The following is a 129,483-nucleotide window of genomic DNA, read 5'->3' as shown; positions in this document are numbered from 1 at the left end:
TTGCATTTTTCTAATGATTAGTTATGTTGAGCATCTTTTCATATATCTATTGTTCATCTATATGTCCTCTTTAGAGAAGTGTCAAGTCAAGTCCTTGGCCCATTTTTAATAGGAATTCTTGGTTTTGGTGTTCAGTTGTATAAGTTCTTTATAAACTTTGAATATTAACCCCTTATCAGATGGATCATTAGGGAATATGACCTCCCATTCAGTGGGCTGTCTTTTCTTTTTATTGATGGTTTCCTTTGTGGTGCAAAAACTTTTTAGTTTGTTGTAGTTACGTTTGTTTATTTTCACTTTTTTCCCCTTGTCTAAGGAGATATGTCAGGAAAAAATATTGCTATCAGAAATGTCCAAGATTTTACTGCATTTGTTTTCTTCCAGGATTTTTGTGGTTGCAAGTCTTACACTTCAGTCTTTAATCATTTTGAGTTTATTATTGTATATGGTGTAAGAAGGTGGTCTGGTTTCATTATTTTACACACATCTAATCTATCTTCTCAATACCACTTACTGAGTGGTATTGAACAGACCACATTTACCTCATTGTATGCTTTTGTTCCTTTGTCATATATGAACTGACTACAAAGTTGTGGGTGTGTATCTGAGCTCTCTATTCTGTTCCATTGATCTGTATTTGTTTCTATACCAGTGTTACAGAACACACAACAAGGGGGGCCTGGGATGATATACTATTATTGAAAGAAGGCCCCGGGTCCGTTATGTCCGCTGCCAGAGGAAAGACGTCTCTCAATGCCAGAGATTTGTGAAAAGGAAAGGACACGTTTATTTAATGCTATATACAAACTTAAAGTAGTGACCTAATGTCTTCACCAAAATCCCAGAGTCCCTTAAAACACCCACAAACACACAGTCCTTCCTTCCTTCCCCCTTTGCCCAGTCCAGAGTACCGTATCTCAGGGAAGGAAATAGAAGTCCATGGCTCAGGCAGTCCTCTGGTTCTTCTCAGTTAGTACTCCATCTCGACTGGGAGACCTCCCTGGGTTCCCGGCACCCTCGGCTGAGTCACTGGGATCTCTGCTAAAACCAGGTGGTGGTTCCCCCTTCTAAAGCTGTGGGGGCCCCATTCTGCCAGGCCACGTGGTTCTCTCCTCAGGGCTGCAGGAGTCTACACTCCGTCAAGTCCGCATGCTTCTCCTTCTCCTCTCAGGGCCAATGGAGTCTTCACTCTGCCAAAGCTGTGGGGTTCTCTCTTGCAGGGCTGCGCATAACTCTCCCCCTCCAATGGCTGCTGCGTCTCGGTTTAAATCCCGGCGCCAATCTTCCTCTGAAGCCCCATTTCCAGCTCCTCTCACAACTGGCTACAGCTGCCAGATTCCGGGCAGGTGTGGCCCTGTGGTGTGGAGCCAATTATCTCCAGGCTCTTCTGGATCTTATTACAGATCCCTATTTGAGGCTCCCCTCTTGGCTGCACCCTGTTACACCAGTACTATGCTGTTTTGTTTATGATGGCCTTGCAGTATAGTTTGACATCAAGTAGCATAATTCTTCCAACATTGTTTTATTTTTCCCCCTGAAGATCCCTGTTGCTAATTCAGAGTCTTTTGTAGTTTTGTGTACATTTTTGGAATATTTGTTCTCATTCTGTGAAATATCCTATTGGTAGCTTGTTAGGAATTATATTGAATCCATAGATTGCTTTGGGTAGTATGGACATTTAAATGGTATAAAGTCTTACTGTTCATGACTGTGGTATATGCTTCTACTTATTTGTATCTTCAGTTTCTATTTTTAGTGTCAACATTTTCTGAGTACAGATTTTTTTACATCCTTGATTAAATTTATTTGTAGGTATTTCTAATGCAATTATAAATAATATTTTTGCTTGTTTCCCTTTCTAATAGTTCATTATTTGTGTATAAAAATCTAACTGATTTCTCGATATGAATTTTATATCCTGCTACTTTACTGAATTCATTTACCAGTTTTAATACTTATTTTGGTGGTACCTTTTAGGATTCTCTATATACAGTATCATGTCATTTATACATAATGACAATTTTAATTCTGTTTTTTTTTTTTTTTCATTTAGATGCATTTTATTTATTTTCCTTACCTGATTATTGTGGCTAGGACTTCCAGTACTAAGATCTTAAGGGAAAGAATTTTATTATTTGCTCATAGAGTATGATGTTGATTGTGGGTGTGTCATACATGGTCTTTATTACATTGAGGTATGTTCCTGCTATTCTCACTTTGCTGAGAGTTTTTACCATTAATGGGTGCTGTATTTTATCAAATGTTTTTCTGCATCTATTGATAAGATCATGTTGTTTTTATTTCTGATTTTATTTATGGGATGTATCTCGTTTAATAATGTGCAGATATTGTACCTCCCTTGTATCCCCACAATGAATCCCACCTGATCATGGTGTATGATCTTTTTATGCAATAATGTATATGGTTTGGTAATATTTATTGGGGATTTTAGCATCTCTGTTCATCAGCGATATTAGCCTATAATTGTCGTTCTTTGTAGTGTTTTTCTCTTGTTTTGGAATTAGGATAATGCTGGCCTCATAAAATAAACTTGGGAGTCTTCGCTCCTCTTGGATTTTTTGGAGTAGTTTAAGAAGGATAAATGTTAGTTGTTTTTTGAATGTATAGAAAAATTTACCTGTGAAGCCATCTGGTCCAGGACTTTTGTTAGTTGGGAGTTTTTAATTACTGCTTTAATTTCATTAGTTGTAATCAGTCTATTCAGATTTTTTGATTCATTCTTATTTTACCCTTTTCATCCAGATTGTCCAATTTGTTGTCACATAGTTATTTGTAGTATTTTCTTACTATTCTTTGGTTTCTGTGGTGTTTGTTGTTACTTCTCATTGTTTGTTTCTGATATTATTTATTTGGACCTTCTGTTTCTTTTTCCTCTTAGTCTGATTAAAGGTTTGTCAATCTTGTTTATCTTTTCAAAGAACCAGCTATTGATTTCATTGCTATTTTATACTGATATTTTTCATCTCTATATCATTTATTTCCACTCTAATCTTTATCATTTTCTTATTTCTACTCACTTTTGACTTTGTTTTTTCAATAGTTCTTTTTGGTGCAAGGTTAGATTGTATATTTGAGATTTTTCTTGTTTTAGAAGGTTGGCCTATATGGCTATGAATATATATGTATGTATATGTATATATATGTGTGTGTATATATATATGTATATAAATTGATTATGCTATTACAGTTGTCCCATTTTTCCACATTTATCCCCCTCCACCCTCTACACCCCTTCTCACCCACATTCCTCCCCTTTAGTTCATGTCCATGTATCATACATATAAGTTCTTTGGCTTCTATATTCCTATACTACTCTTACCCTCACCTTGTCTATTTTCTACCTACCATCTATGCTACTTACTCTTTGTACCTTTTCCCCTTCTCTCCTCCTCCCATTCCCCTGCTGATAACCCTCCACGTGATCTCCATTTCTGTGGTTCTGTTCCTGTTCTAGTTTGCTGGCTTTGTTTTTGTTTTTGTCTTAGGTGTGGTTGCTAATAACTATGAGTTTGTTGTCATTTTACTGTTCATATTTTTTATCTTCTTTTTCTTAGATAAGTCCCTTTAACATTTCATATAATAAGGACTTGGTGATGATGAACTCCTTTAACTTGACCTTGAGAAGCACTTTATCTGCCCTTCCATTCTAAATGAAAGTGTTGCTGGGTAGAGTAATCTGGGATGTAGTTCCTTGCCTTTCATGATTTGGAATACTTCTTTCCAGCCCCTTCTTGCCTGCAAGGTCTCTTTTGAGAAATCAGCTGACAGTCTGATGGGAACTCCTTTGTAGGTAACTGTCTCCTTTTCTCTTGCTGCTTTTAAGATTCTCTCCTTATCTTTAATCTTGGCTAGTGGAATTATGGTGTGCCTTGGCATGTTCCTCCTTAGGGCCAACTTCTTTGGGACTCTTTGAGCTTCCTGGACTTCCTGGAAGTCTATTTCCTTTGCCAGACTGGGGAAGTTCTCCTTCATTGTTTGTTCAAATAATTTTTCAATTGGTTGCTCTTCCTCTTTGCCTCCTGGCACCACTATGATTTGGATGTCGGAACATCTAAAGATGTCCTGGAGGTTCCAAGCTTCTCTCACTTTTTTTTTTTTTTTGAATTCTTCTTTCTTCGTTCTTTTCTGGTTGACTTTTTCTTCCTTCTTGTCCACACCATTGATTTGAGTCCCAGTTTTCTTCCCATCACTGTTGGTTTCCGGTACATTTTCCTTTACTTTACTTAGCATAACCTTTAGTTTTTCATATAATATATGGCCACACTCAGCCAGTTCTGTGAGCTTCCCGATTACCAGTGTTTTGAGCTGTGCATCTGATATGTTGGCTATCTCTTCATCATTTAGTTGTATTTTTTCTGGAGCTTTGATCTGTTCTTTCATTTGGGCCCTTTTTTCTTTGTCTCAGAGTGCCTGTTACATAGTAAGGGACAGAGCTTTAGGTGTTCACCAGGGTGGGGCAACCGACATTGCTATGTAGTGATGCTGCATGGGGGGGGGGTGGGCTCTGAGTGGGAATAATGGTACTTGCTCAGCTCTCTGCTGGTTTTCAGTCACTTCCCCCACTATCCACAATCAAATTGGGCCCTTTTGGTGCTGATTCCTGGGTGTATGGTTTTGTGTACATTCTAGGAGCCTTTGTGTTTCTCCAACCAACTCACCTGTGAGGATGGGCGTTTCTTTCACTGTGGCAACCCCCACAGGTTTTTTCAGTCAGTGGTTTTGAGGCTTTATTTCCCCGAGCTGGAACCCTGGGTTGCGAGGTCTGTCTTGATCCCTAGTTGTTCCTCCCAGTTTATCTGCACACGAATGTGGGACTGGCTGGTCTGCTAGCCACCACCTCAATGGATCCACCAGCTGCTACCTTGCTGGCCAGCCACTGCCTTGCCTGCCCTGATCCTGCAGCTGCTGCCTTGCTGCAGTCCTCTCCACCCAGTTGCCTGTCTTTGCCCCTCCTACAGGTCTGGATGAATGTTTTCTCTTTAAATCCTTGGTTGTCAGACTTCCATACAGTGTGATTTTCTGTCAGTTCTGGCTGGTTTTTGTTTTTTAATTGTTGTTGTCCATCTGTTGTTTTCGTTGTGCAAGGAGGCATAGTGCGTCTATCTATACCTCCATCTTGGCCAGAAGTAGCTATATTGTTATGAATTTCTTTCTTCAGACTGTTTTTGCCATGTGCCATAGGTTTGGATTGTGTGTGTTCATTTTTATTTGTCTCAAAGTAACTTTTGATGTCTTACTTGACCTCATTGTTGATCCATTTATTGTTTAGTAATATGTTATTTATCCTCCATGTATTTGTGTTTTGTTTGATTTTTTCCTTGTAATTGAGTTCTAGTTTTATACCTCTGTGGTTGGAAAAGATGCTTGATGTGATTTAATATTCTTAAATTAATTGAGACTTTTGTGTCCTAATATGGGTGTATTATAGAAAATGTTCCATGTGCACTGGAAAAGAATGTGTATTCTGCTGTGTTGGTGTAAAATGCTCTGAAGATATCAATTAAATCCATCTGATCTAGTGTGTCATTTAAAGCTACAGTTTTCTTGTTGGTTTTTGTCTGGAAGATCTGTTCATTGATGTCAATGGAGTATTAAAATCCCCTACTCTGACTGTATTATTATTGATCTCTTTCTTCATGGCCATCCAAGTTTGTTTTATACATTTAGGTGCTTCTATGTTGGGTGCATAAATGTTACAAGGGTTTTATCCCTTTATCATTATGTAGTGTCTTTTTTGTCTCTTATTATACCCTTTGCTTTAAAGTCTATTTTGTCAGATATAAATAATGCTAATCAGTTTTATTTCTTTCATTGCCATTTGCATGAATTATCTTTTCCCATTACTTTATCTTTAGTCTGGGATTCTTAGATGAGTCTCTTGTAGACAGCATATGTATGGGTCTTGATTTCTTATTTATTCAGCTACCCTATATCTTTTGACTGGAACATATGTCATTTACAATTAAAGTGATTATAATAGGTATATTTACTGCCATTTTATTATTTTAACTATGTTCCCTTTTTTTCTTTCTCTCCTTCTTAAACTAGGCCCTTTAACATTTCTCATAATGCTGGTTTGGTGGTAGTGAACCCCTTTAGCTTTTCTTGTCTGCAAAGCTCTTTGTTTGTCCTTTAATTTTAAATGATAACCTTGCCGTGTAAAGTAGTTATAGTTATAGGTCCTTGTTTTTCATCACTTTCAATATTTTATACCAATCCCTTCTGGCCTAAAATGTTTCTGTTGAGAAATAGACTACAGTCCTATAGGAACTCCCTTTTTGATAACTATCTTTCTCTTTCAGCTTTTAGGTTTTGCCTTTAACCTTCACCATTTTAATCATGATGTGTCTTGGTGTGGACCTCTCTGGATTCATCTCATTTGAAACTCTTTGAACTTCCTGGACTTGTGTGTCTATTCTTTCACCAGGTTAGTAAAGATTTTCAGTATTATTCCTTCAAATAGGTTCTCTATACCTTGATTTCTTGATTCTGTTTCTGGTACTCCTATTATGTGGGTGTTGTTATGCTTCATGTTATCCCAAAGGATAACATATCCCATGTTATCCTCATTAGTTTTTATTTATGTTTTCTTTTTGCTGCTCTGAATGGGAGTTTTCTGCCACTTTGTCTTCTAAATCACTAATTTGACCTTGTACTTCATCTAACCTACTGTTTATTCCTTCTAGTGTATTTTCTATTTCAGATATTATATTTTTCATTTCTGACTCATTCTTTTTCATTGTTTCTATGTGCTTTTTCATGTTGTTGAAGTTCTTTAGTTCCTTCAAATTTTCATTAAATTCTTTGAGCATCCTTATAATCATATTTTTTTTTAATTTGAGCTCTGTAGCTGGTAAATTGCTTGCCTCCAATTCACTCTTTTTGTTCTGGAAATTTCTCCTGTTCTTTTATTTGGGGGCCTGTTTCTTTTTCTCCTTGCTTTGGTTGCCTCTTTGTGTTTGTATCTATGTATTGGGTAGATTTGTTGTGTCTCCCAGTCTTGGTAGTGTTGTGGTCTTATATATTAGGTGTCCTGTGTAACTCGGTGGCACAGTCTCTTTGACTATCTGAGCTGGGTGCTCCAGGAATGTGCCTTGTGTGGGTTATGTAAGCCCTCACGTTGTAATTGACTCTTGATCGCTATTAACCTATTCATCTGTGGGATTGACCCTCAGGCTTCCTGACTATGAGAGTTAATGTTAACCACAGCTGCTGACCACACAAATTGGAATTAATCTTCTCAGTGTCTGGTGCCTACTGAGATCTCCCTTTGTATGCATTGGTTATGATGCTAATTGCACCCTGCTCTAGTTTTTCCTGAAGTTGGTCACTGGGTGTGTCTGTTTGGGGACATTTGATAGGGATTCTCTTGCAAGTCAATGTCACATCCTGCCTATGCCTTGGCCCAGGTAACTTGTTTGTAACTACAAAGTGATTCAGTTTGTGTTTGCCTCTGATGGCCCTCACTTCATGTACATGGGAAGAATCAAGATGAGCACCAAGGCCAACTTCCACAAGCACAGAGACTGTGGACAGGTCAGCAAAGGTTTGTGGCACCCCAAGGTCCACCTCTGCCTACCTCTGGCTGCCTGTTAGGATCAGTCACTGGGAGAAGCCTCTTGTGATACTCAAGTTGTATGACATAGGTTCTGAGTGAGTCATTTGGTAGGGTGAGTAGTGTTCATCAGCTTGATGAAGGTTCAAACTCTGTGCCAGTGCTGTCTGGAGCCACTTAACAAAAGTACCAGGGTATACCAAGCCTAGCTGTCCCCTACCAAATGCTCACAGACCTTTGTAGTGGGGCTGGGTCTTAGGGAGTCATCAGGGTGTGTCCAACAGAGTTTATCAGGCTCAAATAGACAAAGATTTTCTGTGTGAAGGGAAGGCTCTATACTGGTTGGGTATGCAAGGGAAAAATGACTCCTGCCTCAGAGCCACATCACTCAGTCTGTCTTGCATTCTGCCCACACCTCTCAGCAGGGCAGGGCTATCAGAAGTCAGGAGGGTGGTGCTAGCAGATCTCCTTTAAGGGGTTGTTGAGTAAGGTCCATGGGGAAGTGGGATGAATGGCCCCTTCAAAGCCACATGACTCGGTCACTGACAGCCCCTGAGTCTGCCCTGACTTCTACACCATAGCTGAAGCAGCTGACTCCTCAGCAGGGTGTGAGATTTTCAGGGTGAGGCAATAGGAAGTCCAGAGAGTGATGGTATTGCATTCCCCCCAGGCTAATGTAAGGGAAGTTCTCTGCTCAAGAAAGATGGTTTCTGGTTTGGGAGAGGACCTCAGCACATGAATTTTTGTAGCTATACCTTCAGCTCTCTCCCCAGAGACACAAACTCCAGTCTTTCCTCACAGGACTCTAACCCCCTTCTCCCTCCTTCCACCAGAGCCCAAGTGAGTGGCTTCAAATAAGACTTTCTGGGTGGGCCCTTTAAGAGGGCACCTGCACCTCTAGAAGACTCTTGTCTCTCTGGCAGATAGAATCCCCACTGATTTTCACAACGGATGTTACATTGGTGCTCCTTCCTAGCTCTGGTGCTCTAGGCTGAGAAGCCCGGGATGGGATTGAGGCCTGGTGCTCCTCAGAGGCAAACTTTGTAGCTGAGATATCCCTCCAGAATCTTATCCACTGCCAGTAGAAGAGGGTCCAGCCCTTTTCATGCCTCTACCTTTTTGTCAGTCTCAATATGGCTTATTTTGTAAATCCTTGGTTATAAGATAGAATTCTGTTCAGTTAGTTTTCAGTTGGTTTTTCAGGTTGATTGCTCTGTGTCTTAGTTGTGATTCTAGTTTGGTCCAAGGAGGATGTGGGCATACTTTTTACCTTCTCCACTGCCATCTTGGGTCCTTCTTGAATACCTAATAACATTTCATTATGATTTTACCTGGATGGGTGCTGGATTTAAAAAAACAGAGATATAAGATCTTTGTTCTAATAAAGAGATATTTGGAATTTAATCATTAGAAGCTTGCTGTCAGGTTAATTAAGTCATACACAAAACATTGTATTTTGGAGTAAATTTTACACCACTACAGTGACAATACACATTTAGAGACTCTACTTAATATCTGGAGGTTTTCCCACTCTGAATGGGAAAATATAAACTCTTTCTTTTCTTAAAGATTGTATTTATTATTGTTAGAAAGGGGGAAAGGGAGGGAGAATGAGAGGGAGACAAACATCGATGTGAGCCCTGGCTGGTGTAGCTCAGTAGATTGAGCATGGGTTGTGAACCAAAAGGTCGCAGGTTAGATTCCCACTCAGGGCACATGCCTGGGGTGTGGGCCAGGTTCCCAGTGGGGGCCATGTGGCGGGTAACAGCACTTTGATGTTTCTCTCCTTCTCTTTCTCCCTCCCTTCCCCTCTCTCTAAAAAATAAAATAAAATATCTTTAAAAACATCAATGTGAGAGAGAAACATTGATTTGTTCCCTCTTGTATGCTCCCAGCCAGGGACTTGGCCCATGACCCAGGCATGTGTCCTGATCAAGAGTCAAACCAGCAACTTTTCAGTTTATGGGACTATGTGGGCCATACCAGTCCACTATTATAAATTATTTCTAAATCACCTAAATCACCTGTTTACTCTAGATACTCAGATCACCCTGTGAGGTTACTTCCCCCTGTGAGGTTACCTTCCATAGGGCTTTTTTTTTTATCTATATTTATAACTACTCACAATTCTACTTAAAAAAAATTATGTTGCCCTATCAGATCATATTTCCTATCAGATGGTACACCACTTTATCAAATTGTATTATTTTTCTTGTTGAAACTTGTATTACAGGCTTGTCTTCTTTTGAAGTTTTTTTTTTTAATTTAGTTGTGTTTCTATAGAAAGCAGATAAAGTTGTTAAATAACATTTAATATTACTTCATAAGATATAATTGTCATAGCTTTAGAGTTTTTTTAAGTTTTCCAAATTAAATCAATCTCTTTCTTTATTGCATAGCCAAGTCTTTTTTGTAACTTTAGGTTAATAGAAGGGTACAAGATTATCTTGTAATTTTTCCCTGTATATCAAGCAGTACTCTCCAGGCCCTGACAAGTACCTAGAAAAATGGCCTACTGATGGAGGCCATTAAGCTAAGAGAAATAACTTTGTTCAGTTTCCAATTTTTTCTTAAAAATTAATAGGTTGACATTTAAAGTAAGGAAAGGCTCAGGAATATATTTATTACATAATAAATGTGGTATTATTTAGTTATGTCTACAAGTATTTTACATCAAATATTAATATATTATGATCACATTTCAATATTTTAGTGACATAAACTTTTATCTCTTTAGATACTTTTCATTACAATCATTCATTTTATATCTTTACCTCCTAGCTATGTGTTCCTTGTTTATTTCCATTGTTTGTGTAATTACTTTAAGCTGATGTCATAGAAAATAGAGCAATTCTCTACTGATGTTCTAATGTAAAGTATGGACTTTATTATATTGTTAGCAATTGTTATATTATTCTAGCAAAATATTTATGTTTTAAAGGTTAGCTGACTCAGGTTTGAGTTACTGGGATCTTACAGTATTATCTTATTTATAGTTTCAACAACTTTGAGTGCTGCATGTATTTCAATCGGGAGACACACCCACTGTTTGTTTAGAATCATGCATCCCAACACATGCTTCACCTTCTCTTAAGCTTGTCATTTCTGAGAGATATATGAATTAGACACAATACAACAAGGATTTTTCTTTTCTTTTTTTTTTTTCTGCAGGAGATGTAGCTGAGAAAATAAGCACATTTCAATGGCACAAAGAAGAAATTAAATATTATTGGACAGAGAATGTTGACTTAGATTTGAGCATGGTGTCTGAAGACAACAAAAGACTAAGAAGGACTGTTCATTAACTCAAACTAAAATAGCAAATTAAAGAAAGAAAGAAAGAAAGAATTTTGTTTGCAAGACATTATTTTTTTCTACACTCTTTATCTTAAATCCAGTAAAAATTATTTTAATGAGAATGTCAGAAGATGCTACTTTGGTTGAACTTTTAAATTAAATATAGTTTCATAGATCTAATGTCCATTCTTATAAACAGAACATTGCTTATTGTTGCTCATTGTATCTGGAACAACACCCAAAGACACCTTACTTTGATGAGGTATTAAGATTTTTAACTTTAGAAAAAAGGATGGGTCCCAGGGGTGGGAAACGTGGCCGTGTTGATGCCACGGGGTTTTGGGGGCCTTTCAGCCTCATTCAGCTCTGGGCTGCTCGCTGAGATGGCCCTGGGGAGGCAGGTCCCCTAACCAGGGGTTGTTTCTATTCCTTGCAGCGTCCAGGCAGCTGTGATCAATGTCTTCAAAGGTGGAGGCTTGCAAAGCAACGAGCTCTATGCACTGAACGAAAATATCAGGTGGCTGCTGAAGAGTGAACTTGGATCGTTCATTACAGACTATTTCCAGTGGTGGTTCAGGATTTCCAGCCAGCCCAACCCGGGGAGCAGGGAAAGGCGCCCACACCCGGACGCAGTGCGGTTAGGCGGGGAACAGGGAGCTGGAAACGGTGCGCGCCCTGACTGGATGACTGACTCTTGCGCACTTTGATGCCGGAAGGGACTCGCCGAGGCGCTTAGGTCGATCCTAGACCCCAATCTCAAAAGTTTGGGGGAGGGGAGCGCCCTTTTACAATCCCCAGGGAGGGCGCAATGAATCAAAAAACGTTGCGGGTGCCTCCTGGGATCATAGAACTGGAAACCTGCAGGACCTCAGAGTCCGGGAAGAACGTGGGAGTGAGATCCAGAGAGCCGGTGTGTGGGGCAGTGCCCAGGCTTCCTGACAAACCAGCTGAGGTCTGGCTGGGAGAGAGAGAAGGATTTCAAAGGTCCCTCAGCCAGTTGAAGACAGCAAGATCAGAAAAACTGGTCTGGCCAGTTAGAAACCAACAAGAGGTTTTTTTGTTTATGTTTTTGTGTTTGTTTTTGTTTCTTTCTTTGTCTCTTTTTTTTTTTTTGGCTTTGTTAGGTTTCTCTGGCTGGTGTTGGTTGATTTATTTTATCTTGTGTTTTACGTGACATTTTATTTTTCAATTTCTACTATTTTTATCTCGCAACCCCTTATGTTTCTTTTCCATTCATCCTAATATTATTCTTTCTACTCCAAATTTATCTCTCTTGCACTCCATCTCCTGCTTTTCTTTCCTTTTTTTTTAAATCTGGCAAGTTACAGTAAACTTGTATTATCCTTTTCTCACTCTTCCAACATTTTTTATTTTAACAATATTTTGGTATTCTTTTTCTTTCTGTATAATCTTCTTTGCTTGGCTGGTTATACTGTCATTTGATAGGTTCCCCCTGGTATCTCAGTCACATGGTGTTGAGAAGTTACTATCCTTCATCTGTGTTCCTTTAATACACCTCTCAAGGTTCTATACTCTTTATTCTTGTTATCTAGACCTCATCGATTCTGCCACAAGACTGTCACTTTACTATTACTACTAGTAAGACCTAGTCTATACAATTGTAATTGCTTCTCAATACCCCTACATGATCTCACCCCACTTTGCAATTTTCGGAACTATACTATTGTGGGGGTTGTCTCTATTCTTTTACTCACGACTCGTATATACTAATCTTTAGTCCAATCCTACCGTAGAATCTGACTTCCCACAGCCTCACAGCTTTCTGGATCCAACTAACAATCCTCTCGTCCCCAGTAAGAGTTTTACCTTCCTTCCATCCTTTCTAAAACGTGGATAGTGGGGTGGAGGAACACGGTCAACACTACAAGGAACCATAGGATAACCCATCTCTTCTCTACTGGCTGCTAAAGTAAATATCATAGTATACTGTCTTGCTGTTTTAAACCATTTTGCCTTACTCCTCCAACTGATCACAAAAAAGAATAGGGGGAAGCTGTGAGCACCAGGATACGTGAAGGAGATTGCACCACTGAATCTCACAAATATTCTACCGCAGAAGTTCACACCATAATTAAAGGGAATTAGAACAGATCAAATTAACAAACAAGAAGAAAAAAGAAGAAACCCACGAACAATGAGGAAGCAAAGAAACAACCCCCAATTGAAGGGAAAGGAGGAAGCCTCAGGAAAAATAGTAAATGAAATAGAGGCAACTCAACTATCAGATAGTGAGTTCAAAACAATGATTACCAGGAAGTTCAATGAACGCACAATGAGCTTTCAGAAATTAGACGGAAACTACATCAATCTCACTGCAAACTATATAAACATGAAAAAGGAAATAGAAACTCTCAACAAAGGTCAAGAGGAAATGAAGAATACAATTTCTAAACTGAAGAAAAGAGTAGAAGGAGTGAAAAGCAGGCTTGATGAAGCAGAAGATCGGATTAGCGAGCTGGAGGACAAAGTAGAAAACAGCATCCAGAAAGAGCAAGAAAAGGAAAAGAGGCTCAGAAAGAATGAAGAGGGATTAAGAGAAATGCAAGACAATATGAAACATAATAATATCCGTATAATAGGGATACCAGAAGGAGAAGAAGAAAAACAAGGGATCGAAAACCTAGTTGACAAGTAATGAAGGAGAACTTCCCTAATTTGATGAGAGAAAAAGTCACACAAATCCAGGAAACACAGAGAGTCCCAATCAAGAGGAACCCAAAGAGACCCACCCCAAGGCACATCATAATTAAAATGACAAAGTTTCAAGACAAAGAGAGAATCTTAAAGGCAGCAAGGGAGAAAAAGGAAGTAACATACAAGGGGGCCCCAATAAGGCTAACAGCTGACTTCTCAATGGAAACACTTCAAGCCAGAAGAGAATGGCAAGAAATACTCCAGGTAATGAGAACCAGAGGGCTGCAACCAAGGCTACTATATCCAGCAAGGCTCTCGATCAAGATAGAAGGCCAAATAAGAAGCTTCCCAGACAAAAGAAGTCTAAAAGAATACACCTCGACCAAACCAGCTCTGCAAGAGATTCTAAAAGGACTGCTTTAAGGAAGGGAGGGAAAAGAGAGAGAGAGAGAGAGGAACACATGTACATAAAAGACAATGAATAAGTACCTATCAATAATAACCTTAAACGTAAATGGATTAAATGCGCCAATCAAAAGACATAGAATAGCTGATTGGATAAGAAAAAATGACCCACATATCTGCTGTCTACAAGAGACCCACCTCAGGATAAAAGACCTACACAGGCTGAAAGTGAAGGGCTGGAAACAAATCTTCCAAGCAAATGGACAGGAAAAAAAAGCTGGGGTAGCAATACTCATATCAGACAAAATAGATTTCCAATAAAAGTCCATAAAGAGAGACCCAGAAGGTCACTTCATAATACTCAAGGGAAGAATCCATCAAGAAGACATAAATATTGTAAATATATATGCACCCAACATAGGAGCACCCAAATACATAAAGAAAATCTTAGAGGACTTCAAGAAAGAAATGGACAGCAACACAATTATAGTGGGAGATTTTAACACCCCACTATCGAAAATGGACAGATCTTCTAAACAAAATATCAACAAAGATATTGTGGCATTGAACAATGCCCTTGATGAAATGGACTTTACTGATATATACAGAGCCCTCCATCCAAAAGAAGCTAAATATACATTCTTTTCAAATGTACACGGAACATTCTCAAAGATAGACCACATGATAGGTCACAAAACAAGCCTCAAGAATTTCAAGAAAATTGAAATCATACCAAGCATTTTCTCAGAGCACAAGGGACTGAAGCTAGAAACCAATCCCAAGGAAAAAAAAAACAAAAACACTCAAAATCATGGAGATTAAATAGCATGCTATTAAACAATGAATGGGTCAAGAATGACATTAGGGAAGAAATCAAAAGGTTTCTGGAAACAAATGAAAACGAACTCACAACAACCCAAAACTTATGGGACACAGCCAAGGCAGTCCTGAGAGGGAAGTTCATAGTGATACAGGCCCACCTAAAAAGGTTAGAAACATTCCAAACAAACAACCTAACCCTCCGTCTACAAGAACTCAAGGAACAACAACAAAGGCAGCCCAGAGCAAGCAGAAGGAAGGAAATAACCAAGATCAGAGCAGAATTAAATGGCATAGAGACTAAAAGCACAATTCTAAGGATCAATGAATCCAAGAGCTGGTTCTTTGAAAAGATAAACAAAATTGACAAGCCTTTAAACAGACTCATCAAGAAAAAAAGAGAGAAGACCCAAATAAATACAATCAGAAATGAAAGAGGAGAGATTACAATAGATACCACAGAAATACAAAGGATTGTAAGAAATTATTACAAAGAACTGTATGCCAAGAAATTTGAAAACCTAGGTGAAATGGACAACTTTCTAGAAAAATATAATCTTCCAAAACTCAGTGAAAAGGAAGCAGAAAGCCCGAACAGACCAAAAACAACAAAAGAAATTGAAGCAGCAATCAAAAAACTCCCAACACACAAAAGCCTGGGACCAGATGGTTTCACAGGAGAATTCTGCAAAGCATTTAAGGAAGAGCTAACCCCTATCCTTCACAGACTATTCCAAAAAATCCAAAAAGATGGGAGTCTCCCAAACTCTTTTTATGAGGCCAACATCATCCTAATTCCAAAACCAGATAAAGACACAACAAGGAAAGAAAACTTCAGGCCAATATCACTGATGAACACAGACGCTAAAATCCTCAAAAAAATACTGGCAAACCGCATCCAACAATACATTAAAAAGATCATACACCATGACCAAGTGGGATTCATTCCAGGGATTCAAGGATGGTAAAATATTCGCAAGTCAGTAAATGTAATACATCACATAAACAAAAGCAAAGACAAAAACCACATGATCATATCAATTGATGCAGAAAAAGCATTTGACAAGATACAGCACCCATTCATGATAAAAACACTCAGCAAAGTGGGAATAGAGGGAGCATTCCACAACATAATAAAGGCTATATATGAGAGACCTACAGCCAACATCATACTCAATGGGCAAAAATTAAAATCTTTTCCACTAAGATCAGGAACAAGGCAAGGCTGTCCACTTTCACTACTTCTGTTCAATATAGTACTGGAAGTTTTAGCAACAGCAATAAGACAAGAAAGAGAAATAAAAGGCATTCAAATCAGAAAGGAGGAAACAAAACTGTCACTGTTTGCAGATGACATGATAGTATACATAGAAAATCCTATAGACTCTACCAGAAAACTGCTTGACCTAATAAATGAATTTGGCAAAACAGTGGGGTACAAAGTCAATATCCAGAAATCAAAGGCATTTCTGTACACCAACAATGAAACAGCAGAAACAGAGATCAAGGAAAAAATCCCATTCGAAATAGCAAAAAGAAAAATAAAATATCTAGGAATAAACCTAACCAAAGAGGTAAAAGACCTGTATTCAGAAAACTACACAACACTGAAGAAAGAAATCAAGGAAGACACAAACAAATGGAAACATATACCGTGTTCATGGATTGGAAGAATTAATATCATTAAAATGTCCATACTACCCAAAGCAATTTACACATTCAACGCAATTCCCATTAAAGTACCAATGGCATATTTCACAGACATAGAACAAACACTTCAAATATTTATATGGAATTATAAACGACCCCAAATAGCTGCTGCAATTTTGAGAAAGAAGAGTGAAGTAGGAGGGGTCACAATACCCGACACTAAACTATACTACAAGTCCACTGTAATCAAAACAGCCTGGTACTGGCATAAAAACAGGCACATAGACCAATGGAACAGAACAGAGAGCCCAGAAATAACCCCAAGTCTCTATGGTCAATTAATATTTGACAAAGGAGGCAGCAACATTAAATGGAATACAAATAGCCTCTTCAACAAATGGTGTTGGGAGAACTGGACAGCCACGTGCAAAAAAATGAAACTTGAGCACCAACTTACACCATATACAAAAATAAATTCAAGGTGGATAAAAGACTTAAATATAAAACGTGACACCATTAAGGTCCTAGAGGAGAACGTAGGTAGGAAAATCTCAGATATTTCACGCAGAAACTTTTTTACTGACGTGTCCCCTAGAGCGAAGGAAATAAAGCAAAAAATAAACAAATGGGACCTCATCAAAATTAAAAGCTTCTGCACAGCTAAAGAAAACAGTATCAAAATTAAAAGAGAACCAACTGTATGGGAAAACATATTTGCCAATGATACCTCAGACAAGGGTTTAATCTCCAAAATATATAAAGAACTTACAAGACTGCACTCTAAGAAGACAAGGAATCCAATTAAAAAGTGGGCAAAGGAGTTGAACAGACACTTTTCCAAGGAGGACATACAGAAAATCCAAAGACACATGAAACGATGTTCAATATCGCTAGCTATCAGAGAGATGCAAATTAAAACCACAATGAAATACCACTTCACACCAGTCAGAATGGCCATCATAAACAAAGCAACAAACAACAAGTGTTGGAGAGGTTGTGGAGAAAAGGGGACCCTAGTGCACTGCTGGTGGGACTGCAGACTGGTACAACCACTATGGAAAGCAGTATGGAACTTCCTCAGGAAAATAAAAATGGATCTGCCTTTTGACCCAGCAATTCCACTGCTGGGACTCTATCCTAAGAATACTAAAACACCAATTCAAAAGAACCTATGCATCCCAATGTTCATAGCAGCACAATTTACAATAGCTAGGTGCTGGAAGCAACCAAGATGCCCATCAGTAAATGAATGGATCAAAAAACTATGGTACATTTACACAATGGAATTCTATGCAGCAGAAAGAAAGAAGGAGCTCCTACCCTTTGCAACAGCGTGGATGGAGCTGGAAAACATTATGCTTAGCAAAACAAGCCAGGCAGTGAAAGACAAATACCATATGATCTCACCTTTAACAGGAACCTAAATAACAAAACAAAGAAGCAAGCAAAATACAACCAAAGACACTGAAATAGAGGACAGGCTCACGGTGACGGGAGGAGAGAGAAGAGGGAATTTAAGGGGTCAGTGGGAAGGGCTCACAGGAACAAACTTAAAGGGCACATGGTCATAAACTAAGGGGAGGGTGGTAATGGGAGGGAAGTGGGGAGGGTGGGAGGGGGGAAAGGATTGGGATTAAAAAAGAGAAAACTGTATTTGAACAATGATTAAAATATAATAAAAAAAGAAAATGAAAAAAAAGATTTTTAACTTTCACAGACTTTGTTATCATGATTAAAAAGTAATTTTAACATTCTCTTTGGTGATGCATACTGAATTTTTAATTGAATAATAGATACAAAGAAGCAATATAAGGTTTTTAAAAGTGATGATTCAGAAAAAATTTCTATGCGATTTTTTTCATCTATTTGGCATTAATATGCAGTATCAAAAGTGGTTTCAAAAGCAACAGAATATAAAATATAGACCCAATATGTTCTTAAAATATACATGACAGAATTTATGATTTTATGTACAGAAACTATATACAGAAACAATAGCTAAAATGGTTGGACAAAAAAAAAAGGAATGGTGATTATTTACAGGGATATTATATAATGAAAGTACAAAGCTTTAAAACATATTTAATTATCTAAATTAGTGCCTTCTGAAATAAATTCAAAGATAAAAAATTCCACCATGATTTTTCAGAGATATTTCCTTATTATTCAGAATAATTCACCTCTGCTGTAGTTTCTACATTTGCTGTAACATAACCAAATCTCATCATTATAAGACTCAGGAAAAAATTCAATTAAAAACTTATTTCATAATCAATAATAATAATAACTTTATGTTGCATGAGTTTGAGAGATATTAATTTTACATACTTCTTAATAAGAACCCAAGATTACTCATCATTCAGTGATTATTTCAGATACATTTGGACATTCTTGGTTGACGGGAGTGGTGGAGACCATTATAGCAAAGGCAATATCCAATGCAAACACTTACCAGGGAAACGATAGAAGGATATGCCTTTAACAAAGGTTAATCTGCTTAATAATGTAATGTATGAGGAATGTTATGAGTAAACAAATCTGTATAATCTTTTTCCCCATTTAAGGATTATATTTCTCATCATACCAGACTTACCCAACTAAAGGTTATTTAAGTTCAGGTACTTAACGGCAAGTGGCTGTTATTAATGGTCCAGCGACACACTTCAGGTAAGAAAATTAAAGCAATGTGTGAGCTACATAAAGCCTTGTGTAATAAGCATTTGCATTTACTTTGTATTTTCTTCTAAAAAGCAGTATTAACCTTGACTAAATTGTAGGTGGACTTTTGGGTTGTATTATTACTTCCTTTTGAAAAAGTTTTTAGCTCTATTTTGAAATAACTCCCTCCTGGGAGTTACACTTCAGGATAATTGTATAGATATTGAGGGAGGTGTATTATAGAGCAATCAACTGAGCATTTTGTCTATGTGTGAGTTCAATGACCTTTTTAAAAGTTCATCTATTGCCTCTAGCCCCTCGCAGTAGACAGGTCATTTGTTTCTTCATTAGGTATGCACAAAATAGCAAATAAGATTTGTATTAATGTATGGTGAATATAAAAATGATTCTTACAGTGACAATAGACTTCAAAACAGCAAGCATAAAAATCAGGATGTCATCCTTTGTGGGCATTTAATTTTCTGAATATTGTCTAATGGATTATTTATATGTATATATTTTTAAATTTATATATTTTACATATAAAATAAGTTTTATGCAAAATCAAATCTATTCATTAAAAATAGGAAACCTAAAGTGTCTCAAGAAAATACTCTTATAGTATCAATAACCAACTGTGATAATAAATACTATGCTTACTGACTTTCTGTGTATTTCATTACAGTATACATTTTACTATCATCTATGATGAAAGTATTTGTATATACTAGCTTGTTGTCATATATGATAATTTTCTTTGAACACATCTGATTTTACAAATATATGTATCATTTTTTAGCTATAGTTTCTCAAAAGTTTCTAAAAAGAATAGATTAGTTTTTCAGTGATTTTAAGACCAGAATAATTAAAATCACAAATTTGGACCTTCATTTTAGAAAAATCTTTTGTTTACAACCTCTTTAAAGCTCTATGGTCAATAATTTTTCACTTAATTTTATAATTATTTTAATTTTTAAATTTAATTTCAAATTTAGGAATACAATCAAATCTAAATGTTATCTCAGTACTTTTAGAAATCTCTCAATCCTGGTCACATGATTGTGATAGGAAGCTGGAGCTGGTGTACTGAATTAAGAATTTGCAATTATGACCTGTTGAATGAGTACACCAGCCACCCCCCTAAGGGAGGCAGGCAGCACCTTCAGCATCCAAACTCCCACTTGGGGGAGATGAAATCCATTGGGTCATTTGCATTGAAGGTGCAGTTTCAATACACCCACACAATGGAAATGAGTTATAAAAGTTATTACTTACAGATCCCAGAAGTAAGGGACACAATTAAGCCAGGGGACAGGCAGTGCACCATCCCAGATCACATGCCAGCAGGAGATAGGGAGCATGGTAACAAGAAGTACCTGTTACATATAAAGTAGTTGAGGTGGAGGTCACTAACTTCTCTCCCATGCACTAACTTAACTCTAAGTGGTTAGTTGTTGTTGTTGTTGTTGTTGTTGTAGTTGTTCACAGTATTACAGATGTTCCAATTTACCCCTCCCTTTTGCCCACCTCCCCCACGCCCTCACCCCCTCTTGCCTTTACCACACTGTTGTCTGTGGCTATGAGTTATGCATATATGTTCTTTAGCTAATCTGTTCTCTTGCCTTCATTAGGTTCCCCTCTGACAGCTGTCAATCTGTTCCTTGTATACCTTCCTCTGTATCAATTTTGTTCTTTCGCCATGGTTATTTCAAAAGGTGCCCAGGAAAAGTAAAATAGAATTTATGGCAGGCATCCTATATTTAAGTTCTTATCTAAATGTCCAGTTTCTGGCTATGAGTTGGGTTGTAATACTATAAAATACCTAGGCAGGAAAACAAAGTCACCTTCACAACAGTTGTTTTTCTCATTACAATTGACTTCATGATGCCTAGGGACTAAACTTCAAGGAAAATCATAGGCACTGTCTGGACATTGCAAATGTTAAAGGCCTGTTGCAGGGGTTTGGTCACCCAACACAAGGAATATTTAAGCAAATCAAAAATGACAATCACTAATATCCATAGACAAATGACAGTTTGAAATCCTGTCCTTAGCCATCACCTACTTCCCTTTTTGGGTGTCCAGCTAATAAAATAAATCAAAGCCCTTGGAAAAGGTTAAGGTAGGCATTTGATCAAAACATGGGTGAGATTAAGGAATACTTATACTAATGGAGTCATCTTTTGTATGTGTGTATGGATTTATTCAGTTTTTAATATGCATAAAGGATGGCATCCTTTACAAGTACACACACCTCTTTCCTTGAAAAATAAGTAATCTAAAACTAAGTAGTTATCCAAAACTATCTCTACTGCAGAATCATTGCTTGTGTTGACACCCTTCAAGGCCAGGCAGGTTCATGGTATTCGTGCAGATGGAAAAATATTCACAGAGCCATTGGGATGTCTGGCATGCCTTTATTCATGGGTGGGTGAGCCATGGATGCTGCAAGCTGTGTGTCTATCTGTATGTCTCATGTCACAGCCCTTGCTCCCCAGCTTGGCACCCATTATGGCACCCATGCATATCTCTCATCATCATCACCCCCAGCAGGGAGTCCCTACCTGTTTAAGTGCTAGAAGGGAACAAAGCCAGCAAGATGCCAGAAATTATGTAACATGACATAATTCTGTGCATGCGAGCCCTCTTCATGTTATGGGAACAGTTTATCAGATCCAATCTCAAGGCTATGAAACACTACTTATCAGGCCCCTCTCAAGGCTAGGGGAACACTGCCTCTCAGTCACCCAGACACCTAGGTAAAGAAGCCACACTGTCTCCACTTACCCTACATTGCAACATTAAGGCTCTGATGTAACAGCTCAGTATAATTACCAAGGATGGCTGACAAGTTGATGTTTACCTTAATCAGTTGCTACTGCATTCCTGACTGTGCTACTGTGCTTTGATGCACAACTGCCTCTGTGAGGGAAAGTAGCACTCTCTCTCAAAATAATGCTGGGTATGAATACTGCATGCTTTTGACATGAGAGGGCAGAAAGAGAGTTGATTGGGTGTCCTGCTCAGTAATTTGTAAATATAGTCCCTCAGAGACTAAAGTACACCAGAGTGGACATTCAGTATTACCTGGAAGCCAGTACACAGGCAGAGACATTGGAGGTGGAGAGCAGGAGAAGTGCACATTTGGACAGCCAGGTATGTGTGAAAGCCCCAGGGTGTTGGGTTTATGTTGGACACTGGCTGTGTGCTCATGGGGGCCAGAATAAGTTGTGGTTTTCTCCAGGTGACTGGATCATGGGGCCCAAGACTACAGGGACTGTGCTGTTCTAGACAAGGTATAAGTCATATTCATGTGTGTTTGTGCCTGGTTAGATATGGGGGACTATGAGAGACATGTGGGGACACCTTTCAGGTGCCACATACTATAAGGCAAGTGGCCTATGTGGGAGCTGTTGAGCATTATGGAGAGCATAGAGCAAGCTACAGGATCACCCAGGATGCCTTCTATTGAGCAAATGGGAAGAGGGTCAACTAATCAATTGAGTAAACCGTTAACTTTTGGATACAGCCTTTGTTGATCCCTGCAATTCAAGAGACCCCCTAAATCAGTTCTGGTTTCTTCCTATTGTATAAAAATATTAAGATTCTTGGAGCTGTGAATGGGAGGGGTGTGCAGCCCTGAGCAGTGACTATGGGAAAGGGTTCCCATGAGGTATTGCAGGGAGGTGACCCTATGATCATGATGTTGGAGAACTGTGGGGAGTACTGTGGTGGTGGGAGCACAGCCAGCAAGGGTCCTCCCAACAAAAATTAAATTCCCTAACTCCCAGTAGGATGTATAATGTGGGCCAATTCAGTGGCAATCCAGTGGGTGTAGTGAAGGCAGGAAACTAAATAAAATGTTTGTGGGCTCCTGTAAGGTTGTGACTTCACACATATACCTTGGCTTTCCAGAGCTCAAAGGTGAAGTGAAAAGAAGCTTTGTAGATCACCACCTCACACTCGAGCAGCATGCACTGTAGTAAGCAAGGGGGCTCTGGGGTAAACGCACAGTTAACTCTGCAAAATGCCACTTACAGGGTTGTGAACAGGAAATTTAAACAAAAATTGTTCAGTTCAGCACCCAGGTTCTGGCAGAGCTCACCTTCATCCACCCAGTCTCCCTTGGTGACATCTCTGCCATAGTAGAAGGTTTTGGAGGCAGCATTTGGGATGAGCTTGTGTCCCCTGATGTCATGGGCTAGGGCATTGCCACCTCCAGTTTTGTTGCAGGTGGAGGGAACCATCCCAGGAGGATAACTGAGTTTCCAAGCAGTCCAGTGGGGTTGCATAGATTTGAGGTACTCTCATTAAGTTTTGCTTGCACTTTGATAGCATTTACTTGTATCCTAAATTTTCAGTAATTCTGGGGATCCTCAGGAGTGCAGCTTGCAAACAACTAGGTGGTGATTTCCTCCAAGGCAGAGGAGGTCTCCCTTCATAAGTAGTTAAAGTTGGAGGCACTTGTGTGACCTAGGTTTAGAACAAATTTAGTTCTGTGTTCCTGACAATTTAATGTTTAGCCCTGTATCACCAGATATGGGTCTGAATTACATAAACCTATCAGACAAATCAGATTGAAATTAGACAATGTAATGGCTAGTGCCCAGAGGTCAGGATATCAGTGACTGGGCAGGGCTGGTGGATTTTAAACATTTGAGCCATTGGTGACATTTAAGCTAAAGGGTTTGAATCACCTAGATAGTGTTCACAGCTGGTAGCATTTTGGGCATAGCCACTCTAGGGCTAGCTTCAAATACTCATTATCCTTGCCACCCTGGGATGTCATGGAAGGTGAGCATTGTGCAGTTCCAGCAACTTTCTAGTGTTGTGTGTCTGGGGTTGAAAGTCCATGATGCATATGGCACACAGGCCACTGAGTCTACTGTGTGCCTCATGTGAAGATTTACTTTGGGGTGACTGTGGGTCAACAGTTTGTTGGTGCCTCCTCCAGAATGTGGTAGTGTTAAAAGTGTTGTAATTGTATCACCATGGTGTCATCTAATTATCACTGATGTCAACCAACCTACCTGCCTGCGTCTTCCCACCTTTTAGAGATCCACACCATTCCCCTGGTGGTTTAGGTGCAATTATTTTCACTTTTGCTGTAGAATTATGGTTAAGAAAAATGAGTCATCCATTAAAGCAACTATAGTTTGGAGGTGAGGTCCAGCAGTAGCCTAGTGAGTCAGTGTTCTTTTAATAGACCAGGAATATCAATGGCCACAGGGTCATAACTAACTATCCCTCTCTAGGCCCAGCAGCCAGCCTCCCTTCCACTACTAATATAGGGGAATTCCCTTTGGCTCCCAGGAGATAGACTATCTCTGGTCCCTTCCTGAGGGAAAGAGGAAAAGCCCTAGTGTCCCATCTATCTCATTTGTCTCAACACCAGACTTTCATGTATGATTATTGTGAATCACCTCCAGAACTAACACTCAGGAGGGTCTTGTTTAGAGATTATTGAGAAATACACCCACCTTAAACTGAGGCGTGTCGGTTGGTCTCTGCAGAGTAGTCTGATCTTTTATAGCACCCACAATTAAGGGTGGGTATTCTGGGCAACATCTGGAAGCAGCAAATAATCAGAACACAATGCAATGCCACAGGTCACCAGGAAGCAGTGATTTCATCCCAGAAAGTTAGTAAGCCATTTGCAGTCAAAGGCATTGTATAGAAAAACACAGCACACCCACAATCCTATCCTCTTGATCACTGATTATGCTGTGCCGGTATATTGAATTATGATGTGCATAATAGGAAACTAACATGAATGGAGTTTACATGACTGTAAGTTGTTCTGGGTGAATTAGTGAGTGAGTGGTAAGTGAATGCAAATCTCTAGGATATTACTCTAAATTACTGCAGATTTTTAAAATACTGTATTTAGGCTACACCAAATTTATAAAACAGGAGACTAAATTAAACACAAGAGAAAATTATGCAATCAAGAGACAAGTAAATGTATTACATATGAGGTTGCAGCTGGTGTAACATGGCATATCATTTACAGCAAAACGTTTCAATAAATAGAGTACACTCTAAGATAACAATAAAAACTCTAGGATAGTAAATGCACAAGCCACTGACATAGTTGTTTATGTCATTATGAAGTAGTATGCACTGAACGTATTTGTATGTGCCATACTTCCATATGACTGGCAGAGCAGTAGTTTTGTTCACACCAGCATCACCACAAACACATGAGTAATGCACTGCAGTACAATGTTATGATGCCTACAATGTCACTAGGCAATAGAAATTGTTCAGTTCCACCATAATCTTACGGCACCATCATCATATACGTGGTCCATCATTGATGGAAACCTTGTTCTGTGGTGCATGACTGTATTTTAGTTGTTTAATACTGGAACTAATTTCCTGATAGAAAATACAATAAACATAATAAGAATGAACTGAGATCAATTATTTGTTCTAATGGATTGTGACCACTATTTAAAAGTCTCCTTCTAGCAGGCAGAAATTCTGTGTATACTATAAAATCTTACTGCACAGAACCTTGAATGGAAATCCACCCATGAGCGATATGGTTTTTGCTCTGCTCTACTAAGCTCTGAACAGTACTTTGTAAAAGTAAGTGTTGCAATGAAGTAGTCAGGTTTCACTACAGATTATTTTTGATAATAAGGTAGGTCAAAAAAGGCATTGCTAACAATTTTAGAAGTTTTAATTTTAACAGATTTATTAAAACAAAAGAACCTCCTCTGCTTACTTATAGAGAGAGACATGCACAATGGTCAAAGAGATTATTTTACTCAGATGACTTGATTCTACATTATCCAGCATGGGTTAGACAAACTTATATTGTACATTGTATATTGTGTCAGTATGTTTTGGGCAATTTATCATTCACATAGATAGGTACTTTATAGTTGATAATGTGACATGGTACAGTCTAATGGGGCAGTCTGTCTTAGTGATTAATACTGCTAACCTAAATATAAAAAGCCAAAGTGAGTGGCATTTATTTGCAATCAAAACACATTGCAATGTATGTCATATGTTCAGGGAGAAAATCACATTATGTCCCAATTATGGGGATGAAGGAAAGGGGTTTTTATGAAAAAGGGGAAGGGAAATTATTATATGAATAGAAGAAAGGAATTTATGTTGATGTTAACAAGCTAAGTTACTCTTTAGCTATACATAGCTAGTCACCGGTAAGAATATCCAGAATCATCAGTCCTTGTGATCAGGAGATCTGGTTCCCTGTTACTGTCATAAACACTGCTTTCGAAGACAATGTTCGTTGGGCTTAGTCCAAAGGTTATTTTTCTCCTTTCAAACATTACAAATGTTCAAGGAACAAGATGCGTAAGGGATTGTGGCTCTGTTTTTAAATGGCTCTATTTATATCAATTTTCTCAGTACAATAGGCTTTGGAGCCGAGAAGCCTTAAGGTAACTGCTACCATCAGTTTCTTTCTTCTTTTGTTCTATGAACTTGGCAAGCTACTTCCTTTCTCTGACCAATGCTTCCTTCTTTGATATAGGAATAATTACCATATCTACCACATTGGACCTCTTTTTTATGCAAAGTAAATGATATTAATATATATAAAACATACTGCACAATGTCTGGCACATAGTGAGCAGTTAATAAATGCTAGTAATTAGGAAAGGCAGAATCTAGATGTAAAGTAGTTGTTATTTACACAGGCTAGCTAGCTTTCTGAGCAGCATGCTTCACTTCACAATCTTCTTCAAAGAACTCCTATTCACTAGTAGCATTACCCATTGTCTCCTGCATATACATTTGCACACAGTTTATTTACTTACTTGAAATTTTTTCTCAGTGATTTATTAAGATATAGTAGCAATAACTATTATGCTATGTTTGTACTTCACATTTTATGTATTCTCTTTGTAATAATCTTACCTATTAATTAGTAACTATGATCATAATTAATTGTTGCTAATGACATTATATAAAATTTATTAAATATTGAAAAACCTATAGAATTAGCATCTCTGCATTCCAAACTAACTACAGAATTAGCGTCCTATGTTTTGGGTCATATCTGAGGTTTCAGTTCCCAGGCCTGAGTGTAGACTTCAGATATACAGTGGCTTCAAACAATCTAATAGTAAAAATTTAATAATGATGAGATGTAAAGAAAGGGTTGAGGAATCTAGTAATGGAAAAAAAATAAAAATATATACAATAAGATATTTTTTAGAAACAAGGAAAAGAATCACAACTGAAGCTAAAACAGCAGGTTGACCGGCAATACATGTTGTCTCTAAACTGATAATTATCATCAAATACAAAGCTACCATGGCAAACATTATTTTGTAGAGAGAAAGCTCTTAAGGATATCATTTGTTTCAATCAAACTAAAGAATAATTTGCATTTCCTTTTTGTTTGAACAGAAATTCATTTGTGTCACGTCTCATCAAATCTTCTACATCAAACTGCATCATGTTAAAAAACATTCTACTGTTGTCTCTTCAGATGAGTCTCGTGGGAATCACTCTTGGTGGGAATGTTCTGATTTGGCCAATGGAAGGTAGTCATTGGCTAAATATTAAGATAATTATAGATGAGCTGATTAAAAAACAGCATAATGTGACTGTCCTAGCTTCTTCTGCTGCACTTTACATCAAGCCCACCCATACTCCATCTCTGACATTTGAAGTATATAAAGTGGCCTTTGGCCCAGAAAAAACTGCAGAAGTGATCAGGAACTTTGTTTTGACCTGGTTGGAAAATAGACCATCCCCTTCAACCATTTGGAGATTCTATCATGAAATTGGCAAAGTCTTAGAGGACTTCCACACGATATGTAGAGGAAACTGTGATGGTGTTCTCAAAAACCAAAAGCTGATGGAAAAGCTGAAGAAAAGCAAATTTGAGGTCATGGTATCAGATCCAGTATTTCCTTGTGGTGATATAATAGCTTTAAAACTTGGAATTCCATTTATGTACACCTTGAGGTTTTCTCCAGCATCGACAGTGGAAAAACACTGTGGGAAAACACCATACCCTCCTTCCTACGTTCCTGCCATTTTATCAGAACTCACTGACCAGATGCCTTTTGCTGACAGAATAAGAAATTTCATCTCCTACCATCTACAGGACTACATCTTTGACAGTCTTTGGAAATCATGGGATTCCTACTATAGTGAAGCTTTAGGTAAGCAACAACTTTTTGTATTATTTGAATTTAAGCAAGCATAGCTTTGTATGACCTTTTTTTTTTTTACTATGAGTAGTTTTGGACCCTACATATTGATTACTATCTATTATTGTCATGTGATAGCAAGAAAAAAACATAAAATACAATATTTTTTGTGTGCTGTTTTCTAATTTTATGGATTTAAAGGTACCAACTAAGTTTTTTATGCATAACATACAGAGACAAATACCTTAGTGTAAAATTAGAACTTGATTCTCATTTACACATTACTGAAAATAGAAGTTGCCTAGAAACTCTAGTGGTATGTGGGGGAAAGCTGAAAGAGAGAATCTTTCTACAAACCAGTCACTAACATAGACATTTGTGTCCTTGTGTGTGTGTTTAAAAATATATATATGTGCATAATCTCTGATCATACCCCACATATTTCCTATTTTTTAGTAAGCACTCTCTTGGATAAGGAGGTTACAACAGAGACTAAGATGAAGTTGTTGGCTTCAAAGATTTTACTATCATCAAACAGAGAAGTTAGACATGAAAGAGAATATTTACAATATGAATGATGTGGATAATGAAAATGTGTATAAAGAACAGAAATACTATAAAGGAGATAGGCAGCATATGACAGGACAAAGCAGTTTTCTGAAAAACTTTAGAGTTGAGTTGATACCCAAGGACATTTTTCAACAATATGAATTTTCCTGAAAGTTAAGTGTAGGGAAAGAAGCAGTGTGTCCAATTTTGTGGAGTGAAGAAATAATGCACGTGGTTGTGGGTACTACTGATGCATCAATACTTAGGAAGGTCAAAGTGTAAGATAAGAAGGCATGGGAAAGAGTGCTGAAGATGTCAGCACTACAAGAAAGAATGACTTAAATAAATATTTTCAAAGCATCTTGTATGTCATGCTAAGCATCTTGGTCTGTATCTAACCTGTAACTGGAAAAAGTTTAAAGGGATGTATTATGACAATGTTCCATCTTATATAAAAAACAGGTATAGATGTGGACCTAGAGTGCATAAATGTTAGACTGTAGGCTACTGTATCACTCCAGGAAATATGTGGTAAGAGCAGGTACTAGTGAAGCAGCTTATGAACTAGAAAAATAATGTAGATGGGAATATATACTAACACAGTCAGGAGAGCAGGCTGTTGAAAAACAATTTCTGCTTTCATGTGTGACCATAAGGAGTAATTAAGTTTCTTTGCACCTACACTTATTTATCCTATTTTGAACAGGGCTACTGAAAGAACTAAATTGGTTAACATATTTTAAAAAATCAGAGTAGTATCTGGAAGATAGAAAGTGTTCAATTAATGTTAGTTGTTTATCAGATAAAATTAATGAAAAGGTAATGGCTAATTGGTGAGAATGTTTTAAGGGGGGAAAGGGATTATTTCTTTTTTAATTGAGAAGTGATTGACATATAACATTTTAGTGTCAGATGTACAACATAATGATTTGTTATATGTATATATTGCAAAATGACCACCACAATAAGTCTAGATAACATCTATTACCTGTCACAGCTACCTATTTTTTTCTTGTGATGAGAACTTTTAAGATCTACTCTCTTAGCATTTTCAAATATACAGTACAGTATTATTAACTATAGTAACCATGCTATACATTACATCCCATTACTTATTTATTTTTACAACTGAAAGTTTGTACATTTTGACTCCCTTCACCCATTTTGTCTACCCCCTACTTTCACCTCTGGAAAATACCAATCTGTTCTCTGTGTCTATGAGTTCGTTTGTTTTTTATTGTTTTTATGTTTCTTTTTTTTTTAAGATTCCGTATATAAGTGAAATCAAATGGTGTTTTTTTCCTCTGTCTGACTTGTTTGACTTAGCACAATGCCCTAAAGTTACAACCATGCTGTTGCAAATAACAATATTTCCTTCTTTTTATAGCCAAATAATATTCCATTGTGTATGTAAACCACATTTTAAGTATCTATTCACCCATCAATGGACAGTTAGGTTGTTTCCACATCTTGGCTGTCATATATGATACTGCTATAAATGTGGTGGTCCAGACGTTTTGTTGAAATAGTGATTTTCCTTCCCTTGGATGTACACTCAAGAAGTGGAATTGATGGGTCATACAGGACTTCTGTTTTTAAATTTTGGGGTAGTCTCTTCAAAGTCGTGCAGTGCATAATAATGTTTCAGTGAACAATGGACCACAAATATGAGGATGGCCCCATACAATTAGAATGAAACTGAAAAATTCCTATCACCTAGTAATGACAGTAGTAGATACTGTAACATTGTGATGCAATGAATTACTCTGTGTTTGTGGTGATGATGGTTTAAACAAACCATAATCCCTTTACAGGATTATCAGCATAACAGCACATACAATTAGGTATAGTTCATGATATTTGATAATAGTCAACTCTGTTACTGGTTTATGTAATTACAAAATACTTTTAGTTATTAATTTTAGAGTGTACTCTTTCTGCTTATTAAAAATTGTGCTGTAAAACAATACACACCATGTTAAACTAGCAGCAGCTTCTGCTGCTAGTGTAGCTACTACCAGTACTTCTACATCTTGTGTTTACTGTATCTCTTGATTGCATCATTTTCCCTTGTGCTTGATTTAATCTCATAATGTTGTGTAAACTTAGTATAGCCAAAATGTAGGGTTTATTTTTTTTCCTTTTTATTGAATTAATTGGGGTGACACTGGTTAACAAAATTATACAGGTTTGAGGTGCACAATTCTAAAACACATCATCTGTACACTGTTATTGAATGTTCACTGCCTCAAGTCAAGTCTCTGTCCATCACCATTTATCCCCCCATACCCTCCCAACCTCCTGCTAACCCCGCTCCCACAATCAGCACATTGTTGTCTATGTCCATCAGTTTTTTCTCCTTTTCTCTTCGCCCAACAGCTTTTTTCTTCCCTCCACTTTTCCCCCACACAACCCCACCCAACAGCTCTCATCCTGCTCCCTAGCTGTGCATCGGTCACTATTTTGTTTGTTAGTTACAGTAGTGTACAATAATATCCTAAGCCTTCACACTCACTAACCACTCACTCACTGACTCAGAGTGGCTTCCAATCCTGCAAACTCCATTGACTTTTTACCTTTCATACTGTTTTCACTATACCTTTTCTACTTTTAGATATGTTTAGGTACACAAATATCTACCATTTTTTAATAATTACCTGCAATATTCAATATAGTAACATGCTGTGCAGTTTTGTAGCCTAGGAGCCATAAGTTATGCCAGATAGCCTAGGTGTGTAGTAGGCTTTATCATCTATGTTTATTTAAGTGCACTTTATGATGTTTGCACAACAAAATTGCCTAATAACACATTTTTTATCAGAATTTATACCTGTCCTTAAGTGGTGAATGACTGTACTATTTTCCAAAGTAGCTATACCAATATATATCCCCAGCAACAGTGCACAAGGACAGGTATCCCTTTTTCACACATCTTCATCAACACCTATTTTCTCGTGTCTTTTTGATGATAGGTGTGGGGCAATATATCATTGCCACTTTAATTTGCATTTCCCTGGTGATCAGTGATACTGAGCACCCTTTCATGATGATTAGTGATATTAAGCACCTGTTGGGTATTTGTATGTCTGTTTTGGAAATGTATCAAATCTTCTGCCCATATTTAATCAGATCTTTTTCTGGTAATGAGTTGTATCTGTTTTTATATATTTTGCATATTAACACCTTATCACACATATGATTGGTTAATATTTTCTCCTATTCAGTAGTTTGCCTTTTTTATTTGCTAACCGTTTCCCTTGCTGTGTTGATGCTTTTTTAGTTTTATGTAGTACCACTGTTAATGTTTGTTTCTATTGCCTTTGCTCTTGATTACACATCCCCAAAAAAGTGTTCATTAAGACCAATGTCAAGGAGCTTACTGCCTATGTTTTCTTCAAAGAATTTTGTGGTCTCAGGTCTTATGATTAGGTCTTTAATCCATTTTGAGTTAATTTATGTATATGGTGTAAGATAGTGTTCAGTTTTACTCTTTGCATATGGCTCTTCAGTTTTTCCAACACCATTTATTGAAGAGACTTCTGTTTGCCCTGGCTGGGTGGCTCAGTTGGTTGGAGCATTGTTCCATACACCAAAAAGATTGTGGGTTTGGTTCTCAGTCAAGGCACATACCAAGGCTATGGTTTCAATCCCCTGTCGGGGCACATATGAGAAGCAACCAATTGATGTTTCTCACATAAATGTTTCAATGTTTCTCTCTCTCTTTCCCCTCTTCCTCTCTCCCTAAAATCAGTAAACATCTCCCTGGGTGAGAATTTTAAAATAAATTAATTAATTAATAGACTTTCTTTTCCCATTGTATATTCTTGGACCCACTTTTATAAATGAATTGACCATATAGGTTTGGGTTTCATTGGTGAGCAGTGTTAAGAGAAGTGTTAGTTATAATTGGTGCATTATTTTCTCTGGATCTGTTAAATAGTTGTCCCCAAATAAAAAATTAATCTTATCTCTTGCAATGTAAACAAAGACCTTTGTATTGTGTCATTCAGAGAAAATAAACATAGCTACCATGAGGATTATAAACTATCCTGTGATGATATAAGTAAATAGGCAACATCATGGGGCTAAAAGTGAAAAACAGAAAATGAAGAAATGACCATTTTATCAGGTAATGAAACTGTTAAGACCTGCAAAAACTCTTTAATCTCTTCACGCATGCAGTAAGCTGACAGCGACATCTGAATGTGTGCAGCATCTCAGCTCATAAAATAGAAGAAGGTAACTGGAGAGTTCCTTGCTCACATTTTTATCTTGTTATTTAAATTTTTGTTAACTGCCCCTTCTAAACCTTGGAATAATAATTATCATGATTACAATGCTCCTTATTCATATTGGTGAGATTATCCCCAGATAAACTTCCTCCATGCTGGCAGTCTCAGTGTTACACGTTCCATTGTATTGTGCTTGTAAATTAATGCTAGTAAAAAAGCCACACTATTCCACTAATCCCACCTGAGACTAATGCTTCTTAGCAATTTGTTCATGGGAATGTAATGAAGATTTCTAAAAATGTCCTTGCTCTCTGATTTTGATAATATCATCTTTCTGATCAAATTATCCTCTTCTGACTTACAACGACTATTTAAGTTTGTTTTACTAAAACACATTCTTATTGATGCCCAGGGACATGAACATTCCTATTCAAAACACCAGGTAAGAAGAAAAAGTATTAATATGACAGAGTAATTTATTTTGGTGCAAGCCTTTGTATGTGTGATAAATGTGAATGACAAATAGAACTGACTTCTAAAAATGACATTTCCAATTTATAATTTGAATTTATCTTTCACTTCAGCTTGAATGCCCCAATCAAAGTCATTGCCATGAATTTATGTACAGTCAGGTCTCAAATTGTCACACCTGTGTAAATAAACAGAACAACTTTCTGTAAGGTTAGTTTTCGGTAGTGTTATGCAATGAGAACCTCAAGGTGAATCCTTAATCTTTGCTAATTGCTAGATATTGGATATTATAATATCAATATCAATATTGCTTCTCTTATTTCAAGTCATGGGTATTTGGTTCAAACGATACTCGTGGATATCATTATGATAACAGCAGTTAACATCTGTTGATATCCTGTGCACTAGGCACTGTGATAAGTGCTTCATGTTTTTTAATTATATCTCTTAATCCTTGCAATATAATTGTGAAGAAAAAACTACTATCAAACACATGAAGATAAAATCAGATGGCTACCAGTTTGAGAGTAGTGCTCAAACTGAAGACTTTCTGACACCAAAACTTCTGGAAATTTTTTTCTCATTTTAAAATTTCAGGTACAAATCTAGCAATTATTTAGAATATTTTAGCCTTAAACTTTCTTCCTACTTCATTCTTCCTTTCAGTGTATTTGGCTTTTGAAATCTGCTGTTGTATTTCTCACTTATATGAATTTGCCGAATAGAATTTAATTAGGCCATACTATCGCTAAGTAACTTGCCATTCCTTTCCTCACAGTCTCCAGGTGACTGTTGCCTGGGGAGATTAGCCTGAGGATAGCTTTCTGGTTTTAAGAAAGCTTCTCTTTAAGGAAAAGAAAGAAAAGCCTGCTGCAGGTTTCAAATATATTTGTTTAATGTTGAACCAGGTAAAGTTTATTTTTATATTCATATTAACAATTAAAAAGCCACATAGTTAGGGAAACATTTAAGAAAAGAATGATGCAGCATTTCAATGCCAGTAAAAAGTATTTATAATCCATAAACATTAGCTGTTGCTACCAACAGTTTTCTACTTGGGCCACTATAAAAACAAACAGGTTGTGAGTGTGTGGGGCCGTGTGAGTAATCTTTACATGTTAGATTTATATAAATATATAATGTAGTATTCTATATAAAAATCAGATGAGTGATCTTTAAGAACTAATATCACCTGTAATGACAATAAACTATCTTGCAAATATATTAAAGAGAAAAAATCATCAGATCTTCAAAAAAGAAAAAGTTATGACTATAATATTTAGATCTTTGCATGAACTAACTATACATAGAACACAGGTAATTAGTGTAAAATAAAGTGATAGAAATGAAACAAATTTGAGTATATCTATCTCCATAGTGTTTAATTTACAGTAGACATTTTAAAGGATAAAAAAATGTATTGGACTCTTCCCCAAAGAGCTATGTATTTTGGCTTGAATCTTTTTTTTTTAACTCTTTCTTCCTAGTCTTTCTTTTGCTACTTCCTCTCCTTTCTTCATTTCTTTTTCCCCTTATTTTTAAATTTAACTTAATCTTGAATTTTTAGAAACTTTCAAATAACTGCTGACAGCATGACCTTTTCCAAGATGACCCCATGGGCCACATAACAACCACAGGCACAACATCCAAGGTGGAGTTTGTTGTGGGACATGCACAGTTCCCAGAGAGAGCTGCCACTCTTCTGTTTCTCTCCTTCTCAATGAAGGAGAGTAGAGGCTATAATTTTTATGGCTATAATCTTGAGTTTTATATTGTTAACCTAAAAATAAAAGGCCAAAGTGAGAGGCAACAGACATTTATTTGATATCAAGAAGAATAGTTATTCGGGAAGGTGATTGATGCAGGGATCCAAATAGTTCCAAGTAGAAGACAAAGACAAAGGGTATTATTAATGAGAAAGGGAAGGGGAGCAATGGTATTGGAGAGAACTTACTTAATGGAAAGTGTGAAAATCTCATAGGTAGCAGTAGTTGGTGCTACTGGCTTTCATTTGCTGACTAGATTACTCTGTTTCTCATAAAACCCATTGCAGAAACATGCACATCAGCTATTAATTCAAAAGAAATAATTAAATGTGAATAGAAGGAAAGCATTTCTATTGGTGCCAATAAGCTAACATAGTGACATTAAATCTAAACAATATTTTTAATTTTCAGTCCAGTAGTCATAATATCTGCTTTCTTGTTATACTTACAAATAGTTCTTTGGGACACAATGCTGCTTTAGGCCTAATCCAAAGGTTATTTTGCCCCGTTTTAATATTCCAAAGGTTTGAAGCATGAGATGACAGCTTTGACTCATCATTTTAAAGTGGAGGTTATATATTTGTTAAAATAAGTCATTTGAGAACTTTGGTACTGGAGACTGAGCTTGACTGAAACTTGTGGAAGAGTATGCAGTCCTGGGGGACATCTGCATGGTGGGGGTGAAAAAATAAATGTTCCTCCTTTCTAAGTTCTTCTGGCTGGACTAATAATCAAATTAACAAGAATCAGATTAACAGCAGAAAATAACCAAAATTCTTGTGTAGGTACATATTAGGTTTCCATAGGTTATGAGACTGAGGACAAATCAGGCAGTTGGGCTTATATGCCATGTTGTTCCAAAGGTAGGAGATAGAAAAGCAAATGTTTGGTAGGTAATTTTTTTTTATTTTAAAGAATTTATTTATTTTTAGAGAGGAGAAGTGAGGGAGAAGGAAAAGGAGAGAAACATCAATGTGTAAGAGATACATGGATTAGTTGCCTGTTGCACGCCCTCAACTGGGGACCCACCACACAGGCACGTGCCCTGACCGAGAATGGAACCAGCAAACTTTTGGTTAACAGGCTGGCATTCAATCCACTGAGCCACACTAGCCAGGGCTGGTAAATAAATGTTTGCTGAGCCATATTTAGCAATAGGACACAGAGAAGACTTTGATCAAAAGGGCCTTTTCCTCCCTATCACACACTAGTTATATTAAATTATAGTTATCTGTGGTGATGTCCCCCTTCCTGGAACAGGTAGTCTATCTAAGCTCTTTTAGGCACTTAGGGAGAAGTCAAAGGTTTTTTTTTCAGTCTCTCATTCTTGAAAATAGCCTGCTTAAAATAATTAATATCCCAAACGCATATGTTAAGGTGGCAAACTCTCCTTCCCCACGGCACCAAAGCTCAGGTGCCTCAGTGAGAGAAATGAGAGGGGGTGATGAGACAAAGTAAGATTCTCTTCCTACCATATCATATACAACCAACATTTATTGCACACAGATGCTGTTCTGAATGGTGTGCACTGTTTCATTCAGTGCTCTCAACTGTAGGAATTAGGCCCCACCATTCTCCCCCCATTTTGTAATGAGAAAGCTGCATAACTTGCCTGAGGTTATAATCACAAAAGTGGGGAAACATTTCATGGTAGACCTGGGGCTAGAATGAAAGTTCTGGAAAGATAGTTTATATACAAGAAAACAAAGGGAAAAGTGTTTATCTAAATGTAAGCATTCAAAAGAAATAACTAAATGCTAATCAAGGAACTCAAAAAAAATTGAAGCCTCACTCATGTGAGGCTAAAACTTTAAAGTTACACATGAGTTGATTACTCATGTTCCTAAAACACTGTAAATTTCCAGGCTGGTTTCCAGGCTTGTGGCTGCTGGAGCCACCTCCAGATCTGAAAGGCAATGAGAAATGAATCAGCACAGTCAAATCCTAGCCATTCTGTACAATGCTTAGGAGGCACACAGGAAGGAGAGACCTTCAAGTCAGGGCATGGCTTTGAGATGAAAATATGCAAGTAAGAACTAACTTCCTTACAAAAATGTTGCTTTAAGGATTTTCAATTCAAATGATAGCATTGTATATATTTTAAGAAATTTTCTTCTAATTTAATTTTAAAGGGATGAACTAAACATTCTTCTGCAAGTGTTGTACATAAAATTTTATTAAATATGATTCTAGTACTTTATGTCTGTTTTATTCCCCTTTGCAGTCCTCCCTTTAAAATAAACAGATGGGAATAAAAATAAAAACTTGATTCAAAGTACAAGGACATTATTCTCACTGGTGAAAATTTTCTATGCTTAATCCACTTTGTATATAAAAGCAACTTATAATAAAGAAATACAACTTAAAGGGACTATATGTTTGACAAAGTGGCTTCAGCATGTGTTACTTTCAGTTTAACCTAATTCTGAAAATATATAGTAAATTGGCAACACAGTGTATAAATAATAGTTATTATCACAGAGTACATAGATATCAGGCTTATCCCCTGCCTGCCTGTTTTTTTTTTTCTTTAATAGAGAACTGTATTTCTTTCTGTTGTTGAAATAATCATATTAATGCACATAATAATTTTAATTACATTGTCTTCCTTTTCATCTATAGATCAATTGACTTATGAATAAGTGTCACTGTTATACTAAACATTATTTTATTTGGAAAAAACTTACCTAAGTATATTTTAAAAGTTTATTTACATCTGGAAAGAGCTACAGTAGGTTGGTTTCCAGAATGGGCATCATCATGCCTAAGAAATTTGTCTTTCTGCTGGTTTTCAATTTGACTCTGACTCAAATTGTCCAAAGTGGAAATGTGCTAATTTGGCCAACGGATGGTAGCCATTGGTTGAATATTAAGATCATTCTAGAAGAATTGACTCAGAGAAATCACAGTGTGACTGTACTGACTTCATCAGCAACTCTATTTATCAACTCTTATCCTGATTCTTCTGTGAATTTTGAGGTAATACCTGTTTCCTACATGAAGAGCTATATAGATTCCTTAATTGAACAGATGATAATGCTGTGGATAGACCATAGACCAACTCCTCTCACACTCTGGACTTTCTACAAAGAACTAGGAAAACTCCTAGATACTTTTTTTCAAATTAATTTACAAATCTGTGATGGAGTCCTCAACAACCCCAAGTTAATGTCAAGGCTTCAGAAAGGTGGTTTTGATGTGCTGGTAGCTGACCCAGTAACAATCTGTGGGGAACTGGTTGCTCTGAAATTAGGAATCCCATTTATGTACACATTGAGATTCTCTCCAGCCTCGACAGTGGAGAGACACTGTGGGAAAATCCCCGCACCTGCCTCCTACGTACCTGCAGCCTTGTCAGAGCTCACTGACCAGATGACCTTCGGTGAAAGGGTCAAAAATACCATATCTTATCCTCTGCAAGACTATATATTTCAGTCCTACTGGGGACAATGGAATTTGTATTACAGCAAAGTTCTAGGTAAGTCTCTACAATGTTCTCTTATTAATAACTCTTGATGATCTATTTATTTTTATTGTTAACAAAGCAAAAGGTTTTCCTCCCACTGCATATGACAAACTGAAGTAAATATATTGATTATTTCTTCATACAAGTCCTTGAAGTAAATATACTTATTATATCTTCATACAAGTGAATATGCTGATTATATATTCACATAAGCCTTTGATGGTCATACAGGTCCTTCACACATTATCTTTGGATAAATTTCTTAAAAATGAAATGGTAGTATTATGTATGCCATTAATGCAGATAAACTTGTGCCTATTTAAGAAATAGCTTTTCAATGCATAAATGAATCTTCCAATATAAATAAAAGTACCTTCACTAGGATAAATTATGGCACTACCAAAAATACTTTGGCAAACATACTTGATTTACTTTCCCTCATTGGTTCTTCATTCTTTTCTTTGCAGAAACCCTTTAAAAAACCTAGAATTGAATATGGGAAATTTGAGTTGTTGCCCCCCTCTGCCTCCCATTGTCTCTCCATTCTTAGACTCCTCTGAGTGTTTGGCTAGTATTGTCTTCAACTGAATTTTTCAGTGTTCTTTGGCAAGACTTGAGTCTCCTTACCTTGTAGATTCCTTAGAGGATCAGACAAAATAATGCAAATTGTCAAGACCAGTTCTGATTGGCTGTTTACTTCTCTTTCTGTCCTTTATGAGCCTTCTTTCCTTTATTTTCTTCCCTGCATGTTTTTTTCTCTAGATCTATCAGTAGTGTCAGGGGTATGAATTAATAGTTGATGCTATCAATGGTACTTTCTTACACAAAATATTGTGCTTTTATACAACTTTTGGCCTTCCTCTTTCTCCATTTCTTTTCCTTTCTCTCTTCCTCTTTTCCTTCACTTTTCTCCCTTTTTCCTTCCTCCTTTCCTTCCTTCCTTCCATCTTGTTTTCTTTGCGTAAAAAGGGTGTTTATTGAACAAAAACCCAGTATCCACAACTTTTGTATGTACTGGGAATACAACAATTAGCAAAACAGATAAAAATCTGTTCTACCCCCATAGAGCTTACATTCTAGTAAGAGGAGACAAATAATAAATAAAATAAATATGAAAAATAGATAGGATGTTAAAGTGTGACATATGTAATATAGTAGAGTAAGAAAGCTGGATTGTTCTGGAAGTAGAATTATACTTTTAAATAGGATGGTCAGGAAAAGTCTCAAGTGAAAGGGTGTTCAAACAAAGACCCTCAAGCAGTGATGGCAAGAGCCAAGACTCTCTGGAAGAAAAGCCCTTAAGGCATGGATAAGAACAAGCACAAAAACCTGTGGGAGGCCAAAGGTGCAGGAATATTTTTCCTGTAACTTGATATTAATCTTATCTTTTACAAGTACAATTTGATATATATATATATATACAAATATATATACACACACATGCACACATATATATATATGTGTGTGTGTGTTTCTTTCCTTCATGCTAAAATATTCTTCATTCTATTTTCCATCACTTAAACTTTAAAAATTCTTGATAGAATTGGCCTAGAGGGAGGATATTAAACATATCACACATACAAATAAAATGTGCAAGTTAGTTAAAATTTGCACATGCATTTAAAGATATGGCGTTTAGAATTTTGAAAGTAACATCTGTTTTAATATTGTTTATAATGCCACTTAACCATGTTTTCTTTATTTCTGAATTCCAAGTTTCATATGCATCAAAAATACTTTTTTCTGTAAATTTAGATGTTAGTCACATGATTATTTTCTAAGACATCCAAAGTTTTTTCAATAATAATCACTCTCCATATATGTATCCCACACTGATTATTGAAGGTATTAAATAAAAATTGATAGTCTACATGCCTTAAGTAAGGGGATTACAAAAGGTAAGATTGTGCCCTGGCACGCGTAGCTCAGTGGATTGAGCATGGGATGCGAACCAAAGTGTCGCAGGTTCGATTCCCAGTCAGGGTACATGCCTGGGTTGCAGGCCACGGCCCCCAGCAACCACACATTGATGTTTCTCTCTCTCTCTCTTTCTCCCTCCCTTCCCTCTCTAAAAAATAAAATAAAACAAAATCTTTAAAAAAAAAGGTAAGATTGTGAAGGGTCTTGAGATTCTGGGTTTAAGTTCCACCTGCTAACTGTGTGATCTCAGGCAATGACATGAAAAATTATATAGTGTATGAAAAGAATGTTCTCACCTTCTCATTTTCAAAGGACAATCTGTTTCAGAACTCTTGAGAAATAGATCTTGAAAAATACACGTTGAGAAATTAAGTGTATTATTTACTTAAATCCTTCATACTCCTCATGTTACTAATCCTATTTGAACAAATAGCACCTTAAATATTTTATTTCAAAGTGCAGTATGATTGTCAGAAAGAACTGGTATAATCCAATTTGTCTTTTGTTTTCCATTCATTTTTTAAAGTATTAAGCCTTTAATACTATGTACTGATAACTATGAACTGATACTGAAATAGGATAGGTACTTTATATTTGATATTTATTATCTTTGAAAACAGGAGATATAATAATGTATGATTTAGTCAAGTTTCCATTTCAATGGCTGTTCTTCAATTCCATGGGAAAAAGACCAGAAAAATAGCATGATTAACAGTGGCAAAGAAAAACTTCAAATATCTGTATTTAAGGAAAAAACAAGGAAATGTCTAATTCTACTGGTTGAAAATCCTGTTTTATTTGTCAGGGAAGAGGTCCTAAACTTTATAGATGAAACAAACAAAGATGATTATCAACTCAATTTTAAAAATGCTTCTAACACCTAGTAAAACAGGAATATTTGAGAATATGACAATCATTGCTATTTCTTTCCAGGAGTAAATCTATTAACAAATCTCACCCGGGTCCAGTGTCCTGAAGGGAACCTTCAAATTACACTAAGCCTGATTTCTCCCCCAACACTTGAACTGAGAGATATGCTGTACAAAGTGTAGATAATGTGGGTAGTGTTTAGGACCAGCCTGTGCTGCAGCTGTAGGGAAGACAATGGTATGAATGCTATAGTGAAAATAGATAAACAGGTAAGGCAACTTGGATGACCCCATTTTGCCCGTGTCTTGGTTTCCCAGTCTTTGTCTATCTTTCTGCAGGCACTGCAGATCAGGAGAACAGAAAGCTTAGTACTAACTGAAGTACCACTTGGTCAGTGTAGTCTGCTTTTACCTGTCAGCACTATGTTGGTTCTAAGTTGCTTTTTCTTTCCATCTATGTTAGATAGATTTAATGCTGCCTTTTTTTTCTAGCCCATGGAAAAAATATAAGCCTCTATATATTTCCTCTCAAACCCACTTGCCTAGAACTGGGGTAGATTACTCACAGTATTATTTATATTTCATGTCTGGCTCCCTCTTGGAGCCCAGTATTTTGTTTGTTAGTTTTTCTGTGTCCCATTCCCATTCAAGGCTCCATTCCCAACCTCCCGTCCTTTTCTGGAAAACTTGAATTTCTCTGTTAATCTTCTATGAGGAGTCTTCTAATTCTTTGTCACATGCAGCTTTGGTGTGGTCAGGGACAAGGTGTTCTCAAATTTCCTGCAAGCTTTCTTTTGAAGTAAAACATAAATCAAACATTTCAGCTCACTGAAGTTTCACAATGTGAACCCACCCATGCAACCAGCACCCAAATCCAGAAATGAAATATTACAACCCACAACTCCTCTTCATTCCTCATACCAACCCCTATGACTCTCATCTTAGGGTGAGCACTTTCTTAACATCTAATGCCATAGATTAATTTTGTCTGATTTTAAACTCTATATAAATGAATGGCACATTATATTGTCTTTTATATTTTGCTAATTTTACTTATCATCATGTTTATTATATTTGTCCAATTTATTACATGTAGATATAGTTTTTTCATTCTCATAGTTTATGCAGAGTCTATTGAATTAATAAACCACAATTTATGTATCCATTCTACTGTTGACGGACATCTAGACTCTTTTGGTGTTAGCTATTTATGATAAACATCACTGTAAACATTCTTGTACATGTCTTTTGGTAAAGATACATGTGCCATACTATTGGGTATATTCATAAGAGTGAAATTACTAGGTTATAGCATATGCCTATCTAGCTCTAATAGGTACTGCTAAAATCTAGTTTCCCAAGTGCTTGTACCAGTTAATAACCCCACCAGTCATTCACTGGAATTCTAGTTGTTCTCCATTATTTCCAACAATTGGAAATTTTTTTAATTTTAACCATCATGTTGATAGATAGTATTATCCCATTTTTTTTATTATTAAGGGTTAATTGACCAATGGCTTAAAAAGTGCATAAATATACAGTGTGATTTGTTTTGTCAAATGTATATTCCTCTGTCACTAGCACATCTATCAGTCTGTTGGGTCCCTCTCTAACAAAGCTACTCCCCAGACTTTTTCAGATACTTGTTAGACAGAAGAACTCCTGAAAACTAATAACTAAGCTTTCGGTATTTTTTTACTTGTTTTTTTTTTTTTTTTTTGGTTTTTAAAATTCATCTTCTAGTTATTTTAATTATAAAAGTGACATGATTATATTGTCATTCATGTTCATTTTGTGATCCACCAAGTATTCCTGGCCTAGTTCTCTATTCCATAATTCTGTGACTAATTAATGTCTATAATAATTGTGCCATCTTTATTGTTAAGGAATAGGCATTCTAACTAAACATATAATTGGTATCAAGCACTTTGATAGATACATTGTATTTATTATTGCTAATCCATGCCCAAAACCTCCAAGAACACTTATTATCTACCTTTTAGACACAATGCATTAGAAACTCAGAAAGATTAAATAATAGCAGAGTCCAGAAAATATGTAATTGAACAAGATGAGAACCTAAAAGTATTTAATCTACAACATAAAAAATGTATGGTTTCCAGGAATAAGCCACTCCATAACTTCCAGGATTTGAATTTTAGAAGTCATAGACAAGGAAGAGAAAGAAGCAAGGCTGCACAGCTCCCTCCCACCCTTTGCTTGGCAATCTAGTGTGGCTTCTACTAGTATTCTCTCATCCAGCCATCCTGAGGATACTGCTGTGACATCCTCTTAACTTGACATGGTTTGTTTTCCAAGTTAAAAATCTTTTGAATACTTTGGTATGAGATGTCTGCACTCTCATAGAAGAATGTATGGTCCTGAATTTGCAGAAATTTGCCTTTTACAAGGCTGCATCCTCAGAGAAGAGCATGTAAGGCCCAGGTGCCTTTGGCCTCTCCTGCTTGTTTACATTGCCATAGAAATTTAGAAATTCAGAAGGTCCTTAAGTAATGTTGTTTCATTCAGTGTTGTTCTGTCCTAAAGTTGATGAGAAAAAAATTTTGCATTCCCAGAAGGGGCCACTGTCTGCCCATTCTCCCCTCATCTGCATGGACTTTCCTCCCACATCCCAAACATGAGCAGGTTATGTGAATTGGTGCATCTCAATTGTCCCAGTCTAAGTGAGGTGTGTGTGTGTACCAGTGCATCCTGCGTCAGAGGGCTCTCCTGTCCAAGGCATGTCTCTGCTCTGTGACCAGAGCTGTAGTGATGAGTTCCGGCCACCATGACCTTGATTGGAATAAGTAGATTGGAAATAATTATCTTACTTGTTTATATTAATCTTTCTTAAATGTATGTATAACTCACATTTATTTCAATTATTAATATTAAGAGCATTTTGGGCCTTCATTTAGAAGATTTTTTATGTTTTTGTGACCAGAAATATGCACATAACTTTTGTTTATATCAATTAGCCTATGGTAAAATTGTTTCCATTATACATCATTGCAATTAAAGTCAGTTTCCAATAACCTACTGATGAAGTTAAGTGACTTACTGTGCTCTTAACCAGCTCCCAAGGAGAGAAAGAATTATTGTTACTTTTCTTATAGTTAAGTGAAGATACTTAGTTTAAACTGACACTTTTCATTGAGTCTTTGCTTCAAAAATATAGTTTCTTTTCATTTTTAAAAATCATCTTTTGTGTCTTTTAGAGTGTTCACCAATGTTTCTAATATAGGTTTTGCACATTTGTTAATTTTAGCCAATTTGTTTTGGTGGTGTTCTCATTATTTATTGAGTTATAATTGACAGATAATATAGTACAGGTTTAAGGTGTACAAAGTAATGATTTAATATATGAATATAATGTGAAATGATCACCAAAATAAGATTAGTTAAAACATCCAACATCTCATGTGGTTACAGTTGTTTGTGTGGTGAGAACTTTTAAAAGCTACTCACATAGTAACTTTCAAAGATACTACACGTATTGTTAAATATAGCCACCATGTTGTACATGACACCTCCAGAACTTACTTATTTTATAACTGGAAGTTTATACCTCTTCACCACCTTCACCCATTTCTGCCACCCCACGTGCCCCATTCAAGGAAACCAACTTTCTAGTCTTTGTTTCTATAAATTTGGCTTTTTTTTTTTAGATTTCACACATAAGTGAGATCATAATATTTGTCTTTCTCTGTTTCATTTTGCATAGCACACGGTCCCCAAGGTTTATCTATGTTGTTGCAGATGGCAGGATTGCCTTCTTTTTATGGATGATTTATATTTCATTGTGGATGTATACCAAAACTTCTTTATTCATTCACTCATTGATAAGCACTCAGGTTGTTTCCATGCCTTAGCTATTGTTAATAACACTGCAATGAACATGGGAGCACTGAGCTTTTGTCTTTTTGATAATAACTATTGTAACAAGTGTGGGGTGATATTTTATTTTGCTTTTGATTTGCATTTTCCTAATGATTAGAGATGTCCTCTTTTTCATGAACCTGTTGGCCACTCTATGACTTCTTTGGAAAAATACATATTTAAGTCCTACAATCATACTTAGTTGGATTATTTGATTTCTTCTTTTGCTGTTGAATTGTATGAATTCTTTACATCTATTGAATAGTAACACCTTTTCAGATATGTGGTTTTCAAATACTTTATCCCGTTCTTTAAGTTTCTTATTTGTTTTGATGAACATTTCTTTTACTGTGCAGCATTTTAGTTTGATGTAATTCCACTTATTTATTTTTGTTTTAGTTGTTTGTGTTTTGGGTGTCATATCCATCAAATTATTGCCAAGGCCTATATCAAGGAGATTTCCTATGTTTTCTCCTAGGAGTTTTATGGTTTTGGCCATACATTTGTTTTTAATTCATTTCAAAGTAATTTTTGTCAATAATATAAGCTAGGAATTCAATTTCATTCTTTTGCATGTGAATATTCAGTTTTCCCAACACCAGTTGTTGAAGGGGCAGCTTGTTGAAGTTTTCTGTTGAGTATTGTTGGTTCACTTGTCAAATGTTTGTGGACTACATGTTTATTTCTGACCTCCCAGTTATGTTTCATTGGTCTATGCATCTGTTTTTATACCAGTATTATGCTGTTTTGATTACTATTGCTTTGTAATATAGTTTGAAATTAGGATGTGTTATGCCAGCTTTGATCTTCTTTCTCAGGTTTGCTTTCACCATTCAGGGTCTGTTGTGATTTCATATAGGTTTCAGAATGTTTTCTATTTCTGTAAAGAAAGCCATTGGAATCCTTTTTAATTTAATCTTTATTCTATTTTCCATTACCACTTAGTCCCCTTATATCTTCCTACACCCCACAATCACCACACTGTTGTCCATGTCCATGACATTGGAATCTTACTTAATAGGGGTTTCTTTGAATGTCTACATTGCTTTTTCTGGTATAAATATTTTAACACTACTAATTCTTACATTCCATGAACATAAGATACCTTTCCATTTATTTGTGTGTTTTTTTTTAATTTCTCTAATTTTTAAATTTTTTTCCAGAGCTTTCCCTACCTTGGTTAAAATTTATTCCTAAGTATTTTATTATTTTTGGTGCTATGGTAAATGGGAAAATATTTTTATTTATTTCTCAGCTATCTTATTTTTAGTTTATAGAAATGCAACTGAGTAGTGCAGCTACAACTTTAGTAAATTCACTTATTAGTGCAATTGATTTTTGGTGGAGTCTTGTATTTTCTATATATAAGATCATGTCACCTGCAAAGAGAGATAATTTTGCTTCTTCCTTTCTGATTCATATTACATTTTATTTATTTTTCTTGCCTGACTGCTCAACTTAGGACTTTTAGTACAATGTTGAATAGGAGTTGTAAGAGTGGGCATGAATAAAAAATATATAATAAAGATTATACATTTAAAAAAGAAAAAAGTTTTCAATCTTTCACCAGTGAGTATGATATTATCTGGGGGCTTTTTGATATATTTTTATATAACATCTTGGTCTGGGCAATTCATTGCAAAGGAATCTTTGGCTATTTCTATATTTCCTAAAATTTAGGAGTTATCTCTCTACTTCCGTTAATTAGAATTAATGTTAGATAGAATAGATAGGTAGAACATATAATGTTAGCTATCTTTAAGTTGTAAAATATATTATTTAGAGTTCTGAGAATTATCTTTTAAAGTCTTCTTTATATCTACTGTCTTTACATTTTTTGTTGTTTTCTACTATGAATTCTCTCACTTTTGTTATATTCACTCACATGTTAGTCATGTTTTATATTCACCCTTGTCTTGATTATTTACCTTGCTTTGGCAAGTGTGACTTTAGTGAATGGAATACAAGAAGTCTATTAAAAATTAAAGCTTACTCTCACTGCTTTGTGATCCATTTGTTTTGTGATTTAATTTATCTGGCGTACTAAATGGTGCAGTACACATAGTTCCCAAGATCTTCACCCACAAAGATATTAGCCAGATTACTGCAAAACATTGCTGCAAATTATGCCCCTTAAGATCAAGTAGCCCTCTGTGATCCATATTCACATGACCATGAACTAGATCATCCCAGAACAATTCTGCTTATTTTCATCCAAATTGTGAGCAGAACCATGAGCTAAATAGAACATTATTATTTTAAGACAATAAAGCTTTGGGAAGTTTGTCATTCCATAATATAAATCTAATAAAAAAGACTTCTAACTTGACTTACTCTATTTGTTAAATCCTAGAACTCTACCTTGCTTTCATGTCTATATAAGCACTTTCTTTTCTGCACATTAGTAAGCAGTGCCATGCTACAGATGTCTAACTGGCTTTCTGTGGTTAAAAAGTAAAGTAAAAAAATTCTTCAGTACCATTAACCTCTCCTGTGGTGTAAATTCTCCTACCTGGACTAAGTTCATGCTACTGGTACTATAATAGCTGTCTTTGAAAAACTCCTAAATATTAACAATGAACTCTCATGAACCTGAGGTAGTCAACCCCATATAACCTCTGGCAGATCCAGTTACAACATCAACCTTGATTTATGTCAAAGTTTATGAACGCAAGTTTTATTATACAGAACAATTTTCTCTCCAACACATTTTGCAGATTAATATCTGGGCCTATAAATATTAGACCCATATATTTCATAATATAACAAATATAAGCATATAATTTTTTTTTTTTGCTTAGCAAAACAGAAGCTACTCTTTCTTGAAGATATCTATCCCCCAAGAGAAATCTTGGGGAATAAATAAATGCAATACTCTGCAGTTCATTTTTGAGAGGCACAGCATGTCCCATCTCTACTCTGTATATTATCAATATATACATTTTAATATACATCATTTCTCACTCTTCAGGCATCTATCAATGCCCATATTCACCCTCTTTTCCTCCCTTCACTTGATGGGTTGAAACACACATCAATGTCACTAATTTGGGTTAAGACCCTTAACCTCATAGAGTCCTGTACATTTCTTAGGAAGCTTCTACTCATGCCTTATAACACATTCACGTTTTTAAAACAGGCATCTTGTTTTCTAAATCTCTCTCAATCAGTCTCCTTGCACCATATCTTGAGTACCTTCTAACTACTTGTTGCCATTAGATATATTCAACATATATAATCATAATCAACTTAATTCTTTTAAACTACTCTAAAAATTTTGTTTTTATTCACAGAAAGCTAAGTAAGTTTCTCTTTATTTCATGTATATTCTTTGAAAATATACCTTTCTGGTTCAAAAAATACATTCTGTAATGCCACACAATCTCCACTTTCACTTCACTTAGTACAAACTTGGATGCTCATAGTGTAAAGAAAAGAATTTTCATTTCAAAGAAATCATCTCATTTATTGCATCTTTTAAACTCCACTTCTTTGTGTGTTATTCTTGATATTTAGTCCACCTTTTCAAACACAGCCAGCTACGTAAAAATCAACCTTTAACTTTCATTCTTTTTAAAATTATTTTATTGTTGTACAATTATAGTTGTCTGCATTTACCCTGCACCACTGCCTCCCCCACTGGCCCCAGCCATTCCCACCTCCCTCCCCTGCTTCCACCCCCCCCCCTTGGTTTTGTCCATGTGTCCTTTACAATTGTTCCTGAAAACCTTTCCCCCACTCCCCCATCATTCCCTCTCACCTCCCCTCTTGTTGCTGTCAGATTGTTCTTAATTTCTATGTCTCTGGTTATATTTTCCTTGCTTGTTTCTTTTGTTGATTAGGTTCCACTTAAAGGCGAGATCATATGACATTTGCCCTTACTGCCTGGCTTATTTCACTTAGCATAATGTTCTCCAGTTCTATCCATGCTGCCGCAAAGGGTAAGAGCTCTTTCTTTCTTACTGCTGCATAGAAAGTTGTGTAAATGTACCATTTACTGATGGGCACCTAGGTTGCTTCCAACACTTGGCTATTGTAAATTGTGCTGCTATGAACATTGGGGTGCATAGGTTCTTTTGGATTGGTGTTTCAGGGTTCTTAGGATATAATCCTAGCAGTGGAATTGCTGGGTCAAAAGACAGTTACATTTTTAGTTTTCTAACTTTCATTCTTAATTTATATTTCCATACTAAGCATTATACTTTTCTTATATGTCAATTTTTATTGATTTTATGATCATATTAATACTATTGATCAAAATAATAGTATGAATTATGTTATATTTGGAAATGTGGAAATGTCACTATGCTATTTCTCAATATTGATGTCTACATGGTGTATTTATGATGACCTACCTTTTGATGAAATCTTCAGTTTTGTATTAAAATCTATTATGATTTAACCTTCCATGGAAGCATTTTTCTAAACATTCAGATTATTCTGATGGTTTATTCACCTTGCAATTGCTTCTGTGAGAAGCCCTTGAAGCCAAGGTCAAAGTTTCTTCAAAGAAGTCTTTCTAATTTGAACTTTAGTTGGAAATCCATATGACAGCTGACTGTGTTAAGAATTTTAAAGAAAATTGCCAAGTGAAAACCAGCAATTATCTTTACTGTAAACTTCTTTGTAAAGGAATTAACTTGTACAGGTGAGCAGAGATCTTAGAAATCTAGCATTACATGAACATATGTGTGGGGTGGAGAGTTTGCCAAGTCTTCAGATTTTCCTACTTTCCTACTCCTGTTACATGCTCTTTTTTGAAGAAATAAGTCAAGTTTTAGTGAAAGCTTGTACATCAGAATTTCAGTTTTTACTTTGTTTAAGGAGTCTGATGATTTTTTACTTTCTTGGCAAGTGTAAAAAAAGGGGGGGAATGATGTTATATTTCATCCAGAATTTTAAATATTTCAGTTTTACATGAATAAAAACATGCCAACCCTTCTAAAAGTATTCAACCTATGTTCCTATCTACAACCTCTACATAACCTATGTTCTATCTTAGTTTTCTCATGCAATAAAATAAATGAGGGATATTTCTCTAATAACACATTTTTTAGGTCAGTATCTGAGCTGTGTTATGTATCACTCTGTTCTTTAGCTTTGTTTGTACTGTTTATAAAATATCATGAACCTCATCCTATGGTCAGTAGATAACTTTATCAGCTTTTCTTTTATCTTATCACTTCTGGGTTGTTTATCTTGTATAACAGGACTTTTATACTCTAGGAATATAATGTTACATCAATTTTCTTCTAGTGGATGTACGGCCTTGTTGATTCTTCTTATTTCTGACTCTTATTTGGTCTTTGCTTTCTACCAGTTTCCACCAGAACTTATTCAAAGCCTAGTTATGCAACAGAGTACTTCTCTCCAATCCTTGACCCTAGATTTACCTTTGTATCTCCCAAACAAATCCACTCTGGACTTTTGTTTTATAGCAAAACAGAAACACTCTCAAGGAATTTAAAATTTCAATAATATTGTCTCTTTCAAATTATTGAATTTAATATAATTTTATAACTGAATATAACCCTTGATATAACTTGAAACACAAATATATTAATATTCTCTCTTACTTCCAAATGACACTTTTTAACCTGCTAACCATCATTCTTAAAGACTTCCTTAAAGCATCATTTCTTCATTTCCATCCTCTACCAAGCAACCTCCATCATGAGATTTGCCCCTCCTCAGTTCATCTCTGCCATCTAAGATCCATCTCACTTACAGGTGTCCAATAAGTATTGGCTTAACTGAATTATTTTCTGTAACAGCATCTAAACTCATTTTCAATTGTAATAGCATCTTACCTATCTCTTTATTCTATGCACTTTATATAGAATCTGGCCCATGTTAAATGCTAAAACTGCTTTCTAAAAGTATGAAATCCTAAAGGATTTGAAGAGGAATTGGTTTGAGTAGGTGGATGATTGGACACAAAATCTATATTTCTATATTTATCACCTCCTTGAGATTCATGGGCTAAATTGATATCTCCACAGACTTGTGCAATCATTAACTCATACATTGCAGGTCACAAATCATCCCATACCTACTCCTTCTTTAGTGTTTCATGGTTTTTGCTAAAGTCATTATCACACTGGGGTTGCTTGAGTTATAAACTGAAAACTTTATTTTTTAGCTACTGGTCACCTCTTCTCATCCATCATAAGACTTTCATTCTATGTTTTTTACTCACAAACCAGTATTATATTCTCCCTGAGGCTCCTATCAAATCTTGCCTTCCTAATATTTATTTTTAACCTGTTAACATAAAAATAAAAAGTCAAAGTAAGAGGCAACAAGTATTTATTTGAGATATTTTTTAAAATTGAAATCTGGGAGCATAGGGTCAGGAAGAAACCCAAACTGTGTCTCGCAATTACGAGGTGAGGAAAGTGAACTTTTGTGATAAAGGTAAAGGAAATAATTACATGAATAGAAAAAAGAATTTTATTGGTGTTAATAAACTAAGTTATTCTTTAGCTATACATGACTGGTTACTGATTAAGAATCTCCCAAGGACTCCAAGATGGTGACTGAGTAGGTAGATATTATACATACTCTTCCAGGCCAAAACTAGAATTATAACTATAATATAGAGCAATCAACTTGAATAACAAACTGAAGACTAGCAGAAAAGAATCCTCATAACCAAGGATTTACAGAAGAAGCCACATTGAGATTGGAAGGAAGGGCAGAGATGAGAAAGGAGCTGGCCCCACTCCCAAGGAATATCTCAGCTGCAGGGGATTCCTCCTAAAGCACGAGTTCTCAACTCCAAGCCAGCCTCCCCATCCCAGAGTTCAACAGCCAGAGAGAGGTAGCCATACAATATCTGACTGTGAAAACCAGCAAAGATTCTGCTTTTGAAGGAGAGACAAGAGTCTGCCAGAGACACAGGCACCTTCTTAAAGGGCCAATGCACAAAATCTCACTCATAGCTATTCATCCTGGGCTCTGGTGGAGGGAAGGCAGAGCAGACTAGAGTCATATGAGAAGCACTGAGGTTTTTGGCCTAGGGAGAGAGCTGGAGGGATAGCAGCCAAGATCGCTCGCTATGCTGAGTTCCTCTCCCACACTGCAAATGTCATCTTTCTTGGGTGGAACATTCCCCTCCTTACAGCATCAGCCTGGGAAAATGCAATAACCCTACTCTCTGGACTCCCTGTTGTCTGACCCTGTAGATCTTGTGCCCCACTGAGGAGTCAGCTGGCTGGCCCAGGGTGTAGAGGTCTGGGCAGGTTCATGGGATGTCAGTGACAGAGTGGTGTGTCTTTGGGCAGGAGCCATTTCCCCTACTTTCACATGAACTTGACTGGTGCATCCTTTACCATGGGAGATCTGCTAGCTCCACTCTCTGAGCTCTTGTCAGCCCCACCCTCCCAACTCCTGGTGGTTCCATCTGCCGAAGTCTGTGCAGAATTCAGGACAGGCTGAGTTGTGAGGCTCTGGGGCAAAGCCACCCCCCTACTTGTCCTGATACACGACTTAGGGTTAGAGCCTAATCAAAGCCTCTTCCTCACAGGAGATCCATTAGCCCCATCATCCCAGTTCTCAGTCTTTCCTTGCTGAGATTGAGCTCTGGGCATAATCTGGGCCAGACTGAGTCGTGTGGTTCTAGGTGCAGAGCCCTCCCTTTACTTGGCCAAATCATGATCTGTTTGGGTATGGTAAACTCTGCTGGCCTCACCCTGACAACTCCCTGAGACCTCACTGCACCATAAATGTATATGATTACCCAATGGGTGGCAACTAGACTGGTATATAATGGAGCATTTGTTGAGTGGCCTCAAACACATCACTGGTACCAAATTTGAACCAGTATGAATCTGGTGAACACCATTTGCCCCAACCAGTGACTCACTGAGAACCTACCTCAAAAAAAACCCAAGTACTGTTTGGCTTAGTCACTGCTTTTTCAGTGACTAAGTGGAACAGGCAACCTGCAGGCAGAGGCAGGCAGAGGTGGATTTCAGGGTACCTTGAGACTTTTGTTGACTGGTTCCTAGACCTGATTCTGATAAATGCCAGCCTTGGTCCTTTATACACACAACAAAGCTCAAAAGAGGCAGACACAAATTATGGATCTAATATATCCAACAAAGATATCATATAAAATTGGAAAGGAAATAGTTTCCCAGACAAGAAAAAACTAAAAGAGTTAGTTACCACCCAAACAGTATTACAAGAAACATTAAAGGGTCTTCTTTAAGAAAGAGAAGGAGGTGAAGGAGAAAAAGAAGGAAGAGAAGGAGAAAGAGAAGAAAAGAGGAATATAATTAAGAGAATAAAATGGCAAAAAATACATACCTATCAATAATCACTTTAAATGTAAATGCTATCAAAAGGTATAGGGTAGCTGAATGGATAAGAAAACAAGACCCCTATATATGCTGTCTACAAGACATCACCTCACTATGAAAGATACGCACAGACTAAAAGTAAGTGTATAAAAATGATATTTCATACAAATAAATTTTTAAAAGCTGAGATAGTAATAGATATAACTAACAAAATAGACTTTAAAATAAAGGTTATAATAAGAGACAAAGAAGGACACTGCATAATGATAAAGGGAGCAATCCAACAAGAGGATATAACCTTTATAAACATTTATACATCCAACATAGGAACACCTAAATATGTCAAGCAAATCTTGATGGACATAAAGGGAGAGATTGATAGTTATACTGTCACAGTAAAGGATTTCAACACCCTATTGACATCAATAGATAGATTTTCCAAACATAAAATTAACAAAAACCATGGTCTTAAATGGTATAATAGATCAGATGGTTTAACTGATATTTTCAGAGCATTTTACCCCAAAGCAGTAGATTATACATTCTTTTCAAGTGCACATGGAACATTTTCAAGGATAACTAATATAGTAGAACATAAAACAAGCCTCAGTAAATTTAAAAACATTAAAATAATATTTATTAAGCATTTTCTCTAACCATAATGGCATGACACTAAAAATCAATTACCAGAAAAAAAACTAAAAAAAACACAAAAACATGGAGGCTAAATAACATGTTACTAATCAATTAATGGGTTGAAGCCCTGGCTGATGTAGCCCAGTGGATTGAGTGCTGGCCTGTGAACCAAAGTGTCATGGGTTCAATTCCCATTCAGGACACATTCCTGTGTTGTGGGCCAGGGTAGGGGCGCCTCAAGAGACAACCACACATTAATGTTTCTCTATCTCTCTTTCTCCCCCACTTTAGAGAGGAGTCTCTAAAAATAAATAAGATCTTAAAGAAAAAGAAATGCAGAAAACAGTTAATGGGTTGAGAATGAGATCAAAGAAAAAATCAAAAGATATCTTGAAACAAATGAAAATGAAAACACGATGACCCAGAATCTATGGAACACAACAAAAGAGTCCTAAGAGGGAAATTTGTAGCATTACTGGCTTATCTCAAAAAAAAATCTCACAAAAAACCAATCTAACTTTAGCCCTGGCTGGTGTAGCTCAGTGGATTGAACTCAGGCCTTCAAACCAATGATCCCTGGTTCAATTCCCAGCCATGGCACATGCCTAGGTTGTGGGCCAGGTCCCCAGTAGGGGACACACAAGAGGCAACCACCCATTGATGTTTCTCTCCCCTCTTTCTCCTTTCCTTCCCCATCTCTAAAAGTAAATAAATAAAATATTTCGAAAAAAAAGAATTAACTAATTTTTTTTAAATATTTTATTTATTTTTAGAGAGGGAAGGGAGGGGGGGAGAGAGAGAGAGAGAGAGAGAGGGAGAGGGAGAAACATCAGTGTGCGGTTGCTGGGGGTTATGGCCTGCAACCCAGGCATGTACCCTGGCTGGGAATCGAACCTGGGACACTTTGGTTCCCAGCCCGTGCTTTATCCACTGAGCTATGCCAGCCAGGGCTTAACTAATGTTTAAAAAAAAAAAAAACAATAACTTTACACTTAAAATAATTAAAAGAATTAGAATGAGAACAACAAAGTCCAAATTAAATAAAAGAAATAATAAAGATCAGAACAGAAGTAAACAAAATAAAGTTTAAAAACAAAAAAATCAATGAAACCAAAAGCTAGTCCTTTGAAAAGATAAGTAAGATTGATGTACTCTTAGCTAGACTCATGAAGAAAAAAAGAGAGAGGACCCAACTAAAGTCAGAAAAGCACCAAAGAAATACAAAGGATTGTAAGAAACTATTATAAACCTTATATGCCATCAAATAGGACAATCTGGATGAAATGGATAAATTCCTACAAGTATAAATCTTCCAAAACTAAATCAAGAAGAATCAAAACATGTGAATAGAAAGATTACAACTAATGAAATTTAAGCAGTAATCAAAAACACCCAACAAACAAAAGTCATGGAATGGATGGCTTCACAAGTTGAATTTTACCAAACATTCATAGAAGTAACAACTACCCTCAAACTATTCCAAAATTTTCAAGAGGAGGGGAAGACTTCCAAGCTCATTTTAAGAGGCCAGTGTTATTCTAATTATAAAACCAGATAAACACAATACAAAGAAGGATAATTATAGGACAATAATTCCTGCTGAACAGAAATGCTAAATTCCTCAACATAATATTAGTAAACCAGATCCACTGCTCAGTGAAATAAATCAGTCAGAGAAAGACTAGTATTATATGATTTCACTTAAATGTGGACTCTAATTAACAAAATTAACTAACAAACAATATAGAACCAGACTCATAGATACAGAGAACAAACTTCAGCTGTCAGAGGGGAAGGGGCTTGGCAGGTTGGTTGAAAAAGGTTAAGGATTAAGAAAAAAAAAACAGAAAACCTCATAGATATAGACAACAGGAGGGTGATTGCCAGAGGGAAAAGTAGGTGGGGGAGGTGAAAGAGGATAAATGGGGGATAAATGGTGATGGAAGGAGACTTGACTTGGGGTGGAGAACACACAATACAATATACAGATGATGTACATTGTACATCATAAAACTTATATAAGTTTGTTAACTAATGTAACTTCAATAAATTTAATTTATAAAATTCAAAAACCCCACAAAACTATAAACATTTACCCCCCCCCCCCAAATGGCCATTATTATCAGTTCTTGTTGTCAGGATATATGCTTCCTGTTAGTTTTGTAAACTGTTGTCTATAAGACTATGTTTGGCTCAGTCCAAAGGTTTTTTTGTTCAGTTCAAGCATTCCAAAGAATTCAAGGAGCAAGATGTGCAAGGTCTTTCCTCTGGGATGGTGGCTCCAACTCTATTTTGAAGAAGCCATTTATATAAAATTTTTCACACCTTAGACATTTTTTTCTCTACTACTAAACTCCTATTTAGATGCTAGAATTATATTATTAAAAGGTACATATGATTATATTCTGAACTTGATTTGAAAAATTGAGTAGTCCTCATTTCATGGAGGTCAAAACTGAACCCAAAGTATATCATTCAAGGCTCTCTATAATGTCTTTTTTTAATTAATGTTTTTTGTATACTGTATAAACCTCCACTCTATACAAACTGAACTGAAAGCTCTGTACTTAAATGCCCATGATTTCCATATAGTCATTCTTTCTCTCCTTTTCTTCTTTTTACCTTCAAAAACTTCCGTCTCTCACCTTTGTGTCTGGGCTCAGCTGAAATGCCTCCTCCAACTTGAACCTTTGTTTAATTGTCTTCACATTGGAGTAACAGTATCTTCTGCTGCCCTGAAACACTATACCTCTGTATAATATGTAGTATAGTCTTCTTGTCATTATGTAATGCATGTGTCTTATCTATATACTAGCAATGCTAGCATGTAACCAGTTTTATGACAAAACTCACTGTTTCCCCAAATTATCAATCACCTTGTTCCATAGGATATATCATATTATTTACTGAACATACTTAAATGAGTTACTCTATTGTATTTAAAAATTGTCAAATAAAAATATTTTCTCTTTTAACATATTTGAAACAAACTCTAAGAATGCTGCAAACATTTCCTACAAAATGTTTAAATAATATTTCGTATCTCCTCCTGAACAAGTATCATGCAGCACTATGCCCAGTGAACAGTGACAAAGTTCTCTGCATGTGTCACTAACAAAGGAAATTAATTTTTAACCTTACATCTAAATTGCCACTTTACCTCTGTGCCCAGCAAATATTCAGCCTCTGCAGGGCAGTGTGGGAAAGAACTCTGTCATGGTGTCTGAGAAGTGGATTTCAGCAGTTTTGGTGCTGCAGCTCTGCTGCACTGGCTGTGGATTCTGTGGGAAGGTCCTGGTATGGCCCTGTGACATGAGCCACTGGCTCAATCTAAAGATTATTCTGGAAAAACTCACAGAAAGGGGCCATGAGGTGACTGTGTTGGTTTCTCCAGAGTCTATCATCATTGACTACAGCAAGCCTTCCACGCTGAACTTTGAGGTGATACCTATGCCTCATGACAAAGAAGTTGCTGCAAATACATTAAATGACTTTTTAGATTTGGCTACTAACGTCATACCAAAATTGTCACGCTTGCAGGCAGCAATGAAATTGCAAGAATTTATTCTTCAAGTGAGTGGAAATTTAAAATTTCTGTGTGAGAGTATAGTCTACAACCAGTCAATCATGAAGAAACTCCGGGAAACCAACTATGACGTAATGGTTATAGACCCTGTGATGCCCTGTGGAGAGCTGATAGCTGAGTTGCTGGAAGTCCCTTTTGTCTACACACTGAGGTTCTTTACGGGTGGCACTGTGGAGAAGTACTGTGGAAAACTTCCAGCTCCACCTTCCTATGTGCCTGTTGTCATGGGGGCACTACCAGACAGAATGACTTTTATGGAAAGGGTGAAAAATTTAATGTTTTCCATTTTCTTTGACTTCTGGCTCCATCCATATGACATTCAGCTTTGGGACCAATTTTACAGTGAAGTATTAGGTAAGCAGTTGCTTTTCATTCTAAAGTAGTTATTAAAAGAAACTTAGAACATTTAAGAAAACTCTGGGAAAATGGAATAACTGTATTTTAAGACATTTTCAGTTTTTAACTGGAAATTCAGTTTTAACTTGAATTAAAACTAATGTCCAGCTAAAAGTCTATCATTTGTAGCAGCAAACTATTATCAATATTAATGGGCAAGAGGAAGCAAGAAATATTATTGTGGTTACTTTTTCATTACAGTCATCTAATCACTTTGCGAGATACCTTGATATTTAATGGATTGTTATCAAAACAAAAAATATATAAAACATACTAACAAATGTCAATCTAATGGAAAATGTATTTTTTGTCAGATGTATGATATCATAAATAAATGTCATACACTGAGTTTATAGTGGAGGAGGTTTGACTTCTTACCTGTAAAAAGAGCATAATGTTTGTTGTTTAATAGTAAGATGATTTTACTTTGCTTGACTCCATCAATAAACTAAAGCTTGAGGTGTATTAACTCTGGGATTAAGTTTGGAATGTATTTTACTTTGAATTTTGGTGCACAAATTTTGAGAATTATAGATCATTACTTTCAAAATTTGTATCATTCTTTTGTTGGACCAGAGTAACTGTTATTCTTGTCTCTCTCATAAATTTATGATAAAACTTCAGTAAGTCCTATGCAAACTGTTTTATAATAGCTAGTGATAATGAAAAGTTTCCTAGGATGTTTTATACATCTTGTGGGAGTATTGTACAGGAACCTGAATAAAATAATTAAAACTCGAAAAGACATTAAAGTTTGAGTTTTTGAAAGAGCATTTTTTTTACTTCACTGATCACATATACTGTATATATTTTCATTGCTTGATCTTTTAAATAAAAATAGCTTTGCTGTGCAATTTTCACATGTAATGATCTCATCTAATTCCATCAACTGAGGTTGGCTTCCACTTCAACTACTTTTGAGAACCAATAAGGAACATGAATTAACAAAGAAAACATTGCACTAAGTATTAGGAATATTAACTAATTTAACTCCTGCCTATATTAGTTTACCAGAGCTGCCATAGCTAAATACTATAGACTAGGTGATATAAATATAAGAATTTTATTTTCTCACAGTTCTTGAAACTAGTAGTGCAAGACTAAGGTGTAGTTAAGGCCAATTTCTCTGAGGCCTTTCTCCCTGACTTATAGATGACTACCTTCTTGCTATGTCCTCTAATCATCTGTCCTCTGTGTGTGAACAAACCTAGTGTCTCTTCCTCTTCTTATAGGAGACCAGTCATCTTGAATTAGGTCCCACTCTTATAACCTCATTTAACCTTAGTTACTTCTTTAAGGGACCTATCTCCAAATGCAGTTAGACTTCAACATATGAATGGTAGAGGAATACAATTTAGTCCATAATATTAATTTTCCAACACATAATTTTTTCACAGAACTGATATTTAAAGAAATTCACCTTAGAAATCCTTAGCTTTACATATGACTTGAATTTATGTTCTATTTATTTCACAGTAAACAATTTAACAATCAATAAGCACTATCTGGGTTCAGGCAGTGTGTTAAGCGCTATGGATTCAAAGTAAATAGGACCTGATCTTAGACTCAGTTCTACCGTTAAGAAGTAAATGCAAAACATAGAACTGTAAACATATTCTCTATTTAGTGATATTTTTGTAGTTCCAATTAATAACTTTGTAGAGTTGTTTGTCATATTATGCATTAATAGAGAAAAGATATAGGATTTTGTATATAAAATATTGCAGAATAAATGTAGTCCTTAGAATGATAACAAATTTTAACTATCATTTTTGACAGGTTTTTCTTTTGCTGTAAGTACCTTCATTGGTTTCATCTGTGTTTGCTCATATTCTCTATTAGACAATTCTGAATGTACTATGATTATAATTTCAGTCTTGATGTTATAATAAAAATAACTGATAAAATGGCTAAAAAGTTCAAATGGAACAAATACATATAATTAATGATAACTGGCTTAATATTTCTACATAAGCATGATAAACTTGTGTTTGCATCATTATATTATCTATGTTATTATACATTAGTATATATATAAATAATAAGACATGTATATGTCTTTTTTTTCTTTCTTTTAACCAATAGGAACAATTACAAAACATTCATTTTTGGCTCTTTTTTCACCTATTATAGGTTTGACATCTTTCCTCAGAACATTCCCAAATCTACATTGTTGTTTTTAGTAACTTAGAAATATTGATTTGAATGGATGTATCAAGTCATTGAACTAGCATAATGATAAGAACTAGTTGGGTTGTTCCAACTCAGGTATTACAAGAAATGTTTCACCAAACTTATTGTACTTACGAGCCTTCTCTGGAATACCTCCCGAAAGGCCTTGCCTGTAGCTGTGCTTGAGGAGGTATCACTCTTCAGAAGTATGTCCATGGTAGTTTTCTTGTTTGTTTTTCATCACTGATTTGCTTATAGCAGATAATGTAACATGAACATTCCTCTCTATTAATGAAAACCTTTTGATATTGGGGGTCCATGTTTTCAAAACTTTTTAAGGAGTTTCTTGAAGTCTGAAAAGGCTTCTGCTACAACCCCTCACTGCGAATTTTCTTAGGAGTTTTTTTCTTTTCCTTCTCCTGGAGTTAGTTCCCTTTTCTCTTGCCTCTTCCTCAGATATGGGCTTCCATTCCAGTTCCAACAACTCCTTATTAAGCAGTTTGTAACAGAAGGCAGGTCCAGCTGCCTGCCGCTATGAAAGCCAATACTCGAGGCAGGTGCTGATGTAAAGGACAGTGCTTTATTTGCAGATGCTGGCCATCTGGAAGATTGGGGACTCACACCTCAAAGCCCATCTCCTGGAAGATGGGGGACTCATGTCACAAAGCCCATTTCCTCATCTCAGTGGCGGCAGAAGTTTTCATATGGAGGGAGAAGGGGCCAGAACAAAGAGATCAAGGGAGGAGGTGCAAAGGTCTCTATATGCACACCAGCACAACCCATTCTGATAAGGCAAGGTGTGCATCATCCTGGTTTAGTCATCCTGGCTTCACGTCTTCCTGACTTCACATCATCCTGGCTACATGGTAGAAAATCAGCAAATTGCCCAGGGCTGGGATGCCTGAAGGTCAGAGTCTGTATCTTTTGATGTAAGTTCCCAGGATCCTTATACAAACATGCTGCTCATCTATAAGCCACATATTAAAGTCAGCACATCAAGAAGCAATGTCAAAAGAATGGTGGGGTGGGTTTCAATTTCCCACTGTTACAGGTTCCACAGGAACCATCCCTTGGAGCTCCTCGATGTTATACTCATCCAAACCCAGGTTAAAGTTATTTGCTACTTAGTGACTGTGCCTCTAGATTTTAAACTTCACAAATGTTTCTCAATGTTTTCTTTCACTTTATGTGGAGCAGGATGGCCTGGAGTTGACTACACCTCCTTATCCTTGCAGTATAGAGAGGGCTGAAATTGAGTATTTCCCTTCCTCCATGTCAGTTAGGCTGATGAAACCCCAGCATAATATGCTGTGGTTAGCTAATTTGCCCCAAGGGCAGATCTTTTTAATAATACAGTGCTCTGGCATATTGAAAAATAATTTTTACCTCCTCCAGCTAAAAGCTGATTTTTAAATTAATATTTACTGTGGAAAATTGGTCAAGCTCCTTGAAGTAACCACATAATATTGTGAAGACTCCCCTGATAACTGGGTCCCCCTAGAGCTTTTAACTCAGATTTGTTCACATTGAAATTCCAGCAGTTTGTCAATTACAGGTCAGGTTTTCCTACCCAGACACTGGCTCCTGCAGTGATCTCCATTCCTGAGTCTCTGCTCCTGAGCACCTGCTCAGGCAAGGTCAGAGTCCCTTTATAGTCCAAAAGAATACATAGATATATCACTAAAAAGGATAGGGAACTCTGAGAATTTTGATGGATAAAAAACAATATGAAGATACAACTGAAATTACATAAATAAAATTTAATTAAAATGTACACTTCTACTTTAATTTTTTTGAATAATTTTATGAGTGTTGTATGAACCATTTATGAATCTTATCAAAACATATTATAGAAAAGTAAATAAAGCTATCATTTTCATTAATAAGAAAATAAAAATGTATACAGAAGTCCATTCTTGCCAAATCTATAGATTCATTGTAATTCTCTTTAAAATCTCAAATTTTAACTTTCATGAAATGACACATTTTCTAGAATCTTACATGTGATTTTAAAATCTATATAGAAGAGAAAAGAGCTAAGAATAATCAGGTATTCTAGAGGAAGAGATAAAAGTGAAGAGAGTATTATGCTTTCAGATATCAAGAACCAGTCATTAGCAAGATACCGAATAAGATGTCCTTTGTGTATCTCCCACCTCAACAACAATAATTTGGCATTTATTCACAGATAAATGTGCCTTTATGGGAGTTGTGAGGTCCATGTAAGAGACTGTGAAACCCCGGGGCAGTCCATGACCAAGAAAAGACCTTTCTGAAAGCAGGCGGCATCCAAGTGGCTGACTCGTAGACTATGGTCCTGGCTATAAACACAAAAACAGCTTTGTACCTCTAAGCACTCAGCTACAGCCTGTTACTCTTCAGTTCTGTCACCAGTTCTACATGCCAAGTGACCCACGAGAAGCAGTCGTGCTTACCTGAGTGTTGAGAAATAGATAAGCATTGTAGATAAGTAGTGAAGAGGAGCCTTGAAAAAATAGTGGTGGTATAATTCCTTATTCCTGGGCAAGGGTAAGAAGAAAAAGGAAAGAGAAAAGAGGTAGTAAGGGATGGATGCAGGAGAGAAGGAAAAAAGAGAAACCCTAAAGGAAGAAAAGTAAAAAGAAAAGAAACTGTCCCAATTGAAAAAATACACAAAAACAAAATACTGAAGAGATTAATACCTTCAAAAGAAGCATAGCCACAGCTTGTTTGAAGACAATATAAAATATCTTTATGCTTTCATAGTAAGAAAGAATTTACTTAAGAATTTTCATAAAGAAAAAAATAAAGAAAATGATTAACTAATTCAACTCCATCAAATTTAAAGCCTGAAAGTCATCCCATAATATTTGAGAATGAGGAGCACATGGTAAACTGTGAGCAGATATCTGCAATACACAAACTAGATGAGGCTTATTTAGAACACACATGTGTAAGGAATTTTTTGAATCAGTAATAAAAACCACAAGCAAATCCATTAGAAAAACTGAACAAAAGTCATGAGCATAATATTCTCTGAAAAAGAAAGTAAAATGACCCATAAAATTTAAAATTTACTTGATATCAATAAAAATCAAGGATATCCAAATAAAACCAAAGATATGATTTCAGACCTAACAGATCGACAAAACTTTAAAAATCATTTATTTGTTTTTGATATTATAAAATTAAAATTTGGTGACAGTTACAGAACTGTGTAATTATGCTAAATATTGTATACTTAAAATATATAAATTTTATAGTACATCAATTATATCTCAATACAATTATTAATAAAAATCACCCAATGATATACTGAGAATGTGTAGTAACAGAAACTAAAATGTCCTGCTGGTTATAGTATAAATTTGAATGATCTTGGATGAAGTATACATTTTTGAGAAAAGTCTTAAGATACCTAGTAAGAGAAAAATATATATAGTTACTCAATTGATACTATTGGTCTTAATCAAAAAGTGTTCATAGTAGCAGCCACTTCTTCATGCCCAGATGTCACAGTGTTGTCACACAATGGAACAATACCTACAGAGCTTTAAAAAAAAAGAAAAAGGAAAAAATACATAACTGCATCTCCAAAAGAATATTGTACCTAAGTAGAAATCTATGCTTAGAAATATTTGTGTAAAATTAAAAAAACTAAACACTGAAATATTGAGGGAATCTCATTTAGATGGTAGGCCTAACATGTCCAAGACAAGGTTCTATGCATATTATTGCTCCTGAAGACCCTCTAGTTGAACAAGAAGTGGAGATGAAAGACAGTGGTGTTGACCATCCTGACCCTGGTAGATCTAAGCTAATGTATGTGTTTGTCTTAGGCTTTTATTCAGTTTAGAAAGTTAAAAATTAAATATAAAAATATATAGAATAAAGATATAAAGAAGATATTTTTGTATAGCTGTACAATGTGCTCCTTTTAAGATACGCATTATTACAAAAGTAGAAAAATTAAAAACATTAAAAAGCTTATAAAGTAAAACCATTGAAATAGCTGAAGTAAATTTATTATTGAAGAAAATATATTGTTGTACATTTAGCATAGCCTAAGTATACAGTATTTACAAAGTCTACAACAGTGGACAGTAATGTCCTAAGCCTTCACTTTTACTCACTACTCACTGACTCTCCCAGAGCAACTTCTGGTCTGGCAAATTCCTTTCATGGTAAGAGCCCTATACAGATATACCATTTTTATCTTTATACCATATTATTACAGTGCCTTTTCTATATTTAGATTTATTTAATACACAAATACTTACCACTGTGTTACAACTGCCTATAATGCTTGTTACGATAACATGATTAACAGGTTTGTGGCCTAGAAGCAATAAACTATAACATGTAGTCTAAGTGTGTAGTATGGTATACTATCTAGATTTGTGTCAGTGAACTCTATGATGTTTGCAGAATGACAAAGTTGCCTAACAAGATATTTCTCAGAACATATTTCTATCATTAAGTGACACATGACTTATGTAGAAAATCTGAAAGAATGGACAAAAAACCTTTCTAGAACTAATAAGAATGATAGCAAGTCACCTGGAACCTGTATAATTTTATTAACCAGTGTCACCCCAATAAATTCAATTAAAAAAGAAATCACAGCAGGATTACAGTATACAAGATGAATATAATGGGGGGAAATGGGGACAACTGTAAATGAACAGCAATAAAATATAAATAAAAAAAAGAAAATTCAATCACTTCCTATATACCAGTAATGAGCAACTGGAATTTGAAATTAAAGACACTATCATATGTATTAGAACTCCCAAATGAAATACTTAAATATAAATCTAAAAGTACATACAAGATCTATATGAGGGAAACTACAAAACTGATGAGCAAAACCCAAAGAGCAAAATAAATGAATAGTTATTCCATTTCCATATCCATAGAATAGTTATTCCATATCCATAGATAGAAAATCTCAATATTTTCAATATGTTAGTTCTTCCCAAATTGATCCAAGAATCAATGAATTCCTGATGAAAATCTCAGCAAGTTATTGCATGGATATTGACAAACTGATTCTCATATTTAATGGAGAGGCAAAATATTCCAAATATCAACACAGTATTTAAGGAGAAACACAAAGTTGGAGGATGAACACTATTCAAATTCAAGATATTCTGTAAAGCCACAGTAATCAAGACAGTGAGGTATTAGCAAAAGAGTAGACCAATAGAAATCAAGAAAATATATGTACCTCTGTTCTTTGCAACATTATTTATAATAGACAAAATATTAAAACAAGCAAATGTTTAAGGATAGACGAGTGGATAAAGCTGTGTATGTGTATATATATGTATAGAGTCTGTACATATTTATAAATATATACACATTTATGTACACATCACACAAACAAGTACATATATGTACACATCATGTACATAGGAAACACACATATTTTCTATGTTTACACATGTAAATATGTATAAGTGTGTACACATATTTATATGTGTGTGCATATGCGTGCACACATATAAACAGGAATATATGTACAAATTTATATATGCACAGACACAAACGTGTATGAATATGTACATATGCACGTGTTGTGTGCATGTATAGACACATTTGTACGTGTATGCATGTTGTGCCCGCATTAATGTGTACATATTTATACATATGTTCAAACATACATGCACACACATGTATACATATATACACACACCCATGCACACACAATGGAATAATACAGATTAAATTTTGTCAACAGTAAGAAAACATAAAACCTGATTTAAAAATGGGCCCAAAACATTAACAGACACCTCAACAAAGAAGCTATATAGCTGACAAATAAATAAGCATATAAAAATGGTCTATATCACTTTTCTGTTTCTTAATTTTATTTTCATTGTTGTTGTGGTACAATTTTCTATCTTTTACTCCCATCCCAACCCACCCACCCAGCCCTCCCCTCCTCCCTCCCATTTCCATCCACCCCTAGTTTTTATCCATGTGTCCTTATATTCGTTCCCATACATTTTTGATGAACAAAATGCAAATTTAAACATTAAGATACCTCTACACATCTATTAGAATGACCACAATGTGGAACACAGACAACACCCAATACTGGTTAGTTATGGAGCAAAACTCTCATTTTTCATGAGTGCAAATGCAAAATGGTACAGCCACTTTAGAAGACAGGAGGTTTCATACGAAACTAAGCATGCTCTTACTATACTATCATGCTACCTGGACCCATAAGAGTTGAAAACATGTCCACACAAAAACTTGGACATGTATGGTTATAGCAACTTCATGCATGATTACCAAAACAAGGGTGTGTGGAAAATATCTCAACAAACAGTTATAAATATCCCTTCCTAAAATAGTTATAAATATAAATTTATTTATGTATAATAAATATAAATGTATTATAAAGCATTAATTTTAAAAAAGCAATTCAAGTGTCTCAGGTTCGATTCCCAGCCAGGGTACATTCCTGGGTTGCAGGCCATAACCCCCAGCAACCACACATTGATGTTTCTCTCTCTCTCTCTCTCCCTCTCTCCCTCTCCCTCCCTCCCTCCCTTCCCTCTCTAAAAATAAATAAATAAAATCTTTAAAAAAAAAAGCAATTCATAAATTGTACCAATTGGACTTCTTTCATACCTTTGAAAAGAAATTAACAACTTAGGGAGCCTAGAAAAACTGTCTCTCAATATCAACACAGCAAACACAACTTACCTTTGAGAAATCCATAGCCGCATCCCACTGATATTCTCACCTGTATATCTCAACTACATGAAGGCATTTTGCCATAAGTTGAGGTTATCTCTAAGAATTCTTTAAATTTAAAAGGCATTTCAGTAGACTCACATGTAGAATTAAAATAATACATTGAAACAATAATAATATTAACATGGTGACTCAAATGTAACAGCCTACTTATTAATTATATGTTATTTACATAATTCTCCAGTATTCATAACTAATTTTGTGTAATATAATTATGGGGAAAAGATTGGTGGTGAATGTTCATTTTATATTTTTATTTCATAATTGCTCAGAATGACATTTAAAATGTTGCAGGAGATAGCACAGGAAGAGCTCTGAGACTGCATTGCTGTTGCTGGCCAGGCAGCACCTTTCAGCACTTAGGTAGCAGCTAGGGATGAGAGGCCACAAGGGAAATAAAGGCAGGGCCCTCATCATTGCAATCTAACAAGGAACTTAATACTGGAAGCTAAAAGAAAAAGAAGACATGTCTGTCCAGTAGACCTGATCCTGGTTGGATAAGGCTGGCAGGCATTCCAAACAACATAAGCAAAACTATCAGGGTATGGAAGGTAGAGAGGGAGCCCTTGAAAGTCTGTTTGTATCATCCCCACTAGCTGGGAAAAGGATAACCTTGAGACTGTGTGTTCATCCCAAGGCCTAGAAGGCAAGGGGCTTGTAGTGCCCAAAGAAAAGCCCCTAAAACAATGTTGGTTAACTGTCTGCTTCCTGTCATTTTTACAAAATGAACAAATAGAGCCTGGAGCAAGATAAGGATTTGAGCTAACAGACCCCCACACATACCTGTGTTTGGGTAGTCATGTCTTCCCTGGGGAAGCTGGCACCACCTTTACCTGTCAATCACTATATAACTTCTTCACCCCCACCCAGTCAACTATGTAAGTCCTTATAACCAAAGACACAGGATCCCCTCTTCTCTTGGCTCTTTTTGCCACATAGGGGAGAGGGGTGCCCTGGCCACTTGGCCTCTGGCCATGGGAACTGTGGCCACCTAGGTGCTGACCACCCAGATTCTGGCCACCCTGCTTTTCCCACCCCTGCTCTTGCCACCCTTGCTTTTGTTGCTTTCCCTTTAGAACTTAACACTAATAAACTGGGTGCACACCAACAGGTTTACTGATCTATAATTCTCTACTGTGTTGTCAAGAAGAACCAGGATTTCTCCAGTAACAAAAATGTCTTTTGAAATTATTTATGAATTCTGCATACTTTAGCTCAATATTATTCTCTTCACTTTTGACTGGCTTTATATTTTATACTGTGGATCACTGCTGCAAATATAGAATTTTACTAAATACTTTAAGCTACGACTTTCTTAAAATGAGGTCTACAGGTTATGCATAATAATTTTACCCATTAGTGAATTTCACCCAATCAAAGCAGGGTGTCACACAAATGAAACAAGACATCTAAAGGACATAAACATTTTGGCATGGAAGCTGTGAGGTGGTGCTCTCATCTAGTCTGGAGCAATTTCAAGCTGAGTGTCTTTGTGAAATGCTTCTTTATTACCAAATTAAGACATTTGACTATATAACCTCAGACACATATTTAAACACTGCAAAGTAATGACTAAAAAGGGCTATCTAACCTGGGATATATATGATAACCAATTTTGATTAGAATCCTCAAAAAAGAAGAATGTCATCTGAGTTTTTTTTTTACTTCAATGCAAAACATGTTCTCTGTGTGTAAATAGAAATACTTCATCTCCACAAATCTCTTAAAATTAACACTTAGAATGTGTGCCTTTCAAAAAACATCATTTAAAGGTAACACTAAAATAAGTATGATATTGGTGATGTGTAATGTGTACTTCATGTTCCAAATGGAATTGTACTGGGTATGAGTTATTCAGGAAATTACTGCTTAAGGAAAAAAAAATGGGAAATCAGTTGAAATAACTAGATTTGACTCAGGAAGATTAGGTAATATTGGTGGGATTCTTCAACAATATGTGTGAATGAGAAAGTATAACAAGCTGGAAGTCAGAAACACTTTCCTGACAGGAATTTAGAAAACCATTGAGAGGTTATTTGGAGCTAATATGATGGGAATTTTCTATCTGTGCCAGTTAATTGGAGAGAAACAATGAGTATTAAATTTATCAGTACTTGGAGTCAGTACTTAAATTTTTTATTGATCTCATTTTTGTGAATTTATTTGTATTCATTATTTGATTTTATAAAATTTATGTTATTGAATGCATTATTTTATATATTATTGGGGTTTTTTGCTACCCAAATTTTATCCTTCCCTCCCTCTCTCCCTCCCTCCCTGCCTCCTTTCCTTAACTATTACTTCAAATTTCTTTTTGAATTCTGGACATATAAGTAATCTCGAGAAATTAGATTTATTTTTCCTTAATAGCACTTCAGAAAATTAGTGGTACCTTTATTTTCCTAACAAACACGTGCTAATAATATCCGCCCAACTTTATTTTCTTTAGGAAAACCCACTACATTATGTGAGACTATGGGGAAAGCAGAAATTTGGCTAATGAGGACATATTGGGATTTTGAATTTCCTCGTCCATACTTACCTAATTTTGAGTTTGTAGGAGGACTGCATTGTAAACCTGCCAAACCATTGCCTAAGGTAGGTCTATTATGCTGGAGGGTTTTTTGTACCTATGATATAAATGCTGATTTTCCTCTAAACTTTAGAGCCTCAACAACAGAGACGTGTTACTGTGCATCTTCAGGTTGTTACTCCAAATCAATTTTCTAAATCATATGGGTTTCTTATGAGTGGTATTCCTTTTGTAGATTTGACTTTCATATTTCAGCTGAAGAATGAAGTGATATAAGCATGTTAAACATATGAGCATGTCTACTGTGGGGTACTAGATTGAAGGGATAGGAAACTAAAGCCTTGAGTGTCACTGAGGAAACTGCTGTGGTCATCCTAACCAGCATGGTGGAATTATGACTAGGAAAACTTGCCATGGTTGTTTGAGTAATAAAGAGGCTTCTGTAAGAACTGTTGAGTAGATTCACAAGATCTGGTCAGTAGAAATAAGTATTGTCAGAAGACACAGAATCAGATATGGCTTCTTGCACAGCAGTGAGTTTTACTGAAGTAAGCAATAATGGAAACACTTTTTGAGATGACAATTAAGTTAAATTTCAAATTAATTTTAAAGATCCAAAGGAATTTTCAGGTGGAAATTTCTAGAAATTGTGTAGGTAATAAATATTTCTGTCCCAGCAGAGAGCATTAGAAATAGATTAGGAGTCATCAAAATGAAGCAGAAGTCATAGAACTGCGAGGCCCAAATGTTGAATCAGTTCTCTATGACCATGATGTCAGGGGCGGGGGTTACTGAAAAAAGAAAATTTTGTGACACATTCCAAAGTTATAAAAAAATAAATGTAGACTGTCAGAAGTGTTGGAAGAAAACTATATTGAAAAGGAAAAGAGATTAATAGGTAAACATAACATTGTATTTAACCATATTAACAGAAAGTGAGGAAACACTCGTTTGCTTGGCTTTTAGGTAAATAACATAATCTCTATAGAAGGTAGCAGGTTAAATGTTGTTCCCAGTAGAGTTCTTGATTTCTGCTTCAAGTAACATACATATTTAAGTTTAAAAATTCATTTCAGGACTTTGAATATGGTTTTCCTTCTTTTTTTTAATCCTCACCCAAATACATTTTTTCACTGCTTTTAGAGAGAGAAGGGAGAGAGAGAGAGAGAGGCATCAATTGGTGAGGGAGAAGCACCAACTGGTTGTCTTCTCACGCTCCCCAGCTGGGGATTGAACTCACAAGCTGGGTATGTGCCCTGACAGGAAATTAAATCCATGACCTTTGGTATATGGGATGAGGCTCCAATCAACTGAGGCACACTGGCCAGGGCTGAATGTGGTTTTCTTACCAGCCATTTATAGCTTCAGGCAAACTCTATTGAGTGTTATTACAGGAGATAATGAACTAATATCTAAATGAAGATAGAGACATGTGACATATTCTGTGGCTCACTACATAAAATCTTGACACACTATTATGTTTTTCACAATTTCACAAAACAACTCAGACTTGCTTAATTACAAGAGAGGAGAATTATTCCATTTCAAACCTTATTATTAATATAGACGTTTGAGCAACATAAATACTAATCATGGCTTATCTGATGAAAGAATTGTGCCAGTCACAGAATAAAAAAATCTGAGAGGCAATCAAATTAAGAATCCAAATTAAATAGGTACGTATGTAAGCCTTAAATGGTGTGTGTGTGTGCTCTATTTTTTTTTTTATTCAATCGTCAATTTAGGGAAATGAATCAAAATGACAAAACTACCAGATCCTGGGACTTCAGAGATATTCTCCTAACAGTAACTAAGCTAAAAACAGTAGTCTACATTTATGGCATCATCTTTCCCCTACTAATTTTACTAGCCATACATTGAGAAACATCAGTGATTTCAGGACAACCATGAATAGTTACAAAGGGAATGCATGGTACATATCTAGAGGGTGACATGCACATAGATTCTGATGTAAAGACTCCAATACCAGACTTTGCAGTGCTCAACCTGCCCGACTGTAAGCAATATACACGAAAATTTTATTTTGCAAAGAAAATTTTATTTTACTTCCGTGCTAAGGCGCACATTAAGGGCATGCAGTTAGTATCACACTTGCATGAAAAGAGAATCACTGTCTTGTACATGTTTTTATAATTATAGCATAAGTTTGTGTTGTCACCTTTTAAACGTATTACTAAATATCCCATTTTTTAAAATTAAATCTTTGTAGCCCCATGAGTCAAGGAATAAATAAATACAAGAAAAATATCCTAAATACCTAACAGAAAGTTAAGTCAATTCATTAAGATTTATTAGCTGTAAACTGGAATACTAAAACAAAAATTAAAGCCTAGTTCTAAATCCTTTTATGGAGGGAGCTTTCCTCCAAGGAATACTTTTATGAGCTTGCAAACAATTCTTTTGGTTTATACAATTACCATATTTTGCCTTGTGTAATGCACAATTTTTTACCAAATTTTTGAGGGAAAAATAAGGGTGCACATTATACACAGGTATAATGGTTACATACTGTGAGTATAATAATGGATCTAATAATTTCATTTATGATAAGCAAAAAAATGTGGGTGCATATTATACACAGCACAACCCAGAAACCTTAGGAGTAACAGTTCCATTTACCATGGAACTGTTACTTTTATTATCTATTAATCTGGTACAATTGTTTGATTCCATGACTTTATTTATAATCTCTTATTAAATATTTTAGCCTCGGTTTGCAGAAACATGTTTTCTCTTAAAGATCTAGATGGTATATAGTAGAACACAGAAGCAGTCTCACAATGTCTCTCACACTTCTCTTGACCCTGATTATTTAGAAAAGTAGGTAAAAAATTACTTGTAATCCTATACTTATATAATAAAGATAATTTTATCTCTTCAGGAAATGGAAGAATTTGTCCAAAGTTCAGGTGAACATGGTTTTGTGGTGTTTACTCTGGGTTCAATGGTCAAAAACCTCACAGAAGAAAAAGCCAGTCTCATTGCCTCAGCCCTTGCTCAGATTCCACAGAAGGTCAGTGCAACATGCCATCCTAGTGAGCAGCCACTTCCCAGTTGCAGAAAGAGTGTGGTCAATAGTATTCTTTCCAGATGAAAGTTGAAACTCTTTATACATTGAGCATAGATGGCACCACCTTGAAGTAAAAATTTCTTAAAACATTAAAATGTTGTATTTGGGCACATTTGATAATTTGTCAACTGAGCCTTTGCAACGCTATAAAAATAGAACTTGCCTTTTCAGTTTAGTAAGAAGTATATCTGCTTTCCTGCTTGAAAACAGTTGTTTGGAATACAATGCTGCTCTGGGTGTAGCCTAAACATTATTTTGCCCAGTTGAAAGCTTCAAAATGTTTGAAGAAGACAGGCAAGACAATTGCTCTGAAACAGCAGCTTTGACTCCATTTTGAAGTGTCTCATTTATATTATTTTTAACACCTCCTATTCATGAAACATCTGAGGATACTATATATTTGCATTTTAGTTAAAGTAAAAAATCACTGTGATAATCTGCATGCTAATTAGGCCTGCTAAATCTTTGGATTTTTATTTCTAAAAACATTTTATTTTTATTTCTAACAAACTTTTCTGTTTGTTTTTACGTATATTAAAGTTTTCTTTTTTTATTGTTGCTCATGTATAGTTGTCTCCATTTCCCTACCTCCACCTCCCCAACCTCAGCAATTCCCACCTTCCACCATTGATCTTATCCCCCTTTAGCTTTGTCCGTGTGTCTTTATATGTTCCTTGATGACATTTCCTCCTTTCTCCTCTGTTATCCTCTCCCACCTCCCCTCTCACTACTGTCAGTTTGTTCTTTATTTTAATGTCTCTGGTTATATTTTGCTTGCTTGTTTGTTTTGTTGATTAGGTTCCATTTATAGGTGAGATCACATAGTACTTGTCTTTCACCACCTGGCTTATTTCACTTAACATAATGTTCTCGAGATCCATCCATGCTGTCATGAAGGGTAGGAGCTCCTTCTTTCTTCCTGCTGCATAGTATTCCATTGCGTAAATGGACTATAGTTTTTTGATCCACTCATTTAATGATGGGCACTTAGATTGCTAACAAACTTTTCTGTTAAGAGTTTGCCACCTACTAGTAAATAATCTGGAATTTGTTTTACAGAATCCCCCAAAAGAAAAATTATGTAAGGAAAGTTTAACATCCTAACAAGATACTTCATTTAATAATGGTATATAAGTAGACCTCCTATTTCATCCTTCCTCCAAAATTCAAAGAAAGAAGGAAGGAAGGAAGGAAGGAAGGAAGGAAGGAAGGAAGGAAGGAAGGAATAAAGAAAAGAAGGAACAAGGGAAAGAAGGAAGGAAGGAATACACTTAAGCGTCCAAGAGCCAGACAATAAAACTAAAGTTAATTATATTTTTGGAAAATATTACATTTGAAACGTGAGAGCTAAGATGGCATCCTGACAAATAAATTTACATAGCATTCATATTTCTTTTCATGTGTTTTAGTCCACAATTCTGGTTGACTAAATGAGTTATATTTATTTTTTATTCCTTCACTTACAATCTTTTAAGCTTTTAAGTGATAAACATCATTTTTAAGTGATAATACTATACTGAGTAAATTACTAGTACAAGCCCTTTCAAAAAAGGTAGATGTAAATGCCCTACTGTATTTGTCAATGTTTTCTAACTACCCCTTTCATACATTCCTTTCAAACATCATGTAGAATAGGCTACATAATTTTTAAATAACTCTACAGCACTGTAATTCCTCAGTTGTGTGTTTTACTTGCAAAATTAAAGCACTCTTTCTACAGGTTTTATGGAGATACACAGGAAATATACCAACCACATTAGGAGCCAATACCCGACTCTATGAGTGGATGCCCCAGAATGATCTTCTTGGTAAGACTGAGGGGAATAGCTGTATAGTTGGATGATGAACAAGTTAAGTAACTAATAGCAACTGAATTTAATCAACACTCAATCAGTTAAATTTTTATTCATTGACTTTTTAGAAAGAGAGAAGAAGGGAGACAGACAAACAGACATTGATTTGTTGTTCCACTTGTTTATGCATTCATTAGTTTATTCTTGTATGTGTCCTGCCCAGGGATCAAATCCACAACCTTGGCATATCAGAAAAACACTCTAACCAACTGAGCTACCCATCCAGGGCAACATTTAACAATTTAAAATTTTACTGCCAATTTTAAAGCAGATGTAATTGAAGAATTGGCCATTTATAGAGTTGGCTTCCTTTGGTTGACAAAGGTGCATCTTCAGTTAAGCCTCTCATCACTTTTTAAATTTCAATCTCAGTTCAGAAAACAACTCCTCAGTAAACATCTCCTCTTTCCATACAATGCTGAGGGCATTAACTCTGCCATTCTCTGAGGTCAGTTTTCTGATGCAGCAATAACCTCTGTGTTCAGCTTCTATAGAAAATACTGCCTTCTTCATTGATTTATTCTGTAGTTTTTCACCAACTCTCTCTGGAATTCTGTTAACATATAATGAAATCCTCATTTGTTTCTCACCCAACCCTCAAACTAGGTCATCCCAAAACCAAAGCTTTTATCACTCATGGTGGAACAAATGGAATCTATGAAGCCATTTATCATGGGGTTCCTATGGTAGGAGTTCCCATGTTTGCTGATCAGTATGATAACATTGTTCACATGAAGGCCAAAGGAGCAGCTGTGGAAGTGAACATAAACACAATGACAAGTGCAGATTTGCTCAATGCCTTGAGAACAGTCATTAATGATCCTTCGTAAGTACTACTGCTTTGAAAGGCTTGTCCTTGGTTATGTTATCCATCATATTGAAGGATGCCCAATGTTTCATGTATTTGTAATTAGTATACTTTCAAATAACAAACATAACATGACTAATATAGAAAACACTTTATTATTTCATTCCCCAAATTGATGAAGTCACTTGCTAAAATTGCAAACAACCCTCCAAGTTCAAATACCTATCAATATTTTTGCAAAAAAATAATGTTAATGATGACATAAATTCTCAGATATTTTTTAATCCTATGTTTATTTTCATGAATATACACACTTCTTTAAATATTATAAGTGTTCAGTAAATATAAAAATAGATATGAAAATTACTAAAAATTAATCACTCAAAAATAACCCTCATTAAAATTGAGTGCATACCGTCATTGGCATATGCATAAATACAGAAAGATAGAACAGTTATAACTTTATATGGGGGGACCCAAAGAAACTGGAATTATCTTCTGGAGGGCAGGACCCTTATAGCTCAGGCTTCCCTGACTACATGAGTATTCTAGAAACCCATATGTATCAGTGCACCAGCTGGCATTGTTGTGAAAGGCTGTGTTCAGCTTCAGTGAGTTTTATTATTTTTTTGAAGATTCTAAGTAGTTGCCCATTTCATGATGGGTGACTTAAGAGCACACCTTCCCACAGCATGTTTAGAAGCTTTTGACCAAAACTGTGATGACCCCTGACAGTTTTGACCCCAACATCTTCATTCACCTGATCTTGGTCCAAGTGACATTTTTTTTCTTTCCCTGGATTAAAAAACAGTCCGCAAAGTGAAATGTTTTGCCCATGTGGTAGAAAGGAAAGGAAAAATGGCAGAAGCACTAAAAGGCATCAAAATCAGCAATTACAACAACTGTGTTGAGCAGTGGGAAAAAAAGTCTCTTTAGGTGTATTGTATCAAATAGAGAGTATTTTGAAGGCAACTGAAGTTTAAACATGTAAGAATAATTATACAATTGTTGTATAAATAAATTCTGTTTTTTTATTCTCCCCTTGTAAATATAGATTGCGAAAATTTTTGACCCACTAATTTTTTAAAATGTGTTATTCAATTTCCATGGTTTTGCATGTTTTTCAATATTCTTTTTGTGATTGATTTCTAGTTTCATAGCATTGTGTTCAGAGAAGATGCTTGATATGATTTCAGTCTTCTTAAATTTATTGAGACTTGTTTTGTGTCCTAACATGTGGTCTGTCCTAGAAAACATTCCATGTGCACTTAAAAAGTATGTATGTTCTGCTGCTTTGGGGAGAAATGCTCTCAAGATATCAATTAAATCCATTTGATCTAGTATGTGGTTTAAGGCCACTGTCCCCTTGTTCATATTCTGTCTGGAAGATCAATGAAGTCAATGGGGTATTAAGATCCCTAACTATTGACTGTATTTCTACCAATTTCTCCCTTTATGTGCTCAAGATTTGCTTCACATATTCAGGTATTCTTACATTAGGTGCAGAAATGTTTACTAATATTATATCTTCTTGTTGGCTTGTTCCCTTTATCACTCTGTAATGTCCAATATCTCTTAATATAGCCTTGGTTTTAAAGTGTATTTTGTCAGATATAAGTACTTCAACTTCAGCTTATTTTTCCTTTCCATTTGCATGAAATATCTCTTCCCATCTCTTTACTTTTTAGTCTATGTGTTTCTTTTGATCTGAGATGGGTCTCATGGTGACAGCATATATATATAGCTTTTGTGTTCTAAGCCATTCAGCTACCCTATGTCTTTTTATTGGAGCATTTGAGCTACTTACATTAAAGCTGATTACTGATAGATATGTATTTAGTGCCATTTTATTGTTAGACTATTTTCTTCTGTTTTTTCCTTTCTCTTTTTCTTTTTCTTAAAGAAAGCCTTTTAACATTTGTTGTAATACTGGTTTGATCCTAACAAACTCCTTTAGCACTTTCTTTTCTGGAAAGTTCCTTATTTCTCCTTCAATTTTAAATGATAACTTAGCTGGGTGATGTAGCCTTGGTTGTAAGTCCTTACTTTTTTGTCTCCTTGAATATTTCACACCACTCCCTTCTGGCCTGAAATGTTTCTGTTGAGTCATCAGATGACAGTCTACTTGGTGCTCCCTTGTATATAACTACCTGCTTTTCTCTTGTGGCTTTTAGGATTCTTTCCTCATCTTTAAGCTTTGTCATTTTAATTGTGATGTGTCAAGGTGTAGGCCTCTTCGGCCCAACTTGTTTGGGACTCTGTGAGCTTCCTAGGCTTAACTCTATAACAAACCTGACCCACAAAATATATGTACTAATTCTGCCTCAGCCACCAAATGTCAAGTGAATGCATAACTTGCCTTTCAAATATATACCTATACCCATTGTTGTTTGAGAGACTATTAGAGATATTAGCTTTATAACTATGACTGACCCCCATGATGCCACAATGGTTAGGGGCTCAAATTCTAAAGAGGTATTTATATTTACCATGAAAACTCAAAATCTATCTCCTTGTTATTTCTAAAATTATCCTAGTACCTCCATCCAGTTTTGACATTGCCAATATGGACAATGTCCTTTCTTCATAAAAATACAAGTGCGTGCAATGAAGGAATCCTAGACACTGAAAAAATGACTCATCAATGTTAACTAGCAATGCCCTGGCCCTATCATTGTTTACTAGTCAGACATTAGGGTCCATGCTTACAGAATTCTTAAAGGATATTTTCCTGCAAGAGGGGTTAGCTACAATCTTTGTCTCAAAATAATCATTAAAAATAAATAATCATACTTCACAAGCAAAATAAAGATTCCTTCTTTAAAAATTAGCCTCATTCCCTTTTTATATGTTTATATTTTATATTTTGTCAAAAATGTATTTCACAATCTCTCTCTCCTTTACAATTCTTAAAATGCTATACAGTAGCAAAGTTCATGTCACAGCAAGAATTAAATGTTTTCTCAGCAAGTGGATGGCCTTTGCATGATATAATATGTTATGCAAAAGTGTTATATACCTTCAATGAAAACAAAAGCTCTGATTTCTGTCTATGTCTTTATTTACCAGTTACAAAGAGAATGCTATGAGGTTATCAAGAATTCAACACGATCAACCTATAAAGCCCCTGGATCGAGCGGTCTTCTGGATCGAGTTTGTCATGCGCCACAAAGGAGCCAAACACCTTCGGCCAGCTGCTCACAATCTCACCTGGTTCCAATACTACTCTTTGGATGTGATTGGGTTCCTGCTGACCTGTGTGGCAGCTGCTGTATTTTTGGTCACAAAATGTTGTTTATTTTCTTGTCGAAAAGTTGGTAAAACAGGAAAGAAAAAAAAGAGGGAATAAATCATTTCCAGTGTGATGAAGGCCTGAATGGGCAATCCTTTTCAGTTTCACCATAATGACCTAATGAAAATATATCATGCTTTCAAAATTTCTATTTTTTTCTAACTTAGTCCACAGGAAAAGAATTGGACAATATCATTAACTAGCAAGCATGTCCCATTCTTCCTTTTTCTTTTGTCAGATGGTATTACCCCCATCCTCTCACTTTCCTGGCATAGGGACATTAATAATTTTATGTATATTCTATACAAAATATCAAAACTTTATTTTTAACCCTAAGCAATATGCTACTAATAATATGCTAAATTCTGGGGAATTAATAAAATATGAGTTAAATTAAATGGGTATAAAGGACACAACGTAGGAAAATAAAATTCACAAGAGTTCTCTGGAACATACAAGTCAGGGAAACATCATAGAAGATTAATATGTTATAAGAATGGTAGTTATTTTTTTCATAAAATTAAGCCTTTCTGCTTGCCTAATATTACTGGGGTCAGACCATAAATTGATAACTGGGATAATACATCACACTCAGACAAGTCTACAAATTTCCATTGAACACATACATAATCATGACTTATGTTCCACCTTGGGTACCCTTTAGTGCAAAGGTCTGGGCATTACCTTCAAACAAAAGTGAACAATTAAGTCATTATTTTTCTCAAGGACAGAGAATGTAGCAATAATTAAAGGTAAACAGATCACTTTGGAGAAAATAATATGAAATATAGAAAGAAATTAGTAATTTTATAAAATTTTAGTTAATGGTACAATTAATAAAGTTAATTCATTATATTTCAATGCTAATTCATTATCTTTAAAATCACTAATGCTCATAATATATAATTACTGTAATCAAGATTTAGCTTTTTGTCAAAAAACAAATACCTCTTTACTTGGAATGTAAGATCATTATATTATTTTTTGTCTCTATCATCTATAAATTTAAATTAATCAATTGTTATCATAAGAAAATAAGATATTAGCAGATCTCCTTGCCTCAAAATATTATAGTAATAATTTATCAATGCAAAAAACTAATTAAAGGCAAATGTTCATATTTGAATCAGCTTAGCATTAATTTAACAAATATATTAAAGATTGAACTTTCTTTCCCCTTTATAAACCTAATGACATGTCTAACTAAAGATTTAATTTCAATATTTGATATGTAATTAAGGAGATAAATAAATGATATCTATTGGATTACTGATAATTTTGAAATTCTTATTCATTTCAATATGGTACATTAGAAATTACTTCTAATTTAAAAATAAGTGTATCATGACAGCATAAAAGTATTTCTTCTTCAATATACTCATACTGAATATTCAAATAAATGCTACAAATTGTCTTTTACTTGACAAATTATCTTTTAGAGTTATATTTGCTAGGAAAACTGTCATATTTTGTTTTTATAACGTCACCTATTTCTATTTCTGTTTTTTCAATTCTTTTTTATTTTTCCTTTTTTTAATATATTTTCAAAGGCTACTTGAAATTTTAATTATTTTTTATAATATTTTTTCATTTCATTTGTTCTTCTGATTGAAAACACCCAAACATATCTCTATTATTTTAGTTACATAGTTTTAAAAATCAAGACTACTTTTTACAGCCCTGGCTGGCATAGCTCAGTGGATTGAGCTCAGGCTGGGAACCAAAGTGTCCCAGATTCGATTCCCAGCCAGGGTACATTCCTGGGTTGCAGGCCATAACCCCCAGCAACCACACATTGATGTTTCTCTCTATCTCTATCTCCCTCCCTTCCCTCCCTAAAAATAAATACATAAAATCTTAAAAAAAAGACTACTTTTTACCATATTACTTAACAATAGAAGAATGTTCAAATATATTAAGACCATGCCACATTCAAATTTATATGCCTCTAGGCTTGAATTGGACCAGTTTCCTTTTTTTTTTGTTTTTGACCTTTAATAACACACTTATTCCTTTGAGTATCTCACCTAATTAAATAATTTTGATAATTATTTGTATGACTATAAAATTTAATCATCCTAAATTTTGTATGACTATAAAATTTAGTCATACTAAATTTTACTGTAAAATTACTGTAAAATTTATATTTCTTATGTTTATACTGTACTCCAGACTTACAAGTCCAACTGCTATATTTTCATCTATGTTAGGATGTTCACATTTTTAATATTATTTTAATTCATTTATTCTTTTTAAGGTTTCTTTATTTCTAGAGAGGGGAGAGGGAGGGAGAATGAGAGGGAAGAGAAACACTGATGTGAGAAAGAAATGTCCATCGGTTGCCTCTCGTATGAGCCCTGACGGGACAGAACCCACAACCCTGGCACGTGCACTGTCAGGAAAAAGAACCAGCGAACTCTCACTTTGCAGGACTCAGCCACACTAGTCAGAGCTCACATGTATTTTAAACATTTGATATTTGAAAGTGATCTGCTTTTACCCCACCCCAACAAGTTCTCCTGAAACTACCCATATTTCAGTTAAAAATCAACTCGGTTTTTCCAGGTACTCACGTAAAAAATACTCGGCTCATTATCTCTTTCTTTTAGAATTGTCCAACAATATCTGTCAGCATTACCTCACAATACAGGGTGGGGCAAAAGTTGGTCTATGGTTGTTCATATGGAAAATAATACAATAATTAATAAATAATAATACATGAATAAACTATTTTGCATACTCACAACTGTAAAGCTACTTTTGCCCCATCCTGTATATTTAGAATTTGCACCCTATTCTTCAGCTCCATGGTTTTTCCCTGGTTGAAAGTATCTTTGTCTCTCACCTGGAATAAAATGATAGACACAGCAGTATAAGCTTCAGTAAAACGATAGGTACACTATTATGCTTCATGTTGCATGGAAGTGTATTTCTAATCTAAATGTCTTAAGGGAGGAAGGAAGCTCTACCAAAAAGTGCATCCACATATAAAGGAAACAATTATCTCATTTTGATGTGCCTTCATCACTTAGGATGTTGTTCTTGCCTATTTATTTAGGCAAGGACACCTATAAACTAACTCAAGATATTAAGGCAATTAAGAATATTTTCCTGTTTAAGTCATGTGATCAAGATACTGTGCAAAGAGTGCTCACCTGCTTTTGAAAAGAACTTAGTAACACGGTCACACCTAAAAAGCCTAGTAAAAGTTTTCTCTAGATCCCCATCTACCTAATATCTAGTATCTAAAATATTAGTAATTACTAGCCACTGAAGCCCGTTTTCCTGTTGCCTTTTGCCTTATTTACAGCAAAGCATTTCACCATGTGTTCAGGCTATTTCCAAAAATTCTTTGAAATTAAAACAATCTCATTTAAATTATTATGCAATCTTAGAGAATGTAGTCATTAAATAAAAATATACACTTGGCATATCAAAACAAATAAGTTACTGATTATTAACTATTTTTATAGATTAGTACATTGCACTTATAATTCAATTGTATGCAAATAATAACTAAAGGAAATGATTATTAGTCACTTATAATTCATTCTTTAATCCACAATACCTCAAGTATAACATTTCAAATAAACCTTATGTAATAAACTTTTGTTTAAAGATTTTTTAAAGATTTTATTTATTTATTTTTAGGGAGGGAAGGAAGGGAGATAGAGAGAGAGAAACATCAATGTGTGGTTGCTGGGGGCTGTGGCCTGCAATCCAGGCATGTGCCCTGACTGGGAGTCAAACCTGTGGTACTTTGGTTCACCGCCTGCACTCAATCCACTGAGCTATGCCAGCCAGGGCTACTTTTAGAATACTTGCTATAAATATAGTAGCCCATCAGGAGATGTGAGGAGATTTGACTCAGGAGAATGAAATAGTCTGATATTCGAAAATCCTTCAAGCTTTTGTCCAAATGTCCTTTTTATACAAACAAAAACTAGGGGCGGGTGGAAATGGGAGGGATGTAGGGAGGGTTGGGTGGGTGGGCTGGGATGGGAGTAAAAGATATAAAATTGTACTTGAACAACAATTAAAATGAAATTAAAAAAAAAAACACCTTCAAGCATATGAGTCAGTCAGAGACTATAACAAGATGAAGACAGAAATACACCCCTTATTGCACTCAGAAACCATTGATAGTGACTTGTTGCAAATATGGTGGGACTAACTTATTATTTTAATTTTAATTTTGGGGAAATGTGCTTTAATTTCATTAACATTTTGGAGTTGTGGTTAAATTTTTGGTTGTCATTCCCATAGTGAAAGTAAAATAATATGTACCCATATATTTCAGACTATAAGATGCACTCCCCTCAAAAAATTTGGGAGGAAAATGGATCTTATAGTCCATCTTATAGTCCAAATGTAGCTTACTTGGCTTGCTGTGGGGGGTGATGGTGGAGTGGGGTCACAGGTTATTAAATATTTTCCCACATTTTTGCTTCAAATTTTTTTTCCTATTTTCCTCTTCTAAAACCTGGGCATGTCTTTTGGTCTGGTACATCTTATAGTCCTAAAAATACGGTAACTATTTTTTTTTCTATCCTCCTCTTTACCTTACTCCCTCTTTCTTTCCCTCTTTCTTATTTTTATTTCTCTCTCACATTATTTCTCCTTCTTTCCTTCCTTCCATCCTTCTCTCCTTCCCTACCGTCATCTCTTTATCTCTCCCTCCTTCTGTCCTATTATTTTCTTAATTGTTTTTCAAGTACAATTGTCTCCATTTTCCCCTTTCCCCTCCCCACCGCCCCATCCACCCCTGCCTCCTATCCTCGATCCTACCCCCTTTGACCCTGTCCATATGTCCTTTATACGTGTTCCTTGGTGGCCCTCTTCCTATTTTCCCCATCATACCTCTCCTCTCTCCCCTCTGGTTACCATCAGTCTGTTCTTTATTTCAATGTCTCTGACTTATATTTGGTTTGCTTATTTGTTTTGTTGATCAGATTCTGCTTGTCCTATTATTGTTTAATGCCTCTTTTCTATTTACATCTATAACCATAATTATTCTAGAAGAACTAAACTTAGTTTTACTTTAATAGCTTTAGCAGTAAGCTAATGGTAAAATTTTCCCATTTTAACTTATATGCTAATTGGGTCCACTTAACTCTTTTTTCATTTCTTTAGGGAGACCCACTGGATTATGTGAGACCTGGGAAAAGTAAAAATTTGGCTAATCTGAACATATTGGGATATTAAATTCCTCATTTATATTTACATACTTTTCAGTCTGTTGGAAGACTGAACTGCACACCCACCAAAATTTTACTGAAGGTGGGCCTATTACAGTGGAGTTTTTAATATCACTTATTGTTTGACAACTTGTGATATTCCTTTAAAGAATATAACCTGGTAACAGTGACATGCTACTACAAATTTTGATTTGCATCTCCAAACCATCTTACACAGCACAGAAGATCTTCTAAGTATTATTAGCTCAGATGGACATAATATCAAGAATTTTAGCTGAAGCATGACATGAATGAAGTAGCATCTTATAAATGCCAGTGGGATTAAAGTTAGATTATAGATTGTAGACATAGAAAAGTACAACCACACAGATCACTAGGGAGACTGCTTTAGTAATCTTGACAAGCACGGCTGAGGTCAGAAGGAAGGTATTTGCCGTTATGGTAGAGAGATCAAGACACTTTCATGAGACACTCTAGGGTAGACTCAAAGGTCTGGTAAATAAAAGAAGTTAAGTATTCAGAGAAGAGGAGGAATTAAGGTGGACTGCTGGATTTATAACTTGTGTGTTTGTTTGAATATTGATGGTTTTTAATGAAATAGGGAACAGTTTAGAGGGACAACTTAAGTAAGATGAATATGTTTTCATTCAGCTTTATTTATTTCAAGAAGTCTAAGCAATATTTATGTGGAAAGCTTTACAAATCATTTGGAATATAGTCAGTCATATTTTAATAACTATGTACAGTGTCAGATGGGTACTACAATTATCAGGGTGATCATTTTGTAAGTTCTATAAATGTCCAATCACTGTAGTAAATCTAACGTTGTAAATCTGAAGCTAATATATTGTATGCCAATGGTAACTGAAAAGTAAAAAATATGATTTTAAAAAAGAAATCATTTGGGTAATACAAGGTCTCAATCTCAGCAAACAACAAAAGAAATATATCAACAGCATAAAAGAGACCACAGAGACCCAAGCATTATGTTAATTATTTGCCAGCATAATGGCCAGTTTGGGGAAGTAATAAAGACAATTGCATAACACATTCTAAGTCTTCCAAGAAATGTGGAGTGGTAGGGATTTTTGAAGGAAACAGTAGTAAGGAGGAAAAGACAGTAATAGATAAATATAGTAACAATACTGTACTTAGCAATCAATAAGAACTAAAGGGAAACACTATCTTTTACTTGGGTTGCAGGAGTATGAGCAAAATCGCTTCTAAGAATGTTGCAAGGTGAAATGTTCTCAGAAGAGCACTTGATTTCTGTTTATGGTAAAAAAGTATATTGATGTTCGAAATTTTATTCAAGATTCTGAATATCCTTTTTATTCCAGTCAAGTTATACCTGCAACCCAACCTCTACTGAGAGATGCTGTTATAATGACTCAATATGTATTAGACATACAGAATGAGACATGACATTTTTCCTGGCTCTCTAGATAATATCCCAGTTTGTAATATCATATTTACTCTTCTATTCTCACTTTTCACACATGCACAGACACAAATAACACAATGAACCATAATTCTCACAAAGTCATCTCACATAAGTGATGCAAGATGGAAAAAAATTGTCCCCTTCCTCCAAAATTCATCTATTAACATAAAAGCTCATGCAGTATGAGTGCCTATCATGAGTTACAGCTCTTCTGAAAAAACTTTGATAATGTAGGAGGTACAGATTGTTTACTGAATGTGTTCATGTAAAAGGAATTATGTTGATGTATATTATTAGTATAGAGGGATAAATAGATGAGTAGATGGATGAATAATGACTTCATGTCTTGAAACATTATAACCTGCCTAAATCTGTGTATCCAAGGGGCATATAAATATTTTCATGGAGTTGTCTTACTAAATCAGTCACTTCAGAAAAAATCTGAAAGATCAGTGGTCCCCAAAGTTTTTGGCATCAGAGGCCGCTTTCATGGAAGACAATTTTTCCACAGATGGGGCAAAGGATGGTTTCAGGATGATTCAAGCTTATTACATTCATTGTGTACTTTATTTTTATTATTATTACATTGTAATATATAATGAAATAATTCTACAACTCACTACATGCTAGGGTTAGCATGTAGGCTTACCAAAACTTTGACTGAGACAAGTGTGCAGTGAGGAAGAGATGTGGATGAAAATAATGGGTGGGCCACGTGCAGACCAAAATAAGTGTTGGATTCTGACTTAAAGCCTGCCACCAGATGCATCTGTACAATTGAAATGTATAAACTCACTTGCCACTATAAAGCCTACCACCTGACGCACCTTGTCGCTTGCCACTCACTAAAAGGGTTTTGATATATATCTGCAAACAATTGATTTATTATGGTCTCTGTGTAGCCAAACCTCTCTGCTAATGATAATCTGTATTTGCAATCACTCCCCAGTGCTAGCATCACCCCTCAGCTCTACCTCACATCATCAGGCATTTGATTCTCATAAGGAACTGCAGCCTCGTCTGTAAAGCTCACAGTTGGCTTCCTGTTCTTACCAGAATCTGTCACCACTGCTGATCTGACAGGAGGCAGAGCTCAGGCGGGAATGTGAGGAATGGGAGTGGCTGTCCATATAGATGAAGCTTCACTTGCTCACTCACTGCTCACCTCCTGCTGTGCAGCCTGGCTCCCAGGGATTGGGGGCCCCTGTAATAGATCAAATTGATTCCTAGACCTGCCACTAATCTTGTGTATATTTTATCTTATGCTGTTTTCAGCTTTTTGGTCTTTCAGGCAGAAATAATATTTCTTTACATCTTTGTACAAGAGTATATGTCTTTGCTCTTATGCATTGTTTTCAGTCTCAGATTTAATCACTAATTACAAATTTCTACTATATTCTTCACATTTAGTATTTTCAGTCCATGTTTCAGGCTATTATGGTCCCATGTTTAAGTTACTGAATACACATTTTTAATCAGTTTCCCTTCTTTCAAGTTCTTGCCTTTATATGCCATTCTATGTTTAGCAACCAGAACTGTTTGTGAAAAAAATAATAATCTTGTGATTGCCCTTTTTTTAAATTTCAGTAAATAAATTTTACCTTTAAATTAAAATCCAAACCATTCAAGACCACCTATTATCCCACATTTCATTCTAAAACCTACTGCCACAACTTTCTCTGTGGTCATTACCCACCAGAGTGCTATCCAAATACCCATGAATTTTTCTCATTCCTCTATTCATTCGAAATCTGTCCTTTTGCCACACTCTGCCTACCAAGGCTTTCATCTCACCTTGTATGTTATCTACCTCACTAAAGCTATTTCCAATTATGCCATAGAGGACTGTGTCTTCCCTCAGGAATTCTGAACACCCTGTACTATTCATATTACTCTTATCAAAGTATTTCCCATGTGTATCAAACAAATTGTTTGCTGTTTCACACAGGGAAAAAGATGTATACCCTGTCCTCACTTAAAAACCACTTGGCACCTGCAAACAGAGTAGAATGAATGTTGGTGTGTGTGTGTGTGTGTGTGTGTGTGTGTGTTTCTGCATGTGAAATATTTACTTTAGTTTTTTTTGTTATTTTCCTTATTGACAGTCTAGAAAATAAATTCATCTTTATTTAATGTATTTCATTTTTAAGTTCTAGAAGTTAAAATAGTTTCCCCCAGGTATTTTTTATTTCTGTTTTACTACCTCAGTAAATATCAACCTTGAACACAACGCACGAACATTTTACTTTTAAAGTTAATTTTTAACTTACTATGTGTCTTAATTGCCGTTTGGTCTCTGCACTCAGTAGAAATACCCTAAAACCTCTGCAGACCAGTTTGTGGCAGAGCTGCTGCCATGGTACCTGAGAAGTGGGCTTTGGCAGTTCTGCTGCTGCAACTCTGTAGTGCTGGCTGTGGATTCTGTGGGAAGGTCCTCGTGTGGCCCTGTGACATGAGCCATTGGCTTAATATAAAGGTCATTCTGGAGGAACTTACAGAGAAAGGACATGAGGTAACAGTGCTGACTTTTCCACATACTAAGCTCATTGATTACAGGAAACCCTCCCCTCTGAACTTCGAGGTATTGCCTTCAGAAGTTCAGAAAGAATCAGTGGATAATGTACATGACAAGTTTCTGGACCTAATTCTTAATGTCTTGCCAAACTTAGAACCTTGGCAATCAACGATAAAATTGAACAATTTTCTTATTGAAACAACTGAAATTTTAAAAATCATGTGTGAGGGTGCAGTGTATAATCAGACATTCATGAAGAAGCTCCAGGAGACCAACTACGACGTAATGCTTATAGACCCTGTGCTGCCCTGTGGAGAGCTGATTGCCGAATTACTCAAAGTCCCTTTTGTGCTCACGTTAAGAATATCTACAAGAGGCATGAAGGAGAAACACTGTGGGAAACTGCCAGCTCCACCTTCCTATGTTCCTGTTCAGATGGTGGCACTAACAGATCAGATAGATGACCTTCCTGGAAAGAGTGAAAAACACAATGCTTTCAGTTTTCTTTGACTTCTGGATCCGGGATTATGACATTCATTTTTGGGACCAGTTTTATAGCAAGGCTTAGGTAAGAGATTCTGCTTTTTATTTTAAAGTTATCAAAATAAATTTAGAAATCTGAGTAGATGAAAGGAGTATATTTTAAAATATCTGTCTTACAATTAAAATTCTACCAGTGAAAATAATCAACTGGCTATCAAAAAGGGTGAGTAGAAATGGGAATAAGAAATCTTTTGCCATGATTACTCTGTCTTTAAAGTCATCATACCATTTTTCATAAGATTACTTGATACTTTTTAGGTTCCTGCCCAAAATAATATAAAACGTACAAAAATGTTAATCCTCTAGATGGAATATTTGTCCTATCTGGATATTACATATAAGCCCAGTACATTAAGTTTCCATATTAGAGGAAGTTATAGCCACTCTTGGGAAAGAGAAGATAATGTTTATTCTAAGAGTAAGATAATATACTTGCCTGACACCAGTAATAAACTAAAATATTATTATTAATAAACAAATTATTTAATTTACCTGAATCTGCTCCAAACATTTTTGATAATTAGTGATGATTGCCCTCATTCTTATACCATTTTTACTGGAACAGGTGCCAACCATTATTATCCCTCTCATAAACTTTACATTTTTGATTTCCATTCAAGTACAGTTGTCTCCATTTTCATCCCACCAAGACCCCATGCCCCATCCATCCCCACCTCCCACCCTCAAACCAACCCCTCTTTGGCTTTGTCCATGTGTCCTTTATACATGTTCCTTGATGGCCCTTCCCCTATTCTCCCCTTTATCCCTCTCCCCCCTCCTCTCTGGTTACTGTCAGTTTGTTCTTAATGTCAATGTCTCTGGTTATATTTTGCTTGCTTGTTTGTTTTGTTGATTAGGTTCCACTTAAAGGCAAGATCATACGGTATTTAGATTTAAGTAAAAAATACAAGAATATTGGCTCAATTCTACCACCAGAGGTAATTGTAAACTGTAATATGTCACTGTCACATTTTGGTATAACAGGATTATGAGTAAAGACCTTTGAAAAATCTCAGCTTTAGAAAAAGAGGACAGAAGCATTATCTAAGGGGAAGTGAGAAAAAGAGCATCTTCTATTAAGCAAAAATTATACCGGCCATGCATTTAGGTAATCCCTAAGAAGTCCTTAAAATTAAAAACCATCTCACTTGACTCACTGAGTAGCTTAACATAGTAGGTTCATATGATAATAATACCTACTCGGTAACTAAAATTTAACCCTTTAGCCCTGGCTGGTGTGGCTCTGTGGATTGAGTGCTGGCGTGTGAACCAAAGGGTCACTGGTTCAATTCCCAGTCAGGGCACATGCCTGGGTTGCAGGCCAGGTCCCCTGTAGGGGATGCATGAGTGCAACCACATGATGTTTCTTTTCCACTCTTTCTCCTTTCCTTCCCCTCTCTCTAAAAGTAAATAAATAAAATGTTTTCAAAATATTTAACTTACTAATTAAATATATATGCATGTATATATATTATACATACACAATATAATTAGAATGACCTATTCTGATTATATAACTCAATTTTATGCAAATTGTATAACTAAATGGGGTATTTGTTGATTTTATTTTACTGTTTTATGTCTGTAATTCCTCATATGTAACATTTCAAATATAATTTATAAAATTATTTAATTTTATATTTAAATTCACTTTCATTCTCTTTCCCTCTATCCCATCTATACTCATTATTGTGAATCATTACTTTAAATATAGAATGGTCTTAACTGCTTTCAGTTCTTTCTTTCTAAAATGAAGCTAAGGTCATATAAACCACATCTCCTAGTGAGAAAAATGATTTCAAGTGAAATAAGGGAATGACTAATTAAAATATCACCCTAAGGTTTGTAATCATACAGGATTTGAATCTCAAAAAATTAGGCATCTAGAGGGCAAAATCACATTAATTCAGAAATTAAGAAATGGAGTTCTAATGTAATCTCTGGCAATTTCAAACTGGGTGTCTTTGTGCAGTTCCTTTATTATCAAATTATAGCCATTGGACTATGTGGCATTAGGTAATATATCAAATACTAAAAAGCGATGACTCTAAAGTGAGGCTTAACTCCCGGGGTGTATGTCACCACCAACTTTGATTAGGATCCTAAAGTGAAAAGGATTCTCACCTTGGTGTTTTCCCTTCTCTCAGTTACAAAAAAAAAAAAAAAAACCAGTATTTTTGGCCAATAGAAAGTATTGAGTTGGTTATTTGAAATCAGTCATTATTGTACATAAAAACCTAAAATTAATACCTTCAATGTGTCTCCTTGAACACACTTCAGTAAGGCAACAGTGTAGCAGTGAGTGATAATTGTGGTATATAGTTATGTACCACATATCCTCAAAAGAGGGACATCCTGAACATGAATTACTCAGAAAGTTCTTACTAATAAAATAGTGGCCCATTAAGGCCCTGCCTCCAAGATGGTGGCACCTATTACATGAGGCTGTGGCCTGCCTCTGCTCAGCCTTGAATTCTAGTGCTGATGGTGTTTTGGGAGCTATGGACCAGCCTGGGTCCATGACCTCTGTGATGCAGCTACCTTTATTATCACTTACAAATATGTGAAATGGTTTTTGCATGCTGATTCATCTTCATATCTGATGCCTGCGAAGCACACATTGGCTACCTCTGCCAGAAAAGTGGTATCATGCCTGATTTGAGTTCCTTCTGAAGTAGTTAGGCAGAGGCCACAGGTTTCTACTTCTTCGAGAACATTTCAAATTTTATCTAACATCTTTTATCAAAAAGGCATTCAAGGACTGTATTGAGGCTACACAGTACAGTTTTGAGAGAGATTCCTTTCTCTTTGGTCCAGTTTCCCTTACAGTTGTCCTTAAAATCCCTCTTGTCCTGGAGGCAGGATCAGATGGTGGATCCTTGGTAGTCAACAGTCTGTGGAGCTTTTGCAGGTGGACTCTCAGCTGCAGTAACCACACCTCTGGATGTGGTAAAAACAAGAATCATATTGGCAAAGGCTTGTTCTAGCACTGCTAGTAGGAATGTCATCTCTGCCCTGTATGGGGTCTGGTGGATACTGGGACTGCCAGGAATATTTGCAGGTATCTTCCCTTGAATGGAAGCAATTAGTCTGGGAAGTTTCATATTTCTTGGTGCATATGACCAATCACTCAGCTTTCTGTTAGAACTTGGCAAAGAGAGCCTGTGAATTCCACAGCCTCTCATCCCCTTATTTCAGAAGGGGCCATGCTGTGAGTGCTGCTCCCATCTGGCAAGCAGTCCTTCACTGGCTGAACCATGAAACACAGCGCTGAATCCAGCTCTGTGGAGTTCTCATGAAGAATGTGTCTTCCATGCTACAGGCTGACAAGAATGATGTCATCAGTCTACTTGCCAGAAATCTGCTAAGAAACAGAGAAAATGATGTCCACATCGGTACTTTGCATGGCTTTTCTCAGAACCCCTTAAATAAATTTGCTGATGCTGAAAAAATAGTGGCTCATCAATTGAAGTAATGAAATATAATTCAAGGATAAGGTGGATTGATATTGATAGGATCCTACAATAACATGAGTAATCCTGAGATTAAAACATTTTGGGTAGGGGAGGGAGGAAGCTTGGACATATTCCTGACTGGAAGACTAGAAATCATGGAGAAGTGATTTAGTATGGATATTGTAGGATTAATCTATCATCTGCCATTTGAGAGGAAAATTAGTAATACATTCATTGATACAGTACTTTGGAATTGTGGTTAAATGTTTGGTTTATTTTACCTTGAACATAAAGTAATAACCCCATTTTGCCTTTTTTTACTTTCTTTTGTGTTTATTTCTTTTTTTCTTTCTTTAATACTGTGTTGTTGTATTAATGCCCCTTTTCATTTCACATTTGGAAGCTACATTATTCTAGAAGACTTAAACTCATTTTTCCCTTGATAACTAATCATCAAATTGGTGCTGCAATTTTTCCATTTAACTTATAGTCTAATTCCTTCTACCCAACTTTAAACAATTTTTTTTCCAGGAAGACCCACTACATTATGTGAGACTTTGGGGAAAGCTGAAATTTGGCTAATTCAAACATACTGGGATTTTGAATTTCCTCATCCATACCTACCTAATTTTGAATTTGTTGGAGGATTGCATTGCAAACCTACCAAACCATTACCTAAGGTAAGATTATAACATTGAAGGATTTTATGTACCTTAGGATATGATACCTGATTTCCATTTAAATGTTACAACCTTAATAACAGAGACAATCTTAATAACAGAGAGTATCTTTGTATGGCCAATTCCATTTTCATTTTCCATGTCAGAAAGGTTCTTGTGATATTTATGTGTATTTTAGGCATTATATTGGGAAATGAAGCTAAAACTGGCATGATTGAAGCACATCTCAAAATATTACTGTGTTTGTAGTATGGATAATTTATAGGAGTGACAGGAAGTTGGAACTATGAAAATCACTGAGAATACTGCTATAGTCTTCCTCACAAGCATAATAAAGTTAAGGCATTTTTCATGGTGGTAGAGAAATAAACATGCCTTCATGAGACAATACAATAAAGAAAACCCCTTGATTTCCAGTCTGCATGTTTATTTGATGGTGATGCCTTCTATTGAAATAAGAAACATGAAGTGAAATTTACTTGAAGCTAATACAATGAGTCTATATTGTGACTACTCACTTAAAGGAGCAAGCAGAATTTTTTAGAAGTCATTCAGGTAATACAAGGTCTCAGTGTCAGTATACAACACAGGAAAGATTGGAGGTCATCAGCATAAAGTAGAGTTCATGAAAATGAGAGACCTAGACTTGGCCTGATTCTTTACAACCTAATGACAGGTGTTTTTTTTTTTTTTTTAATTTTTATGAAAAAGATAATTGTATACCACATTCTTAAGGCTTCAGAGAAAAAATGTAGAGTGTTGGGGATGTTGGAAGGAAACAGCATTGAGAAACAAATGGGTAATTGATGCGTGGGTCACCGGCCAGCAGTGATCATGAAACTCTGCGGATGGCTCGATGATACACGAGAAAAAACATGCACAGAGACAGACTAGTTTCTGTGGAGAAGTAGGGAGGGAATGACCACCCCCTCTAGTGGGGAGCGTGCCCATTTACTGTCCAAACATGCTTTTATTGGGCTCGTTTTGCATAATAATTCAGGTAAAGTACAGTACTCCTCACGAGGAAGTAAGGAACCATAGAAAACAAGGAAGTCTGAGGGTCTATTTTGAATCAGGGTCAAAGAGCTGTAAGACTTTGAGGAACAAACTAACTTTCACAGTAATTTACATGTTCTTTCTTAGGCCTGATCACCTGGGGAATTCGCCCTTTTCAGCACAGAGCTGCACCACCCTGTCATTGTTTCAGGCTTAGGTGGAGCAAGGGAACTAAGGCAACAAAGAGATAAGGAGATTTTCTCCCAGATGATGAAAACTCAGGCTGTGTCAAAACCGAGGAGTGAGGGTCCATCACCCCCTTTTGCTGTAGCCCCCAAAGTCCTTCTTTGGGGGGCCTCCCATGTGATCATGCCTGTCTTAGGTCATTCCCCCCTTGGGGAATATTACCTGTCTTTGGCTAACCAACCAAGCTTTGGGGTTCAGTTATAAATGAAGCAGCCGAAGCAGCACTTCTGCCAGGAAGATAAGCTTTTGTCTCCTTTCTGGCTTATGTTTCCAAGGGCGTTCCCTCAGCCCCTGCTTAGGCGGGGGTTACAGCTTCTGATACCAGGCAGGGCGGTTCCCAACAGGGAATATGTAAGTATTACACAGGCACTGTGTCGAACTATCAATAGGAAATGGGGAAGAAAGCCCTCATTTACTTTTACTGTGAGAATATTAACAAAATCCCTTTAGGAAGTTTGCAGGGTACATGGTGTTCCCAGGGGAATTCTTGATTTATTTTGTGGTAAAGTATATATTGATGAATGATATTTCATTTCAGAATCATAAATATCCTTTTTCTTACCAATAAAATTATGAGTATAGTTGTAAATCAAGTTCTGTTAAGACTTGGTATAATGGATCAATATCTAACTTGAGAAATCAAAACAAAAGAGGTAGCAATTTCTATGGCTCTCTAGATAATCTCTGATGCCAAACTCATTTTTACCCTATCATTCCCACTTTTACACACACATACACGCTCATTGCCACACACACAAAGCTGCATAATTTCACAAAATCATCTCAGATAAAATGAAAGGAGGAAATTTATACCCTTTTAAATTCAACTTACTTATTGATAAGGAGTTTGTGCAGTATGAATACCAATCATGGCTTATGGTTGTTACGGAAGACTTAATCCAGTCACTGAATATATAGATTGAAAAACAATGGTAAGGTAAGAAGCCATTAGTTTTGAGTGTTTGAGGTGTGGCAAACGGCTCTTAGGAAAGGAAGGCTTGAACAGAGACTGCTGTCCAGACTTGCAGGGTCCCCATGGAGCCAGAGTAGATGCTGGAGGGACATATGCAGATTGCAGAAAATCCTCTCTCTGAGTGTGATCTCACAGACAATGCTGAGAGGATAGTAGGAAATGAGAATACTAATAGGGAAAATTCATCAAAACAGAAAGTCGATCTCCAGTCTTTGCCACCTTGAGCCTAACTGGATCAGACTGTTTTGCCTATCTGGTTACAGGAATTGACTGTGCTGGCAAAGGAAAAACCACTGAATTCCATTGAATTTCTAGCATTGTATCTTTTAAAAAATAAGGCACAGTGTAAAGATTGCAACTGACTTATTGGGAAAGACAGGAAAAAAATAATTCCTACTGTAAATTTACACGATAAAGAGGCAGCTTTGTGTGTGTGTGTGTGTGTGTGTGTGTGTGTGTGTGTGTAAAGCTTTTTATTTAAGTTTAGTTCAGTGGTAGAGTTTAGGATTGAGCATAGATAAAATTCTAGTTAGTTCTATACTTGAGAATGTTAATAGATGAAGGATTGGCAGTGTGAATTTTCATTTTAAGCTTTTTTGTATTAATTGTTGTTCAGTACAGTTGTCTCCATTTTGCCCTCATTACTCCCCTCAGACCCATCCACCTCTGCCTCCCACCCTTGATCCTGCCCCCTTTGGCTTTGTCCATGTGTCTTTTAGACATGTTCCTTGACAACCCTTCCCCTATTTTCCCCCATTGTCCCTCTCCTCCTTCCCTCCCCTCTGCTTACTGTCAGTTTGTTCTTTATTTCAATGTCTCTGGTTATATTTTGCTTGTTTATTTCTTTTGTTGATTAGGTTCCCCTTATAGGTGAGATGATACGGAATCTTTCTTTCACCTCCTGGCTTATTTAACTTAGTGTAACGCTCTCCAGTACCATCTAGCTGTCGCAAAGTGTAGGAGCTCCTTCTTTCTTTCTGTTGCATAGAATTCCATTGTGTAAATTTACCACAGTTTTTGATCCACTCACTTACTGATGGGCACTTAGGCTGCTTCCAACACTTGGCTATTGTAAATTGTGCTGCTATGATCATTGGGATGTGTAGGTTCTTTTGAATTGGTGTTTCAGGGTCCTTAGGATATAATTCCAGCAGCGGAATTGCTGGGTCAAAAGGCAGTTCCATTTTTAGTTTTCTGAGGAAATTCCATATTGTTTTCCAAAGTGGTGCACGAGTCTGCATTCCCACCAATAGTGTACTAGGGTTCCCTTTTCTCCACAGCCTTGATAGCACTCATGGTTTGCGGATTTGGTTATGATGATCATTCTGACCAATGTGAAGTGGTATCTCATTGTAGCTTCAATTTTCATCTCTCTGATGGTTAGTGAGGCTGAGCATCTTTTCAAATGTCTCTGGGATCTCTGTATGTCCTTCTTGGGAAAGTATCTGTTCAGGCCCTTTGCCCACTTTTTAATTGTGTTGTTGGTCTTCCTGTAGTGGAGTTGTGTGAGTTCTTTGAATATTTTACAGACCAAACTCTTGCCAAAGGTATCATTAAGAAATATATTTTCCTATAAGGTTGGCACTCTTCATTTTCCTGGTGTTTTCTTTAGCCATGCAGAAACTTTTTATTTTGATGAGATCCCAGTTGTTTATTCTTTCCCTTATGTCCCTTGCTCTAGGGGACATATCAGTGAAAATATTACTATGTGAAATGTCTGAGATTTTCCTGCCTATGTTCTCCTCTGGGACTTTTATGATGTTGTGACTTATATTTAAGTCTTTTGTCCACCTTTGGTTTATTTTTGTGTATGGTGTAAGTTGGTGGTCAAGTTTAACTTTTTTGCATTTAGCTATCTGGATCTCCCAACACAATTTGTAGAAGAGGGTATTTTTACTCCATTTTATAGTTCTGTCCCCTTTGTCAGATATTAATTGATCGTAGAGACTTGGATATATTTCTGGGCTCTCTGTTCTGTTTCATTGATCTACGTGTCTTTTCTTATGCCAGTACCAGACTGCTTTGATTACTGTGGACTTGTAATATAGTTTGATATCAGGTATTGTGATCCCTCCTACTTTGTTCTTCTTTCTCAAAATTGCTGTAGCTATTCATGGTCATTTATGGTGCCATATACATTTTTGAAATATTTGTTCTATATCTGTGAATAACATCATTGGTATTTTAATAGGGATTGTATTGAATCTAAAAATTGCTTTAGGAAGTGTGGACATTTTGATGATGGTAATTCTTCCAACCCATGAACATGGTATTTGCTTCCATTTATTTGTCTTCCTTAATTTCTTTCTTCAATTTTGTGTAATCTTCTGAATATAGATCTTTCACCACCTTGGAAAGGTTTATTCCAAGATATTTTATTTTTCTTGTTGCCATAGGAATTGGAAATTTTTTCCTGACTTCTGATTCTGGTCTTTCAATGTTGGTGTATAAAAATGCCTTTGATTTCTGAATATTGACTTGGAACCCTGCTGTTTTGCCAAATTTGCTTCTTAGGTTGAGTGGTTTTTTGGTGGAGTCTATAGGGTTTTCTATGTAACACTATCATATCATCTGCAAAGTGACAGTTTTACTTTCTCCTTTCCAATTTGGATGCCTTTTATTTCTCTTTTATGTCTGATCACTGTGGCTAGGATTTCCAATACAATAGAATGAATAGAAGTGGTGAAAGCAGACATCTTTGTCTTGTGTCTGATCTTAGTGGGAAAGCTTTTAGTTTTTGCCCATTGAGTGATGTTGGCTGTAGATTTCTCCTATGTAGCCTTTATTGTGGTGAGGTATGCTCCCTCTACTCCCACTTTACTGAGTGGCTTTATCATAAATGGGTGGTGTACCTTATCAAATGCTTTTTCTGCACTTAATGATATGATCATATGATTTTTGTCTTTACTTTTGTTTATGTGATGTGTTACATTTACTGATTTGTGGCTATTGTACCATCCTTGCATCCCTGGGATGAATCCCACTTGGTCATGGTGTATGATCTTTTTAATGTATTTTTGGATGTGGTTTGCCAATATTTTGCTGAGGATTTTAGCATCTGTGTTCATCAGCGATATTGGTCTACAGTTTTCTTTTCTTTGTTATATCTTTATCTGGTTTTGGGATTAAGATGATGCTGCCTTCATAAAAAGAATTGGGGGGATTTCCCTCTTCTTGGACTTTTTGAAATAGTCTGAGAAGAATAAGGATTAGCTCCTCCTTAAACGTTTTGTAAAATTCTCCTGTGAAGCCATCCAGTCCAGGGCTTTTGTGTGCTGGGAGTGTCTTGATTACTGCTTCAATTTCATCAGCTGTTGTTGGTATTTTCAGGCTTTCTGCTTCTTCTTGATTCAGTTTTGGAAGATTATACTTTTCTAGAAACTTGTCCCTTTCACCCAGGTTTTCAAATTTTTTGGTGTGTTTTGTTCATAATAATTTCTTACAATCCTTTGTAAGTTGGTGGTATCAGTTGTAATCACTCCTCTTTCACTTTGATTTTATTTATTTGGGTCATCTCTCTGTTTTTCTTGATGAGTCTGCTTAAAGTTTTGTTGATTTTGTTTCTTTTCATAGAACCAGCTCCTGGATTCATTGATCCTTAGAATTGTGCTTTTAGTCTCTATGTAATATAATTCTGCTCTGATCTTGGTTATTTCCTTCCTTCTACTCAAAGAGGCAGTTTTAATTGGCATAATTCCCCCCCACTCCACTTTTTGGTAATGTAAGGAAATTCAGGATAACAATTTATTATTGGAGTTAAAAAAACAAAACATTTCACTTCTTTTGATTTAATCCCCATACTTAATGAGTATATTCTGTGCAATTTTCACAGATTTTTTTAATGTTTTTAAAATAACTTTCACTTTAAACTGTTACTATATCAAAAGCCATGATGAGCAGTCCTCAGATCAAGAACATTCACACATGAGCATTTTATTCACACACATGCACACACACACACCGATAAACATTTATTCAAACTCCATGTGTTTGGGAAGGTGAATCAAAATAATTTCACAGTAATTTCTGTTATGTTAGATACGTTCTTCCAACATTATTGAAGCTGACATTGTCAAGTTTGACATTGGCTCTTTTCTGATCATTTAATAGCCATTAATTGGGGAACATGTGAGTCCAAATCTGCCACAAAAGATTTCACAAGGAATGCATGCTGCATGTCTACATGATGTCATTCTCATAGAACACAATCTGACTGGTCCCAAACCCAGAGTTTCCCATGGCAATTTGCACAACTCTAAATGGTGAGGCAGTTTAATTTACAGAAGTTAACTATGTATCAATTCTGTGCTAAGACTCAAATTAACAACATGCAGCTAGTGTCCACTTAGGTGGGAGTTTTATGCATCAGGAAGACATAATCACTGCCTCCTAAAAGTAATTTGTGATTATAGAATAGTTTAAGTATATTATCTCCTGCTGTACTACACTACTATGTACCACAATTCTAACAAATATCTGTTTAGCACTATACATGAAAGGACACCTATACATGAGAAAATTACCATTGAATGTGTATGTAAAAAAATAGGCACATCAACACAGTTATGATTGATTAGATGTAAACTGTCAGATACCAAATTCAGACCTATTTGGGGGCTTTCTTTTGAGAAATATTTTTATGAGTTTGCAAACTACTCATTTTTTGATAAAATTAAATCTGGTGAGTAACAGTGTCCATCAACCATAAAAAGTATAGTATTCTTATCACCTAATCTGCTTGTATAATGGTTGACCCCATGGACATTCACTAATCAATGATTATGCACTTAAACCATGGACTTTATTTATTTATTTATTTATTTAAACTAAATTTATTGCAGTGACATTAATAAAATTATATAAATTTCAAGTATACAATTCTATGATACTTCATTTTTACATTGCATTGTATACTCTCTCTAAAAGGGGCTAGGTGTTTCTAGGTATAAAAAAAAATCTAACTATGCTTCTGACAATTCTTTTGAATATTTATTTTAGAATTGTAACTGAATTTTATTTTATTCCCTGTGATGTTGTACCTCTAATACAAAAAATTATTTTCTCTACAGGAAATAGAAAAATTTGTTCAGGACTCAGGTGAAGATGGTATTGTGGTGTTTTCTTTGGGTTCTATTGTCCACTATATCACAGAAGAAAAGGCCAATCTTATTGCCTCAGCCCTTGCCCAGATTCCACAAAAGGTTAGTGTACTTTTAATCCTGCTGGGAAGCTATTTACCAATTGGAGAGTGTGACTGGGTGTCTTTCAAAAGAAAAGTCAAATTTCATTTTACAGTTAACATACCAGGTAGCATACTAAATAAAAATTTGTAAATCATTAAATAGTGAGTGTAAACATATTTGAGCTTTGCCTGCTGAGCTTTGCCGTTACTATGGAACACCTCTTTTTAGAATCATTTGTTTTAGTGAAATAGAGATGAAAACATTAAGTGTATTGTTCATAAAATCAAGTATAAAGGACATATTGATAAAAAACTAAGGATGGGTGGAAATGGGAGGGAGGAAGGGAGGGGGCTGGGTAGGTGGGCTGGGATAGGAGTAAAAGATAGAAAATTGTACTTTAACAACAATTAAAATTAAAAAAAATCTCCCCCCCCCCCAAAAAAAATCTTAAGGCCTATTTTGACTACTCCTAAAGTAATTCTGAAGCACATTCACTCCCAGACCAGGAAAAGGGAGAATGAAATGACAAAAATAGAGATACATCATACACAGGAATATACTTCATACCTTTATTTGTATTAGGAGTTGATTCATTATAGCTGAGCATAGAAGTAGAAGCCTAGATTCATTTAGTTTTTTTAGTGAGAGTTTTCTAGAATTAAAAGGCCATAGAAATTTTAATATTATAGTCTAGCAATTTGCATGTCCTAATTCTTATATTTAATTAATTTTAATGTTATCACCATTCTAGATTCTGTTATTTACATAATTCTATTTATAAAGATCTAAGAGCTCTTTTTATTGTATATTTGGTTAAACTCTATAAAATTATATTTAAAAATTCTATATGAAGGTGAACGTGATCATTGCAAAACCAAACTGGATGCTTCATTGAACTTAGGAATATAAAGCAAAAACACTATCTTATTCTTATTTGAATAAAAAGAGTTATAGGAGAAAAAGAAGGTAGAAAGAAATTCAGGATGAAAAGATAATCAGTCACCCCAAAAATAAGCAGAGAAAATCAAAAGCAAAAATATTTGTAAGAAACACTAATTTGAAATTAGAGCTAGGAATGCCAGTGACATAATTTTATACCGAAGTCGGGTTGCCATAAAAATTTTAACTTTCAAATTCTGATTCATTAGGCTAATACACATTATTTTCTAATTCTTTGCTTACATTCTCACTCCCAAAAGTTCTTAAATGATAACAGACAAAACCATTATAGTATACTTAATATACAACTACCACAAATGGTTTTAAAAAGGTGGTTGTAAACAATCCCACTATTTCTTTCACTGTTTACAAAATACACCTTCACACTCCCTTCTCAACTGCAACCTTAGAGTAAATGCATGATTTGTTCATAACTCTACAACTTTAAAATGTCATCATCCAGTGAAATATATGCACTGTCTTCCACAGGTTTTATGGAGACACAGTGGAAAGAAACCAGCTACATTAGGAGCCAATACTCAGCTCTATGACTAGATACCCCAGAATGATCTTCTTGGTAAAACTATGGGGAAGAAAACTGTATATTGGTTGATGGACATGTTGTTAATTCTTTAATAGCTAACATTAATGTAAAAACTAATATCAACAAATAGTTAACAATTGTAAATGTTTCTCATGTTAGCTCTAATTTTAAAAGATATAATTGATGATTTGACCATTAATGTTATAAATTCATACTTGCTATAATTCAAATAAGAATTTCAGGTGACACAGAGAGAACTAATGCCTCGTTTCCTAGGATAGCAATTTCCTATGGTAGCAGTGCCCTACAGAAAATACTGCAAAATACTGCCTCCTTCAGTAGTTTATCTCATAGATCTTCATTTTCTGTATCTGAATTTCTGTTTACATGTTATAACGACATTTTCACCCACTTCTTATTCTATCCCCAAACCAGGTCATCCCCAAACCAAAGCTTTTATCACTCATGGTGGAATGAATGGGATCTATGAAGCCATTTATCATGGGGTCCCTATGGTGGGAATCCCAATGTTTGCTGATCAGTATGATAACATTGCTCACATGAAGGCCAAAGGAGCGGCTGTGGAAGTGAACATAAACACAATGACAAGTGCAGATTTGCTCAATGTCTTGAGAACAGTCATTAACAATCCTTCGTAAGTACTACTGCTTTTGAAAGCAATACCACTGATTGCATTATGCACCACACAAGAAAATGTTAAAGGTCATGCTCACTGACCTTTTAATAGCTCTTTTTCCATAATCTTGGGCCCTTCATTATCTGGGTCTCGGAAATCTCCTGGAATGTATAGTTCATACAATGTCACATTTCCTGCTTGGAAAAATAGGCTTCAATTAACAACTCTTTTATTCTGATTTTTTTTCTATGTGCATTTAACCACATCCTGTTAAGGATATATATATATTTTTTACAATCTCCCCACTATACATGTTAAAATTCTATGCTAAGAACAGAGTTTGTGTAACAATTCTGTGGCCCTTAGATCAATTTTTATAACATGTATCATGTAACTAACAGAAACAAAATTTCATTAATGTCTTTTTCTTTTTGCCTTCTTTCTTATTTTCCTTCTAGTTATAAAAAGAATGTGATGAGGTTATCAAAGATTCACCATGATCAACCTGTAAAACCCCTGGATCGAGCGGTCTTCTGGATCAAGTGTGTCGTGCATCACAAAGGAGCCAAACACCTGCGGCCAGCCTCCCATGACCTCACCTGGTTCCAGTACCACTCTTTGGACGTGATTGGGTTCCTGCTGGCCTGTGCAGTATCTGCTATATTCTTGATCATCAAATGTTGTTTATTTTTTTGTCTAAAATTTGGTAAAACAGAAAAGAAGAATAAAAGAGGATAAATCTTTTCAACTTTGGCAAAGGTCTGAGTGAAAACTCCTGTTTATCCCTGTACCTCCTTCCTGTTTCCTGTTTTCGAATTTCCCATTCCCCTTTTTTAGCTGGAAAAAAAAAAGCCTAGAATTTCACAAGAGCATTAACTGGTGAGCATGTCCCATTCTTCCTTTTTCCAGTCCCAGTTTGTAGTTATCCTCTTCCTGTTTGCCTACTTTCTGACACAGGGACATTAATAACTCTAAATGTCCTATTCATGATATCACTATTTTAATTTTATAACCTTAAGTGATGTGGTGATTGCTGGAAAGAACAAAATATAAGCTGAATTTCATGGATATGACAAGCTTAGAATAATACAGTTCACAAGTTGCAACAGATTATAGAATCAAGGCAGTAGCCTCAAAAATTGGCTTGCTATAAAACTATGTTTTTCTTTTTAAATAAAAATAAGCCTCTCCACTTGCCCAGTGTTATTAGGATTAGGTCAAAACTGAGAATAATAGTAGTGGGACATTCTGCCTTGGAATGTTTAAAAAGTTTCCATAAAGCTCAGCATTAGTCTGCTCAGGCGCCATAACAAGATACTGAAGAGTCAGTGGCATAAGCAACAGAAATTTATTATTTCATAATTCAGGAGGCTACAAGTGCAAGATCAAGATATCAGCAGGGTTGGTACGGCTTTCTTTCCTGACTGGCAGAAAGCTACCTTCACCCTTCCATCTTCTCACAGCCTTTTCTCTCTATGCCCATGGTAAGACAAAGATGCCTTATGTCTCTTCCTCTTCTTATAATGACACAAGTCTCATGGGATTAGAGTCTGCTCTCATGACCTAATTCAATTTTAAAATATTGTTAAAGACCTATTCTCCAAACATAGTCACATTGGGAGTTAAATCTTCAACATATAAATCTGGGACAGGCACACAATTCAGCCCATAACAAACTCTACCAAACCATTATGCTTGTTTTTGCCTTCAATGGACAATTACGTCTTGTGTGCCTTTTATATACAATGGAAAATTCTGAGCATTTTCTTAGATAATAAAGATAATTAACAGAATGATTGCTTTTTCAACAAGTGAAGATGTTAGTACTGTTTTAAAAGTAAGTAGAGTATTAGGAGAAATAAATTTAAAATTATGGAAAAATTGTTTGGGTAATTTTAATAAGGTTTTTAAAGATGAGTAAAATTGATAATCTTAAATGTCAATTCACTATAATTAAAAATTACTAGTATTCATAATTTAAATAATAATGCTATAGAAATAATTCTATTTAAGAAATAAATTATTTAAGAAATAGAATTATTTATTTCTATTATAGAAAATAATTTCTATTATATAAATAATTCTATTCAAATAATGATTCAAAGAAATAATTTCCTACAGAAAAAGCCATATACTCTGATTATAAAATCATTACAATTTTTTCAATCTCTAAATTCTATAAATGTAAGTTTATTAATTAATTGTTATTTAGGAATATCAGATATTAGAAGACTTGGTATATTAAGTATTTATCAATGCATTACTCTAATATAACATTAATATTCATATTTAATCAGCTACCCATTACTTTAAAAAACATATTAAACATTGCAGTAAGTTTGCCCTCTCATAATCTCAATGACATATGCACTTAACATTTTACTTTCTATATTTGATATACAGAACTGGAAAACATAGGTTTACAGTTGTTTGCATGAAAAATGGGTATAATTAATAAGTAATAATACAAAAATAGCCCTGACTGGCATGACTCATTGGGTTGGGTGTCTGGTCAGGGCACATGGCTAGGTTGTGAGCTAGATTCCTGACTGGTGGCCTGTGAGAGGCAACTGATGGATGTTTCTCTCACATATTGATGTTTCTCTCCCTGTCTTTTTCCTTCCCTTACAGTCTCTCCAAAAAATAAATAAATAAATAAATAAATAAATAAATAAATAAAATTTTAAATAATAATACAAAAATAAACTTTATTTCATGTACTCACAACTATAAACCTACTTTTATAATTTTACTGTATCCTGGAAAGCCATTTGTATTTGCTTTCAGGTAGGTCTGTTCTCTGCAAATAGAATGTAACAAATGGCTGAGATCCAGTCAGAGGTTGTCTGGCATCCCTGAGGATGCCTTGCATATACACTAAGGCATCCTCTGAACTCTGAGACTGGCCGTCATGGCACAGAATTATTTTTTGCTGCCTCTCAATAGCTGTTGTTCATATTCCTCTCCTTTTGAAATCAGTTAAAAAATCACACTTGATTTGGCCTTGTACCTTCTATTTTTGTCAACAAATTAAGTCTGTCACAGAAGGAATAAAAAGAGCTCCTTTTGCTATGCACTAAGTTTGAAATGCCTATTAGAAGTTCCAGCAGATCATGTGTAGAATTTAGAAAGGCATTCTAGTCTATAAATATAAAATTGGATATTCATAAAATTGAATTGGATATTCACATAAGTAGTCTACCATGGGGCTGAATGAAATCATACGTTAAGAGAAGTTAAGAAGGTCTGCCTATTGATTATGGAGTAAATAGTAGGTATTTACTCAAGATAACCCAACTGTAAAGATGTTAGGATGTGACTACTCCCAGAAAGGTTGGCATAGCCAAAGAAATAAACCAGGGATAGACAAAACTCTCTATCAATCCCAGTGTGGAAAGGACAAGGAAAAATAATATTATAATTAAATCCCAGAAGAAAAGACAACCACATCACAGACAGAGGATCATAGAGGGACACAGTTACCACTAGGGAAGTGAGGCCAAAACAGGGGAGTAGGAAAGATAGTACCTGATTCCTTTCCTTCTGCTGTGATTGTCAATAGGCCTCTCCTATGGCTGAATCTCATTAAACCAACCTCATAAAACTCCTGGGTGTTGCAAACAGCATTAGCCAGAGTCCCTGGAGCAAATGGCAGGAGGAAAAAGGATGAGAATGGACTACCCTCAGCAGACATTCATACAGTCGTTCATATGACAAAATTCTCATCTCTAACAATGTGTATCTTATCAGCCACAGTACTTTTGCATAGCCTTTACAGTCCCAGCTCCTAGAGCTGCACAACAGGTTATAGTTGATAACTTAACATTTCCCTTCCACAACATGTTATTCACCCTTTATCCTTGGCAGCTCCTCCCCTGCTCAACAAACAACTGTCCAAACTCTTTTGCACTTTTGGTGGGAACACAGATTGGTGCAGCCACTGTGAAAACCAGTATGGAGATACTTCAAAAAATTAAAAATGGATCTGCCTCTTGACCCAGCATACACACTTCTGGTAATATATCCAAAGAAACCCAAAACACTCATTTGAAAGAACATAAACACTCCTATGTTCATTGCAGCATTATTTACCATTGCCAAGATTACTACTCAGCTATGGGATAGAAGAAAACTTTACCCTTTGAGACAGCATGGATGGACCCAAAGAGCATTATGCTAAGTGAAATAAGCCAGTCAGAGAAAGACAGATACCATATGATTTCATTCATATGTAGAATCTAATGAACAAACTGAACCAACAAGCAAAAGAAAGACACACTCACCGAGAATAAGACATGAGTTATGGGGGGAAGCCAGGGGGTGAAGGGATTAAGCAGAAAAGAAAAAGAATTGTGGACATGGACAACAGGGTGGTGATTGTTAAGAGGAAGAGTATTTGAGGGGGATGAATGGTAATGGAAAATACAATAAAATACTTGATGTGTAAAAAAGTGTTTGTATTCCTTCCCAACTAATCCCTCATAAGAGATGGGTTTGACTTTTCTAGATAACATTGATTAATAACATTATATAAATTTCAGATGTACATTATAATTTGATATCTGTGTACTCTATTATATGTTCACCACCAAAAGTCTAGTTTCCATCTGTTACCATATATTTGCCCCCCTTTACCATTTTGCCCTACCCTATCCCTTAGCTCTGGTAATTACTATTGTTTGTACCTATGAGTTTTTTTGTGTGTTGTTATGATTGTTCATTTGTTATTTTTTGTTTTACCTTCCACATATGAATGAAACCATGAAGCTTTTATTTTTTCCATCTGACTCATTTCACTTGGCATAATAGCCTCAAAATCCATACATGCTGCTTCAAGTGACAAAATTTAATCTGTATTATTCCACTGTGTGTGCATGGGTATGTGTGTATATATGTATACACATATGTGTATATGCATGCATGTGTGCATGCATGTATAAATATGTATGCACTAATGCAGACACAATATGTATTCATGTCGAATGTGTCTATACATGCACACAACACATGTGTATATGCACATACCCATACATGTTTGTGCCTGTGCATATATAAATTTGTACATATATTCTGTTTATATGTGTGTGCATATAAATATGTGTGCATGCTTATACATATTTACATGTGTAAACATAGAAAATATGTTTGTTTAATGTGTACATGCATGTGTGGGTGTGTACATATATGTGCTTGTTTGTGTGATGTGTACATAAATGTGTATATATTTATAAATATGTACAGACTCTATACATATATATACACATACACACCTTTATCCACTCATCTATCCTTAAACATTTGCTTGTTTTAATATTTTGCCTATTATAAATAATGTTGCAAAGAACAGAGATACATACATCTTCTTGATTTAGTGTTTTTGTATTGTTTAGGTAACACCTAGAAGATGAAGTGCCAATTCATATGGCAGCCCAGTTCTTAATTTTTGGAAGAATCTCCGTACTATTTTTTATAACGGTTGCACCAATTTACAATCCCACCAATGTGTACTAGGGTTCTCTTTCCCCCATATCCTCTCTAGCACTTGTCATTTTTTGTCACTTTGATATCAGCCATTCTAGCAGGTGTGAGGTTTGTGATTTTGATTTGCATTTTTCTAATAGTGAAGCAGAACATCTTTCATGTATCCATTAGTCATCTGCCTACCTTTTCTGGACAAAACATCTGTTCAGAGCCTCTGCCCATTTTAAAATCAGATTTAGGGGTTTTTTTGTTTATGAATTGCATGCATTCTTTATATACTTTGGATATTAAGCCCTTATCAGAAATATTTGCAAATATCTGCTCCAATTCAGTTAGTCGCCTTTTGGTTTTATTACTGGTTTCCTTTGGTGTGAAGTTTTTCAGTTGGATGTTTTTCCATTTGTGTTTCTTGCTTTTGGAGTCAAATTCACTGAAAGGCTCACTGACACTTTTTTCTAGAAGGTTAGTGCCTATGTTTCTTTCTTCTATGTACATGTTATTGTTTCAGGTCTTACATTCAAATCTTTACTCCATTTGGAGTTAATATTTGTGTACAATGTCAGTTAGTGGTTTAACTTCATTCTTTTGCATATGGCTGTCCAGTTTTCCCAACATCATTTATTAAAGAGACTTTCCTTTCTCCATTGTAGATTCTTAGCTCCTTTGCCTTAAATTAGTCATCCACGTATGTGTAGTTTATTTCTGAGACCTCAATTCTGTTCCAATGGTCTGTGTGTCTTTTTTTTCTTGCCAATATGATACTGTTTTGATTATTAAAGTTTTGAGTATATTTTTAAAGGGGAAGTATAACACTTTCAGTTTTCTGCCTTTTTTTTCAAGAATTGCTCTATCAGGGATATTTTGTGGTTCTACACAAATTTTAGAACTTTTTTGTTCAATTTCTGTGAACAAAAACAATGATATTTTTATAGGGATTAAAGTGAATCTGTAAATTGCTTTAAGTAATATGTCCATTTTAACAATGTTAATTTTTCCAGTCTATAAACATGGAATGTCTTGACTACCTGTCATTTCTTTACATCTTCTTCAATTTCTTTCAATAATGCCTTATAGTTTTTAGTATACAGGACTTTCACTTCCCTTGGTAAGTTTATTCCTAGGTATTTTCATCTTTTTTGCCATAACTGTAAGTGGAATTGTTTTCTTTATTTTATTCTCTCTGGTAGTTCATTATACATAAACACACAACAGAGTTTTATATATTGAATTTGTATTCTACAATTTTAATGCATTTTTAATTGTTTCTAATAGTATTTTGGTGGAGTCTTTAGAGTTTTCTATACATAAAATTATGTTATACACAAATAGTTATAGCTTCACTTCTTCATTTTCAATTTAAATGCTTTTTAGTTCTTTTTCTTGCCTACTTTTTCTGGCTAATGCTTCCAGTATTATGTTGATCAACAGTAGAGAGAGTGGGCAACTTTCTTCCTTATCCTAATCTCAGAAAAAAAGCTTTAAGTTTTTCACCATTGTGTACAATGTTAGCTGTGGGTTTGTCATATATGGCCCTAATTATGTTGATATACTTTCCTTTTATACCTGTTTTTTGAGAGCTTTTTAATCATAAATCCATGTTGTATCTTTTCATATCCTTTTTCTACATCTATTGAAATGGTCACATGATTTTTCTATTTTATTTTCCTAACATGGTGTATCATATTAATTGATACTGTTAAAACTGTTTAACTGATGTTAAACAGTTTTGCATCCCTTAAAGAAGTGCCACTTGATCATGGTTATAATCCTTTTAATGTATTGTTGCATTCAATTTGCTATTATTATTTTTAAGGATTTTCACAGCTATGTTATCAGAGATATTTGCCATGTAATTTTCTTTTGTGTATGCTATCCTTGCCTGGTTTTGGTATCAGTGTAACATTCGCTTCATAAATTGAGTAAAGAAGTAGTTCCTTTTTTCAATTATTTTGAAGGGTTTGAGAAGGACAGATATTAAATCATCTTCAAATGTTTGGTAGAATTCATGATTACTGTTTCAATTTCCATACTAGTGATTAGTTTATTCTAACCTCTCAACTACTTATTCTAATCTCAACTCTGTTATTCATGATTCATTCTAGGAAGGTAGCATGATTATAATAATTTGTCCATTTATTTTAGGTTATTAGATTTGGTAGTATGTAGCCTCTCATAGTATTCTTATACTATATAGTATTCTTGTATGATCCTTTGTACTTCTGTGGTATTCATTGTAACTTCTCTTTCATTTCTGATTATATTGATTTGTCTTCCTTTTTTTAATTACTAATCTAATTAAGGTTTGTTAATTTTGTTTAATCAGAGAATCAGTACTGTATTTCATTAATATTTTTTACTACATTTTTAGTCTCTATTTTATTTCTTTCCATGCTAATATCTATCATTTTCACCCTTCTCCTGACTTTGGGCTTCATTTGTTCCTTTTCTAGTTTCTTAAGGTGTAACATCAGATTGTTTATTTAATTTTTTTTTGTTTCTTGGGGTAGGCCTGTATTGCTATAATTTCCCTCTTACATCTACTTGTGCTGTACCATCAAAATTTTGGTATGTAATGTTTTCATTTTCAGTTGCCTATATATATATCTATTAATTTCTTCATTGATCCGATAATTATTAAGGACCATGTTTAATTTTCACATATTTGTGATTTTTCCAAATTTACTCTTGTAGTTGATTTTTAGTTTCATATTGATGTTTGAAAATTTGTCTGATATGAATTCAATCTTAAATTTCTCAAAACCAGTTTTGTGTACCAACAGATAGTCTATCCTTAAAAAAAACAAAAACAAACAAAAAAAAACAGATGGTCTATCCTTGAGAATGTTTCATGTGTACTTGAGAAGAATGTGTGTTCTTCATCTTTGGTTCAAAAAGTTATGTAAATATTTATGAAGCTATTTAATCTAATATGTCAATTAAGGCCAACATTTCTTTGTTGACTATCTGCACAATCTATCCATTTTTGTAAGTGCTGTATAAAACTATTTTACTATTATTTGGTTGTTGTCTATTTCACCTTTTAGGACTATTAATAATTGCTTTATATAATTTGGCGCTCATGTTGGGTGCATACATATTAACAAATATTATGCCTTTTTGAAGGATTGTCTCTATCATCATATTTTTTAACAATTTTTAATTTTTTAATTTTTACTGCTTTTATTCTCTTTTGATTTCTTTTTCCTCTCTTTCCTGATTTCTTCTTTTATTCCTTCCTCCTTCCTTTCCTCCTATTTTATCTCTTGTTCCTTCCTTTGTCTGACTTTTCTATTTTTACTTTTTAAAATTTTTTCTAAATACCTACAAGTGAGACGAAATCCTGGATCTGTGAAAAGGCCAAAGTTGAACCCAAAGAAGGGGCATCACAACAGCTGGGACAGTGAGATAAATTTCACTCTGCTATTACAGAGAACCTGCAAGTTATTGCATATTTGTATATTATTATTTTGTATATTATATTATTATTATTATTTTTCCAGTATTCCTACATCTTTTTTAATAGTATTTTTGTATCCCTCTTCTTTTTGTATAGTCTGCTTTGCTAGGCTGGATATATTGTATGGCCTGACAGCTTTCCCCTGATATCTCTTTCCATACTGTATTGCTAATCTACTGTCCTTTAACTCACCTGTGTCCCATTAGCATACTACTTGAGGTTCTGTACTCCCTATTCTTGTTACCTAGATCTGACTCTATCAGATCTCATAGACTCTGTCATATGATTGTTGCCATAATATTATTGTAAATAACTGCTGTTCCATGCAATTGTAATTACTTCACAACACCACCCCACCCCCCACCCCCAGATCTTAGCCCATTTCAAAGTCTCCTGAACTCTATTACTGTAGTGGTTAACTCTATTCTCTCACACACTACACCTATTTACTATCCTTTACTCTCACCTTACCTCACAATCTGACCTCCCACAACCTCCCTGCTTTCTAGATCCAATTCACAATCCTTCCTTCCACAACAAGAGTCTTATCTTCTTTCCTTCCTTTCTAAAAATCAGCTGGCTGGGAGGAAGATCATGGTAAACACTGTACATAGTCAAAGGATCTCCTGTCTCTTCCCTACTTGCTACTACTGTAAATATCATAGAATTCTCTGTTGTTCTCTTAAACCATTTTGCCTCTCCCCTCCAACTGATCACAAAAAAGAGTAGGTGGAGGAGGTGAACACGAGGATACCCACTGGAAGAGGAAACCCAACAACAAAGGAATCACTAACAGATAACAACAGAAGAGGTGAAGGAGGGAGTAGTAACCAAACAAACTTCAATCCAGGATCTATCTGGAAATACAGCTAAACAGTAGAGACAGTACCCAATACAAGCAATTGAACAAGAGCAAGAGAGAATTCTTTAAACCTTATACACATGGAAGAACCAGCTTCAACACAACCTGCCCTCACCAGCACAACAAAATACAAGAGGTGGTGGACAGAGTGACCCTCATCTAACCAGCTGCTGGGAAGGAACCAGCAAAGAAAAACTCAACAACAATTAAAACCCAAAGGCAAACACAAAGCCAACTTAAATGACAGCCAAAGACCAGTGAGCTTGGGAGATCAATGAAACAGCACCACTGAAACTCACTGCTATTCTACTACAGAAGTTCACACCACAAACTAAGGGAGCCAGAACAGGTCAATTTAAGAAGCTGAAGCTAACAAGAAGAGTCTCACAAACAATGGGAAGACAAAGAAACAATCCCCAAATGAAAGGAAAGGAGGAAGCCTCAGAAACAAGGCTAAATGAAATAGAGGCAATTCAACTATCAGATATTGAGTTCAAAGCAATGATCATCAGGAAGCTAAATGAGCTCACAATGAGCTACCAGAAACTACAGGGAAGCTACAATGAACTCAATGAAAACTACATCAGCATGAAAAAGGAAATAGAAACTCTCAACAAGGGCCAAGAGGAAATGAAGAATACAATTTCTGAACTGAAGAACACAGTAGAAGGAATGAAAAGCAGAATCGATGAAGCAGAAGATCAGATCAGCAAGCTAGAAGACAAAGTAGAAGAAAACACCCAGAAAAAGAAAGAAAAGGAAAAGAGGCTCAGAAAGAATGAGGAGGGATTAAGAGAAATGCAAGGCAATATGAAACGTAATAATATCCGTATAAAAGGGATACCAGAAGGAGAAGAACAGCAAGGGATCGAAAACCTAGTTGAAAAATTAATGATGGAAAATTTCCCTAATCTGATGAGAGAAAAAGTCACACAAATCCAGGAACCACAGAGAGTCCCAATCAACAGGAACCAAAAGAGGCCCACCTCAAGACACACCATAATTAAAATGGCAAAATTTCAAGACAAAGAGAGAATATTAAAGGCAGCAAGAGAAAACAGGAAGTAACATACAAGGGAGCCCCAATAAGGCTAACAGCTGACTTCTCAATGGAAACACTCAAAGCCAGAAGAGAATGGCAAGAAATATTCCAAGTAATGAGAACCAGAGTCTGCAACCCAGGCTACTTTACACAGCAAGGCTCTCAATCAAGATGGAAGCTTCTTGCCAGATAAGAAGCTTCTCAGACAAAAGAAGTCTAAAAGAATACACCTGCACCAAACCAGGTCTGCAAGAGATTCTAAAAGGACTGCTTTAAGGAAAGAAAGGAAAAGAGAGAGAGAGAGAGAGGAACACACGTACATAAAAGGCAATGAATAAGTACCTATCAATAATAACCTTAAACGTAAATGGATGAAATGCTCCAATCAAAAGACATAGAACAGCTGATTGGATATGAAAACATGACCCACACATATGCTGCCTACAAGAGACCCACATCAGGATAAAAGACCTGCACAGGCCAAAAGTGAAGGGCTGGGAACAAACTTTCCAGAAAAAAAAGCCAGGGTAGCAATACTCATATCAGAAAAAATAGACTTTCAAAAAAGGACCATAAAGAGAGACCCAGAAGGTCATTTCGTAATACTCAAGGGAAGAATCCACCAAGAAGACATAAATATTGTAAATATATATGCACCCAACTTAGGAGAACCGAAATACATAAAGAAAATCTTAGAGGACTTCAAGAAAGATAGGGACAGCAACACAATTATAGTGGGGGATTTTAACACCCCACTATGAAAAATGGAAAGATCGTCCAAACAAAATATCGAGAAAGATATTGTGGCATTGAACAATACCCTAGATGAAATGGGCTTTACTGATATATATAGAGAGTCCTCCATCCAAAATAAGCTAAATACACATTCTTTTCGAATGTACAAGGAACATTCTCAAAGATAGACCACATGATAGGACACAAAACAAGCCTCAAGAATTTCAAGAAAATTGAAATCATACCAAGCATTGTCTCCGATCACAAGGGACTGAAGCTAGAAACCAACCCCAAGGAAAAAAAAAACCCAAAACCTCAAAATCATGGAGATTAATTAGCATGCTATTAAACAATAAATGGGTCAAGAATGATATTAGGGAAGTAATCAAAAGGTTTCTGGAAACAAATGAAAATGAACTCACAACAACCCAAAATTTATGTGACACAGCCAAGGCAGTCCTCAGAGGGAAGTGCATAGTGATAGAGGCCCACCTAAAAAAGTTAGAAACATTTCAAACAAACAACCTAACCCTACGTCTACAAGAACTTGAGGAACAACATCAAAGACAACCCAGAGTAAGCAGAAGGAAGGAAATAACCAAGATCATAGCAGAATTAAATGACATAGAGACTAAAAGCACAATTCTAAGGATCAATGAATCCAAGAGTTGGTTCTTTGAAAAGATAAACAAAATCGACAAGCCTTTAATCAGACTCATCAAGAAAAAAAGAGAAAACCCAAATAAACACAATCAGAAATGAAAGAGGAGAGATTACAACAGATACCACAGAAATACAAAGGATTGTAAGAAATTACTACAAAGAACTGTATGCCAAGAAATTTGAAAACCTACATGAAATGCACAAATTTCTAGAAAAATATAATCTTCCAAAACTCAATGAAAAAGAAGCAGAAAGCCTGAAGAAACCAATAACCGCAAAAGAAATTGAAGCAGTAATAAAAAAACTCCCAACACAAAAGCCCTGGACCAGATGGTTTTACAGGAGAATTCTACCACGCATTTAAGGAAGAGCTAACCCCTATCCTTCAGAGACTATTTCAAAAAATCCAAAAAGATGGAAGACTTCCAAACTCTTTTTATGAGGCCAACATCATCCTAATTCCAAAACCAGATAAAGACACAACAAAGAAAGAAAACTTCAGGCCAATATCACTGATGAACACTGATGCTAAAATCCTCAACAAAATACTGGCAAACTGCATCCAACAATACATTAAAAAGATCATACACCATGACCAAGTGGGATTCATTCCAGGGATTCAAGGATGGTAAAATATTCGCAAATCAGTAAATGTAATACATCACATAAACAAAACAAAGACAAAAACCACATGATCATATCAATAGATGCAGAAAAAGCATTTGATAAGGTACAGCACACATTTATGGTAAAAACACTCAGCAAAGTGAGAATAGAGGGAGCATTCCTCAACATAATAAAGGCAATATATGAGAGACCTACAGCCAACATCATACTCAATGGACAAAAATTAAAATCTTTTCCGCTAATATCAGGAACAAGACAAGGCTGTCCACTTTCACCACTTTGATTCAATACAGTACTGAAAGTTTTAGCCACAGCAATAAGACAAGAAAAAGAAATAAAAGGCATCTAAATTGGAAAGGAGAAAACAAAACTGTCACTGCTTGCAGATGACACAATAGTATACACAGAAAACCCTACAGACTCCACCAAAAAACTGCTTGACCTAATAAATGAATTTGGTGAAACCGCGTGTTAGAAAGTCAATATCCAGATATCAAAGTCATTTCTGTACACCAACAATGAAACAGCAGAAGCAGAAATCAAGAAAAAAATCCTATTTGAAATAGCAAAAAGAAAAATAAAATACCTAGGAATAAACCTAACCAAGGAGGTAAAAGACCTGTATTCAGAAAACTACATAACACTGAGGAAAGAAACCAAGGAAGACACAAACAAATGGAAACATATACCGTGTTCATGGATTGGAAGAATTAATATCATCAAAATGTCCATACGACTAAAAGCTATTTACACATTCAATGCAATTCCTATTAAAGTACCAATGGCATATTTCGCAGACATAGAACAAACACTTCAAAAATTTATATGGAATTATAAACGACCCCAAATAGCTGCTGCAATTTTGAGAAAGAAGAGTAAAGTAGGAGGGATCACAATACCCGACACTAAACTATACTGCAAGGCCACTGTAATCAAAACAGCCTGGTACTGGCATAAAAACAGGCACATAGACCAATGGAACGGAACAGAGAGCCCACAAATAAACCCAAGCCTCTATGGTCAATTACTATTTGACAAAGGAGGCAGCAACATTAAATGGAATAAAAATAGCCTCTTCAACAAATGGTGTTGGGAGAACTGGACAGCTACGTGCAAAAAAATGAAACTCGAGCACCAACTTACACCTTATACAAAAATAAATTCAAGGTGGATAAAAGACTTAAATATAAACCGTGACACCATTAAAGTTCTAGAAGAGAACGTGGGTAGGGAAATCTCAGATATTTCATGCAGAGACTTTTTTACTGACATGTCTCCTAGAGCAAGGGTCATAAAGGAAAGAATAAACAAATGGGACCTCATCAAAATTAAAAGCTTTTGCACAGCTAAAGGAAACAGTACCGAAATAAAAAGAGAACCAACTGTATGGGAAAACATATTTGCCAATGATACCTCAGACAACGGTTTAATCTCCAAAATATATAAAGAACTTACACGACTCCACTCTAAGAAGACAAGCAACCCAATTAAAAAATGGGCAAAGGACTTGAACAGACACTTCTCCAAGGAGGACATACAGAAAATCCAAAGACACATGAAACAATGTTCAATATCGCTAGCTATCAGAGAGATGCAAATTAAAACCACAATGAGATACCACTTCACACCACACAGAATGGCCATCATAAACAAAGCAACAAACAACAAGTGTTGGAGAAGTTGTGGAGAAAATGGGACCCTAGTGCACTGCTGGTGGGACTGCAGACTGGTACAACCACTATGGAAAGCAGTATGGAACTTCCTCAGAAAACTAAAAATGGATCTGCCTTTTGACCCAGTAATTCCATTGCTGGGACTATATCCTAAGAACACTAAAACACCAATACAAAAGAACCTTTGCACCCCTATGTTCGTAGCAGCACAATTTACATTGCTAGGTGCTAGAAGCATCCTAGATGCCTATCAGTAAATGAATGGATCAAAAACTGTGGTACATATACACAGTGGAATTCTATGCAGGAGAAAGAAAGAAGGAGCTCCTACCCTTTGAAACAGTAAGGATGGAGCGGGAAAGCATTATGCTAAGAGAAACAAGCCAGGCAGTGAAAGACAAATACCATATGATCTCTCCTTTAACAGGAACCTAAACAACAAAACAAAGAAAAAGCAAAATATAAACGAAGTCACTGAAATAGAGGACAGACTGACAGTGACCAGAGGGGAGAGAAGAGGGAATTTCAGGGGAGAATGGGTAGGGTTTACAGGAACAAATTTAAAGGACACGTGGACAAAAACTAAGGGGAGGGTGGCAATGGGAGGGAAGTGGGGAGGGTTGGGTGGGTGGGCTGGAATGGGAGTAAAAGGGAGAAAACTACTTGAACAAAGATTAAAATAAAAAAAAATGAAAAAAAAACCCTTCAGGAAATACAAGGATGAAATCAATACTGTGAAATTTTTAAATAATTAATTAATTATTACAATATTTGGGGGCTGGTAAGATAAATCTTTCTGTGAAATATAGGAAATAACAGCAGTACTTAGGGTACAAAACTAAAATAGAATACAATATTTTTGGAACCAGTTAACCCGTGATTACTTAGGGATATAGAAGAAAATGGGCAGCTTGACCAGAATAAGTAAATTGCCATGAAAAAACACTTTTGGAGATTTACATTCTCCAAGCAAGAAGGCTGCATGAAAGTACACCAACAAGAAGATCTTATTTAAATAATACTAAAATGAACCCATGAAACAGAAAGATTCTATTTAATAGACTTAAAGAAAAAGAATTTTAAATGTACCTAAAAATTAGAAATATGACAAAGAACATTTAAAATATCATACTTTCCAAATTAAAAAGCTAAGTAATGGAACAGAAATAGATACTCATGGAAATTGAGTTATCTTAAAAGTTAAATGAAAGAACTATCCTATAAATAAAAATACAAAAAAAGAGAAAAGTATTGTGTATTAGAGAAAGAGAGGAGAGGTCAAGAATACCCTGTACAGAACAATAAGGGATTCAGAGAGACAGAAAAATATGAAAACAATATTAATAACCAAAAAATGATTGTAGGAAAATGTTTTACCATGCTGAAGAATGAATTAATATTTTAGGTGAAATGTGCCCAATAAATCCAAGCCAGTCTTTAAGTAAAATAGGCTCACACTGGAAAGATTTCATCATCTGAAGAGAATAAAGTTTAGCCAATGTGTCAGAACACATTGTTTTATTTTATTTTGAAGAAAGGGAAATCAGACCGCTATTGGATTTCTCATCTGTAATAATGGAAACTAATCTATAGCTTTTGAGAAAAATAAATGTTTGTGCCTCAGAATCTCCTGCCAAAATATTACAAATGTAGAAAAATCAAAGTAAAATATTTTGAGAACATTTAATGGTTCATACAGTATTCCATTCATTTACATTTTGAGAAAATTAGTAGAAGTATTTATACCAAAAATAACTAGTATAGAGATCCTCAAATAAAAAGAAATGAACCTGAACAGTGTTGAGCAGAAACTAGTAAAATGAGTAGTGAAAGGTACACACTTAATGTGCTGGGAAACTGCTTGAAAATGATTTTCAAAATAGAAAAAAACTATAAATTATTCATAAAAATATTCATAACATGAGAGACAATATACTATTACTCAAAATATAAAAATTGACAAAAACAACCATCTTTTTTAAAACATGTGAAGATGAGTAGAAAAATTTTCAGAAGGAAATATACAAATATTCATTAAACTCATTCTAGTATGACAGTTCGAGTAGTCTTTTTATTGCATTTATTTGGCTTATATCGGTCAATAAAATTATACAGGTTTAAGTGTACAATTCTACAGCACCTCATCTGAACATTGCATTGTGAGCTTACTATTCAAAGTCTAGTCTCCTTCCATCACCATTTACCCCACTTACCCTCTTCCACCTGCCCCACCCAACCTTCCCTCTGGTAATCACCTTACTGTGGTTAGTGTCTAGGAAGGCTTTTTTATTTGCTTAATCCCTTCACCTGTTTCACTCAGGCTCACAGCCTACCTCCCCTCTGACAGCTGTCAGTCTGTTCTCTGTACCTATGGATCTACTACTATTTCGTTTATTTTGTTCATTAGATTCCACATATAATTGAACTCAAATGGTATTTATCTGCCAGCAATCCTTTAACACAGTGGAACAAAGAATCCATTGATTTTGCCCCTTGTCACTGTCCCTCATTTCGTCTCACATTCTTATTTACCTTTTCACCCAGCAGAGCTTTGATTGCACATCAATCACTCTGTTTTATTAATCACACAACCTATATCCTCTAGTCCATCCACATATTTGTCTGGCAAAACCTCAATCTTGGCAGCTAAAGGTGGCTGGGAAATCCATGTAGTCATTCTGACTAGTACCATTTATATTTATGATTATATAGTCACTACCCTTCCTGCAGTCTGGTTTCATCCACTTTTCTACTCTTCTGAGACTATTTCACACTTTCTCTGCCATTCTCAAACCCCCCAAAACCACTTTCCATTTCACAAGAAAAAGGAAATCAGAAGAGAATTACCACAAATTCCTACCAATCAGCTTATGTGTGTCTGACCTTGTTGCTGGTGAAAATGAATTCTTTTGTGGTGTCTCGGGAAAGGAAGTTCAAAGCATACATGCATGGAAGATTTACTGGGGTGGAGGGAGATAATACACCACTTACTATACACCCTTGGGGATGTAGAGGGCAGGCAGGCTCTAGCAGCATCTGCCCTGAGATTCCAGATAAACTTCCACATAGTTTCTTCATTCTCTGTAATGAGCAAACTGTTGTTAAACCATCCAACCCACTTCTGGTTCTTCCCTGCGCCAAAATTGGTCCCTCCCCATTCCTAGACCTACAGGGCTTCTGCACCTCCTATCTAATCTGATTCTTTCCCCAAATTTCCTCAAGCTTTACGTCACCATTTTTCTTCTTTCTCACTATGCATGGCACAAAGTAGAAGCACTTCCCCCTGCTCCATCTTGGCTTGTGCATGTCCTAAGTCCTACTGCATCATCTAGTTTCTACTGTGCATGTGCCCAGCAGGAGAATTTCCCCTCCTGCTTCCCCCCAAATCCCATGGTCTGGTATGTGACTGGCAGTCCCCTGGGGAGTTTATTCCTGCATATTTCAAGGATTAAGTGTCCTCAGTGGAGGATGCAGTGGTTCCTCTCAATGTATGAATGAGTCTGTGAATACTATAGCTTCCTAGTAAATCTAGCTTAATAAAATTCTCTAGCTTCCTAATGAAGCAGGCCCAGTACCTGATTCAGCTTCCCAGTTTATTAAGCTCAATGTCTGATTCTCTTTGCTTCATTTCTCATTAATAACCAGGTAGCTACCTATGCTAACCATCCCTTCTGATCTTCTCATCTTTTTCTGTGGTTGTACTATCTCCCATGCTCACTTACTATACAATATTTTGACTCTTCAAGGATATCACTACACCAATATTTCCCTCCTTCTACCACAATAATTCCATCATCTCATAAATATTATTTCTTTTGCATTAAAAACAAATTACAAACATCTCTTTCCTATCAACACCTCCAGCAATCACTTCATTCCTCTGCTCCTTTACAACAAACTCTTAGAAAGTGTTGACTATATTCAAAACCTCCAGATTCTCTTCTTCTTGAGTCCACTGCAGTGAGATTTTCACATCTACCATCTCATTAGAGTACTCTTGCCAAGTTCACTAAAGCCCACACATACATACATATTAGAGTATATGTGGGTATATATATGTAGGAGCATAGACATAGTTGGGAAAAATACACACCAAATGATTAACATTAGCCAGGAGGATAGGATAAGAAAAACTTGAGAGATGGAAAAAAGAAATATATCAAATTCTTTATCAAATAACTTTGAAGTCCTTTCCTGGTTGCCATCATCATGCATATATAATAGTTGTAAACCTGAATGTGAAAGCTAATAACATTGAAAAAAAAGAAGAATTTTTTTTAAAAATTTAAAAATTTTTAAAAATAAAGACGTGAGGAATCATTTAAGTATAACCTATGACCGGGAATCCTCAAGTTTTCCAATAAAATCCAGGAGTTGAAAGAGAGGAAAAGTAGAAAGGAAAAACTTTATTAAGGTTCTCCTTGCACATGCTGTGTGAAAGCAAGCTATGAATAAAGAAGTAAAGTTCTAGTAAATATTTCCTCTTGTGGAGGATAATACTTTCTCTGATGTGTGGAATTGTACGTCTCTGATAAACTTGAAAAACTTTTACTTTGTAGAAATATATAGGCAGGAATATAAAAGATATTAAAATTTGCAAATGACGTGGGAGAATAGAATGAATTGAACAATAAATACAATCATATCATGGTACCCATGGGCTTCAGAACTTGTCAAACCCTGCACTCATTTTGATGATAAAATCATATTGCAGCTCTCAGTGCTTGCTTGGGACCCGTCACTCTTGCTAGAACTTGCAGAGTCGTGACACTGCCCTGCAAGAGGAAATGCTTCAATGTTCAAAAGTTGTTAGTTTTGGCACCCCTCATGAGTTCTGGAATGACTTAACAATGAGTACCGAGGTACGACTATAGTACTTTTTAATACTAAGTCAAACGTTAACAATCTTGAGGAATCTAAACGAATTTAAAAAGTGGACAGGAAGGAAGAAAGAAGGAAGGAAAGGAAAGAAATGGAATGGGAAGGAAAGGAAAAGAAAGGAAAAATGGAAGAAAATAAAAAAATTAGTATAAAAACATAGAATGAGTATTTTTCATGACAAAACAGAAATGTTAAGTCTAAAATGATAGTGTAAAATAAAACATATTAAAACAAAGATGTTAGGGGTATTAATGATATTAATACTATCATTAATGTGCTTGACACAATTGAGTGGTATAAAAGTTTCTTAAAGTGAATGAAGTCCTTTCATTTGTTTGTAAGGCATTTACCAAGTTGAAGATATAATAATCCCCAAATGCAATAAAATGTAAGTACATTCCAAATTAAGAAATCATACAGACAATATTTTTGTGAACAAGTACATACTAGAAATTCATTATTAAAAGTGGAAGTAAAATCAGTCACCTTGAAATTTAATTAAAAAATTACTCTCCCCAAATGTGTTTTTCAGATTTGCAAATATCAAAGTACTAATTTTAAAATATCATTCTGTTGTACCTATATTCTTCCAGATTCCAGGCTCAGATGAAGTATATTTTTTCTGGAATATATAAGAAAATGCATTCAAAAGTTGGTAAGTATGATAGCTATAATTACATGCATAGGAAATATGAAATAAGATTGATTTTGTTATTATATTGGAAATAAGTGTATTAGTAATAGAAGTTTCTTTGTTTTTTCTCTTAAATGACCTGTAGATTGTCTTCTCAATCTGGAGTTCCATAAGAAACTTAGTCCTTTATAGATGATTGCTACATAGAACAATTAATTTGAATATTTTGGGGCTGTTTTAATTTGAACTGTTGGCAATCATCATTACCTTGATTTTGATATAACCACAACATCCAAAATGCTTCTACAATTGGAGGTTTGAGTAAAAGGATTATTTACTTGTGATATTTTTAGCCAAAAGATGGTAAAAATTCCCAGGGGTTGACAAGACTCAAGAGTTTAGTACTTCCAGTTTAAATTTCTTGGAAAAGCATTTGAGTGTCCACGCAAATGAATTTAGGAGACACATGAAGCCAGAAAACATTTTTGCCTTCCAAAGGGGACAGGAGAGGCTTATTATGAAGGGTAAGGAATGGAAAAGTGCAAGCTATGCATTTCTGCATTTGGCTGAGATGCAAGTTAAATCAAGATTCAAAAGGTAATGACTAGTTAAAGACCATATATGAATGAGCCACGGACATGGACAACAGGGTGGCAATTGACTGTGGGGGGTGGGATGGGAGGAGGAGGGCAAAGGGGGAAAAATTGGGACAAGTGTAATAAAATAACAATAAAAATAAATTAAATAAAATAGCAGAAAAGCTAATGACACCTTGGCATTTCACTGCCAAGCTTTATTTTTTAAATATTTTTAACAGTGCTTTCTAAATTTCATTACCCTTAGTAACCACTTTCTGTCTAGGCAGCATCTCAAATTAATGACAATGAAGTAGAGAAAAATCTAAAGAGTTTTCTACCCATGATTTTATTATCATTATTTTGTAGCTAAAATGTAGAGGAATGTGAAATATTGTCAGAAAACTCTCAACTCCCTGACCTTAATATCTTCATCTGTCAAATCAAGTGAAGGAATAAGAAATTTGTGAGGATACAACAAGAAATTGTAAAAGCATTTTCACAACTATAATGTACAAGTGTGTGTGTGTCAAGAGACAGCTGTAAATTTAGGCCCAGGTGAAGCCCTGATCTCACTTGTGCATTCTTTCCCCTGCAGTAGATTATCTGGCTTTAGGATATGCTGCCCCCACGTGGATGGCAGCAGATGATGCTGGCTAGGTGTGAAGAGTCCAAACTATTAGCATTTTCATGATTTTGTTCATGAAGTAAAAATAAAGCTCATCTAGATATGCTTGTGTACTTAGACACATTGTTGTACTTATATAAATATGTAACAAATGTGTGGATATATCTAATATAACACAGATATTTGATATAAAGCAAATTATGTGTACATATGTATACACAAATATACAAAACCAATATGAACACACACAGCAAGTAAGAGGAAATTTCTTGGCTCTTCTCTAATCACTAGTTTCCCTCACATGTAATAAGAAGTACCTTTCCAGGTTATGGCCAATGTTAATTATAAATTAAAACAATAAGTATACTAAAGTTAAAGCCAATTGCACTAGCAAAATATAGGACCCATTGGGATGTTGTTTAAAATAACTTAAAACAGTAAAATCATATAACTTATTTATGATTAGCTATTAACATTTCTAAAACTACTATCATTACCATTTAGTTAATAACAAATATTGTCTGATGTAGTTTTCATAGCTATTGAAATGAAATATAGCTAAGTTTTAAACTACAGCTGGAAAATAGTTTTGTCTTACCAACAGACTTTCACTCCCTGATGCCATAAGAAATTAACAAAACCAACAGCAAGAATAATAAGAAAACAACAGTGATAAACAAGGTGTCATTATTTTAACATTGTTGTGTTTTAATATGATTTTTTTGGAAATAATTAGCATTAGCAGTTTAATAAGAGAGAAATTTTCCAAGTCTTAGAAATTTGTTATTTCAAAACTGTTCAAGTAGGAGTCCAAATAGATTCAAATTGCAGAAAAACTGGATTGAATGTTCTTGTATCTGAATTTAATATACACCTTATATAAACTCATACCTCTTGAGGTCTGAGTTTGTCATTTTTTATGCTGTTGAAGTTCTCACTGAATTCCTTGAGTATCCTCATGGCCATTGTTTTGAATTCTGTACCTGGTAGTTTGCTTGCCTCTATTTCATTTAGTTCTTTTTATGGAGATTTCTCATTTAGGGCCTGTTTTTTTGTGTCCTCATTTTGACTGCCGCCCTATATTTTTTCTATGTATTAGGGAAAACTGCTACATCTCCTAGATATGGTAGAGTGGCCTTATGTAGTCTGTGTTTTGTAGGGCACAGTTACTGGGTACTCTAAGTGCATCCCCCATCATGTGGCTGCATACATTCTCCTCTTATAGTTGTGCCTTGATTGTTCATGGGGGTAGGGGATTAAACCCAATGCTGATCAGTTGTGAGGACCAACTGCAACTACAACAAAGGAGCTGCTGTGGAGGGGTCAACCCCGTGGAATAGGATTCACTTCTGCAATACTTCAGTGCTCTCTGAAACTGCCCCTTTTGTGTGTCCTTTGTAGAGGTGGTTAGATTGCAATACTGTGTGGTCTGAAGCTGCCCACTGGGTTTCCTGGCTCTGGAGATGCAATGTCAGGCATGACTTGTGCCCTGCCCAGGGACATGAGGAATGAGCTAGAGAGAGATCTACAGATGGCCACTACTTGTGTTGGGCTTGGAGGTACCCAGGAACAGCCAAGCTGCCAACTAAGTGTGGCTGTTATTTGTGCCAGTCCTGGGACCACTCAGCAAAAGAAAAGGGCACATAGAGGCCAGATGCTGCTTGTTTGAGAGATTTTTAGGAAAGTCTGAAGCATGAGATAATGGAGACATGTGGGTGGGCCAAAAGGTTGGGTGGGGTGGAGTTTACAGAATCACCAGGAAGGGGCAGACTGTGAGGCAGGTTGATGGAGACTCAGATACAGCACCCACCTACCAGCTTTGTGTTGGGATGGTTCAGCAAAGGAATAATAAGCTCTTCCCACACTTCTGTCTTGGAGAAAGCTGCCCCTTCTGTTCTCACCCTGATGTCAAACAATTCAGTTCTTCCCCATGTTGCTGGTCCTTTTCAAGCTTCTTCTTCTGTGCTGGAGCTCAGAGTGACTGAGTAGAGTAAGTTGGTGCTTGGGCCTGTTCAGAGGAATGCCTGGGTCCCTGAAAGACTTCATCTCATGGGCCACAATCTCTGCTGGTTTTTACAGCCATAACTCATGGGGAAGCCTCTCCCCAGTACTAGAATGTTGGGCTGGGATGTCTGGTCTGGGACTGGGTCCCCTCATTCCTCAGCAGGTTTTTTTTTTTAATGGTTGAGCAGTTTTTGTGTTTTTGGTTTTTTTTAGATTTTATTTATTTATTTTCAGAGAGGGAAGGGAGGGAGAAAGAGAGAGAGAGAGAAACATCCATGTGTGGTTGCTGGGGGTCATGGCCTGGCATGGTCAGGGCAACCCAGGCATGTACCCTGATTGGGAATCGAATCTGTGACACTTTGGTTCACAGCCCACGTTCAATCCACTGAGCTACGCCAGCCAGGGCCCTCAGCAGCTTTTGTGTGCCACACATTGCTTGAGACCAACCTGGTCTGCGTCTCCACCCCTCCTACCAGTTTCCATGTAGTTTCCCTTTTATATCCTTAGTTATAGGACTTCTGTTTAGCTAGATTTTTTGAATGATGGTTGTTCTATAATTTAGTTGTAATTGTGATTTCTTAAATACCCACTTAGTCACAATTTTTAAAAATTTAACATTAAAGTTTATAATAATAGTTTTAATTTTATAATTGGTAATACTCATAGTTGGTGTTCTCCATATGTACCCAAACAATAATAAATCCGTGAATGTTTCTGACTTTAGTTCTTAGTTATTCAACATATTCCAAATTGGCCTGATTGAAATTTGGACCAAACGCATTTCCCCACAGCTCATGAGATATTCCTGTAACTTAATTGGAGAAGAAAGAAGATTGAGATCTAATAGAAACTCTGGCCTCCCTGAGATTGTTGGGCACTTTTCCTGAGCTGGCCTTAAAGTGAGCATGGGCTGGAGACAATGAAGAACATGGAGAGTACCATGTGGTGAGGTCCACAGGGATAGCGACTATTCCATGCTCCCAAGAAAGCTAGAGATTTCTGGTTACCTAATATTGAAGGTTTTCTAATAATTAGATCTCCTGAATAATGCTTTCAGGCTAAGTGTTTGATACTTAGAAGCACTTAATAAATTCTTGTTGACTAACTGATTAATTGATACAAGGTTAGAACCAGGAAATGCTCACTAAGCATTTCTTTATGAGGCTGTAATTACACATGATTTGAATCATGCAATAGAGTTCCTTTATATGAAGAAAATACCTGAGAATTCAAATTGGGCAACAAAATAAATAAAGTAGTACTGAATTATAACCCATAGTATAAAATCAATGTCCATATCCATGCTGATGTAAATAAATCATTAAATAAATAATTAAATTCAGGAGAATAGATAACTATCTTATACAGAAAAATCCACCTAATTATGTGTAACTCCCATCCCATCCTTTCAGTTGGGATTCAGAGAGTGACTTTATTCTGAAGAGTGTGAAAGGATTTAGGGTAGGATGGGGAGGGAAGAGGAACTTTGCAGTAGAGTAACCTGGCAAACATTACTTTATCTAGTTAACATCATCAGTGTTATGACATGTTTATAGTACAGATAGTTGATATGTAATGAAAATGGCTTTTTACCTCTGTGGACTTTCTCCCGGAAACCTATAGCCATTGTAAAACCATGGAGAAAACATCAGATAAACCAAAACTGAAGAAATAAATATGCAAAATATCTGTCCAGTATGCATGTTTTCTCAAGATCATTAAAAACAGGTTCCAAGATGACTGAAGAGTAGCTGGAAACTCTATTCACTTGCTTCCAGCCATGGACCAGTCTTGCAGCTAAACGATAGAGCAATCAGCTTGAAAAACTAATTGAGTGTGTGTGAGAGCATGTGTGAGTGAGTGCATGGGCAAGTGCACATGCATGTATGTGTATGTCAATCTCATGAGTGGTCAGGGGCAGGCAGTCTGGGTTCTCCTGCAAGAGCCCACACAAAGGATATTTGTAGAGCATCCATATCAAGAGATCCAGGAGTCTGTACAACTAGGTCACACAGGACTCCATACACATAAGCCCACTCCATAAGACAGAGATCAAAGCAGACTAATATAATACATACAAACAAACACAAAGAGACAACTAAAATGGAGAGACACAGAAACTAGCCCCAAATTAAAGAAAAGGAGGAATCCCTAGAAAAAGAGCTAAAGAAAATCAAGGCATGCAGTTTATCAGATGTAGAATTCAAAGTAGTGGTTACAAGAATGCTCAAAAACAACAGTGAGAACTACAAGAAACTTAGTGAGAACTATGTCAGCATGAAAAAGGACATAGAAAAGTTGAATAATAAACAGTTGAAAATGAAGGATTTAATATCAGAAATGAATACACCAGAAGGAAATGAAAGTAGGGTAGATGATGCAGAGGATCAAATCACTGAGTTGGAAGACAAGGTAGGAAAGAAAACATCCAATCAAAACAACAAAATGAAAAAGACTCAAGAAGAATGAGGATGTTTAATAGAGTTTTGGGACAACATGAAGTGTAACAATATGAGTGTCATAGGGATACCAGAAAGGAAAGAAAGAGAGCAAGGGCTAGAAAACCTATTTGAAGAAATAATTACATAAAACTTCCCTAATTTGATTAGGGAGAGGGTCATTGCAAATTCAGGAAGCACAGAGAGTCCCAGTCAAAATGAAACCAAAGAGACCCACAGCAATATACATTGTAATTAAAATGGCAAAATTTAAAGACAAAGAGAGAATCTTAAAGTTAGTAAGTTTAATGTTTTACAAAGGAACTCTGATAAGGCTATCAGCTAATTTCTGAACAGAAACACTACAGGACAGTAGAGATTGGCATGAATTATTCCAAGTAATGAAAAGGAAAGACCTGCAACCAAGACTACTCTATCTCCTAGGTTCTCATTTAAAACAAAGACAAAATGAAGAGCTTCCCAAATTAAAAAAAAAAAAAGGTCTAATGGAGTACAGTTCCATGTAACCAGCATTGCAAGTGATGCTAAAGAAACTGAGTTAAGAAGAATAAGAAGTAGCCCTGGCTGGCATAGCTCAGGAAGGGCCTGTGAAACAAAAGGTTGCTGGTTTGATTTCCAGTCTAGGGCACATGACTGGGTTACAGGCTAGGTCCCCAGTAGGGGAGCATGTGAGAGGCAAGCACACATGTTGTTTCTCTCACTCTCTTTTTTCTTCCCTTCCTCTCTCTCTAAAAATAAATAAATAAAATCTTTTTTAAAAAGAAGAAGTAGAAAGAAGAAGAACTATACAGTGAGGAACACAAGTACAAAGGGGAAAAATGACAATGAATACGTATCTATCAATAATAACCTTAACTGTAAATAAATTAAATGATCTAATCAGAGATATAGAGTAGATGAATGGGTAAAACACACAACCTGCATATATGCTATCTATAAGAGACCCACCTCAGAACAAAATATTTACACAGGCTAAAAGTTAGGGGATGGATAAAAATTCCATCCCTTCATTTTTGCAAATGGACATGAAAAAAAGTTGGGGTAGCAATATTTATATCAGACAAAATATATTTCAAAACAAGGGCCACAACACAAAAAAGACCACTACATAGTATTTATGGGAGTAGTCCAACAAGAGGATATAACTTTTATAAACATATATGTACCTAATACAGAAGCACCTAAATATGAGTATATAAAGAAATTCTGGGGGGTCTAAGATGGCGGCTTTACTCTAGGCAGCGTTTTTCTCGGCTTCTGTGAAGAGGGGGGAAACTTGCGGATCGGTGGAGAAACAGAGCAAGTGGACTAGGTTACTGAATCACTTTTGAAAGCAGGACATCAAAAATTATTGAACTCACTGGAAAACCAGACGGTAAGAAGTCTGCTACAGGACGGAGGGGTCTAGGCATCAGCGCGGGGGGGGTCTAGGGGTGTGCAGACCCCAGGTCCGCCCAGGGTGCTCTGGGGTCTGCCCCAGGGCGCCCGGGAGAGAGAAGTCGCTGCTCCCTCCCCGGAATACTGGGGGCGAGCAACTCCAGGGGAGAACGTTGCTAAAAGGAACAGATTGGACAGTTGGACTGGGAAAAAATAGCCCAGGTACGGTGAACACCCGCCCAGAGGCCTGG

At 35.7% G+C, this 129,483-nt stretch overlaps 2 protein-coding genes and 2 pseudogenes across 5 annotated transcripts; all 4 read left to right on the top strand.

The window, feature by feature from the left end:
- The first annotated feature begins 19,046 nt into the window (after positions 1 to 19,046).
- Positions 19,047 to 78,926, top strand: LOC114491764 (UDP-glucuronosyltransferase 2A1). 4 transcript variants are annotated; one of them, XM_036021430.1, is made up of 7 exons: positions 19,047 to 19,069; positions 27,455 to 28,218; positions 69,654 to 69,802; positions 72,640 to 72,771; positions 74,549 to 74,636; positions 75,288 to 75,507; positions 78,559 to 78,926. In XM_036021430.1, exons 2-7 carry the CDS (start codon positions 27,504 to 27,506, stop codon positions 78,836 to 78,838), a joined length of 1,584 nt encoding a protein of 527 aa, XP_035877323.1. In that variant the 5' UTR covers positions 19,047 to 19,069; positions 27,455 to 27,503; the 3' UTR covers positions 78,839 to 78,926. The 4 variants fall into 4 exon arrangements, with proteins under 4 accessions (XP_035877323.1, XP_028361843.1, XP_035877325.1 ...); XM_028506042.2 differs by lacking the exon at positions 19,047 to 19,069 and adding an exon at positions 22,067 to 22,216; XM_036021432.1 differs by lacking the exons at positions 19,047 to 19,069; positions 27,455 to 28,218 and adding an exon at positions 33,617 to 33,640.
- Positions 78,927 to 87,671: 8,745 nt separating this feature from the next.
- LOC118499650 (UDP-glucuronosyltransferase 2A3-like) lies at positions 87,672 to 104,004 on the top strand. Its single transcript, XM_036021527.1, is given in 8 exon segments — positions 87,672 to 88,397; positions 88,399 to 88,506; position 88,644; positions 92,468 to 92,616; positions 99,901 to 100,032; positions 101,443 to 101,530; positions 101,933 to 102,152; positions 102,593 to 104,004. Coding segments are annotated over 8 exon segments (1,596 nt in total). The 5' UTR covers positions 87,672 to 87,779; the 3' UTR covers positions 102,873 to 104,004.
- Positions 90,671 to 92,182, top strand: LOC114491404 (annotated as a pseudogene).
- Positions 94,709 to 95,249, top strand: LOC114491768 (annotated as a pseudogene).
- Positions 104,005 to 129,483: the final 25,479 nt, after the last annotated feature.

Source organism: Phyllostomus discolor, chromosome 1, assembly GCF_004126475.2.
Source record: "Phyllostomus discolor isolate MPI-MPIP mPhyDis1 chromosome 1, mPhyDis1.pri.v3, whole genome shotgun sequence".
NCBI lineage: Eukaryota > Metazoa > Chordata > Mammalia > Chiroptera > Phyllostomidae > Phyllostomus > Phyllostomus discolor.
Note: the sequence above shows the minus strand (reverse complement) of the source record. Positions and strands in the feature narration are given on the sequence as shown.

Coding starts and splice junctions, on each gene's coding strand:
- LOC114491764 (XM_028506040.2), top strand. CDS start 57,517: ATGGTGTCTGAGAAGTGGATTTCAGCAGTTTTGGTGCTGCAGCTCTGC. Junction 69,803..72,639: donor CTGCCAAACCATTGCCTAAG/GTAGGTCTATTA, acceptor TTATCTCTTCAG/GAAATGGAAGAATTTGTCCA. Junction 75,508..78,558: donor ACAGTCATTAATGATCCTTC/GTAAGTACTACT, acceptor TTTATTTACCAG/TTACAAAGAGAATGCTATGA.